The 136,298-nt window shown below is 42.5% G+C and overlaps 5 protein-coding genes and 1 non-coding gene across 9 annotated transcripts; all 6 read right to left on the bottom strand.

Annotated features, from left to right (window-relative positions):
- Positions 1 to 16,712: 16,712 nt before the first annotated feature.
- Positions 16,713 to 32,714, bottom strand: LOC119801252 (alcohol dehydrogenase 1-like). Its single transcript, XM_038311740.1, has 9 exons — positions 32,676 to 32,714; positions 31,509 to 31,610; positions 24,614 to 24,752; positions 21,892 to 21,979; positions 21,565 to 21,784; positions 21,149 to 21,409; positions 20,073 to 20,208; positions 17,935 to 18,073; positions 16,713 to 16,993 (listed from the first exon to the last, which is right to left on the bottom strand). The coding sequence occupies exons 1-9, from the start codon at positions 32,712 to 32,714 to the stop codon at positions 16,969 to 16,971; spliced, it is 1,149 nt and encodes a 382-aa protein (XP_038167668.1). The 3' UTR covers positions 16,713 to 16,968.
- Positions 32,315 to 32,475, bottom strand: LOC119801541. The gene has a single exon (XR_005283227.1). It is a non-coding gene; the product is annotated as a U1 spliceosomal RNA (small nuclear RNA).
- A 15,521-nt stretch (positions 32,715 to 48,235) lies between the features above and the next one.
- LOC119800948 (alcohol dehydrogenase 1-like) lies at positions 48,236 to 63,313 on the bottom strand. Its single transcript, XM_038311335.1, has 9 exons — positions 63,281 to 63,313; positions 60,976 to 61,077; positions 57,439 to 57,577; positions 55,520 to 55,607; positions 55,168 to 55,387; positions 54,253 to 54,513; positions 52,751 to 52,886; positions 51,147 to 51,285; positions 48,236 to 48,618 (listed from the first exon to the last, which is right to left on the bottom strand). Exons 1-9 carry the CDS (start codon positions 63,296 to 63,298, stop codon positions 48,594 to 48,596), a joined length of 1,128 nt encoding a protein of 375 aa, XP_038167263.1. The 5' UTR covers positions 63,299 to 63,313; the 3' UTR covers positions 48,236 to 48,593.
- Positions 63,314 to 86,319: 23,006 nt separating this feature from the next.
- LOC119801408 (alcohol dehydrogenase 1) lies at positions 86,320 to 98,128 on the bottom strand. The gene is made up of 9 exons (XM_038311989.1): positions 97,976 to 98,128; positions 96,180 to 96,281; positions 95,519 to 95,657; positions 93,708 to 93,795; positions 93,321 to 93,540; positions 91,193 to 91,453; positions 89,287 to 89,422; positions 87,442 to 87,580; positions 86,320 to 86,837 (listed from the first exon to the last, which is right to left on the bottom strand). Exons 1-9 carry the CDS (start codon positions 97,991 to 97,993, stop codon positions 86,813 to 86,815), a joined length of 1,128 nt encoding a protein of 375 aa, XP_038167917.1. The 5' UTR covers positions 97,994 to 98,128; the 3' UTR covers positions 86,320 to 86,812.
- A 5,021-nt stretch (positions 98,129 to 103,149) lies between these two features.
- LOC119801409 (alcohol dehydrogenase 1-like) lies at positions 103,150 to 115,305 on the bottom strand. 4 transcript variants are annotated; one of them, XM_038311990.1, is made up of 9 exons: positions 115,188 to 115,305; positions 112,998 to 113,099; positions 112,299 to 112,437; positions 110,355 to 110,439; positions 110,006 to 110,225; positions 107,130 to 107,390; positions 105,109 to 105,244; positions 103,751 to 103,889; positions 103,150 to 103,305 (listed from the first exon to the last, which is right to left on the bottom strand). In XM_038311990.1, the coding sequence occupies exons 1-9, from the start codon at positions 115,203 to 115,205 to the stop codon at positions 103,281 to 103,283; spliced, it is 1,125 nt and encodes a 374-aa protein (XP_038167918.1). In that variant the 5' UTR covers positions 115,206 to 115,305; the 3' UTR covers positions 103,150 to 103,280. The 4 variants fall into 4 exon arrangements, with proteins under 4 accessions (XP_038167918.1, XP_038167921.1, XP_038167919.1 ...); XM_038311993.1 differs by having other exon boundaries at positions 115,177 to 115,249; XM_038311991.1 differs by lacking the exon at positions 115,188 to 115,305 and adding an exon at positions 112,549 to 112,643 and having other exon boundaries at positions 112,998 to 113,086.
- A 7,147-nt stretch (positions 115,306 to 122,452) lies between these two features.
- Positions 122,453 to 134,710, bottom strand: LOC119801407 (alcohol dehydrogenase 1-like). Its single transcript, XM_038311988.2, has 9 exons — positions 134,568 to 134,710; positions 132,585 to 132,686; positions 131,986 to 132,124; positions 129,639 to 129,726; positions 129,329 to 129,548; positions 126,459 to 126,719; positions 124,386 to 124,521; positions 123,052 to 123,190; positions 122,453 to 122,607 (listed from the first exon to the last, which is right to left on the bottom strand). The coding sequence occupies exons 1-9, from the start codon at positions 134,583 to 134,585 to the stop codon at positions 122,583 to 122,585; spliced, it is 1,128 nt and encodes a 375-aa protein (XP_038167916.1). The 5' UTR covers positions 134,586 to 134,710; the 3' UTR covers positions 122,453 to 122,582.
- Between the last annotated feature and the right edge of the window lie 1,588 nt (positions 134,711 to 136,298).

Below are 136,298 nucleotides of genomic sequence, written 5' to 3'. Positions count from 1 at the left end.
TCTAGTTACAATATTTATATATACTTTATCTTTTGTCATAACTAAGGAAAACTATAATTACATCTATCTATTCTTCAACTCCATCAAAGACTCAAGAAGGATATAATATTACCTAAGTAAACAGGAAGTACATTGTAAACAACTTCCAAAATTCTAGAATTGACAGAGACATCTTGCTGCCTGGATAATCACCAAAAGTTTTCTGTATCGCTGGGGCATCCATCTTCAGCCCATAGGCCCATAGTATCTGGCAGACTTTTCCACGAAACAGGAAATTTCAAAGACAGATCTGCCTTGTAATGGCAAAGTCCATCAGTTGCTTTCTGTATCCTGCAGAATGTCTGGCAGACTCTTTCATGTAGCAGGAACCCTGAAGGATCATTTCATGATGTGGGAGAGTCTTCTGTTTGAGTTGATTTCATTGGCTAATAAAAAAAACTGCCGCCGATCTCAGTACAATCTCACCTTTAAGCAAGTTCAGCAGTCATTTCTCTGTGGATCCTGCATATTCAGTTCATCAAGCAGTCTAAGCAAGAGCAGTTTCTTGGCCAAATGTCTAGCAAAACTCCATGAGGATCCTCTTTGATGCCCATCTCCTCTTGAGGTAATTGGTGCTGTTAGGAACAGATGTGTCTCATTGTCATGAAAAGTCCTAAGTTCTTAAACATTTTAAATGCCATATTCTATTAGTCTTTGAAAAGTTTGAACAATGCCTATCCATCTGAAATATATCTCTGTACATCTAGAAATTCTAACTTACATGACTACAAGCTTGACTATTATAGATGATCTATTAACTTATATTTCTTAATTATACATTTTATGCACAAACACAATACCTTAATCAAGAGAAGATATATATATATATATATATATATATATAAAACCTAAGAGCAAGATCCACACAATGCAAATCTCTATAGCATATTCCCCTTTAAATGTAAACAGATATCTATAAACAATCATTAAGGGAATTTGGGCATAGTTCTCTCCAAACTGCTTCCTGCTTTTTGTTGGGCAAAGTATTTCTGTGGGTGTTCATGGTGATATTTTGGGGGGTCTTGGTGCATCAATTCACATTATTCTGGAAGGATTCAACAGGTTCTCATTCTCTGTGGAAACAAAAGCAGAACCTCTTTTACAAAGGTAAAATCCTTAGACCCAAATTTTGAAATCAAGATATCTTTAAGATATATATATATATATATATATATATATATATATATATATATATATATATGTTGGATTAGCTTAGCAGTCTCCAGTACCAAATGTCTCTCTGCAGTCAAAAAATTCAAAGAAAACACAATAGTATACATAATTCAGACTCTCTGTGTTCCTTGACCGAAGAATGGATAAAAACGATGTGGTACATTTACACAATGAAGTACTACATAGTGGAAAAAATAATGACATCTTGAAATTTGCAGGCTAATGGATGGATCTATAAAACATCATATTGAGTATTGAATGAGGTAACCCAGACCCAGAAAGACAAATATCATATGTACTCACTCATAAGAGGCTTTTAGATATAAAGCATAGAAAAACCAGCCTAGGATTCACAATCCCAGAGAACCTAGACAACAAAGAGGACCCTAAGAGAAACATACATGGATCTAATCTACAAGGGAAGTAGAAAAAGACAGGATCTCCTGAGTAAATTGGGAGCATGGGGATCATGGAAAAAGGTAGAGGGGGAGGGGGAGGAAGGTAGGGAAGCAGAGAAAAATATATAGCTCAATAAAAACAATAAAAATTAAAAATAAATAATAATTTTTTAAATAAAAAAGAAAGGATTCTGTAATAAATAAACAGAGTTCAGAATAATGGCCTATGGAGGAAGGATTCGAAAGCATGAAGATGGGTTCTGTTGATTGAGAATGCCAATTACATTGTCCCCAATTCAGAAGGATAAGTTCTATTCAGTGAGTGACAAAGCTCAGGATTAGGGCCTAAACAGTGTTCAGGATTTGGGAAGGTTCCGCTGAAGGTTGGCTTCAGAGACTAGCAAAAGATCACCATCCAATCCTCCATCCTCTCCTCCCCTCCCTCCTTCCTTCTTTCCCAGCTTCCTTGGTGTTTTAGGCTGGACATGCTAATTGCTTGTAGACAGCTCTACTTTAAGTGTTTATGTTCGCAAAACAACCTGTCTTTTTTTTTTTCAACTCGAACATGGCTTATTCTCTTATTTTGGCTTTGACAGAAGTGTCTCTATTCTTTTTCTCAGGGTTCCAAAGCTCCCCTGGCATTCTCTACAGCACTGACAAGCTCTGTGCACCCCTTTCATTTCCTCTTCCCACTGTTACTAATTAGCAGATAGGCTTCTCATTATTTCCTGTTTACGCTGTTGTGGTAATATTGATAAGGAGTCTCCTGCTGGCACATTTCTGTCTGTACTCCCTGTTTCAAAACACTAGATTTATATTCCTAACAGTTTCTTAAAAAAAAAAAAACTTTTCGCTCTCTTTCTCTAGTTTTTAAAAAATCAGATACCTTTTCTAGTATAAGCATCCAGAGCTCTCCAAACCTTCCCAAATCAACCTCAGCACTCACTCAGGTGTTCCCGAACACTTACCCACACAGTAAACTATATTAACCCTTTCCTTCAGGTTCCTGATTTGTGTCTTGCTCCTCAGTGCTCTCTGCATCCTCCTCTGACCCTCTTGCTTCTGTGCTGCCCTACGTGCAGCTGTCCCACAGCTGTCTTGCCTGCTAAACTCTGAGATATCCTTCAGACGTACAGGCTTTGTCTTCTCCACTACATCCTGGCTTGCTCGTTAGGCACACTGAGATAGCCACACGAGCCCCAGCTGATTTCATGTTCTGCTGAGGTGATGTACATATATTTAACACAAATCCCCATCTACTACAAGGAGAAGCTTCTTTGATGTGGGGTGAGCCAGGCATGGTCTGTGGGTATAGTAGCATGTCATTAGGATTGATATGGCATTTTATATGACCTTCCTAGAGAATTTCAGAGTTCTGGAAAGCACCAGGTACTCTGTAAATGATGGCCAAGTTGTACATCTGCCTTGGGATCATAGTAAGCATTAACATAGTAGGCATTAATACATCTTCCCGTGTGCTTATGGTTTTGCTACATTTCCACCATTATCTTTGATTTCTTTTCTTCTTAATTTGAGACAGGATCTCACTACATAGCCATAGCCATAGTCCTGGAACTCACTATGTAGACCAGACTAGCCTTGAACTCACAGAGATCCATCTGCCTAGCCCTTCCCCCTGAGTGCTGGGATTAAGGCACAGCTATGCCTGGTTTTCAATGACTTCTTTGAAAATGAGTGTACGCTGAAGTTTCCAGAACAAAGCCACCCATGTGCTGAAGGGTCCTGCAAATGTGAGGACCAGGGTTTGATTCCTAGAACCATATTCTAGGCCTGTGCTGGCCATGGTGGTTGGTTCTTCTAGGTAATGTTTCTCCCAGTGTGAAGACTAATCTTTTTTTGGTTTTCATCCATAGACTGATTTTGTCGTTTTTTTTTTTTGTACATACATAATATACGTGCACTTGTAACCCAAGGGTAATCATTAATTCTTGGAGAATGTGTGATATAAGGCAACATGGAAGAAAAGAGAGGTCAGTTTACTACCTAAGTAGCATGAAGCCTCTATGTGGCTTCTGTTCAGGTTAAGTGATTTTCTCTCTTGTGCCATCCAGAATGTTGATTATGGAGCTATTTACCCTTCAGCAGCAGGTCTTTGATTCCCAGAAAATAGACTTTGAAGTGCCCATTCTGGCAAGGACTCTATTGAGTTCTTAGCTGGGAACATTAGTTCCTCCTGGGTTAAATTTATAATGGAATAGGTTTGTGTTATAATTTTTTTGTTGTTTAAGCTAATTCATACAGATAAAAGTATTGCTTGCTTTTATTTAGTGAGGCTTACCTATCTTTGGCTAGTGCCTGTTGAGTATGATTCATTTTGCATACAAAATACAGCAAAGTCAATAATGTGTTTGCTCATTGGAATAAAGGCTGGATTTGAAGTCTGTTTGATTACAAAGTTCATATTTATCCTTAGGTGCTTGATAAAACTTGGACTCTGTAATTTTCCTTCTCTCTCTCTTTTTTTAATTCTCTGAAACCATATCCCCAAATTAAACACTTTTTTTATTGGTTGCTTGGTCATTTTGTAAGTATTAAAGTTCTGTGGGGAAAGTCATCTCCAATGCAAGTGTTACGACTCTGAGGGGAAATGTATCCTGGAGACAGAGAGCCAAATAATAGTACAAAATCACACTGCAAACAAAGCTCACATAAGATACTTATTGGGAAAAACACAGGAGTGGGTGGCAGGTTTATATCAGGCTTCCTGGGGGCAGAATTTTCCAGGATGGATATTTCTAGGGTGGGGTTGGTGAGATTCCAATTCATAGTCATGGGTGAGCTCTGGAATTGGTGGGTTCAAGCCACAGAACCGAACTCATCTTTTTACTTTGCAGTCATGGTCTCTGTCACAAAATAGAAAATTAACTAAACAGAGAGCAACTTTGTGAACAGCTTCTTTGCTGTACAGGCTTTAGTTTTTCTGGGTGCCTTGTTGTTTGCTCCCATTCATCTGTGATTCTGTTTTTTTCTGCCAAACCACGCTGCTGTGCTCACTTGTACTCGACTATAAACTCCTGTTTTGAACTGTCTGAGCAGAATTACTTTGCCTATTTACATTTTTTTTTTGTGGTTCTATACAGATTTTAAGGCTGTTGCCCTAGTTCTGAGAGAAATGTTATTAGTATTTTGTTAAGATTGCATTGAGTCTGTAGATCTCTTTGGGTGGTATGGGCATTTTTAACAATAAGGGTAAATGAACAAAATGTTCTTCCATTTTTTTGTCTTCTGTTTATATCGTCAATGTTTTGTACTCTCCCTTTCTTGCTACCTCTGTGTGGTCTGGGCCCTCACACTGCTTTTCACGTGAGCCACCGGAAGAGCTTTCTGCTCCATTGGCTGGTGTTGTCGTCTTCAGATGCACCCTCCGTACCACTGTGGCAGTCGTCTCCCAGACCAATACGTTAGAAGTGATGCTTCTGCACATTGCGTCACAGCATCCATGGAGGCCACAGTCTTCTTGTCTCTCTGCATTCCTATTTCCTGCTACTGTCTGCCTCCGCCTTGTCTTTCATCCACCCAGCCTTCTTGAAAATGGTCAAATGAGAGCTCTTCTGGCCTCTGGACTTTTCCTGTGGTTTCAGTTGCTTACAAAGTCTTTTCCTCTATTACCTGGTGAGTCTCTATTTCTCAGGAAAGTTTCTCCCTCAATGCCACCTGCTCTGGGAAGCCAGGGTAGGTGTGAAAATTTCCTTGACTTTCCATCTTCCAGATCTCTTTTAGCTAACTATCCGTATCTGTGAGGAATCCTTGCATAAGTTGTCATCAGTGTTTTTGATCTTGACCATTCTTACAGATGTAAGATGGAATCTCAGGGTTGTTTTGATTTGCATTTCTCTGATGATTAAGGATGTTGAACATTTCCTTAAGTGTCTTTCAGTCATTTTAGATTCCTCTGTTGAGAGTTCTCTGTTTGGGTCTGTACTCCATTTTTTTTTATTGGATTATATGTTCTTTTGATGACCAATTTCTTGAGTTCTTTGTATATTTGGGAGATCAGACATCTGTTTGATGTGGGGTTAGTGAAGATCTTTTCCAATTCTGTAGGCTGTCATTTTGTCTTGTTGACTGTGTCCTTTGCTTTACAGAGGCTTTTCAGTATCAGGAGGTCCTATTTATTAATTATTTCTTTCATTGTCTGTGCTACTGGGTATTTAGGAACTGATCTCCTATGCCAATGCATTCAAGTGTACTTCCCACATTCTCTTCTTTAAGGTTCAGTGTGGTTGGCTTTATGTCAAGGTCTTTGATCCATTTGGACTTGAGTTTTGTGCATGGTGATAGATCTGGGTCTATTTTCATTCTCCTACATGTTTATATCCAGTTATTCCAGCACTGTTTTTAAAATATGCTTTCTTTTTTTCCATTTGATATTTTTTTGCTTCTTTGTCAAAAATCAGGTGTTCGATGGTACGTGGATTAATATCCAGGTCTTTGATTCAGTTCCATTGGTCCTCCTGTCTGTTTTTATGCCAATACCATGCTGTTTTCAATACTGTGGCTCTGTAGTAGTTTGAAGTCAGGGAGAATGCAAGTTGGTACAGTCTCTTTGGATGTCAGTGTGGCGATTTCTCAGAAAATTAGGAAATAACCTTCCTCAAGACCCAGTAATATCACTTTTGGATATATACCCAAAGGAGGCTCAATTGTGCCACAAGGACATGTGCTCAACTATGTTCATAGCAGCTTTGTTTGTCATAGCCAGGACATGGAAACAACCTAAATTTCCCTCTATTGAAGAATGGATAAGGAAAATGTGGTACATTTACATAATGGAGTACTACACAGCAGAAAAAAATTTTTCAGCAAATGGATGGAGCTAGAAAACATCATTTTGAGTGAGGTAACCCAGACCCAGAAAGACAATTATAACATGGACTCACTCATAGGTGGTTTTAAAACATAAAACAAAGAAAAACAGCCCACAAATCACAAATCCCAGAGAACGTAGACAACAATGAGGAGCCTAAGAGAGACACACATGGATCTAATCTACATGGGAAGCAGAAAAAGACAAGATCTCCTGAGTAAATTGGGAGAGGGTTGAAGGGGAGGGGAGAGACAGGAAGGGAAGCAGAGAAAAATGTAGAGCTCAATAAAAATCAATTAAAAAAAGTTAAAAAAAAAGAAGGGCTTTGTCTTTGAATGGAGAAATCTGGAACTGAGTTTGTGTGCTGCTTACTGAAGTCATGAAAACGCTGAGAAGGGATAAGCAGGTAACTGTTGTAAGAGGGAACGGAAAGGGGGGAGAGCTTAAGACCGCGTGTCCTGTAGAAGCCTGGGAAACTGACACAACTATGACACGACACACAGGGAGAGAGGACACCTACCCGGCTGGCATCGCTCATGGTGGCTTCTTTATGTTAGATGGGACTGTTTGGGCCAGGAGGTTCTGGTGGCCATATTTTCACCGTGGAAACAACAGGAGTGTGTCAGCCTGTCAGCATTGGCAGTTCAAGGGTCTGGGATCTGAGCTTTTTGTATAGTCAAGCCAGATAATTATCAAACCACATTCTGTTAAATCTTGGTAAATGTATACTTGTTACTTGAAGGCGATTCCTATGAACCTATTTGGTAGATTTACTCATTACTGGAAATATTTTAGTTCCCCTCTAACTTTATGTGTAGGACAGATCTAGGTCAATGATCTTGACCTTCTAAGAAATAGACCTTGGTCTACTGGAAACCTTCAGAGTTTATGTCAGGCCAATGGCTGGGTCCTTTGCCATTCACTGTAATTTGTTTAGGTTACTATTTGAGATGTGGTGGGGCCCTCTGCATGAGCTAGAGGTTACTTCAGTTTACATCAGAGAAAACAGGGCGTTATGTAGCTTCTAGGAAAAGAGAAAAAATTCTCTGTGTTAGAATATTACCTTGATATGTCCTGTATGAGGTTTGCAGGAAACTCGTGTGGATCTCCTAGAATAATAACAGCTGACTTCCAACTTCCCTCCGCTAGCAAGCATCCATCGTTTCATTGCCTGTGCCATAGACCTAGATCCCCTGTGTGTGTCCTTTTTCTGGCTCGTGGTCAAGGATACCTGGCCGAGATTTTCTCTGCTCCAAGATGGATCTGGGGAGAATGTGTTGTGCTGAGAGGAAAAATGCTATATTGCTACCACAGCTTCACTGTTAAAATGCGCTAATGGATAGAATAACGTTTAGAGAGCCGTGATCTTTTTTTCTAGTGGAAGATCTTGCCTTAACTGCCACTGACTAATCAGGATGGTGGTTCCTGAAGGAAGGGACACATGTAGCAAATTCTTAAAAACAGCAGTGACATTTGCCATATTAATTGGATCTTCCTTCCATAAATATTTTTCTGTATAAGGTTTGGAAGCTTTATGCCACAATAAAACTTTCAAAATTGGGGTCAGTCATCTCAAGCCCAATGCTGCTTTTACAGTAATTTTATGCAATATCTGTATCCCTCAATGTCCTTTAAACAACAGTCATAGCATCTTCACCATAGTAGAGTCCATCCTGAGAAGCTACTTTCCGGGCTGGAGAGATGGCTCAGTGCTTAAGGACCGCTAGCTGCTCTTCCAAGGACCTGGTTTCGATTTCTCGCACCTATATAGTGGCTAACAACTGCCTGTAATTTCAGTTCCAGAGGGTCCAGTCCACTCTTCTGCCTCCATGGGTACCTGGTATGCATGACACACAGAAACACATATACACACACAAGAAAAAAAATACAACAGAGTCTTTAGGAAAAGAAACTCTTTCTCTCTATAAGAAGAGTATATATGTTTATATACATATAATATAATATAATATATATATTCTTATAAAATGGGAGCTATGAATTGTTCTCTTTCTCCAGTCCTGTCTCTATAAATGTTTTACATTTGTACTTAGCATGACTGTGAACACAATTTCAGGCATGTTAATGACATTTTATCATTCATAAGTTGACCAATCATTAACTTTTATGTCTTCATTACCCTTGTTTTAACAGTTAGTAACTTTTGTCAGAATAGAACTTCTAAACTAAGGTAGTTAGTTTATCACTGTTAATTTTGAGCCTTAATGCAACAACTTTTAAACTGAAGCTCTTTTGTTACCAGGTTAAACTTTAAGCCATAAGTGTAGTCCACGAGAAAGTGGGAACTTTATTTGTTTTTCAGTTATGAAAGCTCAGCCTCTAACTTAGGTTTGTTTCTAACTAACTCTGTTTTATGTTGATTTTTAAAATTTAATTTAATTTCATTGTTGAAATTACCTGGCGCGAGTGAGAATGAAACACGGAACATGCAACAAACCCGTTTAGGAGTTTATTAAGGGGTGTGTGTGTGTGTGTGTGTGTGTGTGTGTGTGTGTGTACAGGCCTGGTGAAGGTCGGTACGCACAGAGAGAGAGAGAGAGAGAGCTGAAGATGGCACCTCCAGCTTTTAAGGGTTGCCTAGCACATGCACGCAGGGGGATGACGTGGTTACTTCATACACAGATGATGGAGTCACGCAGTTGTGTCAGATTCAACCATGCCACACGTGGGTTACTGCAGGGTTCTTTAAGATTTCCCGGGGCCATTAGGCACTTCTGCCTGGGGGCTCATGTGTGGCCCTGGAACCTGGAAGTGTCAGCCATATTGCAGCTGAATCATTACAATTATGTTCTTTATTTTACATTCCAATCACAGTTCTCCCTCCCATCCCTCCTCCTATCCCTCCCAACACCCTCCACTTCAGTCCACCTCCCATCCACTCCTCCCTGTGGATAAGGGCTCCCATAGGGAGTCAACAAAGTCTGGCACAGTAAGTTGGGGCAGGACCAAGCCCCTCTCCCCAGCATTAAGGCTGAGCATGGCATCCCACCATAGGGAATGGGCTCCAACAACTAGCTCATGCTTCAGGAATGGATCCTGGTCCTACTCCCAGGAGCCCCTCAGATAGTTCAAGCTTCATCACTGTTTCCCACATATGGAGGGCTTAATTCAGCCCTATGGAAGCTCCACAGCTGTAGGTCTAGAGTTCTTGAGTTCCCATGAGCTTGGTTCAGCTGTAGCTGTAGATTTCTCCATCATGATCTTGACTGCCCCTCCTCATATATTCTCTTCTCCCTGGAACTTGGTCTGCATCTGGTTCCATCAGTTACCTGATGAAGGCTCTATGATGATAGTTGGGGTGTTTACCAGGGAAAGGCCAGTTCAAGCATCTTCTCCACTATTGCTAGGAGTCTTAGCTGAGGTCATCCTTGTGGATTCTTGGGGATTTCCCTAGCACCATGTTTCTCCCTAACCCCATAGTGACTCTCTCTATCAAGATTTCTCATTCATTGCTCCCCTACTCCGTCCTCCCCTTGACCATTTTGTTCTCTCATGCTCTCATTCCCCTTCCCCTCCCCTTTACCGTCCCCTTCACTCCCAGTTTACCCAGGATATCTCATCTAATCCCCCTTCCCAGGGCAATCCATGTGCCCCTCTTAGGGTCTTCCTTGTTACCTAGCTTCTCTAGAACTGTGGATTGTAGTCTGGTTATCCTTTGTTTTACATCTAATATTCACTTATGAGTGAGTACATATCATGTTTGTCTTTCTGAGTCTGGGTTACTTCACTCAGGTTGATTTTTTTTCTAGTTCTATCCATTGCCTGCAAATTTCATGATGTCATTGTGTTTTTTTAAACAGCTGAGTAATACTCCATTATGTAAATGTACCCCATTTTCTTTATCCATTCTTCAGTAGAGGGGCATCTAGGTTATTTCCAGGTTATGAATATTATGAATAATGCTACTATGAATATTGTTGAGAAAGTGCTCTTGTGGTATGATTGAGAATCCTTTGGGTATGTGCCCAAGAGTGGTGTTGCTCGGTTTTGAGGTAGATTGATTCCCAATTTTCTGAGAAACCACCATACTGATTTCCAAAGTGGCTGTATAAGTTTGCACTCCTACCAGCAGTGGAGGAGTGCTCCCCTGACTCCACATCCTCTCCAACATAAGATGTCCTTAGTACTTTTTTTATCTTAGCCATTCTGACAAGTGTAAGTTGGTAGCTCAGAGTCGCTTTGATTTGCATTTCCCTGATAATCAAGGATGCTGAGCAATTCCTTAAATGTCTTTCAGCCATTTCAGATTCTTCTGCTGAGAATTCTGTTTAGCTCTATACCACTTTTTTTTGTTTGTTTGTTTTGTTTTTCGAGACAGGGTTTCTCTATAGCTTTGGAGCCTGTCCTGTCCTGGAACTAGCTCTTGTGGACCAGGCTGGCCTCAAACTACAGATATCTGCCTGTCTCTGCCTCCAGAGTGCTTGGATTAAGGGCATGCACCACCACTGCTCAGCTTTATATCACATTTTTAAATTGGATTATTTTGTATTTTGATTTCTAGTTTCTTTAGTTCTTTATATATTTTGGAGATCAGCCCTCTGTCAGATGGGTTGGTGAAGATCTTTTCCCACTCTGTAGTCTGATGTTTTGTCTTATTTACTGTGTCCTTTGCTTTACAGAAGCTTTTCAGTTTCAGGAAGTCCCATTTATTGATTCCTGCTCTCAGTGACTGTGCTACTGATGTTATATTTAGAAAGTAGTCTCTTGTGCCCATGTGTTCAAGGCTACTTCCCACGTTCTCTTTTATCAGTTTCAATGTAACTGGGTATATTTTGAGGTCCTTGATCCACTTGGACTTGGACTTTGTGCATGGTGATAGCTATGGATCTATTTGCAATCTTCTACATGCTGACATCCAGTTATGCCAGCACCATTTGTTGAATGTGATTTCCTTTTTCCATTGAACTATTTTGGCTTCTTTGTAATAAACCAGGTGTTTATAGGTGTGTGGATTAATGGCAGGGTCTTTGATTCGATTCCATGGGTCCACATATTTGTTTTTATGCCAATATTGATGTTTTTATTACTATAGCTCTATAGTAGAGTTTGAAAGGATGGCAATGCCTCTGGAAGTTCCTTTATTGTACTGGAGTGTTTTAGCTATACTTGATTTTTTTGCTTTTCCATATGAAGTTGAATATTGTTCTTTCAAGGTCTGTGAAGAATTGTGTTGGGATTTTGATGGAGATTGCAATGAATCTGTAGATTGCTTTTGGTAGCATTGCCATTTTTATTATGCTGATCCTACATATTCAAGAGCATGCGAGAGCTTTCCATTTTCTGATACCTTTTTCAGTTTCTTTCTTTAGAGACTTTGAAGTTCTTGTCATACAGGTCTTTCACTTATTTGGCTAGAGTTACTCCAAGATATTTTATATTTATAGCTATTGTAAAGGGTGATGTTTCTCTGATTTCTTTCTCAGCCCATTTATTATTTATAGGAGAGCTACTGAATTTTTTTTTGTTAATCTAATATACTGCCATACTACTCAAGATATTTATCAGTTGTAGGAGTTCGCAGATAAAGTTTTTGGGGTCACTTATATATCTTAACATATCATCTGCAAATAGCGATACTTTGACTTCTTCTTCCTTTCCAATTTGTATCCCCTTGATATCTTTTTGTTGTCTTTTTGCTCCAGCTAGAACTTCAAATACTATACTGAATAGATAGGGAGAGAGTGGACAGTCTTGTCTTGTTTCTGATTTTAGTGGAATTGCTTTGAGTTTCTCTCTGTTTAATTTGATGTTGGCTGTTGGCTTGCTGTAAATTGCTTTTTATTATGTTTAGGTATGTTCTTGTATCCCTGCTTTCTCCAAGACCTTTATCATGAATAACTGTTGTATTTTGTGGAAAACTTTTCAGCATCTAATGAGATGATCATGTGGCTTTTTTCTTTCAGTTTGTTTATATGGTGGATTACACAGACAGATTTCTGTATGTTGAACCAACTCTGCATCTCTGGGATGAAGCCTACTTGGTCATGATGGATGATTATTTTTTATGTGTTTTTAGATTCAGTTTGTTAGTATTTTATTGAGTATTTTTGCATCAATGTTTATAAGGGAGATTGGTCTGTAGTTCTTTTTCTTAGTTGCATCTTTATGTGGTTTGGTTATCAGGGTAACTGTAGCCTTGTAAAAGAAGTTTGGCAATGTTCCTTCTGTTTCTATTGTATGGAACAATTTGAGGAGTATCGGAATTAGCTCTTTTTTAAAATTCTGGTAGAATTCTGTGCTGAAGCCATATGGTCCTGGGCTTTTGTTGTTGTTGTTGTTGTTGTTGTGAGACTTTTGATGACTGTTTCTATTTCTTGGAGGTTATAAGTCTATTCGTTTTTTCGAGACAGGGTTTCTCTGTAGCTTTGGTACCTGTCCTGTAACTCGCTCTATAAACCAGGCTGGCCTCAAACTCATAGAGATTTGCCTGTCTCTGCCTCCTGAGTGCTGAGATTAAAGGTGTGTGATTCCCCATCCCCACCCAGTGGAGTACAGGTTTTTGAAGTATGATCTGATGAGTCTCTGGATTTCCTCAGGTTCTGTTGTGTAAATCCCCCTTTTTGTTTCTGATTTTGTTAATTTGGATATTCTCTCTCTGCCTTTTGGTTAGCTTGGATAAGGGTTTATCTATCTTGTTGCTTTTCTCAAAGAACCAGTGATTGTTAATTCCAGTTATTTTTTTTGGTGGTATTGTGTGTATATGTTTCCCTTCTTTGGGATTTGCTGGTGTGGGATTATCTATTACTTGTGCATTCATGGGCTGACCAGCTGGGAGGCTGGTCACTCACCTCTTGGTCTGTCCTGTACAGTCGTTGTCTGTGTCTCAGGGAACCACTGAGGTCACCTGAAACTTCATTCTTTTCTGGTCTTTTTGTAGTATACTTTTAGAAGATCTAAATTAGTTTAAGAGATCTTTTATAATAAGTAGTTTATTCAGTCACAAATAACAAATGCAGGGGAGAATGGAGCCAGTGCACACGGTTGCCTCCCCACCTGCCTGCTGCCATACAACCCACCATGACGGTCATGGACTTTAACCCTCTGGAGCTATAAGCCCCAAATTAAATGCTTTCTTTTATAAGTTACCTTATATATCACAGCAATTGAAAAGTAGCTAAGATACATTCCTGCCTCAAAATCTTTAGGTGAGTATATACAACATGGAGTAACCACAGAAACCAGAAAAAATATAAAGGAACTATATAAGGGGTTTGGGGACTTGGGAGGTGGAATAGCGGAATACGTGTGATACAAAGTGGTAAAGAGAATAATGGGTGGGGTCTCTAGCTGGGGAGGTAGAAGGGAGGTCAATACAGGAGGAGAAGGAGCGATAAATAACATAAGGTTGTCTGTAAGGCCTCAAGCAATCATATTATTTTATATTTGCCTAAAATTATACATAATATATACAAGTATTGTTAACCCCAACAATGGGAGGGGAGAGAGCACCTATCTAAATCATCATGGCCAAGTTAATTAAAGCACACAATTAATTAAAGCAGCTGCTGGACGGAATATTCTGTAGATGTCTGTTAAATCCAACTTGTCTACAGTGCAGTTTGACACTTAGGTTTCATTGCTTATTTCTTATGTCTGAATGATAATTTATTAGATTAGGCTATTGAATTTACCTACTGTTATTCTATTTGGATCCACCCCTTTGTGTCCATTAGTGTTGGTTTTATGAAACTGAGTGCATGTATTACTTTTCTCATTGTTGTGACCAAAACAATTTTTAAAAGGAAGATCTTATTTTGACTTCTGGTGTGAGGGTACATGGTGAGTCAAGGGGGTCATGTCAGCGGGAATGTGAGGTCACATTACATCTATAGTCAGGTGGCAGAGAGACAGAGACAGAGAGAGAAGACAGTGTTCAACACACTCTCCTTTTTCCCCCCCAATTTTACTTAGTTTTCATGACTCCAGTGAAGTAGAACAGAGTCTAGAATGAGATGGCCTCATGCAAATCCTTACCAAGTGTAGTGTATGAAAAAAATAACAGTTGGTAAAGAAGAAGACTGGATCACACTCCCTGAATATTGGGTTAGAGATTCACTAACTACAGCCACTGGAAGAGGCATAGGAGTACCTGAGAACGTGTGCAGGTGACCCATGGCTCATTACAGCACTAAAACACATCCCAAGGAGGATTCAAGATGCTAATGAGACATGAAAAGCTTGAAACTGTGTGTAGAACTCATGTGACCGATACATGTGCAAGGTAGCATGGGATAAGTAATGCTATGCGACACAAAACTTTGTCCCCATCTTCTGTACGGTGAACATATTAAAACCATACAGAGAAGAGCAGGCCTAAGAACTTATAATGCCAGATGAAGGAAAGGAAGTAACTCTGCCATTTGAGTCCCATCAAGAGGCAGGCACCTAGCATTAAGATGCATGGTGGTGGTGGTGCACACCTTTAATCTAGCACTTGGGAAGCAGAGGCAGGGGAATCCCTGAGTTTGAAGCCATCCTGGTCTACAGAGTAAGTTCCAGCACAGTTTACGCTACACAGGGAAATCCTGTCTCTAAAAAAACCAAACAAACAGATGGAGACAGCGCTCACTGACCACCTAGGATGTGTACCAAGAGACCGACATGGAGATAATTCAGAACTGTCTCAGGGTCTCCAGCTCAGCTCAGTCTCTGTTGTTGGTATGGCATACTCAAACTGTCGCCTGCCCATCTGCCTATTCGCCTGCCTAGATCCTCCATCCACCCATTTACTCATGTATTCATCTGGACCTAGTTCCGCCCTTTTGTCTCTATAGCTTCTGTCAACTCAGCCTGAAGCCTGACTCTACAAGAGCCCTAATAGACCCTTCAGCACAGTGATTCTCAACCTGAGGTGATCTCTTTGGAGAGGTCAAACGACCCTTTCATAGGGGTTGCCTAAGACCACCTGCGTATCAGGTATTTACACTATGATTCACAGCAGTAGCAAAATTACAATTATGAAGTATCAATGAAAACATTTTTATGTTTGGAGGGGTCACCATACCATGAGGAACTGTATTAAAGGGTCACAGCATTAGAGGGATTGAGAATCTCTGATCTAGCAGGGGCAACAGCTCAGGTTTGTTCGTTGTCTGCAAATTTATTTCTACTGGTTTTTCTGCTTCTTGGGACTTCTGAAACCCCTCGAAGTCTGCTGTAACCCCTTAACTCATGAGAGTCATTCTATTCTCACATATTCTCTGTGTGATGTGTAATATGTGATCTGAGTGTTGATAGTAGTAAATAGATTGCAATTAAAGGACCCCTGCTCACCACTGCCTTATCAAGAAAAGTTGATGTCTCTGGCAAATTGCTGCCATTGAAGCTGTCGTCCCTTGTAAGTTCATGGTTATTCAATAAATTCTGCCTTGTGCAAAGACAAACACATGCTCATCTCTGTTTCTCACATAATATGCCCAGGATTTTTTTGTTGGATATTTCTGTCCCTCCAGCCAGCTCTCAACAGCTCTCAATTAACCACACAGAGGCTTCTTGTTAATTGTAAACATTTGGCTGATAGCTTAGGCTTGTTACTAACTAGTGCTTACAACTTAAATTGGCCCATATTTCTTATCTATGTACTGCCACGTGGCTTGGTACTTTTTTTTTTTTTTTTTTTTTTTGCACGACAAGTTCATCTTGCTTCTCGTTAGGGTCCTGGAGAAGTCCCACCAAAGACCACCATCCATGTATGCAATCACCCAGAGCATTTATTATACTGTGTGCTTGTAGGGTTGCTCACCTGTACAAAATGGTGACGACCCTGAGAGGGACGTGAAGGCTTCTTTTAGGCACAGCTACAGGGATTTCCTAGGGCAGTTAGGTAATTTTATCTATGATTGGCTTAAGTGAGTGGCAATTATGTTAGCATATTTCTAATTGGCTAGGGCTCACAAGGGCTGGCTAAGGCCGTAGCTTTTCCCTGTGGGGGCAGGCCTGGACAAGTTCCAGGCTGTGTTCTTCCTAGGCTGCTGTAGAGCTGTGGGTGGGGGGTTGGCTGGCTCAGGCCTAGAATACCTTGAGCTACTATTGGGGTGTTAAAGACTGATTGTCCTTTGTTCATGACTTCCTCAGAAACAGCCTGCTCAGTTGCGAGAAGCAGGGCCTGGTGCCTAATTTTTAACTGAGTTATTTGGAGCCTGTCATGATATTTGCCTGGCTTCCTGACTTCTCTCCAGGTTTCCTGGTGACCCCTCTCTTCTTCCTCCCAGTGTTGTCCCAGGCTGGTTCTCCTGTTTAACCTCTTCATGCCTACCTATTGGTCATTTCGCTCTTTATTGAAGCAATGAGAACAACACGTCTTCACAGTGTACAAAAAGATTATTCCACAGCACGGGAGAGGGTAGGAGAAAGGGGAGGAAGGGAGGGAAGCAGAGAAAAATAGTTAACTTTCTTTAACAGTTTAATTTGTTAACATTGCGTATGTGAGTCTTTCCGATTTTGATCTTCAAGGAGGTAAAGAAGCACCAAAGAGCCCTGCTGAGGATGCTAGTGTACCACATTGTCAGGATCTCAGAATGAGAGGACGCAGCGGATGCTGAAACACAGAAGAGCAGATACTGATGTCACTGACTTGTCTGTGTTCTCGAAGACAGCACAAAGCAATTACAGCATCTACCGTTTAGGAGAGAGAACGGCTCACCCATCTCCATTTCCCAGCTCTACTCTTGTTACTGCCCTTTCTCTGACAGACACTGAAAATATCTGTAATGGAGGCCAGCAAAGAACTGTCAATCATGAGATCTGAATGTAGCAATGAGAACCAGACAGTATGGGAACAGACAAACAGACAGCCCTGAGCTGTCAGGCCTCGGTTATGGGTGCATTTCACCCTGTGAGCTCATCCCCCTCTTCAGGTGGCCACTCACTGGTCTGCTGGGAACTGGAGTAGTAATTCTATTTTCTAGTTGTGAAAGGCTGTGTGAAGACAATCACTGGATTGCATTTTGAATTCGAATGTCAGTCTTTTTGTTGGTGGTGGTTTTCTCATCAACTGAGGTGTATGCTCTTAATAATTTCCAAATTCTAGTCATCAATAATAAGAGCAATGTACATTGTGCTCTCTATATTAGCAAGTTCCCTAGAGTACAAAGCATCCTAAATCTGCCATTCTAAAACATTCATAGTAGGGAAGTTTGCTCAGCTATTCTCCCTTTTATTTGATCTTTTAAGCAAAAACTTATTCCTGAGCAGTTCTCGCACTTGAGGTCTTGCAGTTGATGCTGGCATTGGAGATAGAAATGTGATAGCTGAGAATTCACCTGACAACTTAATTACCATTTACTGTCACATGTCATCATGAGGGTGGCAGAGAGCCGAGTGGGAGCATGGACTTTTCATAACACGTTGACTGAAAGTCACATGTAGGTCACCACACCCAGGAACATCTTACGTACACACACACAAGTGCGCATGCACACACACACACACACACACACATATGCACCACACACTTATCCCATTCACACAAATACTGACCAGTTTTCCTCTCGCAACAATTTGAATGCTTTGTTGACTTTTTCGAAAGGCAGCTTATGGGTTATAAGAGCGTCTATGTTGATTTTCTTTTGTATGTAGTCTGTTACTAGTTTAGGGATGTCGTCTCTGGTTTTATACCCTGTAGAAGGAAAAGACAAAAGTAACAGGATGTGAAAAATATCAGAGCTGACTGAAGGCTCCCACCATTGCCTATTTCGAAAACTATCGAAGCCATTTATTCATGGGTCCTTTTCCTGAGTGTCAAAGCTAATGGTGTGTTGCTAGCAGAATCCAGTTGCTGACAGAACTGTAATTGCCAGCGCTCCAGAAGAGCCCTACTACCTGTGCTCTCATGACTATCACCATACCCCATGTGCCTAAAGCGCTCCGTTGTCTTCAGGGCGCGAACACTTTCCTGCAGCTGATTGACCTGGGTTGCCAGACTCCTTTCCTCTGAGGCTCTAACATCAGCTGGAAGGTGAAGGTGGCAGGAAGTGGTTAGTGTCCTGGAAACAAAGCTGGGGGGTGAGGGGGTTCTGAGCATGACTGCACTGTGTCTCTTATTTCTGTCTTCCCTTTCACAGAGGAAGAGGAAAATTCTAGCACAGTCCAATTGAAGCTTACACACCCAAGGACGTAAGGACTTCCCAGAAGGCCTTGCCTCCTAAAAGGCCACAGAACCTCTCTCTGGGTAGCACCATTCTGGGGACCTCTAACTTACAGACTCGGCGGACATTCAGCATCCATACTGCAGAAACAATATGATATCTGACTACTGCATAATTGATTGATGTGCAGGGTTTTCACTAACCTGGAACCTGTCAGAATAACAACGGACAAAGGGCAGCCTCTGCAGCAGATTCTTTCATTCATATTAAAATAATTCCTCTTTTTAGGGAACTAGTTTTATGAATTGGTGAGATAACTGGCTATTAGTATCCGGCATGCCTCTTCAGCATGCCCTCGTGCCTTTGCACACGCACACACACTTGGTGTCATAAATAGATTAGGATAAATACACAGCACAGCAAGAAGGCACACATGGTGTCTGGGAATAAGACGCTTTCAAATTTCAACTTTGGGATTGGAGTTGCTGGTAAAAATCAAGGCCAAAAATTGAGGTCTGGAGATCTGAGAGCCAGGCACAAGGCTGGTCAATCAGATACCTGGAGCCAAACACGTTCAGGTTTCCAGCAGTTGTGTGGAACCCTAGGGTCCTTCTAAAAGCCTAGAAGAGCCTCTAAAGCAGCATAGTGCCTGACAGGAAACAGACCACAAAACTTCAGAATGTCAGGCTCATGAGAGGAAGGTGGCAAAGCCTCTTGTCTGAACAGAAGAGAGATTGGAACCAGCAGCCCAGTGATGGCTCAGCAGGCAATTCTTCCTCTGCTGTTTACTTCCCAGCTTCTACCTTACCAAGTGGGTACTATTCTTGCTGCAGACTGTATAGTCCTTGTGTTGAACCGGAAGGCTGTATCTGATAGCCCTTAGCAGCCACAGACGGTCTGCACCCTGTGGCACACAGATGAGGTCATCTTGGCTATCCAAAGCTCATTGCTTCCTATTTGATGTGAATTTCAGTTTCTTTTTCCTCTCACTCCGATAAAACTATCCTGACATGGGCTGGAGAGATGGCTCGTTGGCCGAGAGCACTTGTTTCTCTTCTAGATGACCTGGGTTCGATTCCCAGGACCTATATGGCCATTTACATCTATCTGTAACTCCAGCCCCAAGGGAGCTGATACCCTCTTCTAACCTTCAAGGGCACCAAGCACACAAGAGATGCATATACATACATGCAGGTAAGATACATGTAAAAGAAAAAAATATACTGACAAAAGCAAAACAAGCCTCTTTTTTGTGAAAGGTAATCACACACACACACACACACACACACACACACACACTGACAGCAACAGAAAATGGACAAAGATAGATGGTTAGCTATAAAGCAAAAGCCGAATCGATTCTGTTTAAGTAACCCCCAGCATTCAGTTACTTCTAAACAGTGCGGAGAGTGCAGCCCACCCTTCCATTTTCTGATACACTGTTTTCTACTTCTTCCCATCTTCCCCCACTGTCCCCTCCGAGGAGCATGCAGAGGATTCTGGGAAGAGAAAGGAAACGGAAAGGCTTACCTCCCATAATAGAAGATTTCAAGGTTCTCCCTGGGAGAAGCACCATTGGGTCAAAGGAGAGCTGTGAACCTGTTGGAGCAACTCCCATAATCACACACACTCCGTAGCTCATATTGCAGGACTTCAACGCTGAGACCTAAATGCAGACACAGAAAGGTTACTACCTTAGCAGCTCTGCTGCAATAACTTGTAACTTGTAGCAGGCCTGGTAGAAATGAAGGTCCTCTAAAGAAGCCTTTGACCCTCAACTGGATCAGTAGACTACTAAAACAAACAACCTCAAAGAAATGGGTATTGTTCCATGAACCACAGGCTAGGAGAGGAAAAGGGCACCAGCCAGCTTGGGCATTTGTCTCCTGGAGAAAGATCTCATAGTTGGAACAGCTTGCTAGCCCACCTTACAGGATGAGACTGAAGTGCAGACAGGACGGACCAAGGGCGGGTGGGAACAAACCTTGGCCAGGACTACTCAGTTGCGTGTATCTGTTTCAACTTTGCTCTCACTTCACAACCTGGAATATGGACTTGGGGGCTTCACTGGGTCCTTCCCAATGTGGCCACATTGATTAAATCTTTTTTTTTTTCACTTTTGATTTTTAGTTTGGTTCTTTAAATTGGCTTACTGAGGGTGAGTGGCCAGGCCACCTTGCGGTGCAGGCTGTGTTCTGCAAGTTTGATAACAATGCTAATGTGTGCTTTCAGGGAATATGTGGGAGACGTACTACGATCAAATAGCATGCTTAATATGATGCCTAAAGTAAGCTGTTTAAATTCATTAATATTAATATCATCTGTTTTTAAGATGAAGATATTATTAATCAGCTTGGAAGGCTGGTCTACAGATTAAATGGGATAGAATAGGCTACTAGCTCAGAACAGCGCAAGGCACGCCAGTGTGCTCAAAAAGGCTAGGTAAAAATGCATAGCCCTTCATCAGGACTGGACATATAGAGCTGAGCTTAGTATGGTGGAAGTTCTTGGTTCAGTTTGCAACACCCTTCCAAATAAAACAAACGGCAGTAAACTCTTGACTTTAGTAAGTTGGTGTGTTCGTGTAACGTGCTCAAGACACATACCATGGTTTCAATGAGGCCGATGGCCTCAAAGGCAAAGTCAACACCCACACCCGTCATTTCCATCACCACGTCCTGGACAGGCTTCTGGAGCTTTCTAGGGTTGAGACAATCAGTGACACCCAGGGCTCTTGCCCGGCGAAACTTCTGCTCATTGATGTCAACCCCGATGATTCTAGAAGCACCAGAAGCTTTGCAGGCCATGACAATGGCTGAGCCAATCCCTCCGAGTCCAAAAACCACGCAGGTGGAGCCAGGGGTGACCTGCAGTTTCAGAGGTGATCTTGTGTTAGTAGGAAATGAAGAGGGGGTGGGGGAGGCCTCTTTGGTTTTGTCCATGACGGAAGGAGCCTTCTGGCCATGTGGCTCCCCGTTTACCCTGTAGATAGTCACTGAAAACAGCTCAGATGTGTCCTTACCTGTGCTGTATTAAACACAGCTCCGAAGCCCGTGGGCACCTCACAGCTCATGATACAGACTTTCTCCATGGGAGCAGTATCATCGATCTTCACCACGGCAACTTCGTCTACCACAGTATACTCCGTGAAGGTGCTGGTCCCGTAAAGATGATAGATTTTCTTCCCTCTGCAGGTAAATCTGCTGGTTCCATCCAACATTAATCCCGTCGGAGAGAGAATACTACTCCCCAGACAGAGCAACAAAGAAGAGAAAAGACATATTCAGGACTGAGTCAACCTCTCTCCCGAGGAAAGCAAATGAGGTGAGAAGTCAAAATGGGAACTAACTTCTCTTTCTCACAGAGGTTGCCCTTCGGGTGGAGGCAGTAGATGCATTCTCTACATTCTGGAAGAGGAAGCATTAAAACTTTATCTCCTGAGGAAAAAGAATAGAGAAAGTTATGCCAGCTCAGGGGAGGCCTGAAATACAGTCAATACCATTGGGAACTGGTTAGAGCAGGTGCTATCAATTTGTTGCCGAGGAGCGGCGGCATGGTATTTGAAGTTAATTATCATTCCTCTATGGGGTAAAAAATTTCAATTTTAATATAAATAGACCTGCAAGATTAAAAAGAATTCAGATATTTGCAACTTGTGGCATTGAGGTTCAAAGACATGAGGTAGCCACGTCTAAGATTGAAATCAGTCTTTGTGGTATACGAGGCTTGTCTGTTTGGCTCAGTGTTCCAGGAGAAAAGTAGAATCTGTGCCTACTGATATTCATTGGAAGAATGAATCATATACATGCTAAATTAGAACCAGCACTCATTATGAGGTGCTGTATTATGCTAGAACTTGAGGAAAGGTGGCCTGTGCCCTTCATCCTATTCTGTCATTAAGTAGCTAAATTAATCAAAGGAATTGACCTTTTTCAGAGCATTGCTTCATAGGTGATTGAGATCAGTCTGTGCCCTGCCCTGAGCTACTCCGTATCACGTAAAACAATGGTTTTCAGACCGATTGCCACGAAAGATGACTTTACAAGCAGCTTTTGAGAAAGGAGGGAACTGACTGCTCCTAGGACACCATCCAGAGGTCTCAACCCTCAGAAAGCCTCTGCTTATTGGCTTGTCTTTCAGTTTCTCAGCTTTCCCTCTTAGGTCCCCTGCAATGCCTTGCCTCTGTAACCTACAGATATAACCGTTCTGTAGTTCCTACCCTCAACATAGCCACAGATGTATCTACCGTGTGCTGCGAGCCATGTGGTCAGAGTTAATATTCGTAATTAGGATGGGAATGGAGCAACTCACAGGTGCCTCAGCCAGGGCTTGCAATCAAGGCGATCAGGAACGCCTGGCAAGTTCCTGCCAACCAAACTGCTGTGCCGCGTGAATTTACTGTTAGTCAGTACATTCTGACATCATGGGAAGGCACGGATATGTTCACTCGTATTCCTGGCATAGCATGCTCACAAAATAGGTAAAACAAAACAAAACAACAACAACAAAAAATCTATGACAAACTTTTTGTGAGAATAAAGTGATGTCATCAAGTGTTTGAACCATGAAGGCCTGTAGTGTGGGCAAAGGAAATACAAAGTCTAGGAGAAACTCTTACACGTGATACTTCTCTGTTTGTACTTTTGAAAAGTCAGTGCAGACACACGTGTGTGTGTGTGTGTGTGTGTGTATCGAAAAGGGCTCATGTTTTATGTTTGCCAATGTTGTGATACAGTGTATATATTGTAATTCTTAGTTTAATTTTGGGTAGAGTGGTGTGAGATAATATCCATAGAGATGAATGGGTAAGAATTCTTTTAGACTTTTGTGGTTAAACATAAAATTGGAAGAATATGAATATTCTATTTTTCCATGAAGGGAATTGAACACAGCCTTGTACAGGATAGGTAAGAAGGTAAGTGTCCTGAACTCTGTCTTCATATGGGCTCTGAATCCCAGGTTGCCTATTTCTGTAGCTGATGTCTGGATGCAGATTAATGGTTTTGTCGACATATGGTGCGTTCTGAGGTCTTTATGTTACCTCGGGGGAAGAGTCAGAGTAGGAATTAGGACAGGAATTGGTGCTACGTTGTAAAAAATGGAATTTACCTCTGGGTAGAGACAGGCCCTTGTCCCTCCCTTTAAAGCTAATATACAGGGAGCAGCTGGGACCCACAAGAAGGTGGGTTCATCTGAAGGTGCATGCCTTTCCTTTCTGACACACCTGAAACCCAACACCATCCCTACTGTACCCACCATGAGTTTGGAGTCTGCTTACCCTTCTGAGACCAGTCTGGAAAGACATAGTTATTTCTTCTTTTTCTCTCAGATGCTGGCTGTATCCTAAGGATGCTCTCACACCCTGTAATCAATGCTTTGGGATTCCCTACTCCTTTCTCTAAAGCTCCTGTCCTCAACCTGCGGCTGTCTGTGTCCAGGGGGCTGACCCCCATGCTGCCTTGGTTCAAGCATCATGACTTTCCTTCCTTCTCGTCTCCACTTCCCCTCCCCCTTCCAGTTTGCCTGCCCTGGGGCTTCCTTTTAAGCTCCAATAAACTGTCTTCATGCTTCTGTTCTTTGTCCTAAAGCTTATTTGTGATTTTTCTTAAATTCTTTCATTAATAAAATTAAGAACCTCAAGAGAGAACCTTGATTTTCCAGTTACCATTTGATATCATATGATAGCTCTGCTGGGGCTCCATGTGATTTCTGATAACACCTTTCCCTGCCTCTTAATTTCTTTCTTCCTTCCTTTCTCCCTTCCTCTCTCCCTCATTCCCTCTCTCCCTCCCTCTCTCTTTCTTTCTTTTGATTTATTTATTTATTATGTATACAGGGTTCTGCCTGAGTATATGCCTGCATGCCAGACGAAGGCACCAAATCTCATTACAGATGGTTGTGATTTACCAAGTGGTTGCTGGGAATTGAACTCAGGACCTCAGGAAGACCAGCCAATGCTCTGAACCTCTGAATCATCTCTCCAGTCCTGCCTATTAATTCCTTAAGTGACAGAAAAGCGAAACCTCTTCCTGCATCCCTGGGTAGCATCTATATCACGTCTAGTTACCTACCTGGCTTCACGGTAGTTACGCCTTGTCCGACACTCTCCACAAGCCCAGCTCCCTCATGGCCCAGGATGGCAGGAAGTGGCATTTTGTCTTTCCCTTCCACGATGTGGTTATCAGTACCACAGACCCCAGAGAATATAATCTGAAAAGATGATCAAATACATTGAGATAAAATGCCTAGTGACAGAAAGACAAAGTCACTGTGTACACATGAATATATGGATCCTGGCATTAAATCTTTAATTTGTATGTTTAACTTGGAGTACTTGTGTGTTGGATGGTTTTTGTCAACTAAACCAAACCTAGTATAAGTGGGGAAAGAGAAAGTTAATTGAAAAAAAAAATTCTTCCAACAGATTGGCCTGTAGTAAAGTCTGTGGGGCATTGTCTTGATTAATAATTGAGGTGGATGAGTCCTTCCCATCCTGGGCTGGTGGCCCTGGCTTGTATAAGAGAGCAAGCTGAGCAAGCCATGAGTGAGCAATCCAGTAAGCAGCGCTTCTCCATGGCCTCTGCTTCAAGTTCCTGCCTCCAGGTTCCTGCCTTGATTTCCCTCAGTGATGGTGTGTGATCCGAGAGGAGTAAAATGAGATAAATCCTTTCCTTCCCAAGTTGCTTTTGCTGATTGTTGTATGTTGTTTGTGTTCTGACACACAAAGCTTGCCTGGCGATCAGAGGGAGGAGCTAGCCACTTGTTAACCCTAGAGGTCAGGCAGTGGTGTCATACACCTTTAATCCCAGCACTTTGGGAGGAAGCAGGAAGATCAGGACACCCTGGGCTATATGGGTTTGAGCCAGTCTAAGAGAGAAATAAAGCCGAGCTTTGGTGGTGCACTAGGGAGGGTGGAGATGGATCTTGCTCCCCATTTGGTCTGAGAGTTTGTAGAGGTAAGAAGTCTCTAGGGGCTGCTGCCCTGCTTCTCTGATCTTTCAGTTTTCAGGCTAATATCTGACTCTGGATTTTGATGAATCAGACTAAGGAGGCTCGTGCTTCAGGTCATCGTGTGTTATCACAGCAATAGAATCCTAACTAATACACCAGGAAAACCAAAAGAAGCCCCTAGTGGGAGAGGGAAGAAAATGTTGTAAAGGAGAAGGATTAATAGGATGTAGGTGAAAACAGGATTAATGAGTGTAATGTCTGCATTACTCTCTGTGGTACAGATCACACTACTGTGCCGTTCGTGAGCCAGGCAAGGGCCTGGAGATTAAAGGAACATACAAGAGACATGGGTTATTCGTGAGGAGATAATGCCAAATGCCGTTTATTCAAGCTTAGGAAAAACTTTATACACCTAGCTGCTGCACAGTGGAATTCCCCCCAGGCAGGTGGAAAATTACCAGGCCCAAGATGGAGTAAACAAAGGCCCTATAGCTAACCACCAGGGGGACAGAGGGAGCACAGGAACAAACAGGATGTTTAGCTGGAAATTGCAATAAGTTGTCTGGCCAGAAACTCCTCAAGATAAACCCCGGGAGGAGGGGTAGGCCCGTGGGCCCTAGAAGTGAGGAGGGAGGTTTAAGTGTAGAGAGAGATGGGAAGGTAGGGCAGAGTAGGGGGTGGGGCAGGGATAATTAACACTAGGATATTTTAAAAAGCTATATGGAAACCTATTATCTTATAAACTTCCTCAATGTGTGTGTGTGTGTGTGTGTTTCCCCCTAGATACCATAGGTTGCCAAATAAAAAGTCCAGTGCCAGTGCCAATGCCAGGTCTGGGGATATCTCCCCCTTGAATTATCTGTCTTGAGTGACTTGGAGACCCCTTCAGACAATATAAGCTGTGGTGATGGCTCTTGGTTGCTGACCAGGAACCTGTTGGTAAGCTCCTGCTACTGAAAACACCACGGTCATGGAAAAGTCAAGCGGGTGCTGACTGGGCTGCTTTCGCTGCGCTCATTTGCTTTCATGGTCCCGAAGGTTCTCTGTGTGCTACTGGGAGAGAAAGGTCATCAACAGTTTTATCTGCGAACTCTGCAAGCGACAATAATGGCCAACCTGGTAGGATGCATCCATAGGTGTGGGGGTGGCATAAATGCTACGGGGGTCACCAACCACTTTCTCATTGCATTTCTGGTCCACTCCATAGGAAGAAACACAGGCCTGGTACTATAAATCTGGCCTAAACCCCATGGTTGGGGGTTCATAGGCTCTAGAAGCAAACCTATTCCTATTGTTTTATTGCTAAAGGGACAGAGTATCAACCTGCCCTCTAAAGACAAACATGTATACTCCTCGATTAGTGCATCTCTCAGACCTTCAGAGAAGTTCCTTTGTGCTGTGGATGACAGCTAATGAAGAAGCTCACAGCTGGTTCAAGTGCAGAGAGTATGTACGGCACTCTTTGCCGTCAGTGGGACATCTTTCTCACACACCTCCCCAAGGCCGGGGCCGTATTGTGGAAGAGGGGCTGGAAAGATAGTGAGAGCCAGAGGTTGAGGAAGCCAGGGAGAAAGAGTGTCCTTTGGACATGACAGGACGGATGCACCCGTGAAGTCACAGTGGCTGTGGTCGCCCGCACAAGATGAAGCCACTTAGCATCCCAGGAGAGAAGGGTTCCCAAGCTCGCGCCTAGCTGAGGAACAACTGACAGTTGGTGGCTGCTATGTGAGCCAGTTTTCTTTAGGGGGATGGTCCTGGGACGGCCAACCGTGCTCCAGTGGGTGGCCCCACACCGTGCGCATGTGAGCAGCATAAACTGGTGCTGTGAGCCACGAGCATTATATAATAAAAGTACAGCTGATAGATCACTAGACAAACCCACAAGTGTGCACCTTATGGGGAACCTGATTTGCAAAGCTTTGGGAACACCTATCTTTTGGATAGTCACTGTCAATTCTGTAGAAATGTTGTGAAGCCACGGATTTCCCCCTCCCATAAAGGGATTCATCCCAAAATATCCCAGCAGTGGATAAATCCTTCTGCAAACCCGGCTTATCCTGCACTGGTAACTGGATGACCTCTTCCACACCTTGGAGCCCTGGTATGGAAGCATTCACTCAGTCAAACCTTTGTTCTCAGAGTCAAATCTTCATAAAGCCAGTCCCCCATAATTATCCTTATTGACAGGGCTTATTGGCAAGAAAGGAGCCCTAGGCAGGAGGCACTGAACAGAGAGACAGTATGTCTGCTCTTACTAATTGATAAACAGGTTTGGGTAGCCCTGAGTTCTTTAACAGGCAACTCAGGAGAGTATGACCTACTGGCCTTTGTTCTACCCTAACAAACTATTAATATTCTCTACTTACCTTCACCTTTAATTTGACACAAGTCTTAGTCTAGGTAATTAGCTGTTTGAACTTTTACCCCTAAAATGTACAGGACAAAAGCTTAGCCCCCTAAACCAGCCCCAGAAACTGGACCCAGTGAGCTACTAAGAAGAAAAAGGACATGAAGAAGGGAGAGGATGGGGATGTGGGCAGGGGTGAATATGATCAAAACATATTTTATGCATGCATGAGGCTCTCAAAGAATCAATACAATTGTTATATTAAAATACCGGGTCATAAAATTATTGAGTCTTGCAGAGAAAAATAGGTTACAACTTCAAGTGACATCATTGTGCCCACAGAACACAACACGTAGTTTCTCTTGTCCTCATAATTTTGCCCTGACTGCCTTAACTTGGCCAACATCACTAAATTCTTTCTGGCACTTTGCTACAAACTGCGGGATGTGGTCAAGCATACAGCAGGAACTTTAGGGCATGTCTTGTTACATGAACTCACAGGGAGGGAAGCCTGGGTGACATTTTGATGTTCCTCCTGAATTCCATGCCAAGCAGTAAAACAATCTAAACCCCAAGCCTTTCTGTGCTAGCTTTCCCGTCCCCATTCCATGTGCTGTTTCACGATACCAACTAACATGCAAAAGGGAACCGGAAAGGCCCTTGAAGCCATCTCCAAAGGTTCTTCTGCATTATACAGCTTTCTTGTTTTTTCCTCTTTGCAACAGGTTTCTTTCTCTAACTGTTCCAGTTCAAAAAAGGTCACTTAGTTGTCCTCCGGGGCACAGAGATGCCACAGCTGGATGGAGCTGGTGGCCAGTCAGATCAGTTTCAGACTGCATATTTCCCTTGGAACATGTTGACAGAGCTAACAAGTTTTATCTAGACATTCTCTTTATTTTTGTTATTTTTTTTTCTGGCCCACAGAAATTGATCCTTGGAACGTTCCAAATTCTTTGTAAAATTGCTCTTTCGCTTTGGCAATCTGCTCACTTTGATGTTATTTTCTTTATTCCTTTGGGCTCTTCCCGGATGGGAGATGTTTATCTGTGTGTTTTCTTGGTCTGTTTGTTCAGGCCATTGATCCAAGCAGTTACCTGGTGATCCCATCCCTCTCTGTCCTTTTGTTTACTTGCTGTTCCTAGTTGCCCCACAATCCCGTCTCTCTCTGCCCTTTTTCTTGTTTGCTTGCTGTTTTCAAATGCCCTCTCTGGTTGGTCTTAAGGGAAATCAGTCTAGTCTGGTCCACGGCTTTAGATTTGCAGAGATTCAATGATGTCAGAGTGAACTATTAATTGCATCTTTGCCTGGTTTTCTGTGTTGAGTTTGCTGCTGCTTGCTCACAGAGTTTCCAGGCCTCTCTTAAATGCTTATCACCAAGATCTTGGGTATGGTTTGGGTGTGGTCTGCTTCGTGAGAGGTTCACATGCTAGACTCTTGCTCCCCAGCCTAGCAAGTATTGAAAATCAGCAATGTCTTCGATGCATGGGTCAAGAGCACTACCCTCATGAATGGCTTAATGGGAACTAGATTGAGAGGCTTGTGAGAAGATTCATCAGTTAAGAATGCTTTCTGTTCCTGCAGAGGACCTGAGTTTGTTCTTAGCACCGAAGGTGGGTAGCCCACAACTGTCTGTCTTTCCAGCTTCAGTGTATTTGTGGCTTCTAGGGGGCACCAGTACACAAGTACACACAGACACACACAGATAAACATACACACTTTTAAAATGAAATGCATCTTTAAAATGGATTAGGTCTCATGGGATGTGTTAGGTCCAGCAGTCCCCAGCATAATAGCACGTATAATAGTATAATAGTGGAGGGAGGTAGTCAGCTTCATATGAAGCCATGAATCCACAGCTTCTATCTTTATGAAGAGAGAAACCAGGAGCTTCCTCCTTTCCATGCCCCCTCTTTCTCTCTCATAGAAAGGCACAGCAAGAAGCTGAGCATCTATCTATCTATCTATCTATCTATCTATCTATCTATCTACCTACCTATCATCTATCTATCTATCTATCTATCTATCTATCTATCTACCTATCTATCATCTGTCTGTCTATCTATCTATTTATCATCTATCTGTCTGTCTATCTATCTATCATCTATCTATCTATCTATCTATCTTTCTATCTATCTATCTATCATCTATCTATCTATCTATCTATCTATCTATCTATCTATCTATCTATCTATCATCTCTATCTATCTAAGCCAGTATGAGAGTTTTCATGAGAACTAGGCATGCTGGCTTCCTCATCTAGAAGACTTCCAGACTCTGGAACTGTGAGAAAGTAAATCTTCTCTAAAACACATGCATGATGGTATTCTGTGATGGTGGCCGGAGCAGACCCTGGTAAGGTGGCCCTGTCTAGAGCAAACTTTTCCTACCGTTGAGAATGGCAGAAGAAGGTGGGCAATTAATCCCTAGTACCTAGATCTGTCGTACCTGGAGTGGAGAACCTCCCAGGGAACCAGTGTGGGAGGGGCCTGTGCCTCATAGCCACTCCCACTGCAGCAGAGCAACTGCTTTCCTCTGAGTCTCTTGTCTCCTGATGTAACAGAATGCCACCGATTATGTCATTCTGACCCTATCGGTTTATATGGCTCACAACTGTGGAGTCTGATGAATCTAAGAGCATGGTCTCTCACCCAACAAAGGCCCACCATCTATTACAACATCGCAAACAACAGGTGGGTGTGTGTGATATAAGGAGGTAGGTGGGAGCAGAATCATGCTTTTATTAGGAACCTGTAAGAAATGTCTTCGTACAGGAACAGCTTTAATCTGTTCATGAGGGCCAAGGCCCCACGATCCACACACTTACTTCTTAGAGACATTGTCCTGGAATCTTTATAGTGGCAACCACACTTTAACACAAGTTTGAGAGGACACCTACAGCCACCCAATAGTTATATATCAGAATAGCTCTGTAACTGTGGAAAAGCAAGCCTTAGGAACCAACAGTTGTGTTGATTTTCACCAATCTTACTTTGTGTGTATATGAGTTATGCGTGTGTGAATGAGCTTTCCTGTGTGTGTGTTTCCTGTGTGTATGAGAGAAAGAGAACTTTGTGTGTGTGTGTGTGTGTGTGTGTGACAGAGAGAGATAATTTCCTGTGTGTGTATGTGCTTGTGGTGTTTCTCTCTCTCTCCCCGCCTTCTGTGTGTTTGTGTGTGTGTGTGCGCACACACACCCACACATGCACCAGAGGTTGAAGACCAGATATCTGTCCTCGTTTGCTCCTCTGTATTTTTGAGATATGGCTCCCCACTGAAACAGAGGCTCATCATTTAGGCTTCACTGGTTGACCAGAAAAGTCCAAGGGATTCTCCTGACTCTCACTCCCAGTTACAAATGTCTGCCTCTTGCCTGGATTTTATGTGACTTCACTGGTCCCTCCCCAGTCTGATTTTCAAATCCAAAAATCATTAGTATTTTAAAAATATTACCGACCACTTAGTATTTATCTGTCTTAGGTTTGTGACATTTTAACAAAATGCAACAACCTCATTATTACTAGACACTAATATCAATCTGTATAAATCATAGTAAGTCTTAACTCTCTTTAATATAGATACCATTTGTTTCCTAAATTAAAAAAAAATCATTGTAAACACACACATATATGCATCCATATCTACTCAATGTTATCACCAATTATATTTACCTTAATTCGGACCTCGCCGGCCTTAGGGGGATCAACTTCAACCTCCTCAATGGAAAGGGGGGCATTGGTTGTCCAGGCAACAGCTGCCCGGCATTTGATGACCTAGATGCATGGAAAAATGAAGTGATGACGTGTGTTATTGCTAAGGAACAAGAAGCAGGTGAGATAAGGAGCCCGGTTCCCCTCTCCTGCCTGGAGCAACCGTCCTGTTTGTCTCCTTTAGAGGCGGAAACAGTCTACTTATTCATTGGGAACAATCTCTTGTATCTTTTACGTTTTGATTAAAATAAAATTTTAAATAAAATGTTATAATGTGAGTGAGTTCACATATACATGCTTTTAGCTCCAGAGAACTGATTGGAATTCTTAGTTGATTTCTCTGTATTTAAAATGCCACAAAGTACCAATGTTGGTTTATGAAGCCCAGTTCTGCTCTCTGAGCTTAAATTCCTGCCTTGTATTTTCTACCATTGCTTACTTACCGGGAGATTAGACTCTATCAGCAAAGAACCTGGTAAGAAAAGACCAGCAGCACCTTGAAAGTAACACTAGAAACACTGCCCCTCCTACTTTTCTAGCCCAAGTCCATCCTAGTGAAATAGAGCATAGAACATTTAATTTGCCATTATAACTGACTTCCTCTGTCTTATAACATGGCTTCATTTTAGTTTGCAAATCTCCAATCTTTGCTTTTCTCTACTGATTTTCCTTTATTAATAGATATTTTAGAGATAAGTATTTAAACATTATACTCTTTATAAACTTTTCAGGATTGATTAAGCTGCTTATCTTTTGAACACAAAAATAAAGGGAAAATGAGAACACAGCCCCCTCCACTATCACTAATTATGCAATTCCCCAAGTTTTGGAAACTCATAAGGGACAGCATACGCGCAGTGCAATGGATGAGCCTCACCCTGGGAAAGCTACCTCCGTGATCACAGTATTTTCCATTGGGGCTAAGTTTCTAAGCTGTTTCTTTAAATGATAACAGTTCTCATTTTATTATGATTTTCATAGAGATTCTTCTAAAACTGATTTGCAAATTACCAGGAGTTCTTCCTTTATGCAAAGCATGCTCTCAATAGACCCGTAATTAGCAAAGCGTATCTGCTACCAATTATGACCATCCAGCAGACCGCATTCCAGGAGCTAACCCTGACTTACACTGCTGGGTGTTTTCATGGTGAGGCTGGCTTGCTCCATCTTTGCTTCTGGCTGGTTCAGAACTGAGGTCCTCTCCGTCTCTAGTGCTCACCTCCTAAACTGAGTACTGATGTCTTCTTACGCTCCAGAGTGACTCAACCACTGTGCATTAACCTGAGAGGGAGGGGAAGGGAAAGAAAGAAATGAAAAATCAAAAGATGGAAAAAGGAAGGCAGACATGAAGCCAGGAAGGAAAGATGGGTGAAGTATAAACAGGAAAGGAAAGGAAAGTATTGTTTTAGATGGAAAATGAAGAAAAAGATGAAGGAAAAACATCAGCTATTCCGATTCACGTTTGCCCATCGTGTCTTCTGATCCCGATACAACTGCTATCGACTTGTTCTTAATCACGCCTTTCCGTGCAGAGACTGAACTTCCTAAAGAATTATAGATTAGCTTGCCTCGAGGTTTGAACACTGTTTCCTGGTTCAGATGTTTTGAGTCTGGGCATGGGCAGGGATGGAATTATAAGGAGATGTAAGGAGAGATAAGGAGAGATGTACAGAACTGTGAGGAAAGAGAAGAATTTAGAAAGAGAAGGACAGATTGGTGAAGGATGCTCGGGTAGGGGCGAGTGTAAGAGGAGGAATGAAATCAAACAGGTTGTAGTAGATCCACCTGCCTTTACCTGCCGAGTGCTGGGAGTACAGGGCTGTGCTACCAAGCCCGGCAGATTTTAACACTTTGAAAGGAAAACACATCAGCCCTTAATGCAAATGAGAAAACAAGAACCATCAAAAACACACACACATTAGGTTTTCACTGGCACAATCAATGAAACACATTTTTTTTTTTTTTTTTGTGATAAATCTTTCCTAAACATATAGGTACTTACCCCAGACAGGGAACAGATACTGGAGGAACGGCTGCTCCACAGTCCAACTTGTTGAACTACTGAGTTTTTATTTGGGTTACTAGCTGGAGTGAATGAAGCATGATTAATGCAATCCCAGAGACAGAAATTGGGGTTCAGCCTGAAGGTCAGAAAAGCAAAGCAGCCAGTCACTGCCTTTTACTTCCGCCTCAGTCCAAAATGGTGATCCTGCCTCTAGGAATCTCAGAATGAGACTGTGTGAGAGAGATGTCTCCTCCCATTTTATATTCCTCTCAAGGGCTGGAATTAAGGGTGTGCACAACCACTGCCCAGGCCCGGTTTCTATGGCAAACTAGTGTGGCTAAAGGATTAAAGGGATTAAAGGTGTGTGCCCCCACTGCCTGGTCTGTAAGGCTGGCTATTGGGGCCGTTTTACTTTTCTGATCCTCGAGCAAGTTTTATTTATTAAAATACAAATGAAATGCCACTACAAGTGGAGTGTTATTTGCAACAACAAGGATGACTCAAAAGTAGCCTCATCACCAAGCTGCATCCCCGGAGCGCTCTGCATAGCTTGCACAGCACAGGGGTGGAACAATCCCGGAGACCTCTCCATAGCTTGCTGGTCAGTTTCTCTTGAGCAGCTGCTTATGGCTTCCACAGTCCTGGGGAACCCCAAGCTTCAGTTTTCCCAGACTTGTGATGCTCGCTCGTTAGCTAATGAGTTTCTGGAGCCTCTCCTCTCGCTCCTGGAGCAAGCAAGTGTTTCAGTTCAGAGAAAACTGTTCTACTACAGAGACTTCTCACATTAATGCCTGCAATGACGCCTGACTTCACTTTTGATATTTGCAGCGGCTTTCAAGTCCCTGCGCATCCCTGTTCCTTTCATGTCTTCCACGTGACTAAATGTATGACGAATCTTCCACAGTCTCCATTAATGCTGTTGGCCACGCCTCCCCTTGATCTTTGAAATCATTTATGTACCTTCTTGACAGTGTCTGACTCTCCCCAGCAAGCCCCATTTTGTCAGTAATTTTTTTCCTCCCCTTCTGGCACATGTATGGCCTCACCCGTCCACATTTGAACCAATTCTATGTGAAAATTACAGCCGGTCTGTAAGAGTGGTGGCCACTGGTACCTGCAAGCATGGGTTTCAGCAATGATCAGCACAGCCAAGGTCCTATTTTGCCTTGCTAATTGGCCCTGCTGATTGTTCATGAACTTGTATTTTGAACTGTTGCCTTCTGGCTAATGTCTGTGGGTGTGTTGCCACCTGTAGGCGAGCCTGCATTTGGAGCTAGGCTGCTTATTGCTGCATCTGCTGAATATTATGAAGTCTCTTTTACAGATTCTAGAAGCAAGGCACTCACCACAGTATGACTACAAAAACGTGGTGGCTAGAATAGGAAATGCCTCTTCGAGGCTCATGAATTTGAACACTTGATTCACGGTTGTTGGCATTTGGAGGAGGTATAGAACCTTCAGGAGGGTGACTCTTGCTGGAAGAAGTACACCACAAGGGCTTTTGTTTGTTTTGCTTTATAATATGACTCGGCTTCTTGTTCTACGTCTTTCTCTGTATCTCTGTGCCTCTGCCTGTATCTGTGTCTCTGTGTCTGTCTGTGTCTGCCTCTGTCTCCATCTCTCACTGCTTCCTGAATGCATCTCTCACCCTGTCCTTCCTTCCTCAGCACGATGGACTCTCCCTCTGGAACCATGTGCTAAAATGCTCCCCTCTCTTCCTTAAAGGGCTTCTGGTCACGCTGTTCTATAACAGCAACAGAAGCATATTGATCACAGGTGAGTGTGGAGCAAGCCACAGTTCAGAGTAGCTTTATGGAGGAAACAACTCTGGAGGGCACGGGTAGCAAGCTCAGAAGACGGATGCTTTTAGAATACGGCATCAGTTGCTTTACTCTTCATTGTGACAGGAACATCTGACAGATTAAAAAGGGAGGGGCTGAGGGCTGAAATGGCTCTGTCTGTGGTGGGCAAGGCTGTCATTCAGCATGATCACATCTCAGCAAGCAGGAGGCCGAAACACGAGCTTAAGCATAACATAAGACAGAGAAGGTCCCTTACTTTGTAGAGCAACCATTGTCACAGGGAGGACGCCACCAGATGATGGTCTGATTGGAGGCTCTGGGAAAGAGCTTACTTGTGAACGGAAGCTCCTCTCTCTCAAACAAAGTACATTAATAATTCAAAAAGGCTGCATGATCATATTGGAAATCCAAAATCTACTAGACCATTATTATCCATTAGAAAAATAAAAAGGGCACCAATTGGGGTTGCACCTCAGTGACCTCAGCTGATTCTAAATTAACTTTAACATCTGCTGACTTGTTAATCCTACTGCTCAAGTAACAGCTTTACGTGGAGTCTTGGTACGTTTAAATGTGGTACCTTACACCTGGGGGTGCCACTAAACTTAAACTTCAAACTGTTACACTGTAGTGCAAGTTACCAAATGCGTAACAGAGGAGAGGGTGGTATTCCTTGCTTTAGTTGTCAATACAGTTGTCTTGCATAAATTCCGGAGAGTTACAGCTCGAAACTATCTCATCTAAAAACAAGTCAAAGATTGGGTACCCACAACTCCTCTTATGTCTAATTAAAATAATAAACATAGCACAATTAGAATTAAAACCATTCCTTCAAGGACTGTGACCCATTGTACAAAAGCCCCATGGGGGAAGCGATAGTTAAGATGCACTGTTTCTCCTTCATTCTCTGACTTGGGCTTCTTGGTCTTCACAGTGTAGAAACTGTGAGAGCTGACATGGTGAAAGATATGCATTTTCTCTTGGCTTCTAGCTCCTAATACAGCCCCCCCCCCGACTATTATTTTTTGAATGATGAGCATGATATACAAAGAGTGCCTTAATCCCTGAATATTTTAGGGTTTTGGAGAATTTTTGTTCTACTCAAGCAACTTAATGGGACTTCTGATAGTTTCAGCAGGACGAAGGACAATTGGTCACCAGAAACCATGTTGTGAGTAGGGACTCTCAGTTTTGCTTACCATCTTACCTGGGTGCTGGGAGGGTGCACTTCAGTTTGACTCTCTCCTGTTCCCAGGAAGTATCTGGACCTTGCCCTGTTTCCTTTCATTTAGTTATTTATTTTCATATTTTAAAATATCCTTTAAAATTAACCTGAAATGGTTCTCTGAGTTCTTTAATCTAGCACAGCAAAGGATCAGGCCTGAGGAAAGGTCACTGGAACAGCTTATTTGCTGCCATCAGAGAGATGAGTAACCTATCATCCACTGGCTTTGATTGACATCCGGCGTAGGAGGCAGTTTCATGGAACTGCACAGTGGGCTCTGTGCTTGTCTTGAGTAGTTTGTGTCAGAACTGAATTAAACTGTAAGAGACCATGCAGAGCTGGAAAATTGCTCAATATAGAAAACTGACATGTTGAATGTGAGAAAAACCCATGCTTGTTATTAGAGATTAATATCTAAAATTAAATACCCAAATAATCAATATAGATGAGCAGATGAATTATACCAAAAAATCTCAAGAGAAAAATTATACAAATGGCCAATTAATACATAAATAACTATTCACTATTTTTAGTCATTAAGGAATGAAAATCAAAATCACACTGAGATACTTTTACATCTCACCTCAGTCAGAGTGGCTATCATTGGAGAAAACAGACTACAAACCAATTGCTGCAAGGATACCCCGACTATAGATCCCTTACACTGTGGGCAGGAATGTAGATTGGTGTAGTCACTATGGAAATCGGTATGAAGGGGCTTCAAAAAGAATTGCCATGTGATCTGGCTCTCCTGTTCCTGGATATATTCTCAAAGGGCTCTAAGTAAGTACACCACAGAGATGTTTGCACATCCATGTTTACTGAGGTACTGTGCACCGTACTACAGATATGGAGCCAGTCTAGATGCTCACCAACAGATAGCTAGATAAAGAAAATATGATATCTATCTATCTATCTATCTATCTATCTATCTATCTATCTATCTATCTATCATCTATCTATCTATCTATCTATCTATTACTATCACCATCTATTTACCTTTTACCTATTAGCTACCATTTGTCATCTACTATCCTTTCTATCTATCAATCTATCTATCTATCTATCTATCTATCTATCTATCTATCTATCTATCTATCTATCCATCCATCCATCCATCCATCCATCCATCTATCTATCTATCTATCTATCTATCTATCTATCTATCTATCTATTACTATCACCATCTATTTACCTTTTACCTATTAGCTACCATTTGTCATCTATCTATCTACCTATCTATCATCTATCTACCTATCTATCATCTATCTATCTATCTCTATCATCTATCTATCTCTATCTATCTATCAATCTATCTATCTATCTATCTATCTATCTATCTATCTATCTATCTATCTACTATTATGCCATTAAGAAGAATGAAATTGTGCCATTTGCCCCAAAATATATAGAGTTGGAGGTCACGTTAAGAGAAATAATCCAGACTCTGAAAGACATTTGTTACATGGTTTTTCTTTTTCTTTTTTTTTTTTTTTGTTTTTCGAGACAGGGTTTCCCTGTAGTTTCTAGAGCCTGTCCTGGAGCTAGCTCTTGTAGACCAGGCTGGCCTCGAACTCAGAGATCCACCTGCCTCTGCCTCCCGAGTGCTGGGATTAAAGGCGTGCGCCACCACCGCCCGGCTACATGGTTTTTCTTATTACAGAATCTTGGCCAAAAGAAAGAGTGTTGAAAGCAGGAGGAGGACTGAAGAGGGAGATGGCCAGTAGGAGTAGGAACAGAGTCAGGGAGGGTAATGGGAATGAATCGTATTAAAACACATTATAAACAAATCTGACAAGGTCACAATGAAAACCATAATTTTGTATAATTAACCAAAACTAATAAGAAGCAACATTGGACTAAACTCTAGTCTAATAAACTTGACTTTGGTACATATTCCATACCCCATTTCCCTGGATAGTTCATTATCTTTGTGTAACACTTTTGTAGCTATCCTTTTTTTTTCTTGTATAAGAAATATGTTTACTTGAAAGAACAGTAAACTTCTCAACTTCTGATAGAAGAACAAAAACACCTAGGACAACCAAAACAATCCTAAATAATGAAAGAACTTCTGGAGGTATCAGTACCCCGGATTTTACAGTATACTATAGAACTATAGTAGTAAAAACTTCATGGTATTGGCTTAAAAACCAACACCTTGATTAATGGGAACGAATTGAAGACCCAGACATAAATCTACACACCTATGGATACCTGAATTTTGATAAAGAAGCCAGAAAAACACACTGGAGAAAGGAAAGCATCTTCAACCAATGGTGTTGGTCAAATTGGACATCTGCATGTAGAAAAATACAAATAGATCTATACTTATCAACCTGCACAGCATTCAAGTTCAAGTGGATCAAAAAATGTACCAGCATAAAACCAGATACATTGAATCTGATAGAAGAGAAAGTGGGGGAATAGCCTTTAACGGCCTGGTCCAGGAAAAGACTTTCTGAACAGATACTAAGATCAGTAATACATGGGACTTCATGAAACTGAAAAGCTTCTGTAAAGTTAAAGACACCATCAATCAGAAACAGCAGCAGCCTACGGAATGGGAAAAATTTTTTACAACCCTATATTTAATAGAGGGCTAATATCCAAAATATATAAAGAAATTAATATGTTAAAACCCAACAATCCAATGAAAAATTGGGGGTATATATCTAAACAGAATTCTCAATAAAGGAATCTCAAATGGCTGAGACACATTTAAAGAAATATTCAACATCCTTAGCCATCATAGAAATGCAGATCAAAACTACTTTGAGATTCCATCTTACATCTGTCAGAATGGCTAAGATCGATTACATAAGTGACGGCTCATGCTGGCAAGGATGTGGAGCAGGGGAACAACCCTTCATTGCTGGTGGGAGTGTAAACTTGTACAGCCACTATGTAAATCAGTTTGGTGGCTCTTCATAAAGTTGGGAATCAATCTATTCCAAGATCCAACTACACCACTCTTGGGCATATACCCAAAGGACACTTCATCCTGCCACAGAGACACTTGCTCAAACATGTTCATTGCTGTTCTATGCATAATAGCCGGAATCTGGAAAAAACTTAGATGTCCCCCAACAGAATAATCGATAAAGAAAATGTGGTACAGTTTCACAATGGAGTATTACTCAACTGTTAAGAAAAATAACATCATGAAATTTGCAGGCAAATGGATGGGATGGAAAAAAATATCTGGAGTGAGGAAACCCAGACCTAGATTTTATGGGTGGACTGGGATTGGGTGGGGACAGGATCAGAAGGGATCAGGTAGGAGCAGATAGAATGGAAAGAGGGAGTGTGGAAGAGATGGCTGGAATGGGGGACCATGTGGGGGTCAGTGTGGAAACCTGGTGCAGTGAAAACTTCCTGGGATCTATGAGGGTGACCCTGCTGAGGACTCCTGGTAATGGGAATATGGAGTCTGACCTGACCATTTCTTGTAGCCAGGCAGGGCTTGTAGTGGTGGGGCTGGGTTGCATTCAGCTGAGTTGTTGGGGGGAGGGGTAGAGCGGGGAGCCCTGGAGGGGTCCTGTGGAGATTCCCAAACAACCCAGGCTGATGCTAGGGCAAAGGGTTGCTCTGTGAAGGCTGGCATGGGGCCCCATTGCTGAGATCTGCATCCACACAGCTCATGGAGAATGTGTCCAGGATGAACTGGTGCCTGCAAGAAGCCTTCACCCCTCTTTGGTTGGGGAAGGTGCTCTGAACTCTGCAGGCTACTGAAAGAAAACATGGACAGCAACCCAGCTCCCCTCCCCCCCCCCCAAAATGCTCGACCTACAATCTGTGCTGTGTGCAAGATGTGCTAGGGCAATGGTGGCACAGAACTTGTTGGGGTGGCCAAGCAATTTCTGATTTAACTTGAAGTCCATTCCACAAGATGAGCCCATGCACACACTGCCTGGATGCTGGGAACTGGGGACTGGATATCCCAGAGACACAGGGTAGAACCAAACACGACTTGTCAACAACAACAACAACAACAACAAGAAAAGAAATCAATGAAATGATTCCTAACAATATTCTGTTCTATTCATATATCAGTCTGTCGAAGACTGCGACACATTGGGCTGTGTATGTTGAGGACCAGCCTCAGCAAAATCACCTCTTACCAGGGTAGGGGTGGGAAAATAAAGACAGAAACCACAAGCCAGTATCTGGAGGGAGTTTCAGGGATTTTTCAGATCCTGAAATCACCTGCATTTATTTTTTCACAGCTTTAATACCAAATATAAACTGGAGGAGAAGGTAGCAAAGGCTTAATTAACATGATAACATGACTTCCCATCATCAGCATTCTGTTGCCTAGGTAACTAGGTAGCGGGATGACCCAAGTCACCTGTACTCAGGTATACTTGGTCATGTAGGCAGAAAACAGCCTCTCCCCAGGTGACCCCATAGTTACAGTGGAAGGAGCAAAAGTACATTGACATATTCTGACCACCTGTCAGGATGGTGCCGAGCTTTCTTAACTTCAGAAAGGGTCCAGGCAGCCACCTCCTGCACTAGAAGGTGTGATTAAGCCTTGTTATTCCCCAAACCCTCTGACTGTCAGATAAGGAGGGAAATGGGCCTGCATTTCTCGGCCAGTCATCATCAGAGAACCTTCCTTTGGCAATGGGTGGGATCTGATGCAGAGACCCGTAGACAGACAAAATGTTTCTCACTTCACAGAATAATAATGAGAGGATGTGGAAGAGGGGTTCTATGTCAGGCATTGTTAGGACATTGCCAGTCTGCAGTTCACAAATAATTCTGAGTTGGTTCCTCCTAATGGGAGCCACTTGTTTCTCACACATGACACAGTTACATTAGATAAGAACTTATGCATTAGAGAATATCTTTTAAGCAAATAAAAAGAAATTACACTCTTTTTCCTGTTTAAAAGACTGTAAATTATTCTGATATAGTGTTAAATATGGAATTTGTATTGTAATACATAAAATATGATTTAAAAGAAATTTTAAATCCTTTCCAGCAAAAGAAAGTAAAAGTTTATATATGTGTATCTTTGAGATGTAAGAAAGACCCTAGACAAAGCAATATATAATATATATATGAAATTTACATATACTATATATATATGTATGTTCATGTATGTGTTTATGTATGTATCGGAGGTGAAACTTGCTGCTCAGACTCTCTTCTTTCCCTGTTTAAGAGCTAAATGCCCGTGATGCCAGCTAAGACCATCTTAAAATGTGATGGCCTTAACTAGCCTGTTAACTAGGGCAGGGTTTCTATCCCAATGTTGTGTAACTTCTTTGATCTTATCTCTGGGGGTGGCTCTCAATCATCTATTGGTTCCTATTGGGGTGTTGTAATACCAAGCTCCTATTCTAAAGGCGCCTGTACTCTTGGAAAATTATGGGGTTCTCAGTAAATTATCCACTTGTATATCTTCTAACTTCCTCTCATACCCCACTTCCCTTAGGGTAATGAATAGGCCAGACCAAATATAGGTTCTTTCATCCTTTGACCAAACCTCTCACTGCCCAGCCTCTATGGGGCAGGGTGGGTTACAGGATTCACACCCTTTTCTCATAGTCATACATATTCTAGTTCTTGGGGTCTAGTTCTTGGGGTTGAATTTCCCTGGGCCTGACAAGAACCCGAGGGCCTCTGGGGAGCAGAAGATGGCTTCTGATTCATGCACAGAGGCCTTCAGAAGACCTGGCGTGTGGGGCATCCCCTAAGTCCATCATGCTTTGGGTGTCTCTGGAGAGCTGAGCACAGTTCACAGGAGGATGAGATACGCGGGTGCTGTTTCTTTAGGAATTATGTCCCATGACTGGGAAACAAGTCCCTGCAATGGGTATCTCTGAGACTATTGCCTAGAATACCACCTCTCTATCTCTATCTCTGTCTCTATCTCTATCTCTATCTCTATCTCTATCTCTATCTCTATCTATCTCTATCTATCTCTATCTCTCTCTCTCTATCTCATCTCATGTCTTTCTCCCTCTCCCTCTCCCTCTCCCTCTCCCCCCCCCTCTCTATCTCTCTCTCTCTATCACCTTAGAAGGCCTCTCTCATGAGGCCCTAAAAATGTCCTGTACCAACAGCTCTGGTCTTTTCCCAGACACCTGAACGGGCAAAAAGAACAAATGTTCAGGTTCTTTTATTTTTCTTGAGCCTCGTGTTGGAAGGAATGTCTTGCTAACTGGCAGACTCAGTCTATGTCCTCAGGAATGGAATGTCTATTAAATGAGCAGAAAGGACACAGAAACCAAAAAACAGATGGCGGGGAGGTCTCCAGCAAAGCCAGGGTGGAGTTCTGAGAATGGGGAGAGCTGAGTGGTCTCCACAACAGGGACACGCCTGAAGGAGGCAGTGGATGGCAGAGCCAGGAGCTGGGACTGCCCTGGACTTGCAGCTGTGGTGCCACTGTTGAAGCCAAGTCATCCAGATCCCTGTGTGACACTTGGTTCTTCTGGCTGAAGCCTGGACCCTTGAGAATCCAAAGAGCCCCTTCCTTCTTAGTGCCCAAGTCTGTCACCCTTATGAGCGTCATTGGGGAAAGCAGAAGGTAAAGGAAGAGAGGAAAAAAGGAAGAGAGGGAGGAGCTGCCGAGGAAGGCAGACACTTAGGAAAAAGAGCAAAAAGGAATGCATTCCTTGCCCCGTTGAGGTTGGGAGTCTTTCCCGGGACCTGCTGCAGCATGTGGATGGGTGTGAGATTTTACAGTGAGCTTTTTGATGCAAGACTGTTTTCTTGCATCTGGTTCGTTACTTGATCTCAGTGCAGGACAGGATTATCTGGTCACCGGAGTCTCCAAAGGTCATTCCCCTAACAGCCTGACCTTGTTCACAATTTGGAGTAGTTACTCTCAGGCATCCCAGAAAGACAGAAAGCTTTAGAGACTAGAAACATAAATCCTAACCTTCTTTCTGGTTCACCAACTGACGGGGGCAGCTATTGGGGTTCCATGGGCGCCTCGAAGAGGTTTTAAGTTCTTGTGTCCTAGAACAAGGAACTGAACAGTGACCTGTGGATAGAAGCAGAAATGGGAACTTATAAAGAAAACATACATTTCCAGAGGAGAAAGAGGTCAGAGCAAAAAGCAACACTCTGCTGCACAAATGGAAGGTTTTTTTTTTTTTCACATGCCTAAGCTCTTGTTTGCATAACTGGGCTTTTGTCTGCTTGTTCTAACTGTGGCATCTTGTAGCTCATTCCTCATTAGCGTTTTAAATCGCCACCCAGGTCCATACTGTGGAGCTCCTATGCTCCTGCTTCAGTGGCTCCAATGGCTCCAGCCAAGTTTAGTTGCCATTAGCTGGAGATTTCGGGCCTTCCTCTTTGTGCTCGGTTTAAGGCATTTCTTATGGGCTAGTGTTAAGTTGGGAGTGTTGCCCCAGTCCCTGGCATCCATCCCAGCACCCCCTGGCCTGGGATTTGCATTGGTCTGCTCCAAATCCCAGCATGCCAGGTCCTGACCCCTCCCCCGGGGGAGGGTCAGGACCACTCCCACAGGGTATTTAAGTGGGTACACAGAGAAGGAACACGTGGTCCTGGGTTTTCCATGTGCTCCCCGGTTTTCTCTCTCCCATGCCATGCTCTTGGCCGCCCGAGAGCACTGCATTTAATAAAACACGGGCATTTTAATTTGGTTTAATCTGTTTTGATTGGATTTTTGTGATTTTTCCCTAACAGCTAGTTTTGCAGTCTTTGTGTGTAAGGCTTTCTGGACCTCACTCTCTGCCCCAAGTAAGAAGAAAAAGATCTGTGGGCTAGTCACTTAATTTATAGATTCATTAACTTTTTATGTGTGTAATTATCACCCGGTGAGAGCTGAATTTGAGATCATTATGGGGCATTTGAAAGGCAAACAGGATATTCATTGAAGTGGCGTGACTGTAGGCTTTTGGTTGGGAACTTATCCCTTTGACCAAGGCTGGTGGCAGGGACAGACTGATAAAAGGCAACTCTTTCAGTGCAAATATTTGGAAAACAAAACAAAACAAAACAAAAGCAAACAGAGACCTGCGTACTGATGAAAAATAAAGAATTTGGGTTATCCTATAACACTCTCTTTTGAGTCAGAAGACATCAAAAATTTATGCAAGAACACACATGTTAGCATCTTGGGTACATTACCCAAAACATACTTTTGTGAATTAAGTTCCTTTCCCCTTTACAGTGTCCTCCATTAATTAATTCTGAAGTTCAGATGACACGAGAGGCATGGCTTGAGATAGCCCAGCAGCCCATGGCTTGAGATAGATTCCACCGTGAATTCTGGGTATCTGTGTATTCCTGGTAATTCTGTTAATGTTTATCTGCTTTCCAAGATCTGCAAGATCTGTGACAGACAGCACCATGCCACTGGTGGGCGGCTCTACAGGTGAGCTGTGCCAACAGTCGTCCTGTTTATCTTCGGGCCTTGTGGACTGAACTGCTGCTTTAACTTCGTCTCCTATTAGATGCACTCAGTCCACACTCAAGGGACTGTGGCCTTCTGGCTCCGTCTCTGTGGGCTCCATTAGTCACCCTCTAATTCCTGAACATCTGCAAGAAATCCTTCAGCCAGTAGAAGGGGACCACAGGAACCACTCTGCACCCCCAGACTCCTCTCGAATTTATTGTTTCCCCTATCACCTATCCAGGAGTTCAAGATTCCTTCCTGCCCCCCTTTATCTAACAGTTCTACAAATAAAGCCATAGAAGCACTTTGGGCGGGCCTTTTAGATAGACCCACTAGAGGGGTATGCCAATACCCTTGCCCAACAGCACCCCTCTGACTTGTAGAAATAACATTGATTTTCACCCCAATTTCCTAGTAGCGGTTAGGGTTGTGTCTTCTGGGGATGGGAGGAATGAAATGTTGAGAACAGGAGGTCACCAGCAATTAGCCAGGCAGATTTAGGGTAAAGGCATTCATTCCTGAAGAGTGGACAGTTTTCTTTCTTGGCTAAAACTCAAAAATGTTCTCGGGTATATCAGCATCCTGGTCCTTGAAAGAGGCCAGATATGTTTCAGCCAAAATGTCTCTGGTTCTGCCATGGCCAAAAGCTGGAGTTTCAGAAAGGGGATGTCTGTTTGTCCCATATCTACCCCCAAGGAAGCACTGTTTCCTGGAAACCGTACTGAGGCTATGGCTAAAAGGGGGGCACCTTGAATTAGCTTCTCTCCCCCTCTTCTATCCTTCATTCAGAAAAGTCTTACTAACTTGAACGCAGTGGCCCTCAATGGCATCCCACTCCCGGGACTCCTGTGGTACGGGTTCCACTTTCTTCTTTCTCTTTAGCTTTCTGTAACAAAAATAGCCCCCCCCCCTCAAACTTACCTTCTGTGGTCCATAAGTTTCATTCTTTGAATTCAAGAGACAAGAATCTAAAAGCTGCTAACTTGAGGTGGCCTGAATTTCCAGGGCCTTAGGCCCCCAAACAAAGCACAGGAACCGAGAAAGGCTCCCTTGCTCTCAAAGACACCCCGACGTTCTCATGTGTATCTCCCGGATCTGGATCTTAAAATATTTGAGAAGTTGAGCTCCACCCAACAAAACCTTCTAAGGAGTGGCAGCCCAAGCCAGTAAAGGCATACTATTCTCACCGACTTCTTCGCTAACTGCTTGCTGATTGGTTTGCCCACCCCCCAACAATGTGTGAGTCCTTTTCATTGTCCCCAAATTTTATTCTCTTCAGATATTTTTCTTTCCTCACTCACCTGTCTCGTTTGTTAATGTTTTGCACCTCTAACCAACTGAGTCACATAAGCAATTAATTGTTCAATTTGTAACACCATTCACCGTCTTGGAGTCAGTCTTTGACGGCGTCTATCTGGATGATCTGAGAGGTATTGCCAAGGGGTTCGTATGATAGATGCTGACTGGATGAGTCAGTATTGCTGTAACATTTCCAATCAAGGTATTTTTAAAACACCTCAATTTCCCTTTACGACGAGCGTAATTTTACTATAACATAACCACAGTTAATCATTTCAGTGCGAAGACTCCTAGATTTATTTGTTTACTTCTCTACACCAAAAAGACACAATAGGCATGTGCATTTGTGAACTCGCTTAGGGTTGCGGTTCATTTCTAAGCTTAGTAATACATATTTCATCACTTGAAGAAGTTGTCCCACATACCATGATTTAAGGGAAAATCATTGTCCCAGCAATAACAACAACTGGACATCTTGGCTGTTTCTAATTTTAAGTGATACAATCTGTTTCTATAAGTGTTCGAAGAAAGCGGTCCATAAGACCATGGTGTCTAGCTGCTTATCTCTTTAGTCTCACCCAGAGCCATTCTGCTTGTTCTCTGCAGGCTACAGTAAGTTTGAACATGCCGTCTCCTGTCTCTCAACATTTGCATGGGTTCTTCCACTCTGAGAGAACGCTCTAAGTCCTCGCTCACTGCCAGAGCAGTTTCTACTCTGCTGAGATCTCATGGAGACTTTAGACTAGGTCATGGTGTGACGGCATGTTCCACAAGCATCTTGACATTCCCAGCTCATTGTGACTGCATCCTCTAATGTTTGTCCTACACGTTGACATTTGTTTTATGTTTTGACAACCTGATGATATGAGAAATCTTCTCATTACTTTATTCAGCATTCCCTTTTCTTTTCCAAAACAATGTTTTTGTGTATATGTGTTTGAGCACTCAGTATGTGTGCATGTGCTTCTGCCACAGCATGTGGAGTAGGGGCAGAGCCAACTTGGTCGACTCAGATTATTTTTCCCATCTTTACATGGGTCCCAGAGACAGAACTCATGTTGCTAGACTTTCCCAGCAATCACGTTTACCCACTAAATCATCTCACTAGACCATTATTTAGTATTTTTTATTTGGCAAGATACTTGTTTCTGAAGCAGTTAATTTTCTACTGGGATATTTATCATATATTTATTAATTTGTAAACATTCTTTACATATTAAGGTATTCATCTATTACCATTTTTATAGAATACATAATATCTTCCATACATATTTGTTTTACATCACCAACATTTTCCCCACTATTATTCAATCAGATTTGTCACCAGCTTTAAAAAAATTGATTAGAAAAATCTAAGCCCAGGTACAAAATTAGGAACACATTTAGATGCCTCTTTTGAAAGATCATTTTAGTAATTTTTAGACTAAGTTTTAAAGTTTAGAAACAGAGAAACAATGCAACTTAAGAGTGCGGTAGCATGCAGAATCCCCTTTCTCTATGAAGTGGTGGATTCCAGTTAAACACTAGCAGGATCAGAACAGAGTGAAGGAGAATTCGAAAGAATTTTCCTCATGTTTCAAAACCCAAAGGTAAGAGTATAAAGCATGAGGGAATAGTCGAGAATAAGAAGAGCTAAGCCTTGTTCCCTCTCCTCTGTCTCTCAGCTGTAAATGAGAAGACTACACTAAGGTTGTGGAAGAGAAAATGCTTGGTGGAATTAGGGGGTGGGGTGCTAGGGATGCGACCAAGCTTCTCTGGGAAGCTCCTCCTTCTCCCTGGGTTCTAAGTTGTAAAATTTTCCAAACATGCAGCTAGGAGCCACACCTTACTACTTCATGAATAAGAACAATGGTTGACACAAATCCCGAGGGACAGAAAATGGCTCGCTGCATCTGAGGGCGGTTTTCATTGAGGACTTCACCACAGCATGTTGGGAAAGCAGAAGGATCATTATGTCAGCTCGAGAGTGGTGTGGAAGACACAGAGAAATCTACACATACGAAGGCATCTGGAACATGTGAACATAGAGACAGCTTTCATGAACTTATGGCAGTGATTACATGGGTTGTGGACATGATCAATACTATCACAAATCAAATGCAATCACTTCTCTTTTTAAGGTCACAGTGTGAGCTGCACACCAGTTCTTCCAACTTATTTTTATAATCAGTAATAATAAACGAGGGTCAAGAGGCCCTCGTTTCACGATGCACGGCTACACTGTCTTCCTGCCACTGATGCACCGTCTCTTCCAGCAGCTTGGGGATAATCAGAGTTGAAACAGGAAAGGAAGGAAAGCCATTCGGGATGCTCTTGCACTTTCAGCATTGAGATCTCAGAAGAGTAGAACACAGCGGATGCTGAAACATAAGAAAAAATTGTGATCACGATATACCCTGGAAGCACTGACTATGACACAGTGATCGTGCGTGGTACCCTAAGTATGCTCAATGCCCAACTGTTCCCCTCTGCATTTCTTCTTTGCTCTAATTCACCTAAATAACAATCGGCATCTGAATGGGGTCTGGATTGGAATCCAGTGTCATACAGAAAGGAAAGGCATCCTCTCCATGCGTAGTTTCCTATGACTGCACAACCATAAAAGACCCCAGGACCTCAGGTGCAGCTTCCCAGTAACATCCTGCTGCTGTAGCATCTAGACTAACATCTGGACCAGAAAGAAAAAGATGACTTTCTCTGGTTCCTCTCCTCTTGCAGTATGTCCACTGCCTGCTAGATGCCTTCCCCCACATACAATCATCATTTAAAACTGTCAGATGAGCTTCCCTGGAGCTTTGTTCTAGACTTAAATGGGTTGACATACACGGTGAAATTTTCCCAGAAAGAAGAGGGCAAAAATGTGAAGGTTTTCATATAAAAATTATTTAGCAAGCAAAGTGTGCAGGCAGAGTGGGGGAAAGAATACGGACTGGAGACTTGCTTCAAAGTGAACCGAGAAAAGCACATTCGTAGACGTGTCTTTGCATTTGTTTCAAGCTCTACACTGAATCTCCAACCTTTGTAGCAGTCCTGGAAGTCAATTGCAGGGCAGCTGTCTCCAAAGTCAAGCATTTGCTCCAGGAGGGAGAAAGGCAGGAGGTACACAAACTTCCCAGTCTGGGAAAGCAGAAGCTTGCAAGATTTATAGTCACCCCCCAGGGCCATGGACGAGGTAAGCCACTCAAGAGGAGATTCTAAACAGTCCAGCTGCAGAGAGGTCCCTGGCATCTGTTGAGCTGCTTGTCTGTAAGTCGTGCAGAGAGCTCCAAGGGCTCAGCCTTTGTGAATCATCACCCATGCTGGGGGGTGGAGGGAGCTTTTCTGTGAAGCAGTTTCTTTAGTCATCCCTGTTCCTGTGAATACCCCATTACACCTGCTAGTGACCCCAATAAGAACTCAGTGGCTAACTGAGTTGGACTCTGATGTAATCGTTACTTTGGCCTATTGTGGGTTCCCTTTCTGGGGTGAGTAGGTCGAGAGGACCAAGCTGATGCCATAATAGGCTGCTTTGGCCTTCTCTCGGAGATCAGTTTCAGTTTCCTACGACTGAGCAAGCAGCTTCTGGGGAAGAGCCACCAAGGACAATCAATCTCCAACACCTTAAAGCAAGGACGAGGAGGCCTTGTATATGCAGTACCAGTCCTGAGCCAGCCCCCACAATCAGTATGTGCCAGGCCAGCCAGCTTCCACAGCTGCTCAAGGACAAAGTCAGGAACTTGTCCAGGCTTGCCCCAAAAGGGAAAACTGTAGCCCTGACCAGCCCTGGCCAATTAGAATGCACTAATATGATTGCCACTTACTCAAGCCAATCATTTTCAAAATGACCTGCCTTAGGCCCTCCCCTCGGCTGTGCTTAAAAGGAGCCCTCTTGGCCCTCTTGCGTGGGGGGTGGGGTGGGGGTGGTCTTTGTCATCTTGCCTTTGTGTGGGATGGCAGGCCCCAGCATGCTAGAATAATTAACATTCTTGCTGATTGCATACGTGGATGGTGGTCTTCCGTGGGACTTATCCAGGACATAGGTGCATAGGGGTGTGTGTGTGTGTGTGTGTGTGTGTGTGATAGAAGTCCCCAGGAAATTGATCACACACAGCCACAGTCCTCCACCAACTCCCGAGCATTTCAAGAACATGTGAACAAATTAGTGCTTGCGGAGTAAATGGTGCATCCCTAAAATCTTGCTAACACATGGGTTCCATTATTCAGAAAAGATGTACAAGGTGTTGGCATTCAAGCATTTACACAGGCCTGCCCTTGGGAACCTAGCAGACAAGTCAGCAGCAACAGCCAAAATGTGACCCCGTGACCGACGCAGCCAGCGAGTAGAGCAGGCTCCCTATGTGCACTAGATCCCCTTAGAAAAAGCAAGCCCTTCTCAACCCCTCTCTTTCTTCCTTCCACCTCTGCACCCCACTCTCCAATAAACTTCCCATGTGAGCTCTGTTGTGTGGTGTGTGGCTTTGTGGTGCCCTTTGGTTCCAATCTGCCAAGGTTACCTTTCACCGTTAAACTATTACACATGGAATTTTGTCTTTGGCAGGGGTCTAAACACATTCCTTGAACTTAGGGTTGCTGACTCCAGAGATTCAATTCAATTGTTTCAGAAAATTTTGCTAACCAGACAAATAAACACTATTGCCCAATGTGAATTTGTGTTGTGCTGAATTCTTCACTCTTTCTCAAATGGATGGAGTAGACTTTCCCCAAAGAGAGGCTGCAGGTAAAGCTTTTCCTATGTTGATGACATCAGGAAACAGGGAGATGTGTATAAAAGATACCAAAGGTCCAAGGAGCCCTCCCTGTGCCTTTAACAAAACCACTTAGAAACACCCAAGTCGTCATTTCCTCCATGAGTTATCAGAATATAGGAGAGCATCAAGCAAAAACTCACGTTTTTCCTTTGTAATACAGTTTCATGGCTTTGTGGAGTTCTTTAAAAGGCAGCTGATGAGTCACTAGTGGATCTATGTTAATCTTGTTTTGGAGATAGTCAGTTACTAGCTGGGGAGTACAGTCTTTGGTCTTATAATCTGCAAAACAAAATGGCTATTAATAATCTGACCCAAGACTAACCAGGCTGGTGGGATGGCTCACTTGCTGTAGGGACCTAACAGCCTGAATTAGATCTCTGGGCCCCAGAAGGTAAGTCATCAGTTCTGATAAGCCATCCTCTGAGCTCCTCATGGGCGCGCGCGCGCGCACACACACACACACACACACACACACACACACACACACACTACACACACATACACATGCATTCACATACACAGTCACACATCCCAACACACAAATAATAGTAAAATAAATGTAGTAAAAATAAGATTAGTCAATCAAAAGAGTTAAAAAAATGAAGTGAGTCATGAGAGATGGGTAAGATACTCTCTGAAAAATTATCATTGAAAAATAAAGGAGAAATCATTTGTTTCTCCACTGACAGCTGCTGCTAATGTGGTTTCTATAGATAGTTCTGTTATCTGGTCATCCTTTAAGTAATATCTCGGTCAATATTCATATTACTGAGTTGAAAAATAATCTCTTCACCTTATCAAGCCATATTCTGGGATTACCATTGCCAAACAATTTCCTCTTGCATCTGTGGGCGTCTTCTCTATCTACATACATAGATGTGCTGTGGAAACTGTCTTTGTTCACATGCATGGAGATGGCATGTAAACTCTCTGTATCCACATGCATGGAGATGTCACAGGAACCCTCTGTATCCACATGCATGGAGATAACATGAACTCTCACTCCTAGATGAATGGATAGAAATGGAAGTGTTGATTTTTTTTTAAGTCAGCTAACCAATATTGCTCAGAAATACAGATTTTTGGGGAAGACAGAAACACATGGCCAAAATACCAGTTTAGTGCATATCATGACACTTAAGACACTAGGCATTACTGGTAGCACAATAAACTGAATCCATCGATGCAGAACCAAAGTTAATGAAATTACTCTAATTGCAACAAAAATCTTTTTTATCAGAGGAAAATTATAATCCTCAATGACTCCATTATTTTATTTAACTAATTAAAATTAATTTGGTGGTTGGGAATATGGCTTGGTTGGTAAAGACTTTCCATGAGTTCAGGTCCCTAGCACCCAGGGTAAACAGTCAGGAATGGTAGTTTGCACATGTAACCTTAGCTCTAGGAAAGTGGAGGCAGGAGGATTCCTGGAACTCACTGGTCAGCTAGTTTTGTCTGGCTGGTGAGCTCCAGCTGTAGGGAGGAGCTCTGTGCCAAAAAGTGAGCAGGACAGAGGAAGTACCTGATATCAAATACCCACACACATGCATGTACATACGTGAACCCGTGCACTCATATGAATACATACACATGCATACATGATAATACACCCTCCCCCAGATTAAGAAAAAAGGCAATTCGAAGAACGCTATTCTCGTTTCAGGAGGAGTCCTTGGACACATTACTCTAGATGTCTGGTCCCCTCAGAGGAGGACCTAAGCGACCACATCCTTCCACCTACCTCCCAGACACACGCCCTTCAGGGTTTTTCCGGACACAATCGAGACTGCCTGAAGGCACAGCTGTGCTCTTTCTGGAGCCACCCCGACGATCAGACAGACCCCATAGCTGTTGTTGCAGGAGTTCCAAGCAGCGAGCTGAGAAGGACAGCGACAGTCACAGGCACACCCATGCATTAATACCAACTCCCACAAGGAGAAGGGATCCAGGATACCCTTGAGCTCTGGACTTCTCTTGTTAGATGCAACTTCAAATTCAACCTCGACACCAGGGTCGTGTTTGCATCTCCTCAGAGAGCCAGCCACCTACATGACTCAGGCAGGCACTTTAACCTCCGGGCTGACTAAGTTTCCTTGTAGGGTGGTTCTGAGTTACAGACCGATTTATCATCCTTAAAACCCCCTGACCACAACACCGGCCTACGAGAATAAATGGTATGTTCAATAAAAACTATCACTGCCGTAAGGGCCACACATTCTATATGTCTAACTTTTCACTTGCTATGCTTTACTGTTCAATTGATCTGTACTAGAGCCAATCAGAACAGAACATAGTAAACACAGATGTAACCGGGGGAACCTTCATTTAAAAAATGAATTTTCCAGGGATTCATAAACACACATTTTCTTATCTTTTTTGCTTTCTTTCCTTTTCCTTTCTTTCCTTTCCCCTCAGATTTTACCTTATCGGCCTCTTTTCTGTCACCTTCCTCTTTACGCTCACATCCTTTGGCCTTTGACCAAGGTGTTAGACACACATCCATGTAATGCGTACATGCACACCTTCTCTAAACTGTATGACCCAGGAGGATGCCAGCTAGGTCACTAATCCTTGTAGCCATAGAGGTTGACACATGGAGGTATAGGTGATTGGAAGCCCCTGGCCTGGAAGTTGCCTTGGGTCAGACTCCACTTCCAGACTCCAGTTCCTAGCCTGCCAAGAGCTGACCCCACAGGATATTTAAGCTCGCGCCAAAAAGAGAAACGCGTGTGGTTTTGGGTTTGTGTGCATGTGTGTGTGCATGCGTGCAAGTGTGTGTGTCTTTTCTGTGTCTTTTCCTTGTCATGTTCTCCCAGCCACCCGGGAGCATGCCGCTAATAAACCCAGGCATTTAATTTGGCTTAATCTGGCCTGATTGGATTTCTTTGTGCCAGCAGATAGATTTTTTTCCTAATGATAGGAGTTTGACAAACAGTTTCTCAAGTTCTTTTAGAAGCCACAGATAAATATATGTGATTCTGATCATTTTCTTATTTAGATATAAATAACTAGAATTGAGAAAAGTGAATTACTGAGCTCATGGCTCTTTGCATATCTCAGTTCTGTATACCGTAACTTTAGATCTCTTTTCTATATTGTCTTTATTTCATAAACTAAGACTGTAGAGTGAATCTATATTCCATTTTTCACTGGGGGCACACAGGCCTAAAACATATTTCCGGAAGAGCATATTTGCAGATTATGCCTCTTATGCAGCCCCCTCACTGTGCCCCGTAAACACACCATGGTTTCAATCTTTCCGATGGCCTCAAAGGCAAAGTCAGCACCGACACCAGTCATTTCCATCACCACGTCCTGGACAGGCTTCTTGAGCTTTGTAGGGTTGAGACAATCAGTAACACCCAGGGCTCTTGCCCGGGGAAACTTCTCCTCATTGATGTCAACCCCGATAATTCTAGAAGCACCAGAAGCTTTGCAGCCCATGACAATGGCTGAGCCGACCCCTCCAAGTCCAAAAACCACGCAGGTGGAGCCAGGGGTGACCTGTAGATTCACACATTGTGCCATTATTAGTTTTCAAAGCTGGGCACAGGAGCTAAGAAAATAAATCAGGAAGTAAAAACAAACAAACGAAACTAGTTTGCTTTTGGAAGCTGTGGTATACTACTTGGATCATGTGGACAGATCAGGTCTAGTTTTGATCCCCTCTCTCCCCATGACATATTGATAAGACATAAATGTAAGCGAGGTGCAGTCAAACCACGGAACTAGACCATTCCCTGGGTAGAGAGAAGTTTGTTGGGGAACAAACTGCCGGGGTTGCCTGGGAGAGTAAAGAAAAACAACTTGCTGGGCCTTATCAGTTTTATCCCACTAGTTGGCCCAGGAGGTGGGTGGGGACCGGAACAGCTGGGAGTTAGCCTGGGGACTTTGGACTGTCGGGCGGCGGGCTGTTTGGGTTAATCAGGGACAAGGGACTTTGCTGTTGGGGGCGGGGAAGGACAGTGGTTGATTTCCGGATGACAGAAACCCAGACCAAGAGGTTCCTGAGGAATACCAAGTTAGGTTTCTGTTTACCAGATCCAAACCCAGTAAGAATCCAGGCTGGGTTAGGCCCAGGCGGTCATTTCAGGACACAGAAGTAGGCAATGCCATTTCGGGCCCGCTTTGCGAACTAACAACAAATGCCTCGCTCACCTTGGCTGAGTTAACAGCAGCCCCATAACCTGTAGGGACGCCACAGCTTATGAGACAAACTTTATCCAACGGAGCCTCGTCGTCAATTTTTACCACAGCGAACTCGGGCACAACAGTGTACTCGGTGAATGTGCTCGTGCGGAAGGAATGATAAACCGTCTGTCCTCGGAAGGAAAACCTCGAGGTTCCGTCCATCATCACCCCAGAACACGGGAGAATACTGTGCCACAGTGATGGAGACAGACACCCACGAACAGACACAGACATTAGGAGTTGAAAAGAGAGACGAGGTCACCATTGGGCGCATACAATGTGAGCAATTGGATAAAAGGCAAGAAACAGATCTACTAACTCTTGCTTGTCACAGAAGTTTCCTAGGCGGTGCAAGCAGGCATCACATTCTCCACACTGTGGAACAATGAGAGTGAGTACTTTATCTCCTGTAGGGAGGAGGGAAAGATAAATCAATAAACCTGAAATTACTCATGTAATAAAAATACAATAAATCTTATCGGCTCTCTTGAAAACACGCCGTGGACAGATGGCAGCAGCCAGTTGTTTCCAAGCACAAGTCTTTTTTACATGGTTTCAAATCTCATCTTCCCTGTCCTGAGGTGACCGCTTGGGCCTAACCCAGCCTGGATTCTTACTGGGTTTGTGTCTGGTAAACAGAAACCTAACCTTGGTATTCCTCAGAAACCTCTCAGTCTGGGTTTCACCATTTAGGTAACGACGAGACATTACCTGCCAGGTAGAAAATTGTAGGACCACCTTTCCCTACTTAGAAAATAGAACAACAGACCCAGGAAGGGACCTTGAAGTCATCTAGTTAATTCTTTTGTTTTTCATTTTAAAAAATGTAACCCCTTGTGGGCAGTGGCAGCACGGGCTTTAATCCCAGCACTTGGGAGGCAGAGATAGGTTGTGAGTTTGGGGCCAGCCTGGTCTACAGAGCTAGTTCTAGGACCACCAAAGCTACACACAAAAGCCTGTTTATGGTAGCCCGACAATGTCAACGCTCTCTCTGGATTCTGCATGGCTTACTCTCACACTGACACTCTGCGGGCCTCTGGCACCCGTTTACTGCTGATCAATTCTAAGACGTGTCAACTTCAGAGAAAAATGTTCTTTCTCCTCCACGTTCTTTCTGAAACAATTACTACAAAAGAGCTCTGGAGAGAATCTTGATGACGTTTGGGTCTTGGCTCAGCTCTCGCCCCGAGGTTTAGAGTGACAGACAGGGTAGGGCTTGGGAGAAGGTTGACCTATGCAGTCATCACAGACTCCTGAAGACTCGGCCAGGTCTACCCTGTTGTCTCTGTAGTGGCCTCTACAAATACTTATTGTATAGGGAAACTCCTTAAGACAGCGTTTAAAAATGGCTTTAAACTTAGATAAGACACACCTTACCTTTACTGACTGTAAAATTTTTCCAGATATTAGATCTTAGATCCAGAAAAAGTTCTAACTATCCTTTTCCTTCAGACGCTCATTGTCATCTCCCCAAGATTCCCCGCAGAATCTTTGCAGCTAAAGAGGAGGTAGGCTGTAAACTCTCTTATTTATACTATATTCTGGGAGGTGCATATTCAACTCCTTACTTCTGTGCCTCTTACTTGGTCCACAGCAGGCATCTTACAATTGCTGTACACGTGAATACACTCATGATGACCATGGTTGGCCTTGCTATGTACTTTCTCAAGTGTCTTTATGCAGCGGGTTCCAAACTACGGGGTTTCTAAATTACCAGAATCTATGAGCGATTGCTCATTCCCTGTGATCGTCTGAGGCATGCTAAGAATAACAACGATGTCAAGGTCATTTAGGATGCAACTGGGGACGATTCATTGAAAGGAAACCATCATCCCGTCTGTCATGACCTTTCGAGCAGTACATTCTGGTTTGTTAAAACATTCATTCCTTTGCCAAAGACTCCAACTTTGGAATGGGCACCATTCTAAAACATTTTGGGATCAAAACATAAGTGGTTCTAAAGCCCAGGGGCCTTCCACCCAGTTTGGAGGCTCTCTGCTCTTATATCAGCCTTTATCTGGCTGCCTCGGGAGCTGTTCTCCATACCCTTTATGTGAGAGAAAAGAGGAGCCAGTGATGGGGCCCTTTGGATTACTGGCTTCATTCGATAACGTGACATGTCATCAGTGAGAAGAATCTAGAGAGTCAAACCCAACTTGTTTTTCTGCTGAGTAAGCTAACAGTGTAGCCGGAGTCCCGGTGTGCTGCTCCCAAAGAATACTGTTTCCCATTTCCTACCTGGTTTCACAGAGCAAACCCCATCGCCGACAGACTCCACAATTCCTGCTCCCTCATGACCCGGGATCAAAGGAAACTTCATCGAGAGGTCTCCTTTCAGCACGTGGTCATCGGTACCACAGATCCCTGTAGAAGCCATCTGCATAGAAATTAAGGGACCAAAGGACAACTGGTTTATGATTTTTTTTTTCCTCCCTCTTTTAGACTGAGTGTTCGGTTGTGTTTTGTTTGATACGAATGATCTCACTTGATCCCTAAAGCAACACTCATGTGTTAGGACAACAACCTGCCCTTTAAAGAGAGATCCCTTTGGAAAGGCCAGACCCCCCCCCCCACCGCTGCCCCTCCCTGTGCTTCCTGCTGTGACAGAGGAGTCAGTCTGTGTCGCTGCTTGACAGCTCTGTGCAGAGAACTTGGTCCTTCCGTCTCTGTCCTGTCCACCATGCTGAATCAAATCTCGTGCTATAAAACTTCCCGTCAGCCCCCTCACTCCAAAACTTACATAAGTTAGGTGTATCCTTTGTTCTGGGGATTGGTGCAGAGCTGTCTCAGGGGCCTTAGCTTGGGGAGCACTCCACACTGCCCTCTATGAGGCATCTCAGGGCTCCCCGCCACCCCCCCAATGGTTGCTCTCTGTCTTTTCCTAGCGCTCTTGTTTTCCCGTCAGTCTCCGTCCATCCATGGCATCATTTCTGTCTAACGCTACCCCTCCCCCACGGCCCCGCAACCTTCAGGCCTGGTCATGGTCTCAAGCTCTTTCTCCCAATAAGCTGTATCTCTGGACTGCCTGCTGTTGTTTTATTATTGCTTTTTAAATTATATCTAATGAGAGGAACACAGAGGGTCTCCCTACCAATTTAGGAATGGTCGGGAAGGGAGGCCCAGAGTCTAGAATGATTTATCCAATGTCACATAGCTTCATGTTCACTCCTCATAATAAACTTGTCTTTTGAAACCTAGTCCATATAACCTATGAAATGAGGAGTTCTGAAACAAAATGGTTTTGTTTTCGTTTTTGGAAATATTAACAATAGCATCACTATCAAGAGAGACAAAATTTCAGGTCCAATATTGTGAAGTGCAATGCTTTGGGTAAATCAATTTTCAAAATTTTAAAACTTGCACGGTGGTGCACACCTTTACTGTTAGTGCTTGGGAGCAGGTGGATCTCTGTGAGTTGGAGGTCAGCCTGATCTACAAGAGTGAGTTCCAAGATAGCTAGAGCATCTTTAGCATCAAGGAGGCAAAGGCAGATAGATCTTTATAAGCTCAACGCCAGCCTTGTCCACAGAGAGAATTCCAGGCCAGATAGGGCTACATAGTGGAATCTTGTCTGTCTCCAAGGAAAGACAGACACACACACACACATGGGGTTGGGGGGGAGAGGTGATAATATTGTAAAATAAGATTAAGCTAAATAAACTAATATTGCAAGATTTAACTGTTATTGGGAAGCATAAAATCTTCTTAGATAATTATTTGAGATTTCTTGCCTGTGGTTGGACCAACCCATCTACATTAAACTTTCCAAATGAGACATCACATACACAAAGGCCTATGGATTCTGGATCCCAGAAGAGTACAGAAAAGCAGTCTATGTGTTTTTATCATCTGTGGCAGAAGAAGCGGCAAGAACACCAGGAAGAGCCACGTCTGAATGCAGCAAGTGGGTCCTCACTGTGTTACAATGGCTTCTTGATGCTACCAAAGGCTACACATGCTTTTTATAGATGGGAGCTTTAGGCTCTTATTCCTTTGTTGTGTATAGCAAAAGAGAATATGGGATTATCTGTAGCTATGGTTCATCAAATAAGCTAGGAGGGCAGGGACTCATCCACCACAGTGGGCATATCCAATCTCTGACTTTGATTTTATCAAGGGCTCAATGTGATGATGCTGATTTCTAGCCACTGTAGTCAGCAGCTTAGTGGAGTCGTCTGCAGGTCTGACCTAGGGTATAGTCTTTATGAGTACGGAGCATAGTAGCCCAAGAGCGGTGACCAATCAACTCAGAAGCGTTGTAGATGGTGGCGCAACACACAATCAGCAGTGACAGCTCTCTGGGTGTGTGAGAAGGAAGGGAACATTGTTTCCAGAGAACATATGGCCAGAACAATGATTGAGCCCTGTCCATGGCTACGCTTCTGTCACCTTTCCATTTGCTCAAACTCTCAGCACATCATTGTCAGGAGCTGTCACAGGCCATGACACAATTACGGCTTCCTCTGAAAACTGTGGCTTTCTTCCGTAATTTCACTTGTGCAATAACAGCTATGAATTTCCCTATTGCTGTGCGTTGTCATGTAATGTGTGCATGTAATCTTACGATTGCATCTCCGTCTTATGGTCACACATATCTGTGAATGGTCAAATGGATGACTTTTCATTTAGCTATATAGTTTTGAGATATATAATATATACTGGGACATGCTTCATAACTAGGTCTATTGTCCCATGATGATTACAGAAACCTAAATCCCTGCTTACTAACTACACATAATTAGCTCATTTTCATCTCAGAAAAAAAATCAACTAGACTCAAGGCATTTTCTAAAATGAAAACTTTACAGCTTACACAAGGTCAGAGTCACAGGTGTCTAGCCAAGGCTACTAAGAAAAAGCATGCCAATTCTTCTCTTGCCAGTCCACTAACAATGGATCTGAGTTTCAAAGTTGTCACTGAGCACTGTGCATCCCCTTGTATGGTCGAGGCTTTGCGCCTATGGCCTTGGACCTTTCTGTTGCCATGGTGAGCAACTCAGCTCCTTATGCTTCAAGGCTCCAGTAGAAGAAGAGAAAGAAGAAGAAGAAGAAGAAGAAGAAGAAGAAGAAGAAGAAGAAGAAGAAGAAGAAGAAGAAGAAGAAGAAGAAGAAGAAGAAGAAGAAGAAGAAGCAGCAGCAGCAGCAGCAGCAGCAGCAGCAGCAGCAGCATGGAGAAGTTTGAAGGAGGATAGGATTATTAGAGCAGAATCAGAACAATAAAGAGCAGGTAAAATGAAGAGCACTAGCCTGTCTGTGTGAGGTTCTAATGGAAATCCTTTTCATCTCCTTTGCTCCCGAGAAGCATTCACCTTTGGAACCCTGGGTAGGAGCTGGAGCCAGTCTCATAGGACACACATCCTTGGACTTCTTGTCTGTAACTTACCGAGTGTGAGTTCCTTGTTTTTCTGTTTTGCCTTTCATTCCTCATCTGTCTTTTTTAATTCTCCTTTTTCTCTCAACATTTTTTTTTAGAATTTTAAAATCCCTATTTTTAGTTTTAATTATGTGTGTGCATGTGTATCCGTCTGGGGCTATGTGCGTGTGAACATAGCTGCCTGTGAAGGCAGAGAGACAGACTGAAATCCCTTGGAATTGGAGTTACAGGCAGTTATGAGCCACTAATCTTGAGTGCTGAGAATAGAACCTGGGTCCTCTGGAAAAGCAGCCCGTGCTCCTAACTGCTGAGCCATCTCTTCAGCCCCTACATTTATTTTCTGAAGTGTAGTATCATTTTCTTTCATCCTCAAAAGTAAAGGCTGGCCAGCTTAAACTTACCTTAATGCGAACTTCTCCAGATTTTGGTGGCTCAACCTGCACTTCTTCAATTTTAAGAGGAGACTTTTCTTTCCAGGCAATGGCTGCCCGGCACGTGATTGTCTAATGGGCACAAAATAAAATGGCATTTACCAATAAATTCCTTTTTTTTTCTGATTACACTTGCTGTTATTTGTAAAAGTATAAAAATCATAGGGAAAAAGCCAAAAATAAATAAATATAAACAAGTCACCTGCATCCCAAGCATAAACCTCCAAGAATTTAGCAAATTTTCTTACAACTTTTCAAAATATATTTTGCTTATAAAATCTTAATAATTTTAAAATAGTTAAGATCATTCCATATGAGGAACTTTGCCTCCTTTTTTTTCCCTTCTCCTTGCTCTTCTTCCTCTCTTCTTCCGAGACAGTCACTGTCTAGTGAACCTTTACCACTGACATGTTTCTCAGCATTTCTCTTGACTTTGAAGAACTTCATTGTCCTGGTTTGAAATGACCACTTTATGTGGGTATATCTTAATTTTCTTAATAATTACCTAGCTATAGGAGTGTTCAATTGTTTCTCCTCTTACAAAGTATATTATGAATACATTTCGTCATAATTTTTTTTCTTGGTTGGTGTGTTTCCTTAAGTGAAAATTTCTCGGGAAAGAGAGTCATTGTTAGTGCTAAGTTCATTTCCAAATCTCTTTACAGGAAGATTTAATCACTTGACCCACTCTCCAAAACAATAAATTACCTTTGCTATCATATATTCCATTATACTTCGCATTGGCTGTATCAGTAACAAAATATTGCCCAGGCAGAAACCCACTGTCTTCATTGGTATGTTTTCAGGGTGGCAGTATGGGTATCTGCCATGATCTGGTAGCTGTGGAAGGGCTTTCCCTTGTATTTACAGACCTATTGGCATCTTATTTCTTTAGCTAAACGCAAATGAGTTCTTTAAACACCCAAGGAGTACTTGCCGTCTCTTAGCTCATCTTGCAAGTTTTTCCTCTGCTGTTTATATCATATCAATTTTGTATGAAATGATGCGCATGTTTTGTGATGTTTGTTTATGAAAATCTTTTCCTTTGTAATTTATCCCATTTCCAGAGTCTGAAAATTCTTTGTATAGTAACAACTGTTTCTTATCCTCTCTTTGATACTTTTCCAGTTTGCTTCTCAAACACTTAACTCACATTTAGCTGAAGATTATTCCTTTGTGTAGTGTGAAGCTAGCATCGAAATGAGTCGTCTGTGGTTGCACAACAAATTATTTTCCCAGGCTTCTCTTTAGAGGCTGTTTCTGTTGACTTGAGTATCTTTCTGTGTATTCTTACAAGAGCTCCTTCCTCAATGAGTGGACTAGCTTAACTTTAGACTTAACACCTGGTGATACTAGTCTGTATAACTTGAAATGTGTTCCATTTGTAGGTATGATTTCTGCATTGGTCATTGTAAGTGAAGAAAAATCTATTGAAAGGAATTTAATCTCCAGTGGAAGAGATAATACCGATTTTAATATTACAAAGAAAAAGGACATGGGTCACAAGCGCTTTCAACTAAAGGTATAGAAAATACTACTTTTGTCTATGAACAACGTAATTAGAATAAATTTGTTTTCCACTAAAAACTTTTGGCAAAAATAGCTTTTAGGGAAAAAATTCCTTATTTCAAAAGCAATATACAGAGAACACGAAACACTAAGGTACACAGACAAATGCTTACTCCCTTAGGGAGGAAGCTTGCGGAGCTTAACATCTAGCTCTCCACTGCTAATGATGTAGAATAAGTTCTTTTGATGCTCTGTGCTTGCACTGCGTGTTGACAGTCTGGGTCACAGCCTGCTGTTCCATGTAACAGGATGGGCAACAGACCACTTAAGACTCACTAATACATTATAGCTGCAGCTCTCTAATACGCCACATATGCTGTTTCCATCCACACTCTTTACCATGATGCTATTAACCTGCTTGTAAGAACACGCAGTTTTCACTGGGATCAATTTCCAGTCCGAGGGACCTCCGTGGCACAGCAGATAGCTCGACAGTCTCACACATGTCCGGATGAAATGACAGACAAATTTCAAAGCTTTTGCTACAGTATTAGCAAATTATCCTATGTCAACTTGTCAGAAATTCATTCTCCAGACAGTGCTAGAAGACTCTCCACATCTTGAGATACTTTGGGTGCTACTGTCATTCAAATTTGTTAATAATCTGATCAGAGAACACAAATTCTAAATTTCAAATTGCTTTTAAACACGCACCTGCTCTATGGCAGTGAAGGGGCTATAGGGCGTCATGGAGCAACCCACTCACCTTTCCTGCAGTGTCCATGGTGGCTTCTCTGGTTTCGCTCGCCTCCTTTGGGTATATCAGAGTAACGTTTGATTGTGCAGTTCACAGCCCGGGCCAAGTATTTATAGGGTTCATGAAGCTGACAGTTATTAAAAAAGTAATTACACTATTAACATGGAGACTAACAGAAGGGCGATGGGTTGAAAATATGTGTGTAAACAAAGGATTGAAAGGAATACGAAAGACCAGGAAAGGATAATCTCTAGGGAGGAGATTGATAACCGAGATGCTGACTGGGAGATAATAGCTTGAAGAAGAGGTGGGGTGGGGTGAAAGGCTAAGAGGTACTGCAGAAAAACAGGTAGTGAAGAACAAGCCAGACAGCACCTGCCAATTAGTCAACAGCACTCTGGAGGAGCAATTATTCTAGCTGCTATTGCTAAGCGAGCGATAAAGACAGGCTTAAGACTGGGGTGCTTGCAGCCAGAGGAATGAGAAAGTACAAGCACTCACATAAATGACAATTTAAAACCTGAGGAATGCATTGTGACACTGAGGGATGCTAAAGATGCTCAAGATGAAGCATCAGGGAAGAGTCTCACACAGGTAAGAGAATGGTCACAGAGATAGAACTTACATAAGAGCGAGGGATGGGTGGGTATTCAAGATAGGGGCTGCCAGTCAGGGCGAAGTGAAATAAATAGGTCATGCTGATGATGGGAAGGAGGAAGATGTTCAAAGTTTGTGAGTCTGGCCTGACTCTGTAGGCTTCTCTGCCTTGGCTGAATGAGTGAACACAAGTCAAAAGATCGGGAAGTGGTACCCTGACGGCTGGCAAGCTCTGGCTGCTGGCTTTATCTGCCTCCAATTCACATCTGTCCACACACATGGGGACCGACTGCGATGAGCCCCATGGAGCCATTTGTCTGTTGAGGGCCTATCAACCTCACGGTGTGGAGCTGCTGTAAGGTGGGAGACATTTGCTGGGAGCAGGAGTGAGACGGATGTCTGCAGTCACAGGTCTCTAAGTAGGGAGCTGTGTAGCACGTGTCCTAATAGGTCTTAATAATAAAAGCCTGGAGTCAGATATTGGGGAAAATGCTGAGAGATTAGATAGGCAAAGGAACAAACCCACGACGGCCTTACCTCTCAGCTTCCAAGTCGAAAAGAGTTCCTCTTTCCTCAGACCTCATTTCTTCTCTCCACCCGGTCCTATCACTTCCTGTCTGTCTGTTCGGACCTCCAGACCTCTATGGGTAGCTAGTGGCTAGCTTTGCCCTCTGATCTTCAGGCAAGCTTTATTTGTGCAAACAGGTATTACCCCAGAGCTACGGCAATCTTTATACCCTAGTCATAAGTTTATGTTTTACTTGTGCACCTTTGTATTTTTTAATACTTCAGAAAGACCATCAGGTCACCTGGGGACCGGCCTTTTTCTCCTGGATTAGACCTGGGATTAGGAGAGAGAGACCTGGTTCACCCACCATGACCCTGACCAAAAGAATGCTCTTAGGCAGGCTTTCTGATGACTGTGGCTAAGCAGGGAAGCATCACCTTTATGTACTCAGGGATACTTCAGGAATGAAGGTCCAGGGATGCGTGACTGACACCTGTTTATTAAATGGCTTTGTGCTACAGTGTTTCCATTCTCATATTTTCTGCATCCATGTTCCTATTCTGTGAATATACATAATGCCTCTGTTCAGCAAGGTTTCACTTGAGGGGCAGCAGCCTAGTAAGAAAAGCCATGCCTTGAGGCACTGTCCAGTTGTGAACTTTCAACCCTACAGAGTCTTCTGACGGCACCTGGAACACTGAAAAAAATTTTTTTCAGATCCCTGTGAATTGTAGGCGGAGTTTTCCTGTCCTGCAAGCTGCTCCCAAATAACCACATAGAGGCTTAATATTAATTATAAATGCTTGGCCAGTAGCTCAGGCTTATTACTAGCTAACTCTTACAATCATGTTAACCCATACTTCTTATCTATATTTTGCCACGTGACTCCGTAACCTTTTCTCGGTATGGCATGCCACCTTGCTTCTCTCTGAGTTTCTCGTGACTCCTCTAAGCTACCTTTCTTTTCCCCAGTAGCCTAAGTTTGGTTGTTCCACCTATACTTCCAGCCTGACTACCAGCCAATCAGTTTTTACTACACCAATCTGAGTGACAAATCCTCACAGTGCACAAAAGGATTGTTCCACAGCAGTCAATTATTCCATTCAGTGTAGTTAACAGAGAGTTGTGGGTCAACATGTCAGTGCTAGAATGAAAAACCAGGTCCTCTGGAAACGTAACCAGTGCTCTTAACCACTGAGCCATCTCTCCAGCCCTACCTGGAAAAATTTTAAGTCCTTCCCTTCCTCCCATCCTCCATTTCCTCCCTCCCCCTTTCTTTTTTACTCCCTCCCTCCCTCCCTCCTAAGAGATGATGCCAAATGTGGGAGTGCTCACAGTGGACTCCTGACAGCTCCCACCCACACCACTCATTGTGCTCCACATTTGTTGTATGCCAGTGAGCCATGCCATTTCTGGGGACTCAATTTGTCCCAGTTGTTCCCAGGTTATAAAAACCTAGTAGTCGTAAGTTTATGGAAATGGTAAAATGTTTATAAAAAGTAAACATTGAAAGCTGGGAGCTGAGCCTGAAATCTGTTCACCTTTGACAGGACTTCCCCCTCTCTGACATGAGGAAGTGAGGTAGTCAGGAATGCAATGCCAGTACTCACAGACCTGGGTCTAGATCTTACCTTCGTCTCCTACATACCGAGACTTAAGACTAACAGCTGCTGAATGCCTCAGGTTCCCTGTCAGTAAGGAATGATGTATCAGCCTCACAGGTTTCCACACAAGCATGAAGCCAATGAGCAGACGCAGATGCTAAGACCCCTGCCTTGAACACGTCAGGTCTCCAGGAAGGGCTCACTATTATGATTATCACTGTGTTGCTCAGAACCTTTGTTTCATTTTCCCCAGTTCTGTCTGACTCGCTTTTGCCCTGTGATAGGAAATATGGCCATGAGAAAACCACTTGATTCTTAAATTTAACTACTACATCCAGAGAGTTCTTATCTCCTCTTAAGCTCGCAAGTGCAAGGAAGGCAGTCTTTTCTCTGCAAGGACCAGGTGCTCTTCTTGCTCTGGTGAAGTTTGAATAAGAATTTGACAAACGTTGTGGCATGAATGTGGGTACCCTGAGAAGATGACAGTAGGCAGGGAAAGCTCTAGGGAAGATGATTCCACTGTCAGTTCTCACTAAAGACAAGACACGCCTAAGCACTGCTTCAGAATTCTACCTTTTCCTTATAGATACAATTAGGTGAGATCATACCACATGACAGTGTACCTCTGAATGAGATCATACCAGATTACTGTGCCTTTCACATCAATACAAATGGTGTCCTCTTAAGAAGACAGTGTGTCAGGATGGAAAGGGCCAGTGAGGAGATATGTTTGTAGAGGCAACTTTTGTGTAATTCTTGGAAAGTAATACAGTGTTTAATTGAGATGAGGCAAAATAATCACTGGCTTACAGAAACAGTGTTTTATGTAAAAAGAAGTAATGCAAATCATATAGTAAAACATCATAAAATACTGAGGTTAAGTTAGATTTCAAGCTATTATAATTTTTATTCAAAGATGTGCGTTTCTTGTTTTCTAATGCAGTCCTAGAAGCTGTTACTGCTCACAGACCTACAACACGCCAGTCAGTATAGCCCTAGTTTACTTGCGTGTTGAAAAAACCTACAATGTGTGTTTATAGAATCTAAATTCGTCTGCATTTTAGCTAACTTTCAATAGCTATAAAAAAAATTCCGGTAACGAGCTTGATTAGAGAGACAAGAGGTTTATTTTTGCCATGATCTAGATTGGAAAGTCCTGGGCAGCATGCTACAGGCTTGTCTCCTCCTACCCGTTGAGCCGTATGCATCACACCAGAGAAGAAGCAGATGTGTATTTGACATCTGTGTTTCTCCTTCTCCAAGAGCCACCAGGATTCAGTCATGGGAACTCCACCCTACTGATCTGAAATCTCACCTCCAGATGTTGTGACTGGATTGTTTTTACCCAGACTGTCAATACCATGAAATTTGGGGGATTGAACAGGTTCATCGCTGGAGGACAGGCTGTGTTCAAATCATTGCGCTTCTGGCTCCAGCTTTTTGCTTCAACCAAACCAAAATGTGCCCAGTTCCCATATTTTCTAGTCTCTCTGCTTCTTCATATTTTCCTGACCAACTGGAGGTGTTTCCACTCCCCCTGAATCTGTCACTCTTCTTCAGCTCACTCCCCCAATGGTTCAGGTCTCACGTTTTGTTTCTGAAGTTCACCTGAACTCTGCATGCATAGCCTGGCTTTGTTGGAGACATTGTCCTCTGGGTTAGATTTGAGTCAAGAAACACAGAACTCAAAACCGAAGAGCTCTGTGTTCGTCCTCCTTCCTTTTCTTCCTCTTCCTCCTTTGAACTAGGTTTTATTCTCTCTGTGGGAACTTTAGTAAGGGTCACTTTTACTAGTTAATTTGACTTGGATGCCTTAAGCTTTGTGCACCAGACTTTTCCTTTTAGGTTAGCAACTCCCCCAATTTTTTAATTATGAGTTTTTATTTTTTTTATAAAATTTTATTATTAGTTTTGAGTGCTTGACTTACTTTGTGCTCATTTCTGGCTAACTCTTTTAACTTTAATTAACCCATTTCTCTTTATCTACTTTTGGCCTCAGGGTTTTTTTTTTTTAACCTTTTATTTCTGTATAACTTACTTTCACTACTTCTTGCGTCTGATTGGCGTCTTGCCCCAGGCATGTGCCTTATAGGCACAAAGACTGAGTGAGTGCTCCCATGAGGATGATACACAAATCCGAGATACAGTCCAACTTCATCTGGACTGTATCTTCCAAAATTTTATTCCTCTGCTTCCTAAAGGTGTCCTTTAACGCCACATGGATACTGCAGAGAAGCAACAGCACCAATAGCCATGCCCCCAGTTGTTCCTGTGTGCTCACCCTGGATGTTTCAGTGAATAGAAGAATTGGATCCCCATGCCAACTTCGTGGGTCATGGTTATCGTGGAGATGTGAGATAAAAGGCCAGTGATGTCTGCTGTAGCTGAGAGACAGGGTCTACCGAGCTCTGACGCCACCTACTCCCACCCACACGATTCATTATCCAATTCCTTCCCTTTTGAGTTCTCAAGTGAAATCTTTTCAGTCAAGATCTGAGGCATTGGCTTCTAAATCTTCTAAATTACATAAACCATTTGCTAATTTGTACTGTCAAGGCCTCCAAGAATACTCCTTATAGATTTTAACCATTCACATAAAGATGACTTCATAACTGGATACTCTTAAAACAAAACATATGTTAGTCCAGTCACATTTTGCTTGGACTAAAACCTCTAAAATTATTTTCACAGGTTTACACACCGCATATTTTGAAACATTTCTGCCCCAAGTACTTGTCTTTCCTAACTTAAACAGAAACAGTCAGCCATTCTGTAACTCTGCGTTTCTTTTTGTATTATCTACACTCTAGAAAATCTGAGGTTTGCATGTGATGTCTGCCCTCTCAGCATCCCTGGGGCGTACACAGAAGTGAGACAAGCCAGTCTGAAGCATGTACACAGGAGCCCTTAGACCACAACAGCACATATTAGTCAGCATCACATCTCCTTGCAAAGCATGACGAGTTAGTCATTGAAACTTTGGCTTTGTTTACAGCAGCCAGCTCAGGTCACATCTTGATTACATTAGATTAAATATTTCGCATAATAAAAGTCTTCATTTCCTTCTTTCTGGGCTTCATATTCCTTTTTTAGGTCATTTGGGTCAGAGTTTTCTTCTGTTTGTACTGGACGCCAACTTTGCATCCATACCGTGAATGTCAAAGGCAGCTCGACAGGTCACCCTCAGGCAGATGGGTTTTGCTCTGGTGTTTCCCTCCCCTCCACAACAGAGAAGCTGACAACCCATTAGTCATAGTAAAGGTGCTCACACCCTGGCATCTCGCTGCACACAGTGCCAGCCACGAACTGAGCACTCCTGTGCCTGGCATCAAGCTGGGTCCAGAGGTGGCACCAGTGAGAGCAAAGTGGCCTCTGCCCCTGAGAGGTCGTCAGGTACCCCGGGTAATTATGACATAGTCTTGGGATCAGACAGACTGGCTTCCTAACTATCTGTGGGAACAAAGGTTTCTTATTTAACTGCTCTTCACTTTAGTTTCTGTATGATGGTGGACGGCTAAAAGAACCACTTCAAGGAGCTGTCTGTCCTGCAAGAGTTTGAATTTCGTTGTCATAGAAACATAGTTTCCATTTCAAAGGGAAGATGTGAGTTTATTCTAAAGTCAAATAGGAATGATCATCACCAGTAACATGGAGCTAGGTTACCCTGGGTTGCAAGTTCCTGGGTGGAAGGAGTTCTGAGAGGTTTTACGGAATCAGAACAAAGTAAGTCATAAGTCAAGGTAACTGGGAAATCCATTGGTGGGCTGTTCTCTGCAGCAGGTCACAGCCAGGCAGCCAGGCCTCAGGTGTCATTTGGCAGCATTCTTTGCCTTCCCTTGGCGAGAACTAGAACTAGCATGTTCCAACTCCAAAGGTGTTTTTTTTTTTTTTTTTTTTGTTTTTTTTTGTTGTTGTTGCTGTTTTCTTTTTCAAAAATCTGTTTGTGATGATGTTAGGTCTGACACACATGGTCAAGGAATGGCTATTTGGCCATTCCTCACAATACACTGTGAATTAGGCTTTGAAACTGCAATCCTCCAACCCCACCCACCACACTCACCGATGTTAAGTCAGCCCATCAGCCTTAGCACGCACAGCGTCTTTCCAGGATTTAGCCTGCTTTGCCATCCCTTGAAGGTGGCAGAAATAGTAACAGGGAGGCACTAGGGACGGTTTTGTGTTGCTGGTGCTGTGTGGCACCTCTAGGGTACTGTGGGATCCCAGGCTTAGCCTTCATTGAGTGCTGAATGATTTGAGCCTTGCTGTGTTGCTCCACTGTAGGCCCAACCAATGGAGTCTATTAATTTTGGTGGAAAACATCCAAAGCCATCGGCCGAAACCAATCCTTGCTCTATCAATTGCCTGGAGATTTGTTTCCGTGGGGTACACTAATAGGTGATTAGGTGTGGTCCACATAGTGTGGCACCACCCCAGAGAACTCTCAGTACTGTTTAGCTACAGTCACTATCCTTAAAATGAAGCTGGGGCCAGGGAGAAGGCTTCACTAGTGAAGTTCTTGCTGTGTAGGCATGAGGACCCGAGTTTGTCCCCCGTACCCAACCCAGGTTTTAAAAAAGCCAGGCATGATAGCTTGTCCTTGTGATCCCTGTGCTGAGAAGGAGACAGCAGCCAACCAGCTAACTTTACCTGATGAGTTCCAGGCCATTGAGAGATCCTATCTCAGAAAACAAGGTGGACAGCCCCCAAAGAACTGATGTAAAAGAAACCACAACCGATAGAATTGATGCTCTGAAGGATATACTAATAGTTTTGTTTCAGCCTTTAAGTCACACAAAGTAAAATGTAGCTACGAGAGCCCTGCCTCCTAGATACTCCAGAGGTAAGTAATGACCTAGCCAGGTCTGTTAGAGACAAACAAGATTTAGGATGGCAAGATGCTACCTACTGTTAGTTCCCCAAAGCTGACCTCCTATTAGACTCCATTTCCATAACAAAAAGAGACAGCCCTGAGTCCAACCTGCAGTTCAAGGTGTCAGCACAGGGTCACAGTCACTATTAAGTCCCAGTCCGCCATTAAGTGCCCTGTTCTCTTATCAGGAAAAGCGTAATTCTGCCAGGCGGGCAAGATGACTCTGGCTATCGACTACTAGCAAAGAACACCACTGCTGTACTTGAGAAACAATTCTGGCAATCTCTTTGCTATGTCAACCTTCCATCTGCCCAAGGAGCCAGACTTGGTGTCACCATGTCTGTTTAAATGGTTCAAAGTATAACCTGGGGACAGGGCATCAAAGGGATTTAAGGATGACAGCGTTTGTGAAATGCATAACCCTAAGGTGTATGTAGTTAGTAAGCTCTTCTAGTCATGGCTGCCTCCTCCTGGAGGACTAGCCAGAGTTTGTAGGGACTATGAGACCAGCTCCAGCCCTATCCAGAAGCTTCTCAGGAGTGAAGGGGGTGGAAAGGATTCCTATAATAACCCCACACAGACAGGCTAGTGCTCTTCATTTCACGTGCTCTTCACTGTTCTGTTTCTAATAATCCTGTCCTCCTCCTAACCCCTCCATGCTTCCTCTTCTATTCTAAAAACTCTTCTCCTACAGGAGCCTTGAAGCATAAGGAGCTGAGCCGCTCACCATGGCAACACGAAGGTCCAAGGCCATAGGAGCAAAGCCTCGACCAGACAGGGAGGGTGCACAGTGCCGATGGCAACTTTGAGACTTAGATCCATTGTTAGTGGATTGGAAATAGAAGAATTGGCATGCTTTTTCTTAGTAGCCTCGGTTGGACATCTGTGACTTTGATCTTGTGTAAGCTGTCAAGTTTTCTTTTTACAAAATGCCTTGAGTCTAGTTGAACTTGTTCTGAGGTGAAAATGAGATAATTGTGTGTAGTTAGCAAGGCAGGCTTTTAGGTGTCTGTAGTCCTTGTGGGACAATAGACCTAGATATGATTCATGTCCCAGTATATATTTTATATATCACAACTATATAGCTGAATGAAAAGTCATCTATTTGGCCATCCACGGATATGTGTGCTTAATGCAATCATAAGATTACATGCACACATTGTATGAAAATGCACGGTAATTGGGAGATTCATGGCTGTTATTGCACAAGTGACATTGCAGAAGACAGCAACAGATTTGAGAGTGAGCTGTAATTACGTCATGGCCTGAAATAGCTCCTGATAAACGCTCCTGATATCTTTCTTATCTGTTTAAAGACAGAAGCAGGTAAGTCAGTCTTACGGCAGCATTTTCTTATCTGCTGGCCACGTAAATCCAGGACAGCCTGGTTCTCCGTCTCTCTGAGAGCGGTGACTCAACGACATCATTCGTGCTGTAACTCTTGGCCGTGGGCATCTGTGAATGCCTCAAATGAGGTCCCTTTGCCTGGACCCTAACACTAACCCATTGTCTGCCAGAAAAAAATAATTACAGGAGGCCAGATTTCTAAGTTTATACAAAGATCAGGTTGAGAGAGCAAGGACGTTGACTTTGATTGTTTTCTCACCAGAATCACGTACTACTGGCGGGGTGGGGGGGGGGGAGCGGCGGTATCCAATATACGAATGCATAGGAAAGATTATGCCTGGTAGACGGTTAACACACTGTAGTGCTGTGGGAAGAATTCCCAAGATGTAATCTGAGGGAAAGAACTCTTCATACAAGAAGTCTGCAATGGGGACAGCTCACCACATTCAGAGGGTGGTATTCCTTATCGTCTTGCAGATGAGGTTGATGAGATGGCATCTCTGGTGAGGAGACTCCTCATCCCTTGCTAAATGAGGTACATCCCACATGAGATAAGCATCTCTGATGAGTTAATCCCTGAAGGATGCGCTGAGCTCTCATGGCATAATCTTGCGACCCGTAGCAACTCCCTTCTTTCATTTAATAAAAACAGTGTGTGTATTTTTCTCTGGGCATTGTGCAAAGCAGGTCCTAGGCGTTTGAGGTAAAAAAAAGAAAAGATAAGAGCAAGATGATCAACACCCCTATAATTCCCAAATTAATAAGAAGTTTCCACAAGGAATTATTGCTAACTAAATTCTTAAACTGAACTGACAATATAATTAGCTATGTCCTCTACAGAAGGAAGTTGGAGTCTGGAACGGCTGATAGCACTAATCTGAGAATGTAAGGCACCTGTATTTATACCTAGATGGCAACTATTCCAGATGCCTCTCAGGTGAGCCTGCACCTGATCCTAAGTCATTTTTGAGCCATTAAAAGGTAGAGGAGTGACATAGATCACTTAATCAGTATGACATGCTGTTGTCAAGCGTACCTTAATATTCTGGATCTGATTGCCCAAACAGAGTGGCTTCTTCTCGAACATTTGTTTCTATTTTAATAGAACATTTCTATTAATCCTTGATCGATTCCTTCCTGAGTGACCAGAGCCATAGGGATCAAAAATTCTTAGACAAGGTGTTAACATGGTTAGCACCGTGTGTTAGCTGAACCAGAGCTGTAGTAGGGGCTGCTACAGAACTCACAATGGTTATGAGAGCAGTAATACCAATGGTAAGCTCAACAGTGAATCTCTTAGGATGTAGAGGAGAACTGGCAGCTGCTCTAGGGCAAATATGGAACAGAGATCAATAGGCAGCATTATATGCGGAAGTTGACGAAGAAGGATGAAGGCTTTGGGATTAGTAGAGGGGTAAGCCGGTTAGTCAGATAACAATTGTTATCATAAATTGATCCATTTGGAATGATGTTTAAAGTTCCCATCTTGCCTGTATATAAGATGGCGAAAGGGGACATAACCCAAGCCTGAATGTCAATTGAGTTATAATTGCGTTGAAGACTAACGTGATCACTGGCAGACAACAAACGGTATGAACGAGTCTGAGATGTGAGGGACTGAGTGGGCAGGGCCACATAAGTGGGACTGACCCAGCCAAATGTCGTCCATTGATTTACAATGCGGTCTAAGAAGATGAAAGACTAATCATATATTTTAGCCAAGGTAATGTTTTAGGGACGAAAGGAGACTCCTTTTTCAGGGAAGACATGAGGCATCCATTGGGGAAGTCCAGGAGTTGGTTGTGTGCTTTCAGAGTCCCCCTTCAGAGGCAGTGCTAAGGGTCACTCCGGGGAGAGAGCTGTAATGGTGTGAGTTTTCTTTTTCTGCCATTGCTGGCAGTTTGGGGATACATCTGGTCTGCAGCGGGCTGGCCAGAGGGTCTAATCAGCCAATCTGGAATCTGCAATGGTTATTCAGTGTTCTGTGAAAACATACAAGCACACCCTCTACCTGATGTTATTAAAACATCTGGACCTTTCCAGTGTCCAGTGAGGAGATCCTTCTATTTGACTAAAGGTTTGGGAGAAACTTTGTGGAGGAGTAGCTGAGGAAGGAGCTCATATTGTCCTCAGAGGTGTTTATATAGTTTATTTCCTAGAGAGCATGGTTTAGAACATAATGGGGTATGAATATCTAAAATCTCCATTTTGTTATTTGGACACCTGAGTGTTTTAAGGATGATGCGCTCTCTCCACAGTATCTTGAGCCCAGGGAATTATAATGAATGCCTGCGGAGTGGGAAATACTTAAAGTTAAGCACCATTTTAAAAAAGTTTTAGAAGTATACATGTTTACTTTTGATAGTTTATGATTTAAGTTTGTTGTCTTTGTAGAGTTAGAACTTTATATTTTATTTCTGTTAAATTTAGCCTTAAAGATAAAAGTTTGAAGTCATTGCAATATGGAAAGGAAAGCTCTTAAGCAGAAATACAACACATAAGGAGATCGGCAGGGAATCCTTGTAGTGTGCCATGAGATAAACAAGGTGCAGTAGAGACCAAAACAGCTGGCTGATGGGCAACTAAAGGAGGAAAAGTATTTTTTGAGCTGGCAGAAAAACAGAAAGAACCTGTCAGCTCAGACGTTTAAACCAGTCAAAAAGCAACAATAACAACAAACCAGACATTTTGCGGCCATATTTTTTATCTATACTTGGAAAGTAGTTAGGCATTTAATAAGAAGACAAAGAGCTGAAGACATAGGTCCCTAGTGTCAGGAAAAGAGACTTTTAGAGCCAGATGAGGTCTGTAGGAAACCAGGCTGGCCAGACAAACAGCAGTGACATGCCTGCTTGAGTCTGATGAACTGGAGGTGGGAGGGGAGGGGTGAGGACTCAGGCTGAAGTGAAGGTGGAGGGTGCAGACAGCTAGAGGAAGAGAGGGGGAAGATGTTTATCTATTTAAGTCTCTGAGCTCCACTGGAAGATTATTAATGGGAACTTTTTGAGGCAGCTGCGATTTTGCAGACAAGCACAAAGTTCCAGTATGGTGCATTTTACCCAAAAAGAGAAAGAGAGAGATTTTTAAAGTAGCAACAAGGGAAGAAATACCTCGCGAGTGTGGGGATAAAAGTGAAAGTGGGGGAATCTTTAAATTTTTTTAATCAGCCTGAGGGTCCTGACCAGAGCCCCAGTAGCTGCTGTAGGCCTGTTGGTGAAGAAGCTTGCTTGCTTCCTTAGGTAAATGAACAGCAGTTGGGTGCTGGGCTGAAACAGTTGGGCAGTTAACTCTTTCATGAATCATTTTCGTCAAAGCTCTGGCTGCAGAGCAATCGGAGTTGCAAGCGGCTGTGAGAACATAGCAGATCTCATCCACTTTTATTGATAGTCTCAGGAGGTCATAGCAAAGAAAGCTGCTTGGAGAAGGCAGGGGTCTGAGCTGTCAGCCCCGCCAGGCTGCAGGAGAGCCTGGCAAACTTCACTGACTCAGGCTGTCTTGTTGTAGGGTTAATTAAACTTAACAAAGAACACCAATTAGGATTGTAGTGTTGTTTCTCCAGTGTCTGTCATGATCTGTCTTTGACTTAGAGGCCCCTTTTGACTATCTTTATGTTTTTTTTTTGTTTTTTTTTTTTTTGTTTTTTTTCGAGACAGGGTTTCCCTGTAGTTTCTAGAGTCTGTCCTGAAACTAGCTCTTGTAGACCAGGCTGGCCTCGAACTCAGAGATCCGCCTGCCTCTGCCTCCTGAGTGCTGGAATTAAAGGCGTGCGCCACTACCGCCCGGCTTGTCTATTTTTATGTTTGTCAGCGGCCATTTGTTTGGAATTATGTTTTATCCTTTAACTTGGTTTCATCCTTTAAGTTAGCTTTATTTTTAGAGGTTAATTATTTTATGTCTGATTTATTAATATCCTCTTTTGAGCTGCTTTTATTGGGACCTGTTATTAAAGGCTCAACATTCTCCCTAGATTTTGGGCTAGGTGGCAGACGATAGGGGTGTTCTCTCATCTGGCCTGTGTATAGGGTCCAGACTGTTAGCCACTTCTTTTCTAAGTACATTCCAAATGGTGAAAGCTGTAGAAGGCATATACATCCCTTTATTTTTTTTGTGCACCAATCTTTATTATTTTTCCCTATAGTATCTCATAACTGTACATGTAGAATTCCCCAGTCAGTAAAACAGGCACTTACTTATTGTACTAATGAGAGGAAGTCATTAAGTTGGCTAGAATTGACTTGAATCGCTCTCTTTTTAAGCACTTTAAAAAAAAAATTGTAAAGAGCTGTTTTTTGCTTACATACTGTTAGACCCATTGTGAAAGAAAAAAATCACCGAAAGAATGTGTTTGGGGGGGGGATTGGGAGTAAAAGATCAGTCATTGTCAACAAACATTCGTGTCCTAGGGCCTTTGTCCTTTCAACCAGTAGCTTCCTACTACTGGTGAGGACTGTCTGAGAAGCTGACAATTCGGGAAGTGTCTCTGGGCACTTCCAGAAAGGACTCCTTAGGGTTGCCCTTGGGTGGCAGGAGGGGTGGGGGCTATTCACCCAATTCCAAGGCATTCTGGACTGTCTCTACCACCTGCAGCTTCGTTTTGGTAAGGTCCCCTGAGAAGCCGCCTGTTCAGAAATGTATCTCTGGAACACTTCCAGGAGGGACCATCTGATGTTCCTCTTGAAGGGAATTACCTCTTCCTCACAGATAATTTCCAGATTATTCTCCTTGATACCCTGGTGCAGGCACCAGCTGCGGGGGCTATGAGACCAGCTCCAGCCCCTACCCAGGGTCCCAAAGGTGAATGCTTCTCAGGAGTGAAGGGGGAGGAAAGGATTCCTATAATAACCCCACACAGACAGGCTAGTGCTCTTCATTTCACGTGCTCTTCATTGTTCTGTTTCTAATAATCCTGTCCTCCTCCTAACCCCTCCATGCTTCTTCTTCTATTCTAAAAACTCTTCTCCTGAGGAGCCTTGAAGCATAAGGAGCTGAGCCGCTCACCATGGCAACACAAAGGTCCAGGGCCATAGGAGCAAAGCCTCGACCAGACAGGGAGGGTGCACAGTGCCGATGACAACTTTGAGACTCAGATCCATTGTTAGTGGATTGGAAATAGAAGAATTGGCATGCTTTTTCTTAGTAGCCTCGGTTGGACATCTGTGACTTTGATCTTGTGTAAGCTGTCAAGTTTTCTTTTTACAAAATGCCTTGAGTCTAGTTGAACTTGTTCTGAGGTGAAAATGAGATAATTGTGTGTAGTTAGCAAGGCAGGTTTTTAGGTGTCTGTAGTCCTCGTGGGACAATAGACCTAGCTATGATGCATGTCCTAATATATATTCTATATATCACAGCTATATAGCTAAATGAAAAGTCATCTATTTGACCGTCCACGGATATGTGTGCCTATAAGACTGAGATGCAATCATAAGATTACATGCACACATTGTATGAAAATGCACGGTAATTGGGAGATTCGTGGCTGTTATTGCACAAGTGACATTACAGAAGACAGCAACAGATTTGAGAGTGAGTTGTAATTGCATCACGGCCTGCAGTAGCTCCTGACAAAAGCTGGATGTCTGCTGTGTTAAAGAACCCTTTCCTTTATTAGTCTCTAAGTGTGAGCAGTGTTTTCTCACTCGAAAGGCATGTTCCTTTTAGAACAGAATGGCACTTGAGGTTGTCCTCTGGCCTAGACACACAGTGCAGCACACTCCCCCGCAAGCATGCACAGCTACATCTCTGGCCCAAATGCTGCTGGTGACATCAGAGAAAAGGCACATTGGTGCACATAGCCATAGATGTCAGCGTGCTGGAAAGTGCTCAGGTGTGAGTACTTCGGGAGCAGAGAAGGAGAGGTTCTTCTCAGTGCATGACCCCGAGGAGGCAGAAGTCAACACTCTTAAAGATAAAATCCTCCCTGTGTCCTTTCTGTTGGATGTAGTTGTGTGTGTATCGCTTTCAGAGAAAGGAGTTCGGTTTTTCTGTTATTCTTACCTAGCAGTTTCAGAAAATGCGCAAGTGATTAGATGCAGCCTGTTCAGTTAATGTAAAGGGCACATTTGTGAGTGAGCGAGGAAGCAATTTGATGACCGGTTCTGAACCAACTGATGTCAGTTATGTAGTCACTGCGGTCACACCCAGGTGGAGAACCGCTCACCCAACAGACTGGCCGAGGGCCCTGCACGTTTGCTTCCTTCAGCTTTGGTAGGAAATTAGGAAAATTAGGAAACAACCTTGCTCAAGACCCAGCAATACCACTTTTGGTACCACAAGGACATGTGCTCAGCTATCATAGCATCATTGTTTGTCAAAGTCAGAACCTGGAAACAACGTAAATGCCCCTCAACTGAAAAATAGATAATCAAAAGGTTGTCTCTTTACACAATGGAGTACTACACAGCAGAAAAAAATAATGACACCTTGCTATTTGCAGGCAAATTGATGGATCTAGAAAACATCATATTGCGTGAGGTAAACCCAGACCCAGAAAGACAAATATCATATGTACTCATTCATAAGTGACTTAAACATAAAGCAAAGAAAACCAGCCTACAAATCACAATTCCAGAGAACCTAGACAACAATGAGGACCCTAAGAGAGACATACATGGATCTAATCTACATGGGAAGTAGAAAAAGGCAAGATCTCCTGAGTAAATTGGGAGCATGGGGACCTTGGGAGAGAGGGCTGAAGGGGAGGGGAGAAGAAAGGAGGGGAGCAAAGAAAAATGTATGCTCAATGAAATCAATAAAAAGTATTTTTAAAAAACCTGACATTGTGTTCTTCTTTCAAACAGCATCCTTGTTTCTTTGGGTCTATTAATAATACTTTTTAAAAAGTAGCTTTTCTCTTGGTGGATTATCCATTTTGTTCTCTTTCCTACTTGGTTTGTGTTTCTCCTTAGGAAGTCGGCCTCACCTTGGGTTGTCTGCTGATGGAAAGCTCCGAGCACATGGGTGGTGTTTGTGGACTTTAGGTTTTTGGAGGTGTCTGGTGGGCTCTACTGTTGGTAAAGTCACAACGGCAGTACATTTTGCTCCTTTCTCTTGGACCGGCCAAAGTTCTTACAGAGAGATTTTTGTGGTTTCTGCAAAGAGAACATCTACCCAGTGGCTGGCCTTTGGGTGTTCCACGGAGCAGTTGAAAATCCAAATATAAACTAACCTGTGGACAATGTTAGAATCTAGGACTATGGAGCAACTCCAAAAAGTCTCTTTTTTTGTATTAATGTTACAAAACTACAAGCCCAAATATACTTGACTAACATAGCATCATGTTTTCTCTTAACGCCGGTGAGAAAAGGTTCAAAATGTACCTACATATGTAACATACAACATACACGTATCTGCTTTAGATAATCTTGGATTCTTAAATTGCTCTGGTGAGGACAGTTTTATGACTCGGAGTAATATGATACATGGACAAAATGTTTTTGACAATTTCCCCTAAGCTTTAGACATCTGGGGAAAATTAATATTATTTTTACAATTATCTGGCTAAAGGATTAAGAAGAAAACAAAACCCCCTGAACACAGAGGTTACAGCACACCAAAGTCATTTCACAATGCTGGCATCTGACACTTTTGTTCCTCTGCGCTTCCTTTAGGATGTGGTAAGCGGTGGACTCACAGTCTCACTGCAGCAGGTGAGACCAAAAGGCTGCACTTAGGAAGCTCCCTTCAGTTTCCTCACTGTTTCCAAACCAGGTTCCTATGGGACTCCGCCTGCTCTGAACATCTCTGTGTCTTTCTCCATAGGGGTGTAAAGCTTCGTGGGAATAAGTGGAACATTTTTATTTTCTGTATTATTGACTGTTGTAGGAGCCTGCTCCTGCAAAGTCAGCCAGGGTTCCTGGATAAAGGATCCTCGAGGCCAAAGAAAAGTCAGATGAAAGAAACAGAAGACAGCATAGAATCAGGAGTTCTGTCTGGTCATGACAAGGCAGCCAAACAGTGCAGAGTTTCTTTCAGAACTTGATTAAACACAAAAGCAGAACAAAACACAGCACAGACGGTCAGTCAGTATCTAACCACAAGACCATTCCTGTCTTTGAGTGAGCAGCCTCTTTTCCAACATGTGCTTGCTGTTCGGAAGCAGCCTTACTTCTATCTTGAGGTTCCTGAGGTTTGTCTTCAGCGGTATACTCTCTACTAGATAGAGTGTTCTTTTCTTGCAGGATAAATCAGAAGTCTCTCATAGCCCTCAAGGCTATTGGAAAAGGCAGAGCAGACAAGCAAGCTCGAACTCAAATGACTCCAGATGGGAATTATTCACATGTGGGTTTCTATGCATTTCCCCATTTTATTTTATTTTTAAGGACCTCTCAGAGTCCTTCGGATGACTGCATCTGCCTTGGAGGTTCCTTACCGCACTCAATTCTTACCTGTCACGGGAGAATGGATCCTAGAGATCCATCTCCTGTCTTAGGTTGAAAAGAGGCAAAGAAAACTCATCCATCTCTGACTGCAAGTCTCTGGTGTCAAGTTTTTAGGAAAGTGTGCAGAGTTTTACTCTGTGAAGTTCCAAGCCCACTTTCCATGGCGAGTTCACAATGAACGATAGGTAAACAAATCACACCCAGAAGAACACAAACTCCAACAACTGCAATACTACTAAGAAGTGAAGTAAATGCTGACCGTGATGGAACAGCCTTTTTAAAGTGTTCCAGAATATAGTGTTCCACTGCCTTCTTCAAATCCAATATTTCTTGATGGAATTTAACCAACTCTAAGGACTCACTAGAATCATGCCAGATTCCCTTACTATGTACTTTAACTCTTTCCCAACTGATAGCACTTTCATTATACACAGAAGATGTAACACAAATCCATTGATAGTTAGCATGACATTTCAAATGGACTCTGGTTTTTAAGCTGTGGAGCTCATCCCCTAAAGATTGTACCACACCATACAGGACATTCAACTCATGTCCTATTTTTACATCTGTGTCTTCTTGAGTCTCTGTCATAGAAACAATCTTAGATAATTGATTAACAAATCCATCATTTGAATAGATTGAGACAAAGCAGCTGAAGCAAGTGCAGTAGCAGTCAGCATAACAACAAGAGCAGAAATTCCTGCTAGAACATAGGCCCAATGGGTCTCTGGCCATTCTGGATCGTCAGCATCACCAGGATCAGCATCTCTCTGCTCCATATACCCTACCGATTGAGCTTCAATTTCATCCTGTGAAAAGACACAAACATGCCCTCTCCCCATACCAAAACAAAGTCAGAACCCCTTTAGAAACCAGTAGATGGATCTTCCCATTAGGCCTAAGCAAATTATACGGTGGTGCTTTTCATGCCAAAATCTATTCATGGAAGATTGTTCACAGACATTCACATTTAAAAATTTAAAATAAAACATATATATGGTGACTGTGGGTGTAACACTAACTCCCCCTTTATTGTTATATTTTTAATTAAGACTCCCATGTGCCCTTTCAAAATTCCTTGCCCCTGCATAGTACATCATCTCAAATCCTTGAGATGAGTTGGTTCCAGAAGCTGATATTGAGATTTTAGCATCATTAATTTAATGGCACCCAGATGGGAATTATCATTTATTCAAGGCATCAATGACCAAAATCCCTGTGGTGATTGACAGGGAAATTCCCTTTTTATCTAACATTCCAGGGGAGAACAGGGATGATGTATTCCTTTCTGTAATTACTTCCTGCTGACCTTAGGACATTGTTATCAGGGCTCTGGAATGCTAGAATGTTAGTCAAAGGCAATAAAAGGAACTTAGAAGCCTCTGATTCATTGACAGACTGAATAGACAGCAATCACATTGGCTGGATTGAACCACATCAGGTTTCAGCAAGTCCAGGACTCATAGTCATTTGGAGCAGGTTGTTATCAGCAATTGATGCTTGGATGCATTCGTCAGCCAAGTGAGAACCTGGTGAAACAAATACAAGCTAGGAACAGAAGTTACTCATTTGAAAATTGTAAACTCATAGTCTCAATAATTAAGGAAGGTGAAGGGTCTCAAGACCAGGAGAAAGAGAGAAAAAAATACTGTAATCCTTTTATTTTGTGAGAGTTGGATCCAAGTTTTATAATTCTCTCCATTTTTCCAAAGTTTATAAGAATTTCCATTTTATAAAAGGACATAAAACTTTCAGATGTATTAGCAATATTAGTCTGTACTGAAATCCACATTGTATAAAAAGAAGGTAACATGTATCTGTAAAACAGCAGGAATAGACTCACATTGAGTCCTAACAAAAACTATAGATTTGGATTAAACAGCATATAAGCCTCTATTCAGAAGACAATCAAAAGAAATTTAAAATCATGAGCTTGTGACTCAAACAGTAAGCAATCATTGCTCTATTAGCTTGTCAGAACTCCTTCTGAGCCCTGAGATTACAGGTATACTACCTCATCTGGCTGATTTTGTTTCTTCACAGCAAAATCTGCATTTTTTTTCATAATTAGTGGTATATACAAAGGCAAGTTTATGAGACCATTGAAAGCATCTTTCCGCTTTGAGTTACATCACAAATTGTCAAAGAATCGAAGCAATACATTTTCGGACTATGAATATTTTCTTGTCCCCCGCACCCCTATCTCTGTTACTCCTGTAATCTTGCTTCATCCCCATGAAGTCACCTGTGTTCCACCCATACCGTAAACACTACCAACTCAGAATTAACCAGTAATTTCTAGGTTAGAATATATTTACATATAAACACAGTTGCTTAACCTATTTAAACCATTCGCCCTGTAGTTAGAATTGCATTGCATTATGTTCCCGTCGACAGACACTCAAAGGCAGGACCCTCAGGCTGCTGCTAGTCACGTTCTGTGATGGGTTGTGAGACCTTGATAGCAAAGATTTCCTCACATATTTCTTTGTCATGGGTACGCTACAGTAACGTGGTTGTGTCTTGCCCAAATTCTTATGCTGATGCCGAATTTCCAGCTTGATGGTATTTGGAGTTGAGATCTTTGGGAGGAGCTCCAGCCCTTATAAAATTTTTGTGAGGACAACTGATCCCTAGGCTAAGAAAGGAAGAAGAGAAAGCATCTATGATCAGAAAGCATCTATGATCAGTGCAGGAAGCTAGTCCTAGGCAGACACTGGCTCTGATGGTATCTTGAACCTAGTATCTAGAAAGGTGAGAAATAAATGTCTTTCTTTAATACACCCAACATATGCTATTACTGTTATAACAAAGCAGACTGACTAAGCCCCAATGGTAGACAGAATTCTAAGGTGACTTTCAAGATTCCAACCCCTGGGTACATGTGCTGTGGCATCTTTCACAATTAAGTGGGAATGGTACCTTCAGCTGTGTAATGGGGCAAATGTGCTAAGATTCCCACCACCATGATAGTATGATGTAGGACTGTGTCCCTGCAGACTGGAGGGGAAGCAGGAGATGGCAATGTAAGGGGATGTAGGGAGCAGGTTGAGATATTTTCCCTGGCTGACAGTCAGCAAGAGAATGGGACGCCTTGGTGCGATACACAGTGAACAAATTCTACCTATGATCAGTTTCTACTCAAGCTATTTCTGTGATTTCAAATGGAATTAACAAGCATCTCTGCACTGAAAGAGGCTCCAGAAGGCAAGGCAGACCACTCAAAGGGCACCTGACACCACAGAGAAACCAGTTCTGTCACATCCAGATTCTTGACCCAAAAAAGACAGAAGGCAATGAATGGGTGTGCTCTGTAGCCATTAACCATGTGATGCATTTTTTCACGTGGAAACAAAAAAACTCACGTGTACCTAAAAAAAAGTTTCAAACGATTAATCTCTTGCAGTTGTCTTTATGTTTCAAGTCTTTGGTCTTTATAAATTACCTTTTATGTGTAAACATGGATAATTAGAAAAATCTTCAGGGAGAGAGAGTAAGGAGACACAGTTGGAGGTGGAGATGCTTAGGGTTAGGCACTTGACTTGTGGTAAGGCATGCGGAATCTGACACCACAATGCTACTTGCCAATTAAACTTAAACCAAAAAAAAAATGATTAAGGAGGTCTCATATTCAGAGAATTCTACACTCTGGATAAAGTAAAATTATTTATTTCTACTTTGAATAGTCCCATAAGGGGTTTTAAATACAGGATTCATCCAGCAATTTTTAGTTATAAAAATGTAGTCATAGCCAGGTGATGGTGGTGCACACCTTTACTCCCTCCAGTCAGGAGACAGAGGCAGGTGGATTCCTGTGAGTTCAAGGCCAGCCTGGTCTACAGAGTGAGTTCCAGGACAGGCTTCAAAGCTACACAGAGAAACCCTGTCTTGAAAAACAAAACAAAACCCCCCCCCCGAACCAAAAAAAAAAAACCAAAAAAGACAAACAAAACAAAACAAAAAACAAAAAAACCCAAACAAACCCTCCATTTTCAAGTGAGGCCAGAGATTCCCATCCTCCCCAAAGGACAACCAAGAGGAGCAGACATCAGCCAACTTGGTAATAACAGTCTATCTTCTTCTTAGTTCTGGATTTGGTCAGACAATTCCATTTAAAAGTCTGTGGGTATTTAATTTAGCAAGTCCATTGGCAAACCGGATTATTACTATGGCTGATTTCCGTGGATGAAGGGTTTATTTCCCTTTAGTTTTTGTCCTGTGGTGTAGGAGCCACCAAAATCAGACATGCCAGATCTCTCCTGGTAAGCCACTGCCATGTGGCAATATATAGATTAATAGAAATGGGTTAAATCAAGGCGTAAAGTTAGCCAATAAGATGTAAGAGCTTGAAAGCGAGAAGAAAGGAGTTTAGAGAATCATAAAATAAAGTCTGAATTATGTTTATTATTGTGTTGTCATTAAATTTTTTGACTGTAAAGGAGCTAAGTACAGAGAGACATTTGAATATATGGGCTGCTAAGCTAAATCAGCATATATATTATAAAGCTATTATGACTTCAAAATTTGGGTCTAAGGATAAGTTGCTTTAAAAAAGAGGTTCTTCATTTGTTTTCACAGAAGATGAGAACCTGTGGATTACTTCTAGATCAATATGGTATGATAGAACCCCCTGAAAGGTTGCCGTGAACACCCTCAAAAAGTTATTTCGCCCAACTGCTGACTGAGATAAACCTAGCATACAGGATACATCATGAAAGACCTGTTTAGCAGTGCCCCCAGTCAGCAGGAAGCAGTATGGACAAAACTGTGCCCATATTCCTAAATATTGTCTATAATTCAGACTCTGTGTATAGTTCATCTTTACGTAGCTTGTTTTTACTCTGTTACTTTTAATATTTATTTCATTATTTTTACTCCTTTAATCTATGACTGCCTGTACTCTTTAAAGACATTACCTTTTAAAACTTTATTTTATGATTCTCTATACTCTTTTCTTCTCGCTTCCAAGCTCTTACATCTTATTGGCTAACTTTACGCCTTGATTTAACCCATTTCCATTTTGCTCACCACTTTATCTTCCTATGCAACGATCCACTTCTGGAATATTGTGAGATTGGTATAGGAGGTTCTTCTGTCTATGGGTTGCTTTCACTGGTTAATAAAGAACTACTTTGAGCCTATGGCAGGGAAGAACAGAACTGGGTGGGGGAAAGCTAGGCTGCATGCTGGGATGAAGAAGGGCAGAGGAAGAGATGCCATGGATCCGCTGCCGGAGATAGACATACTTTGCCGGTAAGCTACTGCCACATGGTGATACAGAGACTAATAGAAATGGGTTAAATTAAGATGTAAGACTTAGCCAATAAGAAGCTAGAGATAATGGACCAAGCAGTGATTTAATTAATACAGTTTCTGTGTAGTTATTTCGCGGCTAAGCTAGCCAGGCGGCTGGGACAAACAAGTGGCCTCTCCCCTACTACATTAAATATTTGACAGACAGCATTTAACGTATCTGGATAAGGCTGTTACTTTAATATTCAGAGGGAATTCTCACAATGGTTGCAGCAGCATGGGGTAGCAGAATGACTGATGAGTAGACTCGAGAAATCATCAAATGCCAATTTATACTTTCTTCAGCGCAGGAATAATGTTCTCAGAACTGCGCGGCCTGGCTCTCTAGTCCCACAGCAGCCTACTTTTAACACCTCAAGCCTAACTCAGAGCCCATTCTGCTCTGCCCCCCCCCCCCCCCCACTCCCCATATAATGACTGGAGGTGCTGAGTTGTTATTTCAGACTTGCTTTTATTTGAGATAACAGTTACATGTTCACTAGCGCGCTGTGGTGTTTGCCCCATATGCAGACAGCTCATAAAGAAGAAATACAGACAAGGGGAAGGCAGGAAGGCTGAGCACACAGGTCATCCTGTGTGTACTGGGGTAGAAAGAGCTCTCTGCTCCACTGAGTTTCAGTGAATGCAGATTCCAGGGAGAAAAGATTGCAAGATGTCACAAGACACATTGTCCCCAGTAGGAAAGATGACAGAGGTCAATCAAATCAGAAGGAAGGCTGGGTACCCTCCAGCTCCCCATCTGAGGTGTGGTAGCTTTCACTTGGGGTTGAAAATGAAATCACAGATAATTCAGTTTCTCGCGGAAAGCTTACATGATTACTTTATTGGCAGTGTCTCTAAGGAACAACATTAGCGCTGTGATGTGGCTGGTGCCATGATTCAATGGGGTGCAGGGGTCAGGAGTAGGAAGGCATCAGTATGGTCTCAGAACGTCAGGACAGTTCGGATACTGAAATATGAAATATAAGATGTTGGTTCACATTTCCAGAACTCACGGTCCCCGGAGGGTAAATAAAGCATGCGTTATGAATCCCAGTAAAAGCCACCCAAGTCCCAAACATTCTCTGCCCATCCCTGTGACCAAGGTCAAGTCCTTAAATGGGCGATCCACCTTTCTTGACCTCTCTAGCCTTCTATCTCTTCAACTCTAAACTCACCAGAACATCTTAAGTTCTAAGTTAGTTTTTTAAAATACTACTGATCCTGCCTGGCTGGTGTAAGAAATGCAGCCATGGGCAATAACACATTTCCTACTCGCTATTTGCCATACACTTTGTAGAAGCTTTTCAGGCATTGTCTCATTTAAACTTCATCCTAAGCAGTGGCACTATAAGGTCCATTATCATAGGTTGTCCATTTTAGAGACTGTGGAAACGGAGGCTTAGCCTTATAAAATGCCCTGGGTCATATATGTGCGTGCAGAGCCTGAACCGTCACAGAAGTCCCGTTTTTGCTCTTCTCCCATTTCTCCTTCATTTCTGTTGGTCTTTTCCCCTACCGTAAAAATAATCTCTTTCCCCCAACCACCCCATAAAAACAATCTTAAAACTCACCTCTTTCCAGAGCGAAGCAGCTCAAATGCTTCATTTATTTTCTCAAATGGTAAAACATGGGTAATTAACGGCTCTAGTGGAAACTTGTTAGCCATGAAATCAGCCACAAGCTTGGGGACAGAATCTTTACTCTTAAAGCCTGAAAGGAGAGAGCAGCACCATGAGATCCAGCCAGGGGGCAGGCAGGAGAATTAGACAAGAGATCTTCCAAAGAAACCAAGTTCCTAACAGTGCCCAGGCTGCCACCTGAGCGGCAGATTCGGGTTTCAAACACCCTCTGCATGGCGTTAATGTCTTAGGACATGCCACCTGATGTCAGGGTCCCTGGCTGATGACGGCGGCTCACTAGAAATCATAGTGCAGATGTTTATAGCCAAAGGAAGGGAGTGTTCCAAACATTACTGCCTTGGGCTTTCTGCATCCTGTAAGGCATTTTTGGACCTTACAGAGACACAAGTAGAAGGAGCCAGGAAAGCCCTGGCTCATTTATGGGGACACAAAGCAGCCTGTCTTGAGATTTCCTGCATTAGTTCTTGCTATAGAGAAAACAGTGATTTTCATGCTGCCTTCTAAAAAATTTTCTATTACAAAAGGGAAGAAATTCTGAAAAAAGTTAGGAATTGATCCTCAAAGCTGGGAAGATGGTTCAGGCAATAAAGTTCTTTTTGGTTTGTTTTTTCCTGACATTAGATTTTTATTGATTATCTGGGAATTTCACACAATGGCCTTGATCACACTCACTTCCCAGTCCTTCCAGGTCTACCCTGCAACACGTGTGACCTTTCCCAAGGGGAAAAATATATTTTAAATATATCAAGTCCATTTTGTCTATGTTTTCACTGGAGCATCGCCAGCTCCTTAAAGAAAACGTAGTCCTTCCTCACCACCACCCCACCAGAAGCCACCAACTGTGGAGAGCAATACTTGAGCATTCCTGTCATTTTTTGTTGTTGTTTCTTTGTTTTATTTTTCTTTCTTTGTTTCTTCCCTCCCTCCCTCCCTCCCTCCCTCCCTCCCTCCCTCCCTCCCTCCCTACCTCCCTCCCTACCTCCCTTCTTTCTTTCTTTCTTTCTTTCTTTCTTTCTTTCTTTCTTTCTTTCTTTCTTTCTTTCTTTCTTTCTTGGTTTTTTGAGACAAAATTTCTTTGTGTAGCCCTGGTTGTCCTCGAACTAGCTCTTTGACCAGGCTGGTTTTGAACTCTCAGAGATCGCCTGCCTCTGTTTCCCAAGTGCTAGGGTTAGAAGTTTGCGCCACCACCACCCAACCAATATTTTAAAAATATTTTATTTTTATTTTAAGCACATTGTTCGGTGTTTTGCTTGCATGTATGTCAGTGTGAGGATGTTAGATCCTCTTGAACTGGAATTACAGACAGCTGAGAACTGCCATGTGGGTGCTGGGAACTGAACCTGGGTCCTCTGGAAGAGCATGCAATGTTCTTAACCATGGAGCCATCTCTCTAGCTTCTATCACAATTTTTAAGAGTTCTCTTCAATAGCTTCCTCTCTGACTGTTACTGTAGGGGATGGAGTGGGGGTAGGAGTAGGGATGGGGGAGAATTTGTCAGAGAAGCTGAATTTGATCTCCAGAATAAAAAAAAAAAACAAACAATAAGTCAGTAACAATAGACAGCTAATTCAGTGCTGACAGATTCCTGGGATTGGCTGATCAGGAAGACTAGCCTGAGAGTGAACTGCAGGTCACTGTGACCCCAAGTCTCAAACAACAAAGCAAATTGCTCCAGAGTAACAAAATCAAATGTTCTCTGACTCCACACACATCCACACGTCCCCCTTGGCACACAAGAACACATACAGAACTTGATCCTCAGCTGTGAATACATACCCCCAAATATTGCTCCTTTCCAGGCGCGACCCAACAGCAGCAACATGGGGTTCATAGAGAGGCTTTGAGCATGAGGAGGCACCCCAACAATGACACTTACACCACATGATGCATGGCTGCTTAACAGGGAAGACATCTGCAGTAAAAATAATATTTAAAGAGAATTTTCTTATAGTTCCTACTCACAATACACAGCTTCATTCCATATGAAGATATGTACGGAGAAATTTTTTGAAAAAAGGATTGAATGAATGAATTTATGCTCAATTCCTCCTTATTCCACTAATAAAGAAGCAAGTCTCTTTGTGAGCCTGTGCAGTCTGGGTCCTCCAAGGAGAATATTGTTTCCTCATCACATGACTCTCAGGCTGCCTATGCATAGGTTCACTCACTGTCATGGTCCATTAATTACAGTTTTGAAGTTTGCACTCTAAGGGAGAATTTTGATGTTGAAGATGTAATGATGACAGCATCTAAAGTTGTCTCTTATCCATTTGTCAACCTCCCGTTTTAATTAGTCCCTACTGCGGGGCTTAGATCAAGACCTAGCATGTTTTCAGTGGCTGTGCCTCCAATGTGTGCATGGGTTTTACATTATTCTGTTATCTGTAGACATCAGGAAGTTCTCACCTTTCAATTATTTTATTTAAATTATGTAGTAAAAGATGATTTATAATCTTCAAAGATACATGATGCCCGGTCTTTTGATTTTGAAACAAGACATTTAGAAAACCAGATGTCCTCAGAACACGTGGGCATCAGACTTTTGGATCTTCAAATCCACTGACAACCAGGCTCAGATGAGCAATCAGGGAGACCATCTAAGGTATCACAGAAGAGCTATGGTCGTGGGGAAACCAGAACCCTGAGCGTGAAGGACTCCCCATCCACAGAGGAGAGGCTAGCCTCTCTTGACATCTTGTCTCAGTTCCAGGCTGAGAAGAATGCCACTCTCAGGGCACCATTCCCATTCTTTATTACCAACTCTGCCAAGGCTTTCTGGAGGACCTCAGTAATTGTGATTCTTTAGGTATCTGGGGATGCTTCTCTAGAACGCCAGAGGTCTTATGTTGGCTGATATGTACTGGAGAAGTGTTCTTTAGCCATGTATGGTGTTTGCAACTATTTGAAAGTAATATCACGTGTATTTCAAACACACAAGCACTGTAAGCTTGGCAATAGCCTTTCTTATCATTATCCCCAGCTGATTTTAATTGAGTGCTTAACGCATGGCAGCTGGCTCCATGGTAAGTGTTTTACATTCAGTATGTAATGTATATCACAAACAACCCCACAAAATGCGTATCTCTTAAATTTAGGGGATATGGCAGAATCTGTGAATTCTATTTTAAGAAGTATTTCCTCCAAAATGTAAAACTAGATGTTTGTGGGTGCCCCTCACTGTGCAGTCTCTGTGATGAGGATATGGTGACCTATTAAAGCAACCACTCTTCTACATGTTTTATCCTAAGAAAATAAGACTTGTCCACATATTATTCATTAGCCCTCTTGGCCATATGATGAAACTTGAAATACTTTTCAGAATATTTAATTTCAAATATTATATAATAATAAGAATGTGGAAGAAAATCACATTTGTCCATTTAAGAACAGAATTTGCATTTAAATTTGCTTGATGAGTTGATTTTTTTTTTTTTACTAAAAATCAGTAAGACAGCTCAATGAAAAGCTTTCCTGTATTAATGGAGGTTTATTACTTGAGACAAGTTTGTAGAATGAAAAAAAGAAATGTTTATCACTACACTGAATTAATCAATATAAGAAGGAAACGGGAGATGAAAAATTACCATCTAAAATAGTTTTCTGGATGAGATTTCTTTATTGCTGTCTAGAGAACATTATGGATGGCAGAAGGACAGATCTCAAGGCATGCCACAGTACCTACCATGGTGTCAAGGCGACCGATTACTTCAAAGGAGAAGTCCACCCCTCCATCAGTCATCTCTTGAAGTACTTCGTGGATGGGTTTGTTGTAGTCCAAAGGATTGATGCACTCAGTTGCACCTAATTCTTTGGCCTTCTTAAACTTGTCTTTGTTGATGTCCACAGCGATGATCCTGGCTGCTCCAGCTGTTTTACAGCCAATGATGACAGACAGACCGACACCTCCAAGGCCAAACACAGCACAGGTAGAGCCTGGGGTCACCTATGTTTGCAGAAAATACAAAAGATGGACCAAAGAGTGATCACTAGGAAGTGCTCCATGATGCACAAGGTACCTTGCTTTGTCCTCTGTCATGGCCACTCAGACGTCATTCTACCTGCTTCTAAAATATCTTCTGGCTATAGCTGCCCAAAGTGGTACAACATTAGTTCTCAAAATTTGCTCTATATTAGATGTATCTGGAGAGTTATTATTTTTGTTCATCTCAGGATCCAGTCACAGCCTCTATCAGTTAATTGAAATCACTGCAGGTAGAACCCCATTCTAATTCAATGGGAAACCTTAGTGAGACCAGCTGTTCTGACGATCATTGAACTTGACATAGAAAGGACTTACACCTTCAAGGGCTACACAATGACATCTTACACATACACAAAATCAATTTGTATAAGTGAAACAAATGATCATGGTTATTCCATGAGACTGAATTGCAATCCAACCACTCTTCCATCATTAACTCCTTGGTTCACTATCGTTCAGTAGGCACAACCAGGGTAACTGGAGCAGAAGTCATCTGGGAAGCATTGACAAGTCATCCCTGGCTTAACAGGAAAGTGGACAGGAAACTTTAAGAAAATGCAGCAAGAGACCAATGTTGTCTTTGTGAAACTTTAAGCTTGACATTTAAAGAAGCAAATGAAAAAATACTGAAACAAAAACTGCTCTGAATTTTAATAACAATGATTGAAATCCTTGATCACAAGTACCTATGGTTTGCGAGGCTCACTCAGTCCTCCTGTTGAAACAGATGAGCAACTGCACAAGGAATAACTACGTTTAGGGTTGAAGCTAATGAAATAAACATAGAATGTAATTATTGAACAAATGTATTTACTTTCTCTTAACTCAGTAATAACATCAATTTCATCTATAATAAAGGTGAATTTTCTCCAGTGTTCAAATTCCTTTTGGATATTTTATTCCCATTAATATTTTAGTCAACACCATCAACCTGTGAAAATGATGTAAGCAAATCCTAGAGTCATAGACTGATGTTTTAAAGAATCTACTAACAAACTTGCTCAGGATATACTAGGTCACACACAGTTGAGGTTAGCTAAAGGAGCGCTGTCTCTAATGCGATGTGCACATACTAAGAGACAGAAACTGTAGGAAAGGTAGACTTCTAACATCTCTGAGGTTTAAATTTTCTGGGAGAAAGTTGCTGTTAAGGTTTGTTCTCAATCACCATAATGAAAGGAGACAACCCCAGCCCACACCTGGCTGTTATCAAAGCTCACGTTCATCGTGATGCTCTTTCAAAGAACACCATGGAGCTCAGAGGGGCTTCACTGGTTCAATGCCATTAAGTCCTGGTTCATCACTAAGCCTCGGTTTTCTTTTCAGGAAATTTCCACCATGCAGGCAGGTTGTCTGTCGGTAGCAGAGTTGGTCTTTATTTTAAAAACACTGGTGGCAGCATATTTGCCATGCAGATGGCTTACTTTAGAGATAACAGTGATGACATCTCCACTTTAAAATCTTCCATTGGTCCCAAATGGCCAAGCGTTCCAGTTTCTGACTCTTGAAAACATGTTTTATTGCTCAAGTGTATCTTGGGACTGGGACATAACAGAGCTTTGCAGACAACAGCAAATCCAAGGTGTTAAAGTTCCAGATCTACATAAGTTTTAAATAATTTCTATGAGAGGCCAGTTTCTTTGGGAAGTAGGCAGAACTGGATGCATATTATTATAGAGCTTTTCTTTGAGTGTGTGGAGGGAATTCTCAATGGAGTTGGACAATCTTAGTTCTTTTCTATAAAAACTCTGATGCCTGTGAGCAATTTCTTTCATTTGGTCCCAACATTATGCACGTAGCTTGGTCCATGGGCCACTGTCCATCTTACCTTGGCGACTTTGACAGCAGAGCCATAGCCAGTTGAGAACCCACAGCCGATGAGGCAGACTTTGTCCAGGGGTGAAGCCCCATCGATTTTAGCCACTGCCATCTCATCTACCACAGTGTACTGGGAGAAGGTGCTGGTGCTGATGAAATTGTGGATGGGTTTTCCCTTGCAGGTGAACCTGCTGGTGCCATCAAGCAAAGTCCCCCGAGGCTCTGACAAACTGGCCAGTAAAACAAGCAAACAAAGGACATGAGACAGAGGAAAACCAGTGTGCAGCCTAATTGTTCAAGAAGACAATGAGAAACCAGTTCGCAATGTAATTGTGCAAGAAGACAATGAGAAACCAGTGTGTAACCTAATTGTGCAAGAAGATAGTGAGAAACCTACTCATTCTTCATACAGAAGTTGCTCTCCGGGTGCTTGCAGATCCTGCATTTTCCACACTGGGGAGAAAAGAGCGGGATGACTTTATCGCCTGGAAGGGGAACAAGAAAATGACTTAATGTCTACCCAGTAATTAATAAGGCAAGAACATGAAGCTTTCATGTAGGGATGTGTGCCCTAGAAAGGTTCCTAAGAGATAGGGTCCAACTGCACTATATCATGTATGGGTCATTGCTCTTCATCCAGGTTTCTATGTGCCTGAAGTTTCCTGACATAAAAGGGAAATATAAAAACAGCTACATCTACTGATAAGCAGTTAACTTTCATTGTGTGCCTCAGTTGCTCTTGGGGGCTTTGCATGTATTAGCCTAGTCAATCCTTAGATATACTCACTGATAAATATAAATATATACTTTAGTTGTAATGAGTTGCTAATTTCCCATGAGAAGTTGGAGTTACCTGATTATTATATAATTATTATAATAAAACACCAACCAAATACAACACAGGGAATGTTGTACAATAAAAATATAACCAAAAATTAAACTTGATCATAAGGAAAAATTAAAATGAGGAATTTGGTAGCTAGTTTTTTACTTTTAAAAATATTTCTTTTATTTTTACGTGCATGTCCAAGTAACCATGTGTGTACACTCTTGTGTGGGTGCCCTTGAAGGCCAGCAGAGAGCACTGGGTCCCGAGCAGCTGGAGTGACAGAGAAGGGACAATTTGCTCTGGACATCTCAGTTCTTAACAATGAGTTAGAGATTTCCCCTGAGAAAGAAGAGGCAACATTTTTTTTTAAAAAAATAATTGTTGTGAATTGTCAATTTTTTTCTGCTATAGACCAAGCATCCCGAGCAGTAAAGGTATTGTTTTACTGTTTGCTTTTTTTTCCAAATAAAGGAAACAGCAAAGCTTAACTCCAGCCAGACGAGTTCTTTTTTTATTTTCTGGTTATTTGGAATGTAAGAAATGTCTGACTCTACTGGCTAAAGTGATCTTTTTGGAGATGAACATAATTTTGTTTTTAAATCACATGTGCTACCTATGTTATTGGACCAAATCAGTGGCTTGATCACTATGTTTCATAGAAAATGAACATGTGATGACATCACATAAAATATATTTTTAATCAACCTTTACATCCAAAAACAAAGTTAAAATAAAACCATGAATAAAGCAAAAAGCAATGTACAAACCACCACCTTCAGCCCAAGTAGTGATAATACAATGGTGTTTGTGTTTGCAGGACTATGGCTATGTTTTTCCTCTGTGGTCTCCTCTTATATTGTATTATGTTTCTATATAGAAGAAGGAGGGACATATAGGAGAAGAGGAAGCTATCATGTGCATGCAATGTGGTTAAACCTACGGCATCCCACAGGAGAGGCATCCTGAAGCCAGGCGAGCAGTCGGGTCTCTGAACTCAGCACAGAGCTGCTTCCCTACACCTAGGCACTCAGAACCTGGACCTGCAGCTCTTGCCTTTGCTCCATTTGTAGGTCTGTTTGGATCCTGAAAAATCCCCGATGCTCAGTGACACTGAAGTGGAAGTTAGCAGACTGTGAACTCTGAACGTCACGTTGGAGACTCTAACTTGGCGCCTGACACCTGGCAGATGATAAATAGATGTTGAAAGAGAAAAGACATGATTGGATGCCACAGGACAGAGGCATGCAGGGAGGAAGAGGTGAAAATCCTGTGACCTTGTGTCAGATTTTAAGTCTCCTACTCCTGGGCTTTCTATTTTGGAAGGGAAGCTCTTGGGATCAAGGTCAAAGCACAAACCCTGAGGGTAAAGAATTCTGTACCTGGTTTGACAGAAGTCACCCCTTCTCCAACGCTCTCCACGATACCAGCTCCCTCATGGCCTAGAACTGCAGGAAGTGGTGTACTCAGGCTTCCAGCAACCACGTGATCATCTGAGCGGCAGACCCCCGTGGCCACCATCTACAGATGAAAGATTGATTTCACTCAGCCAAGATAGTGACTGTGAAGGTTTAGCACACCTATCCTGAAATGGGGATTCTCAAGAGCTTGCTTCCAGATTCAATTTAGGTCCAAGTTTTCCTGTGCTTTCATCTCTTCTCTCAATTAAACAGCTTAAACGGTAATGATCATCCTGTGAATTAAGTCACCCCCCAAAATGTAGTTTATACAATATATAAAAATGGATGCTGGGTTATGGAAATAGAGACAGGGAATGAGCACCAAGTAATTACCTAATATTAGTTGCTTTTGGACTCAAGATGTTTAGCACTTTACAAACACATGAACATAAAAATGTTTTCAGGGATTATGTTAAATTTCAAACTTTCAGCAGCTAATGTCAACATCTAGGCTCAGCAACAGGCTCATTCATTGTCTGGGTGACCATATGAAACCAGATGTTAATGGGCATTTGGACACATCTATGGAGTGTTTTCTGAGTTTTTTAAACCTAACATTTTAGGTGGTGGAAAGGGACTTTACCTTAATGCGGACTTCATGGGCCTTGGGGGGTGCGACTTCTATGTCCTCGATGGAGAAGGGCTTCTTGGTCTCCCATAACACAGCCGCTTTGCACTTGATCACCTGGAAGATGAAGTGTCACTGCAGCTCCAAGGGGATCACCGCAACTGTGTCTCTCTATTTCCCATGCCCAGCGTCTGTCCTAGGTCTGCACCCATTGTTACATAGAAATGGACACTTCTCATTTACAAGGAGTGAAAACACCCAGAGAAACCTGTGACACCATAGTAGAAGGTCAGGGCATACACGGGGATGAATTGGTATGTGCTCTTTCAGGCCACGCTTGTACCCTTTTGTTTCCTGATAGTCACTGGTACTGTTGTGAAATCATTTGGTATATGTTTAATTCTATAGTATAATTAATAATATGTTTTTGAAGTGCTTAAGAGCAGAACCTCGAATTTTGTGCATTCTGGGCAAGTACAGAGTTTATCCCAGGCTTTGGATTCCTGAGACATAGTCTGAGAAGCAGCCCAGGCTGGCCTTGAACTAGGAACCTTTTTGTCTTGGCCTTCCTAGCACTGAGATTTCAGGGAGGGTCTATCATACCTGGCTGCATTGTTATTTTTCTGTTTTATGCAGTATAAACTCAAGCTGATGATCACCATAGCGCTGTTACTGACCCTGCACCTAAAAGCCTAGATCCCCTAGTCCCTCAATTCTTGTTTGGTTGATAGGATTGGGTTTCCACTTATGCTGCATGATTTCCGTCTTTCTTTTAACTTTTTCAGTCATTCTTTATCCTAACTACTTTCCTTAAAATGTGATATGCCATCCTAATCATGACCAGAGGTGAAAGAAAATAAAGTGAATTGGAACAAAACTACTGGCCACTGCCCCTTCTGTGCCAATTCTCCACCCATCTTTTCTATACAGAATCGTGCCACACCGTGGATGCAGAAGTCTCCAACCCCTGTTCTCACTGTGAGCTGTTGGACTTTTGACCCACTCCTAAAACAGCCTCTGTGCCAACAGAAACACAGGCTTTATAATTAGGCAGTTGGATAGCACAAATCAGTTAATTATGCTGAATGACTGATTGCGTGTCTCAGTACCATACAGAGGCTGAACAAGGAAGGTGACTTTTTGGAAATCTAAGTACTATATGTGTATTCTCAGTGTTAGCAGCGATTCAGTTTATCTCAGAATTAGTTGTACGTAAAATGTTGATTTTTTTTTAAAGAGAGAAGAGACAGTTCTAGACAATTTTAGAGATTTTTATGAGTTGTGCAGCAATGGACCCCTCCAAATTACAGTGTGCAAGATAATGTAATCTTACTGTGTAAAGTTTCAAAATCAATATACCTCTTGTCAGAAATTTTAACAAAGTTTTAACGGGACAGTTCTACTAAGTTCCCGAGTCCAATTGCTCTCATGAAACTCCTGTCAGACTCTTCTGTTTTTATAAGAAACCTGTGATTCCAAAGAACAGCCCACTAAGGTATCTCGATATAAACACAGACTTCTCTGTAGAAGGTCTCTTTAAACCTTTCTGTTTACAGGGTAGTCACCGTTGGCTCAGAATGAATTCCCTGTGCTGCAGAGTTAGTGAGGAGGTGAGGACGTCCCCAGATCCAGAGTCTGTGCTCTTGTTAAGATATTTAGCAGCAGCCGGGCTGCACTGCGGTCCAGTGCACACCCTGTGCTATAGCACACACTACACACTGCCTTTCAGTGCATGTCATTCTAAGTTAGAAGTCAGCATCTTTAGGCAAGTTAATGAGAATATATTCCCAACAGCAAGACCTTTTTCTTACTTTTCCGGCTGTGCTCATGCTGTCTGTCCTCGCTGCTAGCAGATTGATGGGTCCCTGTAGGCTCTTCCCTCCTGCAGTGCACTGGGCCAAGGTTGCACACAGATTTTGTTAGCTGGGGTGTCAGCTGATGCCACATGTGATCTGACCATTTATGACACGCCCATCAGTTTATTCTCACTGCATGTTAAGTAAAACAAAGGGCACTGAACTGTGAAGGAAAACTTGTTCTGAGGATGTGGTTTTGGGGACATTCTGCTTTCATTAGGCTCCACACTTCCTTTTTCACCTATCTCCCCTCTCTCAGTTCACTCTTCCCCTGTCTCAGCTGCATGCTCCCCTTTCTCAGACAGGTTAGAGGTCTGCTTTCCTTTGCTAGGGAAAGCAGTAACTTAAAGTCTACATGGAGCATAATAAGGAGGGTAGGAGACAGTGCAGGGCAGATGGGGTGGACGGACAGAACCTCAGGAGAGGAAGGTTTGGCATCCAGTCCTGTTCAAAGCAGAGAGGCACCCTCAAGCACAGAAAAGGTGCTGGGACCCCTGGAATTTCTGCAGCACACACTACTGGTCAGTATTGACCAAGGACCAGTGGCAGCATGGAGCTGGTCCAGAGGGTGGCAGTCATGAGTAAGAGACGGAGTCCACTCCTGCCAGGAGACAGTGCCTACAGCATGCCCTATTCCTTCTCCTGAGAGAACTTGGGCATATCTCCTTGCTTTTTGCCGTGATCTCCTTCTCTGTAAGATAAGGATGAGTTCGAGTGTCACTTCAATGACTGTGGGGAACGAGTAGAACAGTGCGCACATGTGCTGATCATGGAGCCACATGGGTTGGGGCAGCTCAGTGAGTTCCAGCTACAACTGGCATGCCTGAACACAAGCTCAGAATACACTAGAGGAGAAAGGCAGAGAGTGCGCAGTCAGCTCTGCAGTAAGCGCTAGGAGACAAAGCTATTCTCACGGAGGACTCAGGAGACTTTAAAGAGCTTGCACTTAAGTTGGTCTAAAGAATGAATGTTTTGTCAAATGGGCCAAAAGTCCCTTAATTCATGTCCATTGTCATTTGTTTAGTGACATGAGCTTGGGATCAAGAACATACATTCGATTTTTATTGAATATCGAGTTTTGTACCAATATTAGTGGGCCATAGTACATACCACTCCTTATGTAAATAAGCAGGCAAAATATATACATAAGCATGCACTTTAAACTTCTGTAGGGCTGTCAAAGGAACAATAATGCTATCCATGTCCAATTTTAATTATGCTGGTGTAGACAGCTTATTAGAGGTCACATGATCAAATCAGTGGCTGTCACCTTCCCCACCTATCTTTGTTTACCATGGTCTCGATAGGAGTCAGATGTCCCAGTAGGTCCAAAGTCCAATACCTTTAAGAGTCCCACGAGAGTACTGTCTTTCCACTGTCATGGAAGGGCACAGTTTTTCTATCCAGGCCAGATGTGTAAGAAGCTAGTGGATGTTTATTATGCTCTCACAGCCCTAGTGGGAGTTCTTCCTACATTGTTACACAATCTTAAGAGCAGCATGATGAGAGAGGTTTTCTTAGCCAGTATTACAGGTGAGGTAAGAGAAGTGTGGAGATTTCCTAATGCCCTTTCTAAGACAGCAAGCATTCAACTGTGGGCGGGCAGGCTGGTGTTACCGAGCTTTATGGTGTGGCCACGCTGGCAGATCACTATGACATCAAAGGACCGTGGATTTTGAACTTGTATTTTAACAACTTATCTTAGGGATCATTCATATTCCCTCCTTCCCTCACTCTCTCTCACACTCTTCTTCTCTCCCTCCCATCCCTCCCTCTCTCCTTTCTATCCTACCTCTGTCTGTCCCACCACCTGTCCCTCCCTCCCACTCTGCCCCCACTCCTTCCCTCTCTCTCTGTCTCCTTCCCTCCCTTCACCTCTGAATAATCATTGCTGGTAATTCTTCTCCGTTTTTGCTGGAGTCTGTCACTCATTGGACCGGGTGTTCAGGTTGGGATTGGTGTCTAGTTCTAACACCTTCAAGTATAAAAAGACAACTGGGATGTCTCGAGGGTGGACAGCCACACGGTCTTGCAAGGTGCCATTAAGCTGGTAATCGGTACTGCCAGGACCCTAACCCACAGCACCCGGACATAGAGACACATGCTCTTTGTGCTGCCAAGAGGGCGTGGGCAGTCCAAGGTTCATTCAGCTCTTTACCAACAAAGGTAGCTTCCATATTTTTTAAAGTCTAAGTGGAAAAAAAGCATACAGATGGCCTGAAATTCATATGTCATCCTATTCAACTTCAGACTTTTGTAGGCCAAAGATTTTGGAAAAGAAACTGTGGTTAATATTTACTTGAAAGGTATTCAGGAAAGAAAAGGTCATGTATTTACACTTTGTGTGTGTGTAAAGAATCAAGTAGCTTTCAGCTGTTGCCAGCAGCCAAAATTCTACTTCCTGAGTTAATGTTCTTAATCAAGACAAATCCAACACTAGAAATCAAGAATTTGCATAACATTTTACTTTGACTCTGAAGCCAAAGCTTCAAAGAGAGTGGCTGTGATCTTTCTTTCCCAAGCTTAGAATGCATCACCAGTTTGGATCCTGATTTTGATGTAAACAACATGAAGAAAGTGTTGGCAATATTTATCCACAGACATTGCTGTTCAAGGTCTTAGAAATGATCTCATAGTTGCTCAATAGCAGAGGTAGTCAGGGATCCTCTGCAGTGTTCTGAGCTCAGCTAAAAAGATTGGCATGTTTAGCACATGTGGTAGATTCTGTAGATCATGCAGTATAGCTTTATGCACACTGTCCTCCTGAAGGTGGTACAGAAACAGAAGCACAATCGGATATGGTTACTATACTGCAGATGACAGAGACCCCACGGACTTAGTAATGCAGAATCAGAACACTGTAAATACAGACACAGTTATTTAAGGATAAATGGTGATTTTTTTCATAGCATAGTGCTATTTCTGTTGACTGTCATATTATATCCCCAACCACAGGGGAAATTTATAAGGAGGCTGTTTGGCTGTTTTACTCAGCTACTCAGTTCCTGGGCGAACGATGTGCTGTGCAGAAAGGCCATGCCTGGGTCTGTATTTTACAGTGTTTTCCCATGGGTTCTTCCACTATTTTCAAAGTTTTCAGGGTCTGATTAAGACCTTCAACTCACCTGGAATATTGATTTTTATATAAGAAAGAAGATGGGGACTCTGGTTTGATTCTGTATATGGTCTTATGGTTTTCGCAGAAACATTTCTTGGAGGCTGGCTTTTCATTTTATTTTGTTTTCTAGTGTTTGTTTTCAGTACCTTTGTTAAAAATCATTTCATTGTAACCAAGTCACTGTAAAAGTCATACAGAATGTCCAGGCCTCAGGTGTGAGCTTATCAGGTTCTAAGGTTTTGGGTTGATGGAGGAGAGGGTCTGTTTGTACACTGAAAGGGATTTACCTACTAGAGAGAAAGATGATGCAGATTCCAGTGGGCAATAAATGGATGTCTAAAGGGCTAAGATAGCCCAGGATACTTTGCCTCTAGACCTGAAGTGTTGCAGCCTCTCCACAATCACTAAAACCAGAATCAGTTGACTAGCTTCTGTAGAATACTCAGTGCAGGCACGGTTTCTTTGGGGGAACTACGGTTCTTACCCGCTTAGTTTGATTTACAATCTTGTTTTCTATTCTGCTGGTCTAGGGGTCTGTTTTGTGCTGCCACCATGTCGTTTTGCTACTAGGGCTCTGGGGCCTGAAAACAAAGCGCAGCTGTCCCTCGCGCATTCCTCTTACCCAGGACTCTGGTAAGGCAGGATGGTTTGTGCTTGCTCATTAGTTTTAGAGACAGTTTTCCAGTTCTGTGAAGAATGCCATAGAATCTCGATTGGCTTGCTGGTGAGCTGTAGACTGCACAGGGCTATTTTAATTTGCCCTCAAATCATTGAAATTTCTGGCTATGATTTCTTATTTTCCTCTTTTTTTTTTTTTTTTTTTTTTTCCTGACAGAGTTAGTCCTCAGGCCCTGACGTCCTCCCCACTGCTTGCTCTGTGGAAGCTCTCAACTGACGTTTTAAAAAGTACACACATGGAGGCCAGAGGACCACTCTGGGGCATTCCTCTCTCCACCTTTCTGTGAGGGTCCCTGGATTTCCAGCAGTGTCTTTGTTTACTGAAATTGGGTTTACAATTTCATTTACAAGATTGTTTTGGTTGTTCCTCTTTTTAGAATCTCTAGCGCCTTATCACATTCTTTCATATCCTGAACTGTATTCCTTAATTTATCCACCTGCTTATTTGTACAATTCCTGAAGTCATTCATTTCTTTTTCAATTGTCTCTTTGAATTTTTTCTAAAATAATATTTTTATTGGGAATTTATATAGTGCACCCAAATCACACTCATTCGCATTCTTCCCACCCCTGTGTTAGCTTCCCCAAAACAAAACAAAACACCAAGTCATGTTTGTGTTGCCCATATACTCGTCAGATCATTGGCAAGTTCCCAGTGGCCAACCTGGTAAAGATAACTGAGTTTTCCCCACTCCCCTCCCCACAACCCCAAGCTCTGCCTGAAGCCATCAACTGTGAAGAGCTACCCTTCAGTGTTGTGTGATACTTTGACTGTCTTCTGACAAATAAAACTTGCTTGGAGTCAGAGGTTAGAGCCAGACACTAGTTCACCTAAATTAACCATAGAGGTTTGGAGGACTGTAGACAGAGAGGAGACAGGAAGTAGTAAGGCGGGGCAGAGAGTATGTAGGCCTTCTAGATGGAGGAAAGGAAGAAGTAGGAGGCAACTGGTGACTTCCCCCTGCTTCTCTGATCTTTCATGTTCTTTCTGACATCTGACTCTGAGCTTTTATTGACAAAGATTAATTAGATTAATATGTCATCTGGCATCCAACCTTTGGGGCACGATTTCCCAAGATAGCTGCTTGCCTGTGGCTTTGCAGCCACCAGCACCCACTGGAGCTCCATGTGGGAACAGATTATGTTGACATATGAAAACATTATTTGAATTCCAGAGAGAAAAGAATACCAGATGTCACAAGAGACATTGTCCCCAGTAGGAAAGATGACAGAGGTCAATCAAATCAGAAGGAAGGCTGGGTACCCTCCAGCTCCCCATCCGAGGTGTGGTAGCTCTCACTTGGGGTTGAAAACAGAATCATAGAAAATCCAGTTTCTCTCAGAAAGCTTACATGATTACTTTATTGGCAGTGCCTCTAAGGAACAACATTAGCGCTGTGATGTGGCTAGGGCCATGATTCAATGAGGTGCAGGGATCAGGAATAGGAAGGCATCAAGATGGTCTCAGAACGTCAGGACAGTCCGGATACTGAAATATGAAATATAAGATGTTGTTTCACATTTCCAGAACTCACAGTGCCCGGAAGGTAAATAAAGCATGCGTTATGAGTCTCAGTGAAAACTATCTATAACAGACATTTCATACTGGCTATTTGACATACACTTTGTAGAAGCTTTTTAGGCATTGTCTCATTTAAACTTCATCCTAAGCAGTGGCACTATAAGGTCGATTATCATATTTTCTCCATTTTAGAGACTGTGAAAACTGAGGCTTAGCCTTATAAAATGCCCTAGGTCATACATGTGTGTGCAGAGCCTGAACCATCACAGAAGTCCCATCTTTGCTCTTCTCCCATTTCTCCTTCATTTCTGTTGGTCATTTCCCCTACCTTAAAAAGAATCTCTTTCCCTCAACCACCCCATAAAAACAATCTTTCCCCCTACCACTGCAAAAAAAGAATCTTAAAGCTCACCTCTTTCCAGAGCAAAGCAGCTCAAATGCTTCATTTATTTTCTCAAATGGTAAAACATGGGTAATTAACGGTTCCAGTGGAAACTTGTTAGCCATGAAATCAGCCACAAGCTTGGGGACAGAATCTTTACTCTTAAAGCCTGAAAGGAGAGAGCAGCACCGTGAGATCCAGCCAGGGGGCAGGCAGGAGAATTAGACAAGAGATCTTCCAAAGAAACCAAGTTCCTAACAGTGCCCAGGATGCCACCTGAGCGGCAGATGCGGGACTCAAACACCCTCTGCATGGCGTTAATATCTTAGGACATGCCACCTGATGTCAGGGTCCCTGGCTGATGATGGCAGCTCAGTAGATCTTCCCTAGAAATCATAGTGCAGATGTTTATAGCCAAAGGAAGGGAGTGTTCCAAACATTACTGCCTTGGGCTTTCTGTGTCCTGTGAGGCATTTTTGGGCCTTACAGAGACAGAAGTAGAAGGAGCCAGGAGAGCCCTGGCTCATTTATAGGAACCAGAGCAGCCTGTCTTGGGATTTCCTGCATTAGTTCATGCTATAGAAAGAACAGTGATTTTCCTGCTGCCTTCTGAGATCTTTTCTGTTACAAAAGGGAAGAAATTCTGAAAAAAGTTAGGAATTAGATCCTCAAAGCTGGGGAGATGGTTAAAGTAATAGAGTTCTTTGTGTTTTTTTGTAACGTTAGATTTTTATTGATTATCTGGGAATTTCACACAATGCCCCTGATCACACACACCCCTCAGTCCTCCCAGTCCACCCTGTATTCCTGTGACCTCTCTCAAGAAAAAAAAATATACCAAGTCCAGTTCATGTTGCCTATATTCTCACTGGAGCATGGCCAAACTCCCAATGACCGGCTTCCTAGAGAAAACTGAGTCCTTCCTCACCACCACCCCACCAGAAGCCACTAACTGTGGAGAGCAACACTTGAGCATCCCAGTCACAATTTTTAAGAATTCTATTCAATGGCATCTTGTCTAGACTGTTTCTTTTAGGGGTAAGGGTGCAGGTAGACGGAGAGGCTGTCTTGGCAGCTATGTTGATCTCCAGTACAAAAAACAAAACAAATAAACAAAACCAAGTAACATCAAACAGTGGATTCAGTGCTGGGGAAGCCTGTAGCTCTAGGTCTGCAGAGAGGAAGTTGGGAGATTCCTAGGATTGGCTGGCCAGGAAGTCTAGCCTGACCATGAGCTGCAGGCCACTGAGGACCCCGAGTGTCAATGAACAAGGCTGATTGCTCCTGTGTAGCTACTTCAAAGGTTCTCTGTCTCCACACACATCCACATGTCCACCTTGGCACACAAGAACACATACAGAGCTTGATTCTCATCTGTGAATACATACCACCAAATATTGCTCCTTTCCAGGTGCGTCCCAGCAGCAGCGACAAGGGGTTCACAGAGAGGCTTTGAGAATGAGGAGGCACCCCAACAACAACACTTACACCACATGATGCATGGCTGCTTAACAGGGAAGACATCTGGAATATAAATAATATTTAAAGTGGATATTTTTGTGGTCTACTCATGATATACAGTTTCATGTCATATGAAGGTTTGTGCAGAGAAATTTTTTTGAGAGAAAGAGTGAATAAATGAATTTATGCTCAATTCCTCCTTATCCACTAATAAAGAAGCAAGTCTCTTTGTGAGCCTGTGCAGTCTGGGTCCTCCAAGGAGAATATTGTTTCCTCATCACGTGACTCTCAGGCTGCCTATGCATAGGTTCACTCACTGTCATGGTCCATTAATTACAGTTTTGAAGTTTGCACTCTAAGGGAGAATTTTGATGTTGAAGATGTAATGATGACAGCATCTAAAGTTGTCTCTTATCCATTTGTCAACCTCCCTTTTTAATTAGACCCTACTGCGGGGCTGAGATCAAGAACGGGCATGTTTTCAGTGGCTGTGCATCCAATGTGTGCTTTGGTTTTACATTATTCTGTTATCTGTAGACATCCAAGAAGTTTTCACTTTCAATACCTTCATTTAAAATTCTGTAGTAAAAGATGATATTTAATCCTCAAATATGCATGTTGCCTGGTATTTTGATTTTGAAACGTGATATTTAGAAAACAAGATGTTCTCAGAACACGTGGGTATCAGACGTTTAGATCTTCAAATCCACTGTCAACCTAGGCTCAGATGAGCAAACAGGGAGACCGTCTAGTGAATCACAGACAAGGATGACTGTGGGGAAACCAGAACCCCGAGCGTGAAGGACTCCCCATTCACAGAGGTGACGCTAGCCTCTCTTGACATCTTGTCTCAGTTCAAGGCTGAGAAGAATGTCACTCTCAGGGCTCCATTCCCATTCTTTATTACCAACTCTGCCAAAGCTTTCTGGAGGACCTCAGTAATGGTGATTCTTTAGATCTCTGGGGATGCTTCTCTAGAACGCCAGAGGTCTTAGGTTGGCTGATATGTACTGGAGAAGTTACATACTTAGCAATGTATGGTGTTTGCAACTATATGAATAATGTTCATTTTGAAAGTTTAAGCACTGTAAGCTTGGCAATAGCCTTTCTTGTCATTATCCCCAGCTGACTTAATAGAGTGCTTACCACACGGCAGCTGGCTCCATGGTAAGTGTTTTACATTCGCTATGTTGTGTAGATCATAAATAACCCTACAAAATGTGCATCTCTTTTCTTCTTGTTTTCTTTTTTGTTTATTGAAGAGGAGATAGAAGGAGCAGAGTCGGGTAGGGTCCACTCCCTGCGTTGAGGTTGGTGGAAGGGACAGAAAGACAGAGAACCAATATTTGTATTTCTTAAAGTTAGGGGCTACAACAGAATCTATGAATTTTATTTTGAAAAATATTTACTCCAACATGTAGATCTGGGTGTTTTTGTTGCCCGGCATGATGCTGTCTCTGAGATGAAAACATGGTGATCCATTAAAGCAGCCACTCCTGTACATGTTTGATGCGAATGAAATAATACTTGGCCCCATGCTACTCATTATTCCTTTGGGCCACATGATGAGATTGAAAATGCCTTTCAGAATAGTTAATTTCAAATATTAAGAATGTGGAAGAAAATCTATTTGTCTATTTAGGTGCAGAATTTGTTTTTAATTCCCTTGATGAATTAATTTTTTACAAAAACAAAAAATAAACAAACAAAAAATTCAATGAAAAGCTTTCTGTATTAATGATTAATGGAGCATTATTACATGAGAAAAACTCATAGAACTGAAAGGATGAAACGTTTATCACAGCACTGGATTAATCAATAGGAGAAGGAAACTGGAGATGGAAAATTACCATCTAAAATAGCTTTCTGCATGAGATTTCTTTATTGCTGTCTGGAGCACATTATGGATGGCAGAAGGACAGATCTCAAGGCATGCCACAGTACCTACCATGGTGTCAAGGCGACCGATTACTTCAAAGGAGAAGTCCACCCCTCCATCGGTCATCTCCTGGATTACTTCGTGGATGGGTTTGCTGTAGTCTAGAGGGTTGATGCACTCAGTTGCACCCAATTCTTTGGCCTTCTTAAACTTGTCTTTGTTGATGTCCACAGCGATGATCCTGGCTGCTCCAGCTGTTTTACAGCCAATGATGACAGACAGACCGACACCTCCAAGGCCAAACACAGCACAGGTGGAGCCTGGGGTCACCTATGTTTGCAGAAAATACAAAAGATAGACCAAAGAGTGATCTCTAGGAAGTGCTCCAGGCACCTTGCTTTGTCCTCTGTCATGGCCACTCAGACGTCATTCCACCTGCTTCCAAAACCTCTTCTGGCTATAGCTGCCCAAAGGGTACAACATTGGTTCTCAAAATTTGCTCTATATTAGATGTATCTGGGGAGTTACCATTTTTTGTTAATCTCAGGATCCAGTAACAGCCTCTACCAGTTAATTGGAATCTCTGCACGTGGAACTCCATTCTATTTCAATGGGAATCCTCTGTGAGACCAGCTGTTCTGGACGATCTTTGAACTCAACATGGCAATGAATTTCCTCTTACCAGGCCTCACAATAACCTCTTACGTATACACAAAAGCAATTTGTATACATGAAACTGGAAATTTTCTGTAACCCAATAAGCATCTCAGTCAATTCAGCCATCCAAATCAGACCAAATCAAACCGAATTAGAAAATACCCAGGTTTAATGGATTCAGCACTGCCGGAGGGCCTCCTAGCGCCCCCCAACACTCCCAGAGGAGAAAACCATGTGTCTGTTTAATGGGGGTGGGACAGTTTAAATACTCTGTGGGAATGGCTTTGAACATTACTAGCGGAGGGCCTGATGTGGGATTCCCCTCTATATGCTGTGATTACCATTAATTGATAAAGAAACTGCTTTGGACCTAGAACAGGTCAGAACAGGGCTAGGTGAGGAAAACTAAACTGAATGCTGGGAGAAAGAAGACAGAGTCAGGAGACGCCATGGAGCCACCAGAGGAGAAGACACAAGCAGCAAGGTGAAACCTTGCTGGTAGGCCATGAGCCTCATGGTAAAATATAAAATAATAAAAATGGTTAATTTAAGAGATAAGAGTGAACTGAAAAATATGCATACACAAATAGACCAAGCAGTATTGTAATTAATACAGTTTCTGTGTGATTATTTGAGTTATGGGCAGCCTGGAACAAACAAGCAGCCTCCTTACAACAGGGGCCACCATTTGGTGGGCTTTCTGAGATGCAGCAGGGTTTGGAGAGAGATGGGAGAGGGGGCCTGGGATGGAGCTTGCACTAAAACATCTCAGACTGTTTGGATATATGGATGCCAGGGACTGGAGTGAAGTTTGTACCCAAACAGAAACAAATGATCATGGTTACTCCAGGAGACTGCAGGGTAGTCCAACCACCCTTCAATTATTAACTCCTTGGTTCACTATCGTTCAGTAGGCACAACCAGGGTAACTGGAGCAGAAGTCATCTGGGAAGCATTGACAAGTCATCCCTGGCTTAACAGAAAAGTGGACAGCAAACTTTAAGAAAATACAGCAAGAGACCAATGTTGTCTTTGTGAGACTTTAAGCCTGACTTTTAGAAGCAAATGAAAAAATACTGAAACAACAGCTGCTCTGTATTTTAATAATAATGATTGAAATCCTTGATCACAAGTACCTATGGTTTGCGAGGCTCACTCAGTCCTCCTGCTGAAACAGATAAGCAACTGCACAAGGAATAACTACATTTAGGGTTGAAGCTAATGAAATAAATATAGAATGTAATTATTGAACATAAAACATTTACTTTCTCATAACTCAGAATCAGCATTATTTTCATCTATAATAAAGAAGTGAATTTTCTTCAGCATTCAAATTCCTTTTGGGTTTATTTTCCTATTAACATTTTAATCAACACTATCTACCTATGAAAATGATGTAAGCAAATCCTAGAGTCATAGACTGGCATTTTAAAGGATCTACTAACAAACTTGCTCAGGATATAGTAGGTCACTCACGGTTGAGGTTAGCTAAAGGAGCACTGTCTCTCATGCGATGTGCACACACTAAGAGACAGAAACAGTAGGAAAGATAGACCTCTAACACCACCTAAGTTTAGGTTTGCTGGAAAAAGTTGCTGTTAAGGTTTGTTCTCAATCCCCATTAAAAAGAGACACCCGGTCTGCATCTGGCCATTATCAAAGCTCATGTTCATCGTGATGCTTTTTCAAAGAACACCATGCAGCTCAGAGGGGCTGCACTGGTTCAGTGCCTTTAAGTCCTGGTTCATCACTAAGCCTCGGTTTTCTTTTCAGGAAATTTCCACCACGCAGGCAGGTTGTCTGTCGGTAGCAGTGCTGGTCTTTATTTTAAAAATACTGGTGGCAGCATTTGTGCTATGCGGATGTCCCCACTTCGGCTTACTTTAGAGATAACAGTGATGACGTCTCCACTTTAAAATCTTCCATTGGTCCCAAATGGCCAAGCGTTCCAGTTTCTGACTCTTGAAAACATGTTTTATTGCTCAAGTGTATCTTGGGACTGGGACATAACAGAGCTTTGCAGACAGCAGCAAATCCAAGGTGTTACAGCTGCGGATCTACATAAGTTTCAAATAATTTCTGTGAGAGGCCAGTTTATTTGCGAACTAGGCAGAACTGGATGCATATTATTATAGAGCTTTTCTTTGAGTGTGTGGAGGGAATTCTCGCTGGAGTTGGACAATCCTATATCTTTTCTACAAAAACTCTATCTGACGCCTATGTAAATTCTTTCATTTGGTCCCAACAATATGCACGTAGCTTGGTCCATGGGCTACTGTCCATCCTACCTTGGCGACTTTGACAGCAGAGCCATAGCCAGTTGAGAACCCACAGCCGATGAGGCAGACTTTGTCCAGGGGTGAAGCCCCATCGATTTTAGCCACTGCCATCTCATCTACCACAGTGTACTGGGAGAAGGTGCTAGTGCACATGAAGTTGTAGATTGGTTTTCCCTTGCAGGTGAACCTGGTGGTGCCATCAAGCAAAGTCCCCCGAGGCTGTGCAATACTAGCCAGTGAAACACAGCAAACAAAGGACATGAGACAGAGGAAAACCAGTGTGCAACCTAATTGTTCAAGAAGACAATAAGAAACCACTGTGTAAACTAACAGTGCAAGAAGACAATAAGAAACCTACCTCTTTACACATAAGTTGCCCTCCGGGTGCTTGCAGATTCTGCAATTTCCACATTGGGGAGAGAAGAGCGGGATGACTTTATCACCTGGAAGGGGAACAAGAAAAATGGCTTAAATGTCTACCTAGAAATAATAAGTGAGGAATATGAAGACTACATGTAGAGATATGTGTCCTTGAAAGGCTCCTAGGAAATAGAGCCCAACTGCACTATGTAATGCTTGGGTCATTGCTGTTCATCCAGGTTGCTATGTGCCTGAAGTTTTCTGAAACAAAAGGGAAATGTAAAAACAGCTACATCTACTGATGAGCAGTTAACTTTCAATGTGTGCCTCAGTTGCTCTTGGATGCTTTCCACGTATTAGGCCTAGTCAACTCGTAGATATACTCACTGCTAAGTATAAATATATACTTTAGTTGCCATAAGTTGCTGAGATGTTGGACAACTCTGAAATTTTTTATAATAGTTAAAATGAAACTAAAATAAGACCAAAGACAATATAGGAAATATTTCATAATAAAAATAAGACCAACTAAACTTAATCATAAGATAAACTTCAAATGAGAATTTTGAGTAGCTACTTTTTTACTTCTTAAAAAGATATCCTGTTTTTGTGTATTTCCGAGTACCATGTGTGTGCTCTTGTGTGTGGTGCCCTTGAAGGCCAGCAGAGGGCGCTGGGTCCCGAGCACTGGAGTTACAGGCTGTCAACTGTCTAATGGATGACCTCACCACCAAGTCGTTTCTCCATCACCCAGGTTTTAGTTTTTCAAAGTGATTGTGCTTCTCTTCTTATGAAACGAATGCTTTAAGAATAATCTTAGTTGTTTTTGAGGACACAGACTAAAATGTGACAGAGAAGGGACGACTTGCTCTGGACATCTCAGTCCTTAACAATGAGTTAGAGATTTCCCCTGAGAAAGAAGAGGCAACTTTTTTTTTAGATAATTGTTTATGAACTATCAATTTTTTCTGCTATAGACAAAGCATCCTGAGAAGTAAAGGTATTGTTTTACTCTAAATTTGTTTCCAAATAAAGGAAACAGAAAAGCTTAACTCCAGCCAGACGAGTTGTTTCTTTATTTTCTGGTTATTTGGAATGAGAAAGACGTCTGACTCTACTGGCTAAAGTGATCTTTTTGGAGATAAACATAAGTTTGTTTTTAAATCACATGTGCTACCTATGTTATTGTACAAATCAATGACCTGATCACTATGCTTCACAGATAAAATGAATGTGTGATGACACCACAGAAAATTTATTTTAACCAACCTTTACATCCAAAAACAGAGTTAAAGTAAAAACATGAATAAAGCAAAAAGCAATGTGCAAACCACCACCTTCAGCCCAACTAGTGATAATACAATGGTGTTTGTGTTTAAAGGCCTTTGGCTATATTTTTCCCTCTGTGTTTTCCTCTTACATTATGTTTCTATATAGAAGAAGGAGGGACATATAGGAGAAGAGGAAGCCATCATGTGCATGCAATGTGGTTAAACCTACGGCATCCCACAAGAGAGGCATCCTGAAGCCAGGCGAGCAGTCGGGTCTCTGAACTCAGCACAGAGTTGCTTCCCTACACCTAGGCACTCAGAACCTGGACCTGCAGCTCTTGCCTTTGCCCTGTTTGTAGGTCTGTTTGGATCCTGAAAAATCCCTGGTGCTCAGCGACACTGAAGTAGAAGTTAGCAGATTGTGAACTCTGAAGTTCACATTGGGGACTCTAACTTGGCACCTGACATATTGTAGATAATAAATTGATATAAAAAGAGATAAGACATGATTGGATGCCACAGGACTGAGGCATGCAGGGCGGAAGAGGTGGAAATCTAGTGACCTTGTGTCAGATTATATGTCTCCTACTTCCTGGGCTCCTCTTTTGGGATGGATGTGCTTGGATCAATCAGAGAGAAAGCACAAACCCTGAGGGAAAAGAATTTTGTACCTGGTTTGACAGAAGTCACCTCTTCTCCAGTGCTCTCCACGATACCAGCTCCCTCGTGGCCTAGAACTGCAGGAAGTGGTGTACTCAGGCTTCCATCAACCACATGATCGTCCGTACGGCAGACCGACGTGGCGACCATCTACAGGTTAGAGATAGAGTTTGCTGAGCCGTGATAGCGATTGAGGAGGTATAGCACATCTATTCTGAATTTGTGCTTCTGAGGAGCCTGCTAACAATTCCTATTGCTTACCGATTCAATTTAGGTCCATGATTTTCCTGTGCTTTTGTATCTTTTCCCAGTTAAACAGCTTAAGCATCAAGGATCATCCTGTGAATTAAGGGACCCTAAAAAAATGTAGTTTATACAACATACAAAAAAATGTATACATTGTTATAGAGTTAGAGCTGGGAAATGAGCATCAAGAAATTACCTAGTATTACCTAATTACCTAATATTACTTGCTTTTGGAGTCAAGATGTTTAGCACTTTACAAACACATAAACATAAGAATATGTTCAGGGATTATGTTAAACTTTGAACTTTAAGCAGTTGATGTCAACAGCTAGGCTCAGCATCAGGCTCATTCATTGTAGGGGTGAGCATATGAAACGGGATGTTAATGGACTTTCGGACGCTTCTATGGAGTATTTCCTGAGTTTTTTAAACCTAATATTTTAGATGGTGGAAAGGGACTTTACCTTAATGCGAACTTCATGGGCCTTGGGGGGTGCGACTTCTATGTCCTCGATGGAGAAGGGCTTCTTGGTCTCCCATAGCACAGCTGCTTTGCACTTGATCACCTGGAAGATGAAGTGTCACTGCAGCTCCAAGGGGATCACCGCAACTGTGTCTCTCTATTTCCCATGCCCAGCGTCTGTCCTAGGTCTGCACCCATTGTTACATAGAAATGGACACTTCTCATTTACAAGGAGTGAAAACACCCTGAGAAACCTGTGACACCATAGTAGAAGGTCAGGAAAAGAAAGGGCATACACCGGGATGTTCTTTCAGGCCATGCTTGCACTACATTTTTTTTTGAAGTCACTGGTACTGTTCTGAAAAAGGATGTTTGACTGAAATCTTGGATCGATGTGGGATTATCTTCCATATGCTGTGAGTATGCTTTATTACCATTGGTTAATAAAGAGGTTGTCTTGGCCTATGGCAGTCAGAATATAACCAGGTTGGAAGAGATATATAGAGAGAGTAGGTAAAGTCAGGGAGATGCCATGCAGCAGACAAAGGAGAAAGACGGCCAACGGAACCCTACCGGTACCCACAGACTACCACAGTCATTTCTATTAATACATAGGTTAATAGAAATGGATAATTTAAGATACAAGAGCTAACTGGGAATACACTTGTGCCATTCGCCAAACAATGTTGTAATCAATAAAGTTTCCATGTGGTTATTCAGGTCTGGGCGGCCAGGAAACGAACCAACGCCTCCGCTTACATTGGATATATGTTTAATTTTAAATTATAATTATCAATATATTTTTGAAGTGCTACTTTGTGCATTCCAGGTAAGTACTCTGTCACAGAGAACTCCCAGGCTTTGGATTTCTGAGACAATATTCTAATGAGCTTCCCAGTCTGCCTTTGAACTAGGAACCTTTTTGTCTTGGCCTTCCTAGCACTGAGATTTCAGGGAGGGTCTATCATACCTGGCTACATTGTTATTTTGCTGTTGTAGGCAGTATAAACTCAAGCTGATGATCACCATAGCGTTGTTACTGACCCTACACCTAAAAGCCTTGATTCCCTAGTCCCTCAATTCTTGTTTGGTTGATAGGATTGGGTTTCCACTTATGCTGCATGAATTCCGTCTTTCTTTTAACTTTTTCAGTCATTCTTTATCCTAACTACTTTCCTTGAAATGTGATATGCCATCCTAAACATGACCAGGAGTGAAAGAAAATAAAGTGAATTGGAACAAAACTACTGGCGACTGCCCCTTCTGTGCCGATTCTCCACCCATCTTTTCTATACTGAATCGTGCCACACCGAAGATGCAGAAGTCTCCAACCCCTGTTCTCACTGTGAGCTGTTGGACCTTTGACCCACTCCTAAAACAGCCCCTGTGCCAACAGAAACACAGGCGATATAATTAGGCAGTTGGATAGCACAGATCAGTTAATTATGCTGAATGACTGCTTGCATGATTCGGTACCACACACAGACTGAAGAAGAAAGATGAATTTGTGTTAAACATAGTACCATATGTATGCATTTTTACTGTTTATAAGTGATTCAGTTTTTCTTAGAATTAGTTTTATATAAAAGGTGGGTGATTTTTTTTTTAAGAGAGAAGAGACAGTTCTATAGAGATTCTAGAGATTTTATGAATTGTGCAGTAATGGACTCCTCCAAATCACAGTGTGCATGGGAATGTAATCTTACCGTGGATGATCCTAAAGTGTTGAAATTAATCTACCTCTTTCAGAAATTTTACCAAAGTTTAAAGGGACAGTTTTATTATGTTCCTGAGTCAAATTTCTCTTACAAAACTTGTATCAGACTTTTCTTTTTTCATAAGAAAGCTAAGATTACAAAGAATAGCAGGCTATGGAATCGTGATTTGAGTAAAGACCTCTCTGATAAAGATCTCTTTAAACCTTTCTGTTTACAGGGTAGTCACCATCGGCTCAGAATGAATTCCCTGTGCTGCAGAGTTAGTGAGGAGGTGAGGACGTCCCCAGATCCAGAGTCTGTGCTCTTGTTAAAGATATTTAGCAGCAGCTGGGCTGCACTGTAGTCCAGGGCACACCCTGTGCTATAGCACACACTACACACTGCCTTTCAGTGCATGTCATTCTAAGTTAGAAGTCAGCATCTTTTAGCATGTTAATGAGACTATATTCCCAACAGCAAGACCTTTTTCTTACTTTTCCGGCTGTGCTCATGTTGTCTGTCCTCGCTGCTGGCAGGAGATTGATGGGTCCCTGTAGGCTTTCCCCTCCTGCAGTGCACTTGTCCTAGGTTGCACACAGATTTTGTTAGCTGGGGTGTCATCTGATGCCACACGTGATCTGGCCATTCATGACACGCCCATCAGTTTATCCTTACTGCACATTAACTGAAAACTAAGGGTACTGCCTGGCCTGTCAAGGAAAACTTGTTCTGAGAATGTGGTGTTGGGGACATTCTGCTTTCATTAGGCTCCACACTTCCTTTTTCACCTATCTCCCCTCTCTCGGTTCACTCTTCCCCTGTTTCAGCTGCACTCTCCCCTTTCTCAGACAGGTTAGAGGTCTGCTTTCCTTTGCTAGGGAAAGCAGTAACTTAAAGTCTACATGGAGCATAGTAAGGAGGACAGGAGACAATTCAGGGCAGATGGGGTAGATGGACAGAACCTCAGGAGAGGAAGGTTTGGCATCCAGTCCTGTTCAAAGCAGAGAGGCACCCTCAAGCACAGAAAAGGTGCTGGGACCCCTGGAATTTCTGCAGCACACACTACTGGTCAGCAATGACCAAGATCCTCAGGCAGGCATGAAGCTGGTCCAGAGAGTGACAGTCATGACTAAGAGAGAGACTCCACTCCTTCCAGGAGACAGTGCCTACAGCATGCCCTATCTCTCCTGCTAGGAGAACTTGAGCATATCTCCTTGCTCTTTGCCCATGGTCTCCTTCTATGTAAGATAAGGATGAGTTCAAGTGTCATTTCAATGACTGTGGGGAACGAGTAGAACAGTGCGCACATGTGCTGATCATGGAGCCACATGGGTAGGGGCAGCTCAGTGAGTTCCAGCTACAACTGGCATGCCTGAACACAAGCTCAGAATACACTGGAGTAGAAAGGCAGAGAGTGCGCAGTCAGCTCTGCAGTAAGCGCTAGGAGACAAAGCTATTCTCACGGAGGACTCAGGAGACTTTAAAGAGCTTGCACTTGGTCTAAAGAATGAATGTTTAGTCAAATGGGCCAAAAGTCCCTTAATTCTTGTCCAGTGTCCTTTGTTTAATTGCCTAAGTTTGGGTGCGAGAACATGCATTGGATTTTTATTGAGTATTGTGTTTGCTACCAATATTAGTGGGCCGTAGTACATACTACTCCTTATGCAAATAAGCTTATGTACATAAGCATACACTTTACATTTCTCTAGGGCTGTCAAAGGAACAATAATGCTATCCATGTCCAATTTTAATTATGCTGGTGTAGACAGCTTATTAGAGGTCACATGATCAAATCAGGAACGGCCTCCAGAGAATGGCTGTCACCCTACCACCTATCTTTGTTTACCATGGTCTTGATAGCAGTCAGATGTCCCACTAGGTCCAAAGTCCAATACCTTTAAGAGTCCCACAAGAGTACTGTCTTTCCACTGTCATGGAAGGGCACAGTTTTTCTATCCAGCCCAGATTTGTAAGAAGTTAGTGGATGTTTATTATGCTCTCACGACCTTAGCGGGAGTTCTTCCTACATTGTTACACAATCTTAAGAGCAGCATGATGAGAGAGGTTTTCTTAGCCAGTATTACAGGTGAGGTAAGAGAAGTGTGGAGATTTCCTAATGCCCTTTCTAAGACAGCAAGCATGCAACTGTGGGCGGGCAGGCTGGTGTTACCGAGCTTTATGGTGTGGCCACACTGGCAGATCACTATAACATCCAAGGACAGTGGATTTTGAACTTGTATTTTAACAACTTATCTTAGGGATCATTCATATTTTCTCCCTCCTTATTTTCCTCTTTTTCTCCCTTCCTCCTTTTCTCTCTCTTCCTCCCTCTCTCCCTCCTTCCCTACCTCCCTTACTTCTTTCCTCTCTCCCTCCATCTCTGAATGAGCATTGTTTTTAATTCTTCTGCCTTTTGGCTAGAGTCTGTCACTCATGTGGACCAGGTGCCCAGTTTGGGTTTGATGTCTCGTTCTGACACCTTCAAGTATACCAAGAGAACTGAGATGTCTCGAGGGTGGACATCCATACTGTCTTGCAAGGTGCCATAAAATGGTAATCGGTACTGCCAGGACCTTAACACAAAGCTCCCTAATTAAGAGACACATGCTCTCTGTACTGCCAAGATGGCATGGGGCAGTCCAAAGTTCATTCAGCTCTTTACTCACAAAGGTAGGCTCCATATTTTGTAAAATCTAAGGGGAAAAAAACATACAGATGGCCCGAAATTAATACGTCATCCTATTCAACTTCAGACTTTTGTAGGCCAAAGATTTTGGCAACATAACTCTGGTTAATATTTACCTAACAGATATTTGGGAAAGAGAACGTCATTTATTTATACTTTGTGTGTGTAAAGAATCAAGTAGCCTTCAACTGTTGCAAGCAGCAAAAATTCTACCTCCTGGGTTAATGTTCTTAATCAAGACAAATCCAACACTAGATATCAAGAAGTTGCACAACATTTTACTTTGATCCTGAAGCCAAAGCTTCAAAGAGAGTGGCTGTGATCTTTCTTTCCCCCACATAGAATGTATCACCAGTTTGGATCCTGATTTTGACGTAAACAATATGAAGAAAGTGTTGGCAATATTTATCCACAGACATTGCTGTTCAAGGTTTTAGAAATGATCTCATAGTTGCTCAATAGCAGAGGTAGTCAGGGATCCTCTGCAGTGTTCTGAGCTCAGCTAAAAAGATTGGCATGTTTAGCACATGTGGTAGATTCTGTAGATCATGCAGTATAGCTTTATGCACACCGTCCTCCTGAAGGTGGTACAGAAACAGAAGCACAATTGGATACGGGTACTATACTGCAGATGATAGAGACCCCACGGACTTAGTAATGCAGAATCAGAACACTGTAAATACAGACACAGTTATTTAAGGATAAATGGTGATTTTTTTCATAGCATAGTGCTATTTCTGTTGGCTGTCATATTATATCCCCAGTCACAGATAAAGTTTACCATGAGGCTGTTTGGCTGTTTTACTCAGCTACTCAGCTCCTGGGTGAACGATGTGCTGTGCAGAAAGGCCATGCCTGGGTCTGTATTTTACAGTGTTTTCCCATGGGTTCTTCCACTATTTTCAAAGTTTTCAGGGTCTTATTAAGACCTTCAACTCACCTGGAATATTGATTTTTATATAAGAAAGAAGATGGGGACTCTGGTTTGATTCTGTATATGGTCTTATGCTTTTCGCAGAAACATTTCTTGGAGGCTGGCTTTTCATTTTATTTTGTTTTCTAGTGTTTGTTTTCAGTACCTTTGTTAAAAATCATTTCATTGTAACCAAGTCACTGTAAAAGTCATACAGATCTCTCATCAATGGAAGTAATAGTTCATTCTGGAGCCAAGTATTAGTATTAGCATAGCCTGAGAGTACAGATATAGGTTACCCCAAATGCTATGTCCCAACAAAGCAGGACTTTTGTGAAGTTGCTATGGAAACAGAACAAAGTGTAAATAAATTAAGATACTTTGCAAATACATTGGTCGGGGTAGGTCATTCAGGTGGGGCTCAAACCGGGTGGTGGAATGTCCAGGCCTCAGGTGTGAGCTTATCAGGTTCTAAGGTTTTGGGTTGATGGAGGAGAGGGTCTGTTTGTACACTGAAAGGGATTTACCTACTAGAGAGAAAGATGATGCAGATTCCAGTGGGCAATAAATGGATGTCTAAAGGGCTAAGATAGCCCAGGATACTTTGCCTCTAGACCTGAAGTGTTGCAGCCTCTCCACAATCACTAAAACCAGAATCAGTTGACTAGCTTCTGTAGAATACTCAGTGCAGGCACGGTTTCTTTGGGGGAACTACGGTTCTTACCCATCTTGTTTTCTATTCTGCTGGTCTGGGGGTCTGTTTTGTGCTGCCACCATGTCATTTTGCTACTAGGGCTCTGGGGCCTGAAAACCAAGCTTGGCTGTGCCTTGGCATTCCCCTCACCCAGGACTCTGGTAAGGCAGGATGGTTTGTGCTTCCTCATTAGTCTTAGAGACAGATTTCCAGTTCTGTGAAGAATGCCATAGAATCTCGATCGGCTTGCTGGTGAGCTATAGACTGCACAGGGCTATTTTAATTTGCCCTCAAATCATTGAAATTTCTGGCTATGATTTCTTATTTTCCTCTTTTTTTTTTTTTCCTGACAGAGTTAGTCCTCAGGCCCTGACGTCCTTCCCACGGCTTGCTCTGTGGAAGCTCTCAACTGACGTTTTAAAAAGTACACATATGGAGGCCAGAGGACCACTCTGGGGCGAGTCTCTCTCCACCTTTCTGTGAGGGTCCCTGGATTTCACAGCAGTGTCTTTGTTTACTGAAATTGGGTTTACAATTTCATTTACAAGATTGTTTTGGTTGTTCCTCTTTTTAGAATCTCTAGCGCCTTATCACATTCTTTCATATCCTGAATTGTATTCTTTAATTTATGCACCTGCTTATTTGTACAATTCCTGAAGTCATTCGTTCCTTTTTCAATTGTCTCTTTGAATTTTTCTTAAAATAGTATTTTTTATTTTTTACTGTCATACTATATTTAACTGGAGTTCTAGAAAAGACAAGGCTCTTCCATGGTAATACAAAGCAGATCACGGGTGTCTGGTGGGGACACTGCAAACAGTGGCCTTGGAAGGGGCAGGAGGAAATTCCAGCTGGGTGGAGATGTTCTGATGAGGGAGAGATTTAAGGCCTAGGTACCTTGCAAAATCATACAGATAAATAGGAATAAAAAGAAAGCATAGCATGAGCATAGATTTTCATTGAAATATTTTAATGTTTAAATGATGTGCAAGCAGTTTCAACACGGATTAAATTAAGAGATTTCCAGACCCACTACTGTGTGATGCAGTAGAATCCACTACAGAAATAAAGGCCCACAGGGGCTGGAGAGATAACCAGTGCCTAAGCCGGCTGGCTGCTCTTTCAGAGGACCCAGAACCACATAGTGGCTCCCAATCAGCTGTAAGTCTAGTCTGGGGGATCTGTTGCCCTCTTCTAGCCTCCAAAGGCACAAGATACACACATGGTGCACAGTCACATATGCAGTCCAAAACACCCATATACATTTTAAAAAATAATTAAATAATAAAGGCACAGGCTAAGTGATATATATAGATGTGTGTCATGCGTGTTGTGAACATACAGGGTGTTAAAATAGTATTTTTATTGGGAATTTATATAGTGCACCCAAATCACACTCATTCGCATTCTTCCCACCCCTGTGTTAGCTTCCCCAAAACAAAACAAAACAAAACAAAACACCAAGTCATGTTTGTGTTGCCCATATACTCGTCAGGTCATTGGCAAGTTCCCAGTGGCCAACCTGGTAAAGATAACTGAGTTTTCCCCACTCCCCTCCCCACAACCCCAAGCTCTGCCTGAAGCCATCAACTGTGAAGAGCTACCCTTCAGTGTTGTGTGATACTTTGACTGTCTTCTGACAAATAAAACTTGCTTGGAGTCAGAGGTTGGAGCCAGATGCTAGTTGACCTGAATTAACCATAGAGGTTTGGAGGACTGTAGACAGAGAGGAGACAGGAAGTAGTAAGGCGGGGCAGAGAGTATGTAGGCCTTCTAGATGGAGGAAAGGAAGAATTAGGAGGCAACTGGTGACTTCCCCCTGCTTCTCTGATCTTTCATGTTCTTTCTGACATCTGACTCTGAGCTTTTATTGACAAAGATTAATTAGATTAACATGTCATCAGGCATCCAACCTTTGGGGCACGATTTCCCAAGATAGCTGCTTGCCTGTGGCTTTGCAGCCACCAGCACCCACTGGAGCTCCATGTGGGAACTGAGTCCACAGAATTTTCCTTCCCACCCCTGAACCCCTTAGTGAGTTTGGTATTCTCTGTAGCAGCCCTTCTGCAGTAGTCTCCACAAACCCCAAACACCACAGCGCCTGGGCTCTGAATACCCCGGAGTCGTTCTCTCACCCAGGGCCGGCTCTGCCTTCAGTACCTTCTGTGCTCATGCTCCCTGCCCATCACAGTGCTGCTGTTGCCCATTTCCCTGTATCCACCTTTCAGATGGTCTCCTTCTCCCTGTGGATTGTGTGCTTCCCCTAGGCCCCCTCCTCAGGCTGCAGCCACACTAGGGGACCCTGGACACCTGCTCAGTCAACTGTCACATACTCTCAGCTCACAGTTATACATCATCTGTAGCGCCTGTCCTCAGCCAGGCCATGTATCGCCTGTGTTCTCTGCCCAGACCCTGCTACACGATGACAGCCAGGCTTACACTTCAGTGTCATCGTCAGCAGACTTGGTGAGACAACTCGGAATTCTTAAAGGGGGAAAGTAGCCAAAGAGATAGATAGAGACTTTTTTTTCCAAAGTTAAAAAATGGGAAACCATATTATGATAAAGGGAGTTAGATCTCTGCATGATTCTACAATGGATAGTTTGAAAATCAAACAATTAAATGATAGGGTAATTACCTGGGATTCACGTGACATTTATTATAATCATTACTGGTTTGGTAATTCTTGTTTCATTTCTAAAAACATTGGTTAATAGCAGTGCCAAATGTGAGAAATTGACTGATAAGTACAGGTCTTCAAAAAAAATCACTGAAACAGATAATAGAGCTATTCAGATACACACAGAGGAGTTTTTTAAAAAGAGACAACCAATTATACTATGAAATTGGAGAGTAGATTCCAAGGTTATCAAATAGCTAGCCTTAATTTATCCAGTCACCAACATGAACAACCACCAAGTAACAGGTATCACCAAGGCTACGGAAGAGCTCACTAAACACTTGTGGAAATATCAATTCCTTAAATCTCCTCAAATCTAATATTTCCAAAGGAATTCAGTGAGTTCTTCCATAGCCTAAGGAAGTGATATTCTCATTTGATACGTATTCACCTTTTGTGAGGCAGATGTTAAATTTATGGGTAACTATTAATTGAATTATCCCACATGACTGGGAAAGACTTGGTTACAGCAGTATTGGAACCTGAAACTCAGTTACAGCAGAGGACCTGGTGGAAAGATGACGCTAGGACCATTGAACAATGAAGTATGGCTAGAGGTATTGATTTCTCAAGTCCAACTTCTGGGAGAGGCAGATTATGTTGATGTATGAAGACAATCAGTGAACCAGAGAGAAAAGAATACCAATGTCACAAGAGACATTGTCCCCTTTTAAAAAGATGAGATAAGTCAGTCAAACCAGAAGGAAGGCTGGGTACCCTCCAGCTCCCCATCCGAGGTGTGGTAGCTCTCACTTGGGGTTGAAAACAGAATCACAGAAAATTCAGTTTCTCGCAGAAAGCTTACATGAGTACTTTATTGGCAGTGTCTCTAAGGAACAACATTAACACTGTATGTGGCTGGTGTTGTGATTCAGTGGGGTGCAGGGGTCACGAGTAGGAAGGCATCAATATGGTCTCAGAACGTCAGGACAGTCCGGATACTGAAATATGAAATATAAGATGTTGGTTCACATTTCCTGAACTCATGGTCCCCGGAGGGTAAATAAAGTATGTGTTATGAGTCTCAATGAAAACCATCTATAACAGACATTTCATACTGGCTATTTGCCACATATTTGTAGATGCTTTTTAGGCATTGTCTCATTTAAACTTCATCCTAAGCAGCAGCATTATAAGGTCAATTATAACATTTTCCCCATTTTGGAGACTGTGAAAACTGAGGCTTAGCATTATAAAATGCCCTAGGTCGTACATGTGTGTGCAGAGCCTGAACCATCACAGAAGTCCCATCTTTGCTCTTCTCCCATTTCTCCTTCATTTCTGTTGGCCATTTCCCCTACCGTAAAAATAATCTCTTTCCCCCAACCACCCCATAAAAACAATCTTTCCCCCTACCACTGCAAAAAAAGAATCTTAAAGCTCACCTCTTTCCAGAGCGAAGCAGCTCAAATGCTTCATTTATTTTCTCAAATGGTAAAACATGGGTAATTAACGGCTCCAGTGGAAACTTGTTAGCCATGAAATCAGCCACAAGCTTGGGGACAGAATCTTTACTCTTATAGCCTGAAAGGAGAGAGCAGCACCGTGAGATCCAGCCAGGGGGCAGGCAAGAGAATTAGACAAGAGATCTTCCAAAGAAATCAAGTTCCTAACAGTGCACAGGATGCCACCTGAGCGGCAGATGCGGGACTCAAACACCCTCTGCATGGCGTTAATGTCTTAGGACATGCCACCTGATGTCAGGGTCCCTGGCTGATGACAACGGCTCAGTAGATCTTCCCTAGAAATCATAGTGCAGATGTTTATAGCCAAAGGAAGGGAGTGTAGGCAAACATTACTGCCTTGGGCTTTCTGTGTCCTGTGAGGCATTTTTGGACCTTACAGAGACACAAGTAGAAGGAGCCAGGAAAGCCCTGGCTCATTTATAGGGAGCATAAATGATTTCCTGCATTAGTTCGTGCTATAGAGAGAACAGTGATTTTCATGCTGCCTTCTGAAAACTTTCTGTTATAAAAGGGAAGAAATTCTGAAAAAAGTTAGGAATTAGATCCTCAAAGCTGGGGAGATGGTTAAGGAAATAAAGTTCTTTTTGTTTTTTCCTGACATTAGATTTTTATTGATTATCTGGGAATTGCACACAATGCCACCGATCACACTCACCCCTCAGTCCTCCCAGTTCACTCTGTAAACCTGTGACCTCTCTCAAGAAAAAAAAAATATACCAAGTCCAATTCATGTTGCCTATATTCTCACTGGAGCATGGCCAAACTCCCAATGACCGGCTTCCTAGAGAAAACTGAGTTCTTCCTCACCACCACCCCACCAGAAGCCACTAACTGTGGAGACCCATGCTTGAGAACCCTTGTCACAATTTTTAATAATTCTATTCAATGGCTTCCTTTCTGGACTGCATCTTTTAGGGTAGGGAGAGAGGTTGTCATGGCAACTGTGTTGATCTCCAGAACAAAAAACAAAACAAATAAACAAAACCAAGTAACATCAAACAGTGGATTCAGTGCTGGGGGAGCCTGTAACTCTAGGTCTGCAGAGCAGAAATTGGGAGATTCCTGGGATTGGCTGGCCAGGAAGTCTAGCCTGACCATGAGCTGCAGGCCACTGAGACCCCAAGTGTCAATGAACAAGGCTGATTGCTCCTGCGTAGCTACATCAAATGTTCTCTTACTCCACACACATCCACACGTCCCCCTTGGCACTCAGGAACACATACAGAACTTTATCCTCAGCTGTGAATACATACCACCAAATATTGCTCCTTTCCAGGTGCGTCCCAGCAACAGCAACAAGGGGTTCACAGAGAGGCTTTGGGAATTAGGAGGCACCCCAACAACGACACTTACACCACATGCTGCATGGCTGCTTAACAGGGAAGACATCTGCAATAAAAATAATATTTAAAGTGGATTTTCTTGTGGTCTACTCTCATACATAGTTTCATGTCATATGAAGGTATGTACAGAGAATTTTTTTTTGAGAGAAAGAGCAAACAAATGAATTTATATTCAATTTTTCCTTATCCACTAATAAAGAAGCAAGTCTCTTTGTGAGCCTGTGCAGTCTGGGTCCTCCAAGGAGAATATTGTTTCCTCATCACGTGACTCTCAGGCTGCCTATTCATAGGTTCACTCACTGTCATGGTCCATTAATTACAGTTTTGAAGTTTGCACTCTAAGGGAGAATTTTGATGTTGAAGATGTAATGATGACAGCAGCTAAAGTTGTCTCTTATCCATTTGTCAACCTCCCTTTTTAATTAGTCCCTACTGCGGGGCTGAGATCAAGAACGGGCATGTTTTCAGTGGCTGTGCCTCCAATGTGTTCATTGGTTTACATTATTCTGTTATCTGTAGACATCCAAGAAGTTTTCACATTTCAATTCTTTCATTTAAAATTCTGTAGTAAAAGGTGATTTTTAATCCTCAAAGATACATGATGCCCAGTCTTTTGATATTGAAATATGACATTTAAAAACCAGATGTCCTCAGAACACATGGATATCAGACTTTTGGATCTTCACATCTACTGGCAACCCAGGCTCAGAAGAGCAAACAGGGAGACTGTCTACTGAATCCCAGAAGAGCGATGGCCGTGGGAAACCAGAACCCTGAGTAAGAAAGGACTCCCCATTCACAGAGGCTACGCTAGCTTCCCTTGACATCTTGTCTCAGTTCAAGGCTGAGAAGAATGTCACTCTCAGGGCTCCATTCCCATTCTTTATTACCAACTCTGCCAAGGCTTTCTGGAGGACCTCAGTAATGGTGATTCTTTAGGTCTCTGGGGATGCTTCTCTAGAACGCCAGAGGTCTTAGGTTGGCTGATATGTACTGGAGAAGTTACATACTTAGCAATGTATGGTGTTTGCAACTATATGAATAATGTTCATTTTGAAAGTTTAAGCACTGTAAGCTTGGCAATAGCCTTTCTTATCATTATCTCCAGCTGACTTAATAGAGTGCTTATCATACAGCAGCTGGTTCCATGGTAAGTGTTTTACATGCACTGTGTCATGTAGATCATAAATAACCCTACAAAATGTGCATCTCTTTTCTTCTTTTTTTTGTTTTTGGTTTATTGGAAGAGGAGATAGAAGGGGCAGAGTGGGGTAGGGTCCACTCCCTGGGTGCGAGAGTAGTGGGAAGGAAGTAGGGAGGGAGGGAGGAAGAGAGAAAGACAGAGAGAGAGAGACAGAGACAGAGACAGAGAGGAGAGACAGAGAGTCAAAATGTGTATCTCTAAAATATAGGGTATATGACAGATTCTATGAAATTTATTTTGAAAAGTATTTACTCCAAAATGTAGATCTGGTGTTTTTGTCAACCGGTACCCTGCTGTCTCAGAGATGAAAACATGGTGATCCATTAAAACAGCCACTCCTGTACATGTTTGATGCGAATGAAATAATACTTTGCCCCATATTACTCATTATTCCTTTGGGCCACATGATGAGACTTGAAAATGCTTTTCAGAATAGTTTAGTTCAAATATTATATAATATTAAGAATGTGGAAGAAAATCTATTCATCCTTTTAGGTCCAGAATTTGTTTTAGAATTCCCTTGATGAATTGATTAAAAAAAAAACTCAATGAAAAGCTTTCTGTATTAATGATTAATGGAGCATTATTACATGAGAAAAACTCATAGAACTGAAAGGATGAAACGTTTATCACAGCACTGGATTAATCAATAGGAGAAGGAAACCGGAGATGGAAAATTACCATCTAAAATAGCTTTCTGCATGAGATTTCTATTTTGCTGTCTGGAGCACATTATGGATGGCAGAAGGACAGATCTCAAGGCATGCCACAGTACCTACCATGGTGTCAAGGCGACCGATTACTTCAAAGGAGAAGTCCACCCCTCCATCGGTCATCTCCTGGATTACTTCGTGGATGGGTTTGCTGTAGTCTAGAGGGTTGATGCACTCAGTTGCACCCAATTCTTTGGCCTTCTTAAACTTGTCTTTGTTGATGTCCACAGCGATGATCCTGGCTGCTCCAGCTGTTTTACAGCCAATGATGACAGACAGACCAACACCTCCAAGGCCAAACACAGCACAGGTGGAGCCTGGGGTCACCTATGTTTGCAGAAAATACAAAAGATGGACCAAAGAGTGATCACTAGGAAGTGCTCCATGATGCACAAGGCACCTTGCTTTGTCCTCTGTCATGGCCACTCAGACGTCATTCCACCTGCTTCCAAAACCTCTTCTGGCTATAGCTGCCTGAAGGGGTACAACATTGGTTTTCAAAATTTGCTCTAAATTAGATATAAGTGGGGAGTTACCATTTTTTGTTAATCTCAGGATCCAGTAACAGCCTCTACCAGTTAATTCGAATCTCTGCAGGTGGAACCCCATTCTAATCTAATGGGAATCCCCTGTGAGACCAGCTGTTCTGGACGATCTTTGAACTCAGCATGGCGCTGACTTTCCTCTTCCCAGGCCACACAATAACCTCTTACACATACACAAAAGCAATTTGTATACATGAAACTGGAAAATTTCTGTAACCCAGTAAGCCTCTCAACCGATTCAGCCATTCAAATTAGACCAAGTCAAACCGAATTAGAAAATGCCCAGGTTTAGTGGATTCAGTACTCACAGATAGCCTTCCAGCTCCCACACAGAGAGGAGAAAACCATGTGTCTGTTTACTGTGGGGGGGGGGGGCAGTTTAAATACCCTGTGGGAATGGCTTTGAACATTACTAGGGGAGGGCCTGATGTGGGATTCCCCTCTGTATGCCGTGAATATCATTGATTGATAAAGAAACTGCTTTGGACCTAGAACAGGTCAGAACAGGGCTAGGTGAGGAAAACTAAACTGAATGCTGGGAGAAAGAAGACAGATTCAGGAGATGCCATGGAGCCACCAGAGGAGAAGACACAAGAAGCCAGGTGAAACCTTGCTGGTAGGCCATGAGCCTCATGGTAAAATATAAAATAATAAAAATGGTTAATTTAAGAGATAAGAGTGAGCTAGAAATATGCATAAACAAATAGACCAAGCAGTATTGTAATAAATACAGTTTCTGTGTGATTATTTGAGTTATGGGCAGCCTGGAACAAACAAGCAGCCTCCTTACAACAGGGGCCACCATTTGGTGGGCTTTCTGAGATGCAGCAGGGTTTGGAGAGAGATGGGAGAGGGGGCCTGGGATGGAGCTTGCACTAAAACATCTCAGACTGTTTGGATATATGGATGCCAGGGACTGGAGTGAAGTTTGTACCCAAACAGAAACAAATGATCATGGTTACTCCAGGAGACTGCAGGGTAGTCCAACCACCCTTCAATTATTAACTCCTTGGTTCACTATCGTTCAGTAGGCACAACCAGGGTAACTGGAGCAGAAGTCATCTGGGAAGCACTGACAAGTCATCCCTGGCTTAACAGGAAAGTGGAAAGGAAACTTTAAGAAAATACAGCAAGAGACCAATGTTGTCTTTGTGAGACTTTAAGCCTGACTTTTTTTAAAAAAGAAATCAATGAAAAATACTGAAACAATAGCTGATCTGTATTTTAATAATAATGATTGAAATCCTTGTTCACAAGTACACGTGGCTTGTGAGGCTCACTCAGTCCTCCTGTTGAAACAAAGGGTAACTACATTTAGTGCTAAAAACACAGAAAAATACAGAATGTATCTATTTCCATAAACATTTACTTTCTCATAACTCAGAATTAGCGTTATTTTAATCTATAATGAAGACGTGAATTTTCTTCAGCGTTCAAATTTCTCTGGGCTTATTTTCCTATTAATATTTTAATCAACACCATCAATTTGTGAAAATGATGTGGGAGAATCCTAGAGTCATAGACTGATGTTTTAAAGGATCTACTAATAACTTGCTCAGGAAATACTAGGTCACACACTGTTGAGGTTAGCTAAAGGAGCATTGTCTCAAATGCGATGTGCACACACTATAAGAAAGAAACTGTAGGAAAGGTAGACCTCTAACACGACCGAGATTTAAATTTTTTGGGAAAAAGTTGCTGTTAAGGTTTGTTCTCAATCCCCATAACGAAAGGAGACACCCCAGCCCGCACCTGGCCTTATAAAAGCTCACATTCATTGTGATGCTCTTTCAAAGAACACCATGCAGCTCAGAGGGGCTGCACTGGTCCACTGCCATTAAGTCCTGGTTCATCACTAAGCCTGGGTTTTCTTTTCAGGAAGTTTCCACCATGCAGGCAGGTTGGCTCTCGGTAGCAGTGCTGGTCTTTATTTTAAAAACACTGGTGGCAGCATTTGTGCCATGTGGATGTCCCCACTTTGACTTACTTTAGAGATAACAGTGATGACATCTCCACTTTAAAATCTTCCATTGGTCCCAAATGGCCAAGCATTCCAGTTTCTGACTCTTGTATGTTTTATTGCTCAAGTGTATCTTGGGACTGGGACATAACAGAGCTTTGCAGACAGCAGCAAATCCAAGGTGTTACAGCTGCGGATCTGCATAAGTTTCAAATAATTTCTGTGAGAGGCCAGTTTCTTTGGGAACTAGGCAGAACTGGATGCATATTATTATAGAGCTTTTCTTTGAGTGTATGGAGGGAATTCTCAATGGAGTTGGACAATCCTATATCTTTTCTACAAAAACTCTCTCTGACGCCTGTGAGCAATTTCTTTCATTTGGTCCCAACATTATGCACGTAACTTGGTCCATGGGCCACTGTCCATCTTACCTTGGCGACTTTGACAGCAGAGCCATAGCCAGTTGAGAACCCACAGCCGATGAGGCAGACTTTGTCCAGGGGTGAAGCCCCATCGATTTTAGCCACTGCCATCTCATCTACCACAGTGTACTGGGAGAAGGTGCTGGTGTTGGTGAAGTTGTAGATTGACTTCCCCTTGCAGGTGAACCTGGTGGTGCCATCAAGCAAAGTCCCCCGAGGCTGTGCCAACCTGGCCAGTGAAACCCAGCAAACAAAGGACATGAGACAGAAGAAAGCCAGAGTGCACCCTAATTGTGCAAGAAGACAGTGAGAAACCTACTCATTCTTCATACAGAAGTTGCTCTCCGGGTGCTTGCAGATCCTGCATTTTCCACACTGGGGAGAAAAGAGCGGGATGACTTTATCGCCTGGAAGGGGAACAAGAAAAATGGCTTAAATGTCTACCCAGGAATTAATAAGGCAAGAATATGAAGCTTTCATGTAGAGATGTGTGCCCTAAAAAGGTTTCCCAGATATATGACCCCTCTGCACTATGTCTTGCTTAGTGGTATTTCATTTGTATTTTAATCAATAAAGTAAAAAAAAAAAGTAAAACAGCTACACTACCCAGCCTCACAGACCAGGCAATGGTGACATGCACCTTTAATCTCAGGAGACACTCTAGTTTGCATAGAGACCAGGTGATAGTGGTGCATGCCCTTAATCCCAGACCTAGAGAGGAATATAAAACGGGAGGAGACAGCTCTCAGTCTCTTTCTGAGATTCCTGGAGCCAGGATCCCCATTTCGGACTGAGGTAGAGGTAAGAACCAGTGACTGGCTGTTTTGCTTTTCTGACCTTTAGGTTAGCTTTATATTAACACACAAAAGAAATTCCTGTATAGTCATGCATGGGTCCTTGCCTTGCTGCCTTACTATTCATCCAGGTTTATATGTGCCTAAAGTTTCTCCAAAGAAAAGGGAAATGTAAAAACATCCATTTCCACTGATAGCAGTTAACTCTCCTTGTGTGCCTCATTATCTAGGGGCTTTGTTCCTATTAGCCAGATCAAACCTTAGATATACTCACATCTAAGTATAAATATATACTTTAGTTGTTATGAATTGTAACTTCCTATTGGATGTTGGAGAAATCTGATATTTTTCATAATAGTTACAATAAAACTAAAATAAAAACAAACATACTAGAGGAAATTGTTTATAATAAAATTAAAGCAAACTAAATTTCATTATAAGATAAAATTAAAAAGATACTTTTAATAGCTAATTGTTTACTTCTTAAAAAGACTTATCCTGTTTTTATGTGTATTTCCGAGTACTGTGTGTGCTCTTGTGTGTGGTGCTCTTGAAGGCCAGCAGAGGGCGCAGGGTCCCGAGCACTGGAGTTACAGGCTGTCAACTGTCTAATGGATGACCTCACCACCAAGTCGTTTCTCCATCACCCAGGTTTTGGTTTTTCAAAGTGATTGTGCCTCTCTTCTTATGAAACGAATGCTTTAAGAATAATCTTAGTTGTTTTTGAGGACGCAGACTGAAATGTGACAGAGAAGGGACAACTTGCTCTGGACATCTCAGTCCTTAACAATGAGTTAGAGATTTCCCCTGAGAAAGAAGAGGCAACTTTTGTTTTTTTTTTTTTTTTTTTTTTTTTTTTAGATAATTGTTTATAAACTATCAAATTTTTTTCTGCTATAGACAAAGCATCCTGAGAAGTAAAGGTATTGTTTTACTCTAATTTTGTTTCCAAGAAAGAAAACAGAAAAGCTTAACTCTAGCCAGACAAGTTGTTTCCTTATTTTCTGGTTATTTGCAATGCGAGAGACATCTGACTCTACTGGCTAAAGTGATCTTTTTGGAGGTGAACGCAATTTTTGTTTTTAAATCACGTGTGCTACCTATGTTATCGAAAAAAAATCATGAGTTGATCACTATGTTTCATAGATAAAATGAATGTGTGATGACACCACGGAAAATTGATTCTTACTCAACCTTTACCTGTGAATACAAGCAGCAGAGTTAAAATAAAAACCAGGATAAGGTAATAAGCAGCGTGCCACCCACCACCTCCAGCCCCAATTAGTGATAATAAAACGGTGTTCGTGTTTGGAGGCCTCTGGCCATGTTCTTCCTGCTGGAGTTTCCTCTTGTATTAGTCTTCTATATTGAAGAAGGAAGAGCATATAGTGAAGCGGGAGCCATCATGTGGATGCAATGCGGTTAAACCTACGGCATCCTACAGGAGAGGCATCCTGAAGCCAAGCGAGCAGTCGGGTCTCTGAACTCAGCACAGAGCATCTTCCCTACATCTAGGCTCTCAGAGCCTGGATCTACAGCTCTTGCCTTTGCCCTGTTTGTAGGTCTGTTTGGATCCTGAAAAATCCCTGGTGCTCAGCGACACTGAAGTAGAAGTTAGCAGACTGTGAACTCTGAAGGTCACACTGGAGACTCTAACTTGGCACCTGACATATTGTCAATAATAAATTGATATAAAAAGATAAAAGACATGATTGGATGCCACAGGACAGAGGCATGCAGGGAGGAAGGGGTGGAAACCCTGTGACCTTGGGCCATCTTTTAAGTCTCCTACTGCCTGGGCTTCCTATTTTGGGAGGGATGCTCTTGGGACCAGAGCCAAAACATAAGCCCTGAGGGTAAAGAATTCTGTACCTGGTTTGACAGACGTCACCCCTTCTCCAACGCTCTCCACGATACCAGCTCCCTCGTGGCCAAGAATTACAGGAAAAGGTGTGGCTATGCTTCCGCTAATCGCGTGATCATCTGAGCGGCAGACCCCCGTGGCCACCATCTAAAGATGAGAGATCGATTTTACTCAGCCAAGATAGCGACTGTGAAAATTTAACACACCTATTCTGAAATGGGGCTTCTCAGGAGCTTGCTAACAATCCCTATTGCTTCCAGATTGTATTTAGGGCCAAGATTTTTTTCGTGCTTTCATCTCTTCTGCCAATTAAACAGCTTAAATGGTAATGATCATATGAGCACCAAGAAATTACCTAATATTAATTGCTTTTGGACTCAAGATGTTTAGCACTTTACAAACACATAAATATTTTTAAAAGTTTTTAGGGATTATGTTAAATTTCAAACTTTCAGCAGCTGATGTCAACAGCTAGGCTTAGCAACAGGCTCATTCATTGTCGGGGTGGCCATATGATATGGGATGTTAATGGACATTTGGACACATCTATGGAGTATTTCCTGACTTTTTCAAACCTAACATTTTAGATGGTGAAAAGGGACTTTACCTTAATGCGGACTTCATGGGCCTTGGGGGGTGCGACTTCTATGTCCTCGATGGAGAAGGGCTTCTTGGTCTCCCATAGCACAGCTGCTTTGCACTTGATCACCTGGAAGATGAAGTGTCACTGCAGCTCCAAGGGGATCACCGCAACTGTGTCTCTCTATTTCCCATGCCCAGCGTCTGTCCTAGGTCTGCACCCATTGTTACATAGAAATGGACACTTCTCATTTACAAGGAGTCAAAACACCCTTAAAAACGGGTGACACCATAGTAGAAGGTCAGGAAAGGAAAGGCCATACACCGGGATGCGTGGGTGTGTGCTCTTTTGGGGCACTCTAACACTAACTTTTATTCTTGTACTCATTGGTACTAAAATCATTGGGTATATATTTAATTCTAAAGTATAATTATTAATATGTTTTTGAAGTGCTTAAGAGCAGAACCTGGGACTTTGTGCGTTCTTGGCAAGTACACTGTCACAGAGTTAAATGCCAGGCTTTGGATTTCTGAGACATAGTCTGAGAAGCAGCCCAGGCTGGCCTTGAACTAGGAACCTTTCTGTCTTGGCTTTCCTAGCACTGAGATTTCAGGGAGGGTCTATCATACCTGGCTGTATTGTTATTTTTCTGTTTTATGCAGTATAAACTCAAGCCGATGATCACCATAGCGCTGTTACTGACCCTACACCTAAAAGCTTGGATTCCCTAGTCTCTCACTTCTTGCTTAGTTGATAGGATTGGGTTTCCACTTATGCTGCATAAATTCAGTCTGTCTTTTAACTTTCTCAGTCATTCTTTATCCTAACTACTTCCCTTGAAATGTGATATGCCATCCTAATCATGACCAGAGGTGAAAGAAAATAAAGTGAATTGGAACAAAACTACTGGCCACTGCCCCTTCTGTGCCGATTCTCCACTCATCTTTTCTATACCGAGTCATGCCACACCGTGGATGCAGAAGTCTCCAACCCCTGTTCTCACTGTGAGCTGTTGGACCTTTGACCCACTCCTAAAACAGCCCTTATGCCAACAGAAACACAGGCGTTATAATTAGGCAGTTGGATAGCACAAATCAGTTAATTATGCTGAATGACTGCTTGCGTGTCTCAGTACCATATATAGATTGAACAAGTAAGGGGGCTTTGTGGAAATCTTAGTACCACATGTGTGTATTCTCAGTGTTAGAAAGTGATTCAGTTTTTCTTAGAATTAGTTGATGTAAAGCTGGATGATTTTTTAAGAGAGAAGAAACAGTTCTATAGAGTTTCTAGACCCCTCCAAATCACAGCATGCATGGTAATGTAAATCACTGTGGATGATTCTAAAGTTTAGAAATCAATCCACCTCTTATCAGATATTTTATCTAAGGTTATTGGGACAGTTCTACTATGTTTCCGAGTCAAATTCCTCTTACAAAAGTATTGGCAGATTTAAATTTACTGTTTTCATAAGAAATCTATGATTACATGCTGGACTGTGGTGGTACATGCCTTTGATCCTATCACTTGGGAGGCAGGGGCAGGTGGATCTCTGTTAGTTCGAGGCCAACCTGGTCTACACAGTGATTTCCAGGACAGGCAAGGCCGTTACAGAGAAACCGTGTCTAGACAAACTAAACAAACAAACAAAAAATAGAAAGAAATCTGTGATTCCAAAGAACAGCCCACTAAGGTATCTCGATATAAATACAGACTTCTCTGTAGAAGATCTCTTTAAACCTTTCTGTTTACAGGGTAGTCACAGTTGGCTCAGAATGAATTCCCTGTGCTGCAGAGTTAGTGAGGAGGTGAGGACGTCCCCAGATCCAGAGTCTGTGCTCTTGTAGAAGACATTTAGCAGCAGCCGGGCTGCACTGTGGTCCAGTGCACACCCTGTGCTATAGCACACACCACACACTGCCTTTCAGTGCCTGTCATTCTAAGTTAGAAGTCAGCATCTTTAGGCAAGTTAATGAGAATATATTCCCAACAGCAAGACCTTTTTCTTACTTTTCCGGCTGTGCTCATGTTGTCTGTCCTCGCTGCTGGCAGGAGATTGATGGGTCCCTGTATGCTCTTTCTTCCCGCAGTACCCTGGGCCAAGGTTGCACACAGATTTTGTTAGCTGGGGTGTCAGCTGATGCCACACGTGATCTGACCATTTATGTCACACCCATTAGTTTATCCTTACTTCACATTAAGTGAAAACAAAGGGCACTGCCTGGCCTGTCAAGGAAAACTTGTTCTGAGGATGTGGTGTTAGGCTCCACATTTCCTTTTTCACCTATCTCCCTCTCTCGGTTCACTCTTTCCCTGTTTCAGCTGCACTCTCCCCTTTCTCAGACAGGTTAGAGGTCTGCTTTCCTTTGCTAGGGAAAGTATTAATTTAAGTCTACATGGAGCATAGTAAGGAGGACAGGAGACAGTGCAGGGCAGATGGGGTGGACAGACAAAGCTTCAGGGGAGGAAGGGTTGGTGTCCATTCCTCTTCAAAGCAGAGAGGCACCCTCAAGCACAGAAAAGGTGCTGGGACCCCTGGAATTTCTGCAGCACACACTACTGGTCAGTATTGACCAAGGACCAGTGGTAGCATGGAGCTGGTCCAGAGGGTGGCAGTCATAAGTAAGAGAGAGACTCCACTCCTTACAGAAGACAGTGCCTACAGCATGCCCTATTCCTTCTCCTGAGAGAACTTGGGCATATCTCCTTGCTTTTTGCCGTGATCTCCTTCTCTGTAAGATAAGGATGAGTTCGAGTGTCACTTCAATGACTGTGGGGAACGAGTAGAACAGTGCACACATGTGCTGATCATGGAGCCACATGGGTTGGGGCAGCTCAGTGAGTTCCAGCTACAACTGGCATGCCTGAACACAAGCTCAGAATACACTAGAGGAGAAAGGCAGAGAGTGCGCAGTCAGCTCTGCAGTAAGCGCTAGGAGACAAAGCTATTCTCACGGAGGACTCAGGAGACTTTAGAGAGCTTGCACTTGAGTTGGTCTAAAGAATGAATGTTTTGTCAAATGGGCCAAAAGTCCCTTAATTCATGTCCATTGTCCTTTGTTTAATGGCGTGAGATTAGGATCAAGAACATACATTCGATTTTTATTGAATATCGATTTTCTCCCAATGTTAGTGGGCCATAGCACATACCACTCCTTAATTAAACAAGCGGACAACACATATACATAAGCATATGTACAATTCTCTTGGGTTGTCCAGGAAACAATGATGATGTCCATGTACAATCTTAATTATGCAGGTGTAGAGAGTGGACTAGAGGTCACATGATCAAATTAGACACCTCTTCCAGAGGATGGCTGTCACCTTCAGTAGCCGTCTTTTTATATGATGGTCTGGATAGAAATCAGGCTTTCCACTAGTTTCACACTCCAACACCTTTAAGAGTCCACGAGATTTCTGTGTTTAAATAGTAATGGAAATATTCAATTTTTCTATCCAGCCCAGATGTGTAAGAAGTTAGTGGATGTTTATTATGCTCCCACGACCCTAGCAGGAGTTCTTCCTACATTGTTACACAATCTTAAGAGCAGCATGATGAGAGAGGTTTTCTTAGCCAGTATTACAGGTGAGGTAAGAGAAGTATGGAGATTCCCTAATGCCCTTTCTAAGACAGCAAGCATGCAACTGTGGGCGGGCAGGCTGGTGTTACGGAGTTTTATGGTGTGGACACGCAGGCAGATCACTATATCATCAAAGGACCGTGGATTTTGAACTTGTATT

Source organism: Arvicola amphibius, chromosome 14 (genome assembly GCF_903992535.2).
Source record: "Arvicola amphibius chromosome 14, mArvAmp1.2, whole genome shotgun sequence".
NCBI classification, from domain to species: domain Eukaryota; kingdom Metazoa; phylum Chordata; class Mammalia; order Rodentia; family Cricetidae; genus Arvicola; species Arvicola amphibius.
This window is presented reverse-complemented; position numbering and strand designations above follow the sequence as displayed.

Coding starts and splice junctions, on each gene's coding strand:
- LOC119801252 (XM_038311740.1), bottom strand. CDS start 32,714: ATGGAGCAAGCCAGCCTCACCATGAAAACACCCAGCAGT. Junction 21,980..24,613: donor CGTAACTACCGTGAAGCCAG/GTAGGTAACTAG, acceptor CTTTTTCCTCAG/GAGATAAAGTTTTAATGCTT. Junction 21,785..21,891: donor AACCTCTGTGAGAAAGAGAA/GTTAGTTCCCAT, acceptor TCTGGGGAGTAG/TATTCTCTCTCCGACGGGAT.
- LOC119800948 (XM_038311335.1), bottom strand. Junction 54,514..55,167: donor CTGCTGTTAACTCAGCCAAG/GTGAGCGAGGCA, acceptor GTGAATCTACAG/GTCACCCCTGGCTCCACCTG. Junction 52,887..54,252: donor TCGGAAAGATTGAAACCATG/GTGTGTTTACGG, acceptor TGTCCTTCTCAG/CTCGCTGCTTGGAACTCCTG.
- LOC119801408 (XM_038311989.1), bottom strand. Junction 87,581..89,286: donor GAAAGGAGCAATATTTGGGG/GTATGTATTCAC, acceptor CTCTCCTTTCAG/GCTTTAAGAGTAAAGATTCT. Junction 86,838..87,441: donor CTGCTTCGCTCTGGAAAGAG/GTGAGTTTTAAG, acceptor TTCATATTTCAG/TATCCGAACTGTCCTGACGT.
- LOC119801409 (XM_038311990.1), bottom strand. Junction 112,438..112,997: donor CCCATGAAGTTCGCATTAAG/GTAAAGTCCCTT, acceptor TCTAACCTGTAG/ATGGTCGCCACGTCGGTCTG. Junction 110,226..110,354: donor GGCAACTTATGTGTAAAGAG/GTAGGTTTCTTA, acceptor TTCACTGGCTAG/TATTGCACAGCCTCGGGGGA.
- LOC119801407 (XM_038311988.2), bottom strand. Junction 132,125..132,584: donor CCCATGAAGTCCGCATTAAG/GTAAAGTCCCTT, acceptor TCTCATCTTTAG/ATGGTGGCCACGGGGGTCTG. Junction 129,727..131,985: donor GGTGACGTCTGTCAAACCAG/GTACAGAATTCT, acceptor TTCCCCTTCCAG/GCGATAAAGTCATCCCGCTC.